The following is a 144,179-nucleotide window of genomic DNA, read 5'->3' as shown; positions in this document are numbered from 1 at the left end:
TTTAGTATCGATGCAATTTCTGTGTTTCATCGTTGATTTGAAGGTCCAAGGGATACAGTAAACCTGCAATGGTGCATCGGAATCTAATACTGCTGTACCAGGAAAGGCTCGAAGAACGAACTATTACAAGAGTTTCTCCTCTTATAAATAAGACGACCTTTTGAGTTTTGTATTCAATATCGATGCAATTTCTGTGTTTCATCGTAGATTTGAAGGTCCAAGGGATACAGTAAACCTGCAATGGTGCATCGGAATCTAATACTGCTGTCCCAAGAAAGGCTTAAGGCACGAAAAATTAGAAGAGTTACTCCTCTTATAAATAAGTCGACATTTTGCCTTTTGTATTCAATATCAATGCAATTTCTGTCTTTCATCGTTGATTTGAAGGTCCAAGGGATACAGTAATCCAGCAATGGCGCCTCGGAATCTAATACAGCTGTCCCACGAAAGGCTGAAAGCTCGAACAATTAGAAGAGTTTCTCCTCTTGTAAATATGTCGAAATTTTGCGTTTTGTATTCAATATCGGTGCAATTTCTGTGTTTCATCGTTGATTTGAAGGTGCAAGGGATACAGTAAACCTGCAATGGTGCATCGGATTCTAATACTGCTGTCCCAGGAAAGGCTCAAAGCACGAACTATTAGAAAGGTTACTCCTCTTGTAAATAAGTCGACATTTTGCCCTTTGTATTCAATATCGATATAATTTCTGTGTTTCATCGTTGATTTGAAGGTCCAAGGGATACAGTAAACCTGCAATGGTGCATCGGAATCTAATACTGCTGTCCCAGGAAAGGCTCAAAGCACGAACTATTAGAAGAGATACTCCTCTTGAAAATAAGTTGAGATTTTGCCTTTTGTATTCAATATCGATGTAATTTCTGTGTTTCATCGTTGATTTGAAGGTCCAAGGGATACAGTAAACCTGCAATGGTGCATCGGAATTTAATACTGCTGTCCCCGGTAAGGCTCAAATCACAAACTATTAGAATAGTTACTCCTCTTATAAATTAGTCGACATTTTGCCTTTTGTATTCAATATCGATGCAATTTCTGTGTTTCATCGTTGATTTGAAGGTCAAGGGATACAGTAAACCTGCAATGGTGCATCGGAATCTAATACTGCTGTCCCAGGAAAGGCTAAAATACGAACTATTAGAAGAGTTACTCCTCTTGTAAATAAGTCAACATTTTGCCTTTTGTATTCAATATCGATGCAATTTCTGTGTTTCATCTTTGATTTGAAGGTCCAAGGGATACATTAAACCTGCAATGGTGCATCGGAATGTAATACTGCTGTCCCAGGAAAGGCTAAAGCACGAACTATTAGAAGAGTTACTCCCCTTGTAAATAAGTCGACATTTTGCATTTTGTATTCAATATCGATGCAATTTCTGTGTTTCATCCTTGATTTGAAGGTCCAAGGGTTACAGTAAACCTGCAATGGTGCATCGGAATCTAATACTGCTGTCCCAGGAAAGGCTCAAAGCACGAACTATTAGAAGAGTTACTTCTCCTGTAAATAAGTCGACATTTTGCCTTTTGTATTCAATATCGATGTAATTTCTGTGTTTAATCATTGATTTGAAGGTCCAAGGGATACAGTAAACCTGCAATGGTGCATCGGAATCTAATACTGCTGTCCCAGGAATTGCTGAATGCACGAACTATTAGAAGAGTTACTCATCTTGCAAATAAGTCGACATTTTGACTTTTGTATTCAATATCGATGCTATTTCTGTGTTTCATCGTTGATTTGAAGGTACAAGGGATACAGTAAACCTGCAATGGTGCATCGGAATCTAATACTGCTGTCCCAGGAAAGGCTAAAACACGAACTATTAGAAGAGTTACTCCTCTTGTAAATAAGTCGACATTTTGCCTTTTGTATTCAATAATGATACAATTTCTGTGTTTCATCGTTGATTTGAAGGTCCAAGGGATACAGTAAACCTGCAATGGTGCATCGGAATCAAATACTGCTGTCCCAGGAAAGGCTAAAAGTACGAACTATTAGAAGAGTTACTCCTCTTGTATATAAGTCGACATTTTGCATTTTGTATTCAATATCGATGCAATTTCTGTGTTTAATCGTTGATTTGAAGGTCCAAGGGATACAGTAAACCTGCAATGGTGCATCGGAATCTAATACTGCTGTCCCAGGACAGGCTCAAATCACAAACTATTAGAATAGTTACTCCTCTTGTAAATAAGTCGACATTTTGCCTTTTGTATTCAATATCGATGTAATTTCTGTGTTTTATCGCCGATTTGAAGGTCCATGGGATACAGTAAACCTGCAGTGGTGCATCGGAATCTAATACTGCTGTCCCTGGAAAGGCTGAATGCACGAACTATTAGAAGAATTACTCCTCTTGTGAATAAGTCGACATTTTGCCTTTTGTATTCAATATCGATGCAATTTCTGTGTTTCATCGCTGATTTAAAGGTCCAAGGGATACAGTAAACCTGCAATGGTGAATCGGAATCTAATACTGCTGTCCCAGGAAAGGCTCAAAGCACAAACTATTAGAAGAGTTACTGCTCTTATAAATAAGCCGACATTTTGCCTTTTGTATTCAGTATCGATGCAATGTCTGTGTTTCGTCGTTGATTTGAAGTTCCAAGGGATACAGTAAACCTGCAATGGTTCATCGGAATCTAATACTGCTGTCCCAGGAAAGGCTCAAATCACGAACTATTAGAAGAGTTATTCCTCTTATAAATAAGTCGACAATTTGCCTGTTGTATTCAATATCGGTGCAATTTCTGTGTTTCATCGTTGATTTCTGTCCAAGGGATACAGTAAACCTGCAATGGTGCATCGGAATCTAATACTGCTGTCCGAGGTAAGGCTAAAATCACGAACTATTAGAAGAGCTACTCCTCTTGTAAATAAGTCGACATTTAGCCTTTTGTATTCAATATCGATGCAATTTCTGTGTTTAATCGTTGATTTGAAGGTCCAAGGTATACAGTAAACCTGCAATGATGCATTGGAATCTAATACTGCTGTCCCAAGAAAGGCTTAAAGTACGAACAATTAGAAGAGTTACTTCTCTTATAAATAAGTCGACATTTTGCCTTTTGTATTCAATATCAATGCAATTTCTGTCTTTCATCGTTGATTTGAAGGTCCAAGGGATACAGTAATCCAGCAAAGGTGCCTCGGAATCTAATACTGCTGTCCCAGGAATGTTTCAAAGCACGAACTATTAGAAGAGTTACCCCTCCTGTAAATAAGTCGACATTTTGCCTTTTGTATTTAGTATCGATGTAATTTCTGTGTTTCATCGTTGATTTGAAGATCCAAGGGATACAGTAAACCTGCAATGGTGCATCGGAATCTAATACTGCTGTACCAGGATAGGCTCGAAGAACGAACTATTAGAAGAGTTTCTCCTCTTATAAATAAGACGACCTTTTGCCTTTTGTATTCAAAATCGATGCAATTTCTGTGTTTCATCGTTGATTTGAAGGTCCAAGGGATACAGTAAACCTGCAATGGTGCATCGGAATCTAATACTGCTGTCCCAGGAGAGGCTAAAAGCACGAACTATTAGAAGAGTTACTCCTCTTGTAAATAAGTCGACATTTTCCCATTTATATTCAATATCGATGCAATTACTGTGTTTAATCGTTGATTTGAAGGTCCAAGGGATGCAGTAAACCTGCAATGGTGCATCGGAATCTAATACTGCTGTCCGAGGTAAGACTCAAAGCACGAACTATTAGAAGAGCTACTTCTCTTGTAAATAAGTCGACATTTAGCCTTTTGTATTCAATATCGATGCAATTTCTGTGTTTACTCGTTGATTTGAAGGTCCAAGGGATACAGTAAGCCTGCAATGGTGCATCGGAATGTAATACTGCTCTCCCAGGAAAGGCTAAAGCACGAACTATTGGAAGAGTTACTACTCTTGTAAATAAGTCGACATTTTGCCTTTTGTATTCAATATCGATGCAATTTCTGTGTTTCATAATTGATTTGAAGGTCCAAGGGATACAGTAAACCTGCAATGGTGCATCGGAATCTAATACTGCTGTCCCAGGAAAGGCTAAAACACGAACTGTTAGAAGAGGTACTCCTCTTGTAAATAAGTCGACATTTTGCCTTTTGTTTTCAGTATCGATGCAATTTCTGTGTTTCGGCGTTGACTTGAAGCCCAAGGGTTACAGTAAACCTGCAATGGTGCATCGGAATCTAATACTGCTGTCCCAGGAAGGGCTCAAAGAACGAACAATTAGAAGAGTTACCCCTCTTGTAAATAAGTCGACATTTTGCCTTTTGCATTCAATATCGATGCAATTTCTGTGTTACATCGTTGATTTGAAGGTCCAAGGGATACAGTAATCCAGCAAAGGTGCCTCGGAATATAATACTGCTGTCCCAGGAATGTTTCAAATCACGAACTATTAGAAGAGTTACCCCTCTTGTATATTAGTCTACATTTTGCCTTTTGTATTTAGTATCGATGCAATTTCTGTGTTTCATCGTTGATTTGAAGCTCCAAGGGATACAGTAAACCTGCAATGGTGCATCGGAATCTAATACTGCTGTACCAGGAAAGGCTCGAAGAACGAACTATTACAAGAGTTTCTCCCCTTATAAATAAGACGACCTTTTGAGTTTTGTATTCAATATCGATGCAATTTCTGTGTTTCATCGTAGATTTGAAGGTCCAAGGGATACAGTAAACCTGCAATGGTGCATCGGAATCTAATACTGCTGTCCCAAGAAAGGCTTAAGGCACGAAAAATTAGAAGAGTTACTCCTCTTATAAATAAGTCGACATTTTGCCTTTTGTATTCAATATCAATGGAATTTCTGTCTTTCATCGTTGATTTGAAGGTCCAAGGCATACAGTAATCCAGCAATGGCGCCTCGGAATCTAATACTGCTGTCCCACGAAAGGCTCAAAGCACGAACTATTAGAAGAGTTTCTCCTCTTGTAAATAAATCGAAATTTTGCGTTTTGTATTCAATATCGGTGCAATTTCTGTGTTTCATCGTAATTTGAAGGTGCAAGGGATACAATAAACCTGCAATGGTGCATCGGATTCTAATACTGCTGTCCCAGGAAAGGCTCAAAGCACGAACTATTAGAAAGGTTACTCCTCTTGTAAATAAGTCGACATTTTGCCTTTTGTATTCAATATCGATATAATTTCTGTGTTTCATCGTTGATTTGAAGGTCCAAGGGATACAGTAAACCTGCAATGGTGCATCGGAATCTAATACTGCTGTCCCAGGAAAGGCTCAAAGCACGAACTATTAGAAGAGATACTCCTCTTGTAAATAAGTTGAGATTTTGCCTTTTGTATTCAATATCGATGTAATTTCTGTGTTTCATCGTTGATTTGAAGGTCCAAGGGATACAGTAAACCTGCAATGGTGCATCGGAATTTAATACTGCTGTCCCAGGTAAGGCTCAAATCACAAACTATTAGAATAGTTACTCCTCTTATAAATTAGTCGACATTTTGCCTTTTGTATTCAATATCGATGCAATTTCTGTGTTTTATCGTTGATTTGAAGGTCAAGGGATACAGTAAACCTGCAATGGTGCAGCGGAATCTAATACTGCTGTCCCAGGAAAGGCTAAAATACGAACTATTAGAAGAGTTACTCCTCTTGTAAATAAGTCAACATTTTGCCTTTTGTATTCAATATCGATGCAATTTCTGTGTTTCATCTTTGATTTGAAGGTCCAAGGGATACAGTAAACCTGCAATGGTGCATCGGAATGTAATACTGCTGTCCCAGGAAAGGCTAAAGCACGAACTATTAGAAGAGTTACTCCCCTTGTAAATAAGTCGACATTTTGCATTTTGTATTCAATATCGATGCAATTTCTGTGTTTCATCGTTGATTTGAAGGTCCAAGGGTTACAGTAAACCTGCAATGGTGCATCGGAATCTAATACTGCTGTCCCAGGAAAGGCTCAAAGCACGAACTATTAGAAGAGTTACTTCTCTTGTAAATAAGACGACATTTTGCCTTTTGTATTCAATATCGATGTAATTTCTGTGTTTAATCATTGATTTGAAGGTCCAAGGGATACAGTAAACCTGCAATGGTGCATCGGAATCTAATACTGCTGTCCCAGGAATTGCTGAATGCACGAATTATTAGAAGAGTTACTCATCTTGCAAATAAGTCGACATTTTGACTTTTGTATTCAATATCGATGCTATTTCTGTGTTTCACCGTTGATTTGAAGGTACAAGGGATACAGTAAACCTGCAATGGTGCATCGGAATCTAATACTGCTGTCCCAGGAAAGGCTAAAACACGAACTATTAGAAGAGTTACTCCTCTTGTAAATAAGTCGACATTTTGCCTTTTGTATTCAATAATAATACAATTTCTGTGTTTCATCGTTGATTTGAAGGTCCAAGGGATACAGTTAACCTGCAATGGTGCAACGGAATCAAATACTGCTGTCCCAGGAAAGGCTAAAAGTACGAACTATTAGAAGAGTTACTCCTCTTGTATATAAGTCGACATTTTGCATTTTGTATTCAATATCGATGCAATTTCTGTGTTTAATCGTTGATTTGAAGGTCCAAGGGATACAGTAAACCTGCAATGGTGCATCGGAATTTAATACTGCTGTCCCAGGATAGGCTCAAATCACAAACTATTAGAATAGTTACTCCTCTTGTAAATAAGTCGACATTTTGCCTTTTGTATTCAATATCGATGTAATTTCTGTGTTTTATCGCCGATTTGAAGGTCCATGGGATACAGTAAACCTGCAGTGGTGCATCGGAATCTAATACTGCTGTCCCTGGAAAGGCTGAATGCACGAACTATTAGAAGAATTACTCCTCTTGTGAATAAGTCAACATTTTGCCTTTTGTATTCAATATCGATGCAATTTCTGTGTTTCATCGTTGATTTAAAGGTCCAAGGGATACAGTAAACGTGCAATGGTGAATCGGAATCTAATACTGCTGTCCCAGGAAAGGCTCAAAGCACAAACTATTAGAAGAGTTACTGCTCTTATAAATAAGCCGACATTTTGCCTTTTGTATTCAGTATCGATGCAATGTCTGTGTTTCGTCGGTGATTTGAAGGTCCAAGGGATACAGTAAACCTGCAATGGTGCATCGGAATCTAATACTGCTGTCCCAGGAAAGGCTCAAATCACGAACTATTAGAAGAGTTATTCCTCTTATAAATAAGTCGACAATTTGCCTGTTGTATTCAATATCGGTGCAATTTCTGTGTTTCATCGTTGATTTGAATGTCCAAGGGATACAGTAAACCTGCAATGGTGCATCGGAATCTAATACTGCTGTCCGAGGTAAGGCTAAAAGCACGAACTATTAGAAGAGCTACTCCTCTTGTAAATAAGTCGACATTTAGCCTTTTGTATTCAATATCGATGCAATTTCTGTGTTTAATCGTTGATTTGAAGGTCCAAGGTATACATTAAACCTGCAATGATGCATTGGAATCTAATACTGCTGTCCCAAGAAAGGCTTAAAGTACGAACAATTAGAAGAGTTACTTCTCTTATAAATAAGTCGACATTTTGCCTTTTGTATTCAATATCAATGCAATTTCTGTCTTTCAACGTTGATTTGAAGGTCCAAGGGATACAGTAATCCAGCAATGGTGCCTCGGAATCTAATACTGCTGTCCCAGGAAAGGCTCAAAGCACGAACTATTAGAAGAGTTACTCCACTTGTAAATAATTCGACATTTTGCGTTTTGAATTCAATATCGGTGCAATTTCTGTGTTTCATCGTTGATTTGAAGGTCCAAGGCATACAGTAAACTTGCAATGGTGCATCGGAATCTAATACTGCTGCCCCAGGGAAGGCTAAAAGCATGAACTATTAGAAAGGTTCCTCCTCTTGTAAATAAGTCGACATTTTGCCTTTTGTATTCAATATCGATGCAATATCTGTGTTTCATCGTTGATTTGAAGGTCCAAGGGATACAGTTAAACTGCAATGGTGCATCGGAATCTAATGCTGCTGTCCCAGGAAAGGCTCAATGCACGAACTATTAGAGGAGTTACTCCTCTTGTAAGTAATTTGACATTTTGCCTTTTGTATTCAATATCGATGCAATTTCTGTGTTTCATCGTTGATCTGAAGGTCCAAGGGATACAGTAAACCTGCAATCTTGCATCGGAATCTAATTCTGCTGTCCCAGGAAAGGCTGAATGCACGAACTATAAGAAGATTTACTCCTCGTGTGAATATGTCGACATTTTGCCTTTTGTATTCAATATAGATGCAATTTCTCTGTTTCGTCGTTGAATTGAATGTCCAAGGGATACATAAACCTGCAATGGTGCATCGGAATCTAATACTGCTGACCCAGGAAAGGCACAAAGCACGAACTATTAGAAGAGATACTCCTCTTATAAATAAGCCGACATTTTGCCTTTTGTATTCAATATCAATGCAATTTCTGTGTTTCATCGTTGATTTGAAGGTCCAAGGGATACAGTAAACCTGCAATGGTGCATCGGAATCTAATACTGCTGTCCCAGGAAAGGCTCAAAGCACGAACTATTAGAAGAGTTACACCTCTTACAAATTCGACGACATTTTGCCTTTTGTATTCAATATCGATGCAATTTCCTTGTTTCATGGTTGATTTGAAGGTCCCAGGGATACAGTAAACCTGCAATGGTGCATCGGAATCTAATACTGCTTTCCCAGGAAAGGCTCAAAGCACGAACTATTAGAAGAGTTACTCCTCTTGTAAATAAGTCGACATTTTGCCTTCTGTATTCAATATCGATGCAATTACTGTGTTTAATCGTTGATTTGAATGTCCAAGGGATACAGTAACCCTGCAATGGTGCATCGGAATCTAATAATGCTGTCCCAGGAAAGGCTCAAATCACGAACTATTAGAAGAGTTACTCCTCTTATAAATAAGTCGACATTTTGCCTGTTGTATTCAATATCGGTGCAATTTCTGTGTTTAATCGTTGATTTGAAGGTCCAAGGGATACAGTAAACCTGCAATGGTGCATCGGAATCTAATACTGCTGTCCGAGGTAAGGCTAAAAGCACGAACTATTAGAAGAGCTACTCTTCTTGTAAATATGTCGACATTTAGCATTTTGTATTCAATATCGATGCAATTTCTGTATTTAATCGTTGATTTGAAGGTCCGAGGGATACAGTAAACCTACAATGGTGCATCGGAATCTAATACTGCTGTCCCAAGAAAGGCTTAAAGCACGAACAATTAGAAGAGTTAAACCTCTTATAAATAAGTCGACATTTTGCCTTTTGTATTCAATATCAATGCAATTTCTGTCTTTCATCGTTGATATGAAGGTCCAAGGGATACAGTAATCCAGCAATGGTGCCTCGGAATCTAATACTGCTGTGCCAGGAAATGCTCAAAGCACGAACTATTAGAAGAGTTACTCCTCTTGTAAATAAGTCAACATTTTGCGTTTTGAATTCAATATCGGTGCAATTTCTGTGTTTCATCGTTGATTTGAAGGTCCAAGGCATACAGTAAACTTGCAATGGTGCATCGGAATCTAATACTGCTGCCCCATGCAAGACTAAAGACACGAACTATTAGAGAGGTTACTCCTCTTGTAAATAAGTCGACATTTTGCATTTTCTATTCAATATCGATGCAATTTCTGTGTTTCAACGCTGATTTGAAGGTCCAAGGGATACAGTAAACCTGCAATGGTACATCGGAATCTAATACTGCTGTCCCAGGAAAGGCTGAATGCACGAACTATTAGAAGAGTGTCTCCTCTTGTGAATAAGTCGACATTTTGCCTTTTGTTTTCAATATCGATGCAATTTCTGTGTTTCATCGTTGATTTGAAGGTCAAGGGATACATAAACCTGCAATGGTGCATCGGAATCAAATACTGCTGTCCCAGGAAAGGCTAAAAGTACGAACTATTAGAAGAGTTACTCCTCTTGTAAATAAGTCGACATTTTGCCTTTTGTATTCAATATCAAAGCAATTTCTGTGTTTCATCGTTGATTTGAAGGTCCAAGGGATACAGTAATCCAGCAATGGTGCCTCGGAATCTAATACTGCTGTGCCAGGAAATGCTCAAAGCACGAACTATTAGAAGAGTTACTCCTCTTGTAAATAAGTCGACATTTTGCGTTTTGAATTCAATATCAGTGCAATTTCTGTGTTTCATCGTTGATTTGAAGGGCCAAGGGATACAGTAAACTTGCAATGATGCATCGGAATCTAATACTGCTGCCCCAGGGAAGACTAAAGGCACGAACTATTAGAAGAGTTACTCCTCTTGTAAATAAGTCGACATTTTGCCTTTTGTATTCAATATCGATGCAATTTCTGTGTTTCATCGTTGATTTGAAGGTCAAGGGATACATAAACCTGCAATGGTGCATCGGAATCAAATACTGCTGTCCCAGGAAAGGCTAAAAGTACGAACTATTAGAAGAGTTACTCCTCTTGCAAATAAGTCGACATTTTGCCTTTTGTATTCAATATCAAAGCAATTTCTGTGTTTCATCGTTGATTTGAAGGTCCAAGGGATACAGTAATCCAGCAATGGTGCCTCGGAATCTAATACTGCTGTGCCAGGAAATGCTCAAAGCACGAACTATTAGAAGAGTTACTCCTCTTGTAAATAAGTCGACATTTTGCGTTTTGAATTCAATATCGGTGCAATTTCTGTGTTTCATCGTTGATTTGAAGGGCCAAGGGATACAGTAAACTTGCAATGATGCATCGGAATCTAATACTGCTGCCCCAGGGAAGACTAAAGGCACGAACTATTAGAAGAGTGTCTCCTCTTGTGAATAAGTCGACATTTTGCCTTTTGTTTTCAATATCGATGCAATTTCTGTGTTTCATCGTTGATTTGAAGGTCAAGGGATACATAAACCTGCAATGGTGCATCGGAATCAAATACTGCTGTCCCAGGAAAGGCTAAAAGTACGAACTATTAGAAGAGTTACTCCTCTTGTAAATAAGTCGACATTTTGCCTTTTGTATTCAATATCAAAGCAATTTCTGTGTTTCATCGTTGATTTGAAGGTCCAAGGGATACAGTAATCCAGCAATGGTGCCTCGGAATCTAATACTGCTGTGCCAGGAAATGCTCAAAGCACGAACTATTAGAAGAGATACTCCTCTTGTAAATAAGTCGACATTTTGCGTTTTGAATTCAATATCGGTGCAATTTCTGTGTTTCATCGTTGATTTGAAGGGCCAAGGGATACAGTAAACTTGCAATGATGCATCGGAATCTAATACTGCTGCCCCAGGGAAGACTAAAGGCACGAACTATTAGAAGAGTTACTCCTCTTGTAAATAAGTCGACATTTTGCCTTTTGTTTTCAATATCGATGCAATTTCTGTGTTACATCGTTGATTTGAAGGTCTAGGGATACATAAACCTGCAATGGTGCATCGGAATCAAATACTGCTGTCCCAGGAAAGGCTAAAAGTACGAACTATTAGAAGAGTTACCCCTCTTGTAAGTAAGTCGACATTTTGCCTTTTGTATTCAATATCAATGCAATTTCTGTGTTTCATCGTTGATTTGAAGGTCCAAGGGATACAGTAAACCTGCAATGGTACATCGGAATCTAATACTGCTGTCCCAGGAAAGGCTCAATGCACGAACTATTAGAAGAGTTACTCCTCTTGTAAGTAAGTTGACATTTTGCCTTTTGTATTCAATATCGATGCAATTTCTGTGTTTCATCGTTGATTTGAAGGTCCAAGGGATACAGTAAACCTGCAATCGTGCATCGGAATCTAATACTGCTGTCGCAGGAAAGGCTGAATGCAAGAACTATTAGAAGAGTTACTCCTCTTGTGAATAAGTCGACATTTTGCCTTTTGTATTCAATATAGATGCAATTTCTGTGTTTCATCGTTGAATTGAATGTCCAAGGGATACTTAAACCTCCAATGGTGCATCGGAATCTAATACTGCTGACCCAGGAAAGGCTCAAAGCACGAACTATTAGAAGAGTTACTCCTCTTATAAATAAGCCGACATTTTGCCTTTTGTATTCAATATCGATGCATTTTCTGTGTTTCATCGTTGATTTAAAGGTCCAAGGGATACAGTAAACCTGCAATGGTGCATCGGAATCTAATACTGCTGTCCCAGGAAAGGCTCAAAGCACGAACTATTAGAAGAGTTACTCCTCTTATAAATTCGTCGACATTTTGCCTTTTGAATTCAATATCGATGCAATTTCCTTGTTTCATGGTTGATTTGAAGGTCCAAGGGATACAGTAAACCTGCAATGGTGCATCGGAATCTAATACTGCTTTCCCAGGAAAGGCTCAAAACACGAACTATTAGAAGAGTTACTCCTCTTGTAAATAAGTCGACATTTTGCCTTTTGTATTCAATATCGATGCAATTACTGTGTTTAATCGTTGATTTGAATGTCCAAGGAATACAGTAACCCTGCAATGGTGCATCGGAATCTAATACTGCTGTCCCAGGAAATGCTCAAAGCACGAACTATTAGAAGAGTTACTCCTCTTATAAATAAGTCGACATTTTGCCTGTTGTATTCAATATCGGTGCAATTTCTGTGTTTAATCGTTGATTTGAAGTTCCAAGGGATACAGTAAACCTGCAATGGTGCATCGGAATCTAATACTGCTGTCCGAGGTAAGGCTAAAAGCACGAACTATTAGAAGAGCTACTCCTCTTGTAAATAAGTCGACATTTAGCCTTTTGTATTCAATATCGATGCAATTTCTGTATTTAATCGTTGATTTGAAGGTCCGAGGGATACAGTAAACCTACAATGGTGCATCGGAAACTAATACTGCTGTCCCAAGAAAGGCTTAAAGCACGAACAATTAGAAGAGTTACACCTCTTATAAAGAAGAGGACATTTTGCCTTTTGCATTCAATATCAATGCAATTTCTGTCTTTCATCGTTGATTTGAAGGTCCAAGGGATACAGTAATCCAGCACTGGTGCCTCGGAATCTAATACTGCTGTGCCAGGAAATGCTCAAAGCACGAACTATTAGAAGAGTTACTCCTCTTGTAAATAAGTCGTAATTTTGCGTTTTGAATTCAATATCGGTGCAATTTCTGTGTTTCATCGTTGATTTGAAGGTCCAAGGGATACAGTAAACTTGCAATGTTGCATCGGAATCTAATACTGCTGCCCCAGGGAAGACTAAAGGCACGAACTATTAGAAAGGTTACTCTTCTTGTAAATAAGTCGACATTTTGCCTTTTGTTTTCAATATCGATGCAATTTCTGTGTTTCATCGTTGATTTGAAGGTCCAAGGGATACAGTAAACCTGCATTGGTACATTGGAATCTAATACTGCTGTCCCAGGAAAGGCTGAATGCACGAACTATTAGAAGAGTGTCTCCTCTTGTGAATAAGTCGACATTTTGCCTTTTGTTTTCAATATCGATGCAATTTCTGTGTTTCATCGTTGATTTGAAGGTCAAGGGATACATAAACCTGCAATGGTGCATCGGAATCAAATACTGCTGTCCCAGGAAATGCTAAAAGTACGAACTATTAGAAGAGTTACTCCTCTTGTAAATAAGTCGACATTTTGCCTTTTGTATTCAATATCAAAGCAATTTCTGTGTTTAATCGTTGATTTGAAGGTCCAAGGGATACAGTAATCCAGCAATGGTGCCTCGGAATCTAATACTGCTGTGCCAGGAAATGCTCAAGCACGAACTATTAGAAGAGTTACTCCTCTTGTAAATAAGTCGACATTTTGCGTTTTGAATTCAATATTGGTGCAATTTCTGTGTTTCATCGTTGATTTGAAGGGCCAAGGGATACAGTAAACTTGCAATGATGCATCGGAATCTAATACTGCTGCCCCAGGGAAGACTAAAGACACGAATTATTAGAAGAGTTACTCCTCTTGTAAATAAGTCGACATTTTGCCTTTTGTATTCAATATCGATGCAATTTCTGTGTTTCGTCGTTGATTTGAAGGTCCAAGGGATACAGTAAACCTGCAATGGTGCATCGGAATCTAATACTGCTGCCCCAGGGAAGACTAAAGGCACGAACTATTAGAAGAGTTACTCCTCTTGTGAATAAGTCGACATTTTGCCTTTTGTATTCAATATCAATGCAATTTCTGTGTTTCATCGTTGATTTGAAGGTCCAAGGGATACAGTAAACCTGCAATGGTACATCGGAATCTAATACTGCTGTCCCAGGTAAGGCTCAATGCACGAACTATTAGAAGAGTTACTCCTCTTGTAAGTAAGTTGACATTTTGCCTTTTGTATTCAATATCGATGCAATTTCTGTGTTTCATCGTTGATTTGAAGGTCCAAGGGATACAGTAAACCTGCAATCGTGCATCGGAATCTAATACTGCTGTCCCAGGAAAGGCTGAATGCACGAACTATTAGAAGAGTTACTCCTCTTGTGAATAAGTCGACATTTTGCCTTTTGTATTCAATATAGATGCAATTTCTGTGTTTCATCGTTGAATTGAATGTCCAAGGGATACATAAACCTCCAATGGTGCATCGGAATCTAATACTGCTGACCCAGGAAAGGCTCAAAGCACGAACTATTAGAAGAGTTACTCCTCTTATAAATAAGCCGACATTTTGCCTTTTGTATTCAATATCGATGCAATTTCTGTGTTTCATCGTTGATTTAAAGGTCCAAGGGATACTGTAAACCTGCAATGGTGCATCGGAATCTAATACTGCTGTCCCAGGAAAGGCTCAAAGCACGTACTATTAGAAGAGTTACTCCTCTTATAAATTCGTCGACATTTTGCCTTTTGAATTCAATATCGATGCAATATCCTTGTTTCATGGTTGATTTGAAGGTCCAAGGGATACAGTAAACCTGCAATGGTGCATCGGAATCTAATACTGCTTTCCCAGGAAAGGCTCAAAACACGAACTATTAGAAGAGTTACAGCTCTTGTAAATAAGTCGACATTTTGCATTTTGTATTCAATATCAATGCAATTTCTGTCTTTCATCGTTGATTTGAAGGTTCAAGGGATACAGTAATCCAGCAATGGTGCCTCGGAATCTAATACTGCTGTGCCAGGAAATGCTCAAAGCACGAACTATTAGAAGAGTTACTCCTCTTGTAAATAAGTCGACATTTTGCGTTTTGTATTCAATATCGATGCAATTTCTGTGTTTCATCGTTGATTTAAAGGTCCAAGGGATACTGTAAACCTGCAATGGTGCATCGGAATCTAATACTGCTGTGCCAGGAAATGCTCAAAGCACGAACTATTAGAAGAGTTACTCCTCTTATAAATAAGCCGACATTTTGCCTTTTGTATTCAATATCGATGCAATTTCTGTGTTTCATCGTTGATTTAAAGGTCCAAGGGATACTGTAAACCTGCAATGGTGCATCGGAATCTAATACTGCTGTCCCAGGAAAGGCTCAAAGCACGTACTATTAGAAGAGTTACTCCTCTTATAAATTCGTCGACATTTTGCCTTTTGAATTCAATATCGATGCAATATCCTTGTTTCATGGTTGATTTGAAGGTCCAAGGGATACAGTAAACCTGCAATGGTGCATCGGAATCTAATACTGCTGTGCCAGGAAATGCTCAAGCACGAACTATTAGAAGAGTTACTCCTCTTGTAAATAAGTCGACATTTTGCGTTTTGAATTCAATATTGGTGCAATTTCTGTGTTTAATCGTTGATTTGAAGTTCCAAGGGATACAGTAAACCTGAAATGGTGCATCGGAATCTAATACTGCTGTCCGAGGTAAGGCTAAAAGCACGAACTATTAGAAGAGCTACTCCTCTTGTAAATAAGTCGACATTTAGCCTTTTGTATTCAATATCGATGCAATTTCTGTATTTAATCGTTGATTTGAAGGTCCGAGGGATACAGTAAACCCACAATGTTGCATCGGAAACTAATACTGCTGTCCCAAGAAAGGCTTAAAGCACGAACAATTAGAAGAGTTACACCTCTTCTAAATAAGTCGACATTTTGCCTTTTGTATTCAATATCAATGCAATTTCTGTCTTTCATCGTTGATTTGAAGGTCCAAGGGATACAGTAATCCAGCACTGGTGCCTCGGAATCTAATACTGCTGTGCCAGGAAATGCTCAAAGCACGAACTATTAGAAGAGTTACTCCTCTTGTAAATAAGTCGTAATTTTGCGTTTTGAATTCAATATCGGTGCAATTTCTGTGTTTCATCGTTGATTTGAAGGTCTAAGGGATACAGTAAACTTGCAATGTTGCATCGGAATCTAATACTGCTGCCCCAGGGAAGACTAAAGGCACGAACTATTAGAAAGGTTACTCTTCTTGTAAATAAGTCGACATTTTGACTTTTGTATTCAATATCGATGCAATATCTGTGTTTCATCGTTGATTTGAAGGTCAAGGGATACAGCAAACCTGCAATGGTGCATCGGAATCTAATACTGCTGTCCCAGGAAAGGCTAAAATACGAACTATTAGAAGAGTTACTCCTCTTGTAAATAAGTCGACATTTTGCCTTTTGTATTCAATATCGATGCAATTTCTGTGTTACATCTTTGATTTGAAGGTCCAAAGGATTCTGTAAACGTGCAATGGTGCATCGGAATCTAATACTGTTGTCCCAGGAAAGGCTCAAAGCACGAACTATTAGAAGGGTTCATCCTCTTGTAAATAAGTCGACATTTTGCCTATTGTATTCAATATCGATGTAATTTCTGTGTTTAATCGTTGATTTGAAGGTCCAAAGGATACAGTAAATCTGCAATGGAGCATCGGAATCTAATACTGCTGTCCCAGGAAAGGCTGAATGCACGAACTATTAGAAGAGTTACTCATCTTGCAAATAAGTCGACATTTTGACTTTTGTATTCAATATCGATGCTATTTCTGTGTTTCATCGTTGATTTGAAGGTACAAGGGATACAGTAAACATGCAATGGTGCATCGGAATCTAATACTGCTGTCCCAGGAAAGGCTAAAACACGAACTATTAGAAGAGTTACTCCTCTTGTAAATAAGTCGACATTTTGCCTTTTGTATTCAATATCGATACAATTTCTGTGTTTCATCGTTGATTTGAAGGTCCAAGGGATACAGTAAACCTGCAATGGTGCATCGGAATCAAATACTGCTGTCCCAGGAAAGGCTAAAAGTACGAACTATTAGAAGAGTTACTCCTCTTGTAAATAAGTCGACATTTTGCATTTTGTATTCAATATCAATGCAATTTCTGTCTTTCATCGTTGATTTGAAGGTTCAAGGGATACAGTAATCCAGCAATGGTGCCTCGGAATCTAATACTGCTGTGCCAGGAAATGCTCAAAGCACGAACTATTAGAAGAGTTACTCCTCTTGTAAATAAGTCGACATTTTGCGTTTTGAATTAAATATCGGTGCAATTTCTGTGTTTCCTCGTTGATTTGAAGGTCCAAGGGATACAGTAAACTTGCAATGGTGCATCGGAATCTAATACTGCTGCCCCAGGGAAGACTAAAGGCACGAACTATTAGAAAGGTTACTCCTCTTGTAAATAAGTCGACATTTTGCCTTTTGTATTCAATATCGATGCAATTTCTGTGTTTCATCGTTGATTTGAAGGTCCAAGGGATACAGTAAACCTGCAATGGTACATCGGAATCTAATACTGCTGTCCCAGGAAAGGCTGAATGCACGAACTATTAGAAGAGTGTCTCCTCTTGTGAATAAGTTGACATTTTGCCTTTTGTTTTCAATATCGATGCAATTTCTGTGTTTCATCGTTGATTTGAAGGTCAAGGGATACATAAACCTGCAATGGTGCATCGGAATCAAATACTGCTGTCCCAGGAAAGGCTAAAAGTACGAACTATTAGAAGAGTTACTCCTCTTGTAAATAAGTCGACATTTTGCCTTTTGAATTCAATATCAATGCAATTTCTGTGTTTCATCGTTGATTTGAAGGTCCAAGGGATACAGTAATCCAGCAATGGTGCCTCGGAATCTAATACTGCTGTGCCAGGAAATTCTCAAAGCACGAACTATTAGAAGAGTTACTCCTCTTGTAAATAAGTCGACATTTTGCGTTTTGAATTCAATATCGTTGCAATTTCTGTGTTTCATCGTTGATTTGAAGGTCCAAGGGATACAGTAAACTTGCAATGGTGCATCGGAATCTAATACTGCTGCCCCAGGGAAGACTAAAGGCACGAACTATAAGAAGAGTTACTCCTCTTGTAAATAAGTCGACATTTTGCCTTTTGTATTCAATATCGATGCAATTTCTGTGTTTCATCGTTGATTTGAAGGTCCAAGGGATACAGTAAACCTGCAATGGTACATCGGAATCTAATACTGCTGTCCCAGGAAAGGCTGAATGCACGAACTATTAGAAGAGTGTCTCCTCTTGTGAATAAGTCGACATTTTGCCTTTTGTTTTCAATATCGATGCAATTTCTGTGTTTCATCGTTGATTTGAAGGTCAAGGGATACAGCAAACCTGCAATGGTGCATCGGAATCTAATACTGCTGTCCCAGGAAAGACTAAAATACGAACTATTAGAAGAGTTACTCCTCTTGTAAATAAGTCGACATTTTGCCTTTTGGATTCAATATCGATGCAATTTCTGTGTTTCATCTTTGATTTGAAGGTCCAAGGGATACAGTAAACCTGCAATGGAGCATCGGAATCTAATACTGCTGTCCCAGGAAAGGCTGAATGCACGAACTATTAGAAGAGTTACTCATCTTGCAAATAAGTCGACATTTTGACTTTTGTATTCAATATCGATGCTATTTCTGTGTTTCATCGTTGATTTGAAGGTACAAGGGATACAGTAAACCTGCAATGGTGCATCGGAATCTATTACTGCTGTCCCAGGAAAGGCTAAAACACGAACTATTAGAAGAGTTACTCCTCTTGTAAATAAGTCGTCATTTTGCCTTTTGTATTCAATATCGATACAATTTTTTGTGTTTCAACGTTGATTTGAAGGTCCAAGGGATACAGTAAACCTGCAATGGAGCATCGGAATCTAATACTGCTGTCCCAGGAAAGGCTGAATGCACGAACTATTAGAAGAGTTACTCATCTTGCAAATAAGTCGACATTTTGACTTTTGTATTCAATATCGATGCTATTTCTGTCTTTCATCGTTGATTTGAAGGTCCAAGGGATACAGTAATCCAGCAATGGTGCCTCGGAATCTAATACTGCTGTGCCAGGAAATGCTCAAAGCACGAACTATTAGAAGAGTTACTCCTCTTGTAAATAAGTCGACATTTTGCGTTTTGAATTCAATATCGGTGCAATTTCTGTGTTTCATCGTTGATTTGAAGGTCCAAGGGATACAGTAAACTTGCAATGGTGCATCGGAATCTAATACTGCTGCCCCAGGGAAGACTAAAGGCACGAACTATTTGAAAAGTTACTCCTCTTGTAAATAAGTCGACATTTTGCCTTTTGTATTCAATATCGATGCAATTTCTGTGTTTCATCGTTGATTTGAAGGTCCAAGGGATACAGTAAACCTGCAATGGTACATCGGAATCTAATACTGCTGTCTCAGGAAAGGCTGAATGCACGAACTATTAGAAGAGTGTCTCCTCTTGTGAATAAGTCGACATTTTGCCTTTTGTTTTCAATATCGATGCAATTTCTGTGTTTCATCGTTGATTTGGAGGTCAAGGTATACTTAAACCTGCAATGGTGCATCGGAATCAAATACTGCTGTCCCAGGAAAGGCTAAAAGTACGAACTATTAGAAGAGTTACTCCTCTTGTAAATAAGTCGACATTTTGCCTTTTGTATTCAATATCAATGCAATTTCTGTCTTTCATCGTTGATTTGAAGGTCCAAGGGATACAGTAATCCAGCAATGGTGCCTCGGAATCTAATACTGCTGTGCCAGGAAATGCTCAAAGCACGAACTATTAGATAAGTTACTCCTCTTGTAAATAAGTCGACATTTTGCGTTTTGAATTCAATATCGGTGCAATTTCTGTGTTTCATCGTTGATTTGATGGTTTAAGGCACACAGTAAACTTGCAATGGTGCATCGGAATCTAATACTGCTGCCCCAGGGAAGACTAAAGGCACGAACTATTAGAAAGGTTACTCCTCTTGTAAATAAATCGACATTTTGCCTTTTGTATTCAATATCGATGCAATTTCTGTGTTTCATCGTTGATTTGAAGGTCCAAGGGATACAGTAAACCTGCAATGGTACATCGGAATCTAATACTGCTGTCCCAGGAAAGGCTGAATGCACGAACTATTAGAAGAGTGTCTCCTCTTGTGAATAAGTCGACATTTTGCCTTTTGTTTTCAATATCGATGCAATTTCTGTGTTTCATCGTTGATTTGAAGGGCAAGGGATACATAAACCAGCAATGGTGCATCGGAATCAAATACTGCTATCCCAGGAAAGGCTAAAAGTACGAACTATTAGAAGAGTTACTCCTCTTGTAAATAAGTCGACATTTTGCCTTTTGTATTCAATATCAAAGCAATTTCTGTGTTTCATCGTTGATTTGAAGGTCCAATGGATACAGTAATCCAGCAATGGTGCCTCGGAATCTAATACTGCTGTGCCAGGAAATGCTCAAAGCACGAACTATTAGAAGAGTTACTCCTCTTGTAAATAAGTCGACATTTTGCGTTTTGAATTCAATATCGGTGCAATTTCTGTGTTTCATCGTTGATTTGAAGGTCCAAGGGATACAGTAAACTTGCAATGGTGCATCGGAATCTAATACTGCTGCCCCAGGGAAGACTAAAGGCACGAACTATTAGAAGAGTTACTCCTCTTGTAAATAAGTCGACATTTTGCCTTTTGTATTCAATATCGATGCAATTTCTGTGTTTCATCGTTGATTTGAAGGTCCAAGGGATACAGTAAACCTGCAATGGTGCATCGGAATCTAATACTGCTGCCCCAGGGAAGACTAAAGGCACGAACTATTAGAAGATTTACTCCTCTTGTGAATAAGTCGACATTTTGCCTTTTGTTTTCAATATCGATGGAATTTCTGTGTTTCATCGTTGATTTGAAGGTCTAGGGATACATAAACTTGCAATGGTGCATCGGAATCAAATACTGCTGTCCCAGGAAAGGCTAAAAGTACGAACTATTAGAAGAGTTACTCCTCTTGTAAATAAGTCGACATTTTGCCTTTTGTATACAATATCAATGCAATTTCTGTGTTTCATCGTTGATTTGAAGGTCCAAGGGATACAGTAAACCTGCAATGGTACATCGGAATCTAATAGTGCTGTCGCAGGAAAGGCTCAATGCACGAACTATTAGACGAGTTACTCCTCTTGTAAGTAAGTTGACATTTTGCCTTTTGTATTCAATATCGATGCAATTTCTGTGTTTCATCGTTGATTTGAAGGTCCAAGGGATACAGTAAACCTGCAATCGTGCATCGGAAACTAATACTGCTGTCCCAGGAAAGGCTGAATGCACGAACTATTAGAAGAGTTACTCCTCTTGTGAATAAGTCGACATTTTGCCTTTTGTATTCAATATAGATGCAATTTCTGTGTTTCATCGTTGAATTGAATGTCCAAGGGATACATAAACCTCCAATGGTGCATCGGAATCTAATACTGCTGACCCAGGAAAGGCTCAAAGCACGAACTATTAGAAGAGTTACTCCTCTTATAAATAAGCCGACATTTTGCCTTTTGTATTCAATATCGATGCAATTTCTGTGTTTCATCGTTGATTTGAAGGTCCAAGGGATACGGTAAACCTGCAATGGTGCATCGGAATCTAATACTGCTGTCCCAGGAAAGGCTCAAAGCACGAACTATTAGAAGAGTTACTCCTCTTATAAATTCGTCGACATTTTGCCTTTTGCATTCAATATCGATGCAATTTCCTTGTTTCATGGTTGATTTGAAGGTCCAAGGGATACAGTAAACCTGCAATGGTGCATCGGAATCTAATACTGCTTTCCCAGGAAAGGCTCAAAGCACGAACTATTAGAAGAGTTACTCGTCTTGTAAATAAGTCGACATTTTGCCTTTTGTATTCAATATCGATGCAATTACTGTGTTTAATCGTTGATTTGAATGTCCAAGGAATACAGTAACCCTGCAATGGTGCATCGGAAACTAATACTGCTGTCCCAGGAAAGGCTCAAAGCACGAACTATTAGAAGAGTTACTCCTCTTATAAATAAGTCGACATTTTGCCTGTTGTATTCAATATCGGTGCAATGTCTGTGTTTAATCGTTGATTTGAAGTTCCAAGGGATACAGTAAACCTGCAATGGTGCATCGGAATGTAATACTGCTGTCCGAGGTAAGGCTAAAAGCACGAACTATTAGAAGAGCTACTCCTCTTGTAAATAAGTCGACATGTAGCCTTTTGTATTCAATATCGATGCAATTTCTGTATTTAATCGTTGATTTGAAGGTCCGAGGGATACAGTAAACCTACAATGGTGCATCGGAATCTAATACTGCTGTCCCAAGAAAGGCTTAAAGCACGAACAATTAGAAGAGTTACACCTCTTATAAATAAGTCGACATTTTGCCTTTTGTATTCAATATCAATGCAATTTCTGTCTTTCATCGTTGATTTGAAGGTCCAAGGGATACAGTAATCCAGCAATGGTGCCTCGGAATCTAATACTGCTGTGCCAGTAAATGCTCAAAGCACGAACTATTGGAAGAGTTACTCCTCTTGTAAATAAGTCGTAATTTTGCGTTTCGAATTTAATATCGGTGCAATTTCTGTGTTTCATCGTTGATTTGAAGGTCCAAGGGATACAGTAAACTTGCAATGTTGCATCGGAATCTAATACTGCTGCCCCAGGGAAGACTAAAGGCACGAACTATTAGAAAGGTTACTCTTCTTGTAAATAAGTCGACATTTTGCCTTTTGTATTCAATATCGATGCAATTTCTGTGTTTAATCGTTGATTTGAAGGTCCAAGGGATACTGTAAACGTGCAATGGTGCATCGGAATCTAATACTGTTGTCCCAGGAAAGGCTCAAAGCACCAACTATTAGAAGAGTTCATCCTCTTGTAAATAAGTCGACATTTTACCTATTGTATACAATATCGATGCAATTTCTGTGTTTCATCGTTGATTTGAAGGTCCAAGGGATACAGTAAACCTGCAATGGTGCATCGGAATCAAATACTGCTGTCCCAAGAAAGGCTAAAAGTACGAACTATTAGAAGAGTTACTCCACTTGTAAATAAGTCGACATTTTGCGTTTTGAATTCAATATCGGTGCAATTTCTGTGTTTCATCGTTGATTTGAAGGTCCAAGGGATACAGTAAACTTGCAATGGTGCATCGGAATCTAATACTGCTGCCCCAGGGAAGACTAAAGGCACGAACTATTAGAAGAGTTACTCCTCTTGTAAGTAAGTCGACATTTTGCCTTTTGTTTTCAATATCGATGCAATTTCTGTGTTTCATCGTTGATTTGAAGGTCAAGGGATACATAAACCTGCAATGGTGCATCGGAATCAAATGCTGCTGTCCCAGGAAAGGTTGAAAGTACGAACTATTAGAAGAGTTACTCCTCTTGTAAATAAGTCGACATTTTGCCTTTTGTATTCAATATCGATGCAATTTCTGTGTTTCATCGTTGATTTGAAGGTCCAAGGGATACAGTAAACCTGCAATGGTACATCGGAATCTAATACTGCTGTCCCAGGAAAGGCTGAATGCACGAACTATTAGAAGAGTGTCTCCTCTTGTGAATAAGTCGACATTTTGCCTTTTGTTTTCAATATCGATGCAATTTCTGTGTTTCATCGTTGATTTGAAGGTTAAGGGATACATAAACCTGCAATGGTGCATCGGAATCAAATACTGCTGTCCCAGGAAACGCTAAAAGTACGAACTATTAGAAGAGTTACTCCTCTTGTAAATAAGTCGACATTTTGCCTTTTGTATTCAATATCAATGCAATTTCTGTGTTTCATCGTTGATTTGAAGGTCCAAGAGATACAGTAATCCAGCAATGGTGCCTCGGAATCTAATACTGCCGTGCCAGGAAATGCTCAAAGCACGAACTATTAGAAGAGTTACTCCTCTTGTAAATAAGTCGACATTTTGCGTTTTGAATTCAATATCGGTGCAATTTCAGTGTTTCATCGTTGATTTGAAGGTCCAAGGGATACAGTAAACTTGCAATGGTGCATCGGAATCTAATACTGCTGCCCCAGGGAAGACTAAAGGCACGAACTATTAGAAGAGTTACTCCTCTTGTAAATAAGTCGACATTTTGCCTTTTGTATTCAATATCGATGCAATTTCTGTGTTTCATCGTTGATTTAAAGGTCCAAGGGATACAGTAAACCTGCAATGGTACATCGGAATCTAATACTGCTGTCCCAGGAAAGGCTGAATGCACGAACTATTAGAAGAGTGTCTCCTCTTGTGAATAAGTCGACATTTTGCCTTTTGTTTTCAATATCGATGCAATTTCTGTGTTTCATCGTTGATTTGAAGGTCAAGGGATACAGCAAACCTGCAATGGTGCATCGGAATCTAATACTGCTGTCCCAGGAAAGACTAAAATACGAACTATTAGAAGAGTTACTCCTCTTGTAAATAAGTCGACATTTTGCCTTTTGTATTCAATATCGATGCAATTTCTGTGTTTCATCTTTGATTTGAAGGTCCAAGGGATACTGTAAACGTGCAATGGTGCATCGGAATCTAATACTGTTGTCCCAGGAAAGGCTCAAAGCACGAACTATTAGAAGAGTTCATCCTCTTGTAAATAAGTCGACATTTTGCCTATTGTATTCAATATCGATGTAATTTCTGTGTTTAATCTTTGATTTGAAGGTCCAAGGGATACAGTAAACCTGCAATGGAGCATCGGAATCTAATACTGCTGTCCCAGGAAAGGCTGAATGCACGAACTATTAGAAGAGTTACTCATCTTGCAAATAAGTCGACATTTTGACTTTTCTATTCAATGTCGATGCTATTTCTGTGTTTCATCGTTGATTTGAAGGTACAAGGGATACAGTAAACCTGCAATGGTGCATCGGAATCTAATACTGCTGTCCCAGGAAAGGCTAAAACACGAACTATTAGAAGAGTTACTCCTCTTGTAAATAAGTCGTCATTTTGCCTTTTGTATTCAATATCGATACAATTTTTTGTGTTTCATCGTTGATTTGAAGGTCCAAGGGATACAGTAAACCTGCAATGGAGCATCGGAATCTAATACTGCTGTCCCAGGAAAGGCTGAATGCACGAACTATTAGAAGAGTTACTCATCTTGCAAATAAGTCGACATTTTGACTTTTGTATTCAATATCGATGCTATTTCTGTCTTTCATCGTTGATTTGAAGGTCCAAGGGATACAGTAATCCAGCAATGGTGCCTCGGAATCTAATACTGCTGTGCCAGGAAATGCTCAAAGCACGAACTATTAGAAGAGTTACTCCTCTTGTAAATAAGTCGACATTTTGCGTTTTGAATTCAATATCGGTGCAATTTCTGTGTTTCATCGTTGATTTGAAGGTCCAAGGGATACAGTAAACTTGCAATGGTGCATCGGAATCTAATACTGCTGCCCCAGGGAAGACTAAAGGCACGAACTATTAGAAAAGTTACTCCTCTTGTAAATAAGTCGACATTTTGCCTTTTGTATTCAATATCGATGCAATTTCTGTGTTTCATCGTTGATTTGAAGGTCCAAGGGATACAGTAAACCTGCAATGGTACATCGGAATCTAATACTACTGTCTCAGGAAAGGCTGAATGCACGAACTATTAGAAGAGTGTCTCCTCTTGTGAATAAGTCGACATTTTGCCTTTTGTTTTCAATATCGATGCAATTTCTGTGTTTCATCGTTGATTTGAAGGTCAAGGGATACATAAACCTGCAATGGTGCATCGGAATCAAATACTGCTGTCCCAGGAAAGGCTAAAAGTACGAACTATTAGAAGAGTTACTCCTCTTGTAAATAAGTCGACATTTTGCCTTTTGTATTCAATATCAATGCAATTTCTGTCTTTCATCGTTGATTTGATGGTCCAAGGGATACAGTAATCCAGCAATGGTGCCTCGGAATCTAATACTGCTGTGCCAGGAAATGCTCAAAGCAAGAACTATTAGATGAGTTACTCCTCTTGTAAATAAGTCGACATTTTGCGTTTTGAATTCAATATCGGTGCAATTTCTGTGTTTCATCGTTGATTTGAAGGTTTAAGGCATACAGTAAACTTGCAATGGTGAATCGGAATCTAATACTGCTGCCCCAGGGAAGACTAAAGGCACGAACTATTAGAAAGGTTACTCCTCTTGTAAATAAATCGACATTTTGCCTTTTGTATTCAATATCGATGCAATTTCTGTGTTTCATCGTTGATTTGAAGGTCCAAGGGATACAGTAAACCTGCAATGGTACATCAGAATCTAATACTGCTGTCCCAGGAAAGGCTGAATGCACGAACTATTAGAAGAGTGTCTCCTCTTGTGAATAAGTCGACATTTTGCCTTTTGTTTTCCATATCGATGTAATTTCTGTGTTTCATCGTTGATTTGAAGGTCAAGGGATACATAAACCAGCAATGGTATATCGGAATCAAATACTGCTGTCCCAGGAAAGGCTAAAAGTACGAACTATTAGAAGAGTTACTCCTCTTGTAAATAAGTCGACATTTTGCCTTTTGTATTCAATATCAAAGCAATTTCTGTGTTTCATCGTTGATTTGATGGTCCAAGGGATACAGTGATCCAGCAATGGTGCCTCGGAATCTAATACTGCTGTGCCAGGAAATGCTCAAAGCACGAACTATTAGAAGAGTTACTCCTCTTGTAAATAAGTCGACATTTTGCGTTTTGAATTCAATATCGGTGCAATTTCTGTGTTTCATCGTTGATTTGAAGGTCCAAGGGATACAGTAAACTTGCAATGGTACATCGGAATCTAACACGGCTGCCCCAGGGAAGACTAAAGGCACGAACTATTAGAAGAGTTACTCCTCTTGTAAATAAGTCGACATTTTGCCTTTTGTATTCAATATCGATGCAATTTCTGTGTTTCATCGTTGATTTGAAGGTCCAAGGGATACAGTAAACCTGCAATGGTGCATCGGAATCTAATACTGCTGCCCCAGGGAAGACTAAAGGCACGAACTATTAGAAGAGTTACTCCTCTTGTGAATAAGTCGACATTTTGCCTTTTGTTTTCAATATCGATGCAATTTCTGTGTTTCATCGTTGATTTGAAGGTCTAGGGATACATAAACTGCAATGGTGCATCGGAATCAAATACTGCTGTCCCAGGAAAGGCTAAAAGTAGGAACTATTAGAAGAGTTACTCCTCTTGTAAATAAGTCGACATTTTGCCTTTTGTATACAATATCAATGCAATTTCTGTGTTTCATCGTTGATTTGAAGGTCCAAGGGATACAGTAAACCTGCAATGGTACATCGGAATCTAATACTGCTGTCGCAGGAAAGGCTCAATGCACGAACTATTAGAAGAGTTACTCCTCTTGTAAGTAAGTTGACATTTTGCCTTTTGTATTCAATATCGATGCAATTTCTGTGTTTCATCGTTGATTTGAAGGTCCAAGGGATACAGTAAACCTGCAATCGTGCATCGGAAACTAATACTGCTGTCCCAGGAAAGGCTAAATGCACGAACTATTAGAAGGGTTACTCCTCTTGTGAATAAGTCGACATTTTGCCTTTTGTATTCAATATAGATGCAATTTCTGTGTTTCATCGTTGAATTGAATGTCCAAGGGATACATAAACTTCCAATGGTGCATCGGAATCTAATACTGCTGACCCAGGAAAGGCTCAAAGCACGAACTATTAGAAGAGTTACTCCTCTTATAAATAAGCCGACATTTTGCCTTTTGTATTCAATATCGATGCAATTTCTGTGTTTCATCGTTGATTTGAAGGTCCAAGGGATACGGTAAACCTGCAGTGGTGCATCGGAATCTAATACTGCTGTCCCAGGAAAGGCTCAAAGCACGAACTATTAGAAGAGTTACTCCTCTTATAAATTCGTCGACATTTTGCATTTTGCATTCAATATCGATGCAATTTCCTTGTTTCATGGTTGATTTGAAGGTCCAAGGGATACAGTAAACCTGCAATGGTGCATCGGAATCTAATAGTGCTTTCCCAGGAAAGGCTCAAAGCACGAACTATTAGAAGAGTTACCCCTCTTGTAAATAAGTCGTAATTTTGCGTTTCGAATTTAATATCGGTGCAATTTCTGTGTTTCATCGTTGATTTGAAGGTCCAAGGGATACAGTAAACTTGCAATGTTGCATCGGAATCTAATACTGCTGCCCCAGGGAAGACTAAAGGCACGAACTATTAGAAAGGTTACTCTTCTTGTAAATAAGTCGACATTTTGCCTTTTGTATTCAATATCGATGCAATTTCTGTGTTTAATCGTTGATTTGAAGGTCCAAGGGATACTGTAAACGTGCAATGGTGCATCGGAATCTAATACTGTTGTCCCAGGAAAGGCTCAAAGCACGAACTATTAGAAGAGTTCATCCTCTTGTAAATAAGTCGACATTTTACCTATTGTATACAATATCGATGCAATTTCTGTGTTTCATCGTTGATTTGAAGGTCCAACGGATACAGTAAACCTGCAATGGTGCATCGGAATCAAATGCTGCTGTCCCAGGAAAGGCTGAAAGTACGAACTATTAGAAGAGTTACTCCTCTTGTAAATAAGTCGACATTTTGCCTTTTGTATTCAATATCGATGCAATTTCTGTGTTTCATCGTTGATTTGAAGGTCCAAGGGATACAGTAAACCTGCAATGGTACATCGGAATCTAATACTGCTGTCCCAGGAAAGGCTGAATGCACGAACTATTATAAGAGTGTCTCCTCTTGTGAATAAGTCGACATTTTGCCTTTTGTTTTCAATATCGATGCAATTTCTGTGTTTCATCGTTGATTTGAAGGTTAAGGGATACATAAACCTGCAATGGTGCATCGGAATCAAATACTGCTGTCCCAGGAAAGGCTAAAAGTACGAACTATTAGAAGAGTTACTCCTCTTGTAAATAAGTCGACATTTTGCCTTTTGTATTCAATATCAATGCAATTTCTGTGTTTCATCATTGATTTGAAGGTCCAAGGGATACAGTAATCCAGCAATGGTGCCTCGGAATCTAATACTGCCGTGCCAGGAAATGCTCAAAACACGAACTATTAGAAGAGTTACTCCTCTTGTAAATAAGTCGACATTTTGCGTTTTGAATTCAATATCGGTGCAATTTCAGTGTTTCATCGTTGATTTGAAGGTCCAAGGGATACAGTAAACTTGCAATGGTGCATCGGAATCTAATACTGCTGCCCCAGGGAAGACTAAAGGCACGAACTATTAGAAGAGTTACTCCTCTTGTAAATAAGTCGACATTTTGCCTTTTGTATTCAATATCGATGCAATTTCTGTGTTTCATCGTTGATTTAAAGGTCCAAGGGATACAGTAAACCTGCAATGGCACATCGGAATCTAATACTGCTGTCCCAGGAAAGGCTGAATGCACGAACTATTAGAAGAGTGTCTCCTCTTGTGAATAAGTCGACATTTTGCCTTTTGTTTTCAATATCGATGATTTCTGTGTTTCATCGTTGATTTGAAGGTCAAGGGATACATATACCTGCAATGGTGCATCGGAATCAAATACTGCTGTCCCAGGAAAGGCTAAAAGTACGAAATATTAGAAGAGTTACTCCTCTTGTAAATAAGTCGACATTTTGCCTTTTGTATTCAATATCGATGCAATTTCTGTGTTTCATCGTTGATTTGAAGGTCCAAGGGATACAGTAAACCTGCAATGGTACATCGGAATCTAATACTGCTGTCCCAGGAAAGGCTGAATGCACGAACTATTAGAAGAGTGTCTCCTCTTGTGAATAAGTCGACATTTTGCCTTTTGTTTTCAATATCGATGCAATATCTGGGTTTCATCGTTGATTTGAAGGTCAAGGGATACATAAACCTGCAATGGTGCATCGGAATCAAATACTGCTGTCCCAGGAAAGGCTAAAAGTACGAACTATTAGAAGAGATACTCCTCTTGTAAATAAGTTGAGATTTTGCCTTTTGTATTCAATATCGATGTAATTTCTGTGTTTCATCGTTGATTTGAAGGTCCAAGGGATACAGAAAACCTGCAATGGTGCATCGGAATTTGATACTGCTGTCCCAGGAGAGGCTCAAATCACAAACTATTAGAATAGTTACTCCTCTTATAAATTAGTCGACATTTTGCCTTTTGTATTCAATATCGATGCAATTTCTGTGTTTCATCGTTGATTTGAAGGTCAAGGGATACAGCAAACATGCAATGGTGCATCGGAATCTAACACTGCTGTCCCAGGAAAGGCTAAAATACGAACTATTAGAAGAGTTACTCCTCTTGTAAATAAGTCGACATTTTGCCTTTTGTATTCAATATCGATGCAATCTCTGTGTTTCATCTTTGATTTGAAGGTCCAAGGGATACTGTAAACGTGCAATGGTGCATCGGAATCTAATACTGTTGTCCCAGGAAAGGCTCAAAGCACGAACTATTAGAAGAGTTCATCCTCTTGTAAATAAGTCGACATTTTGCCTATTGTATTCAATATCGATGTAATTTCTGTGTTTAATCGTTGATTTGAAGGTCCAAGGGATACAGTAAACCTGCAATGGAGCATCGGAATCTAATACTGCTGTCCCAGGAAAGGCTGAATGCACGAACTATTAGAAGAGTTACTCATCTTGCAAATAAGTCGTTATTTTGACTTTTGTATTCAATATCGATGCTATTTCTGTGTTTCATCGTTGGTTTGAAGGTACAAGGGATACAGAAAACCTGCAATGGTGCATCGGAATCTAATACTGCTGTCCCAGGAAAGGCTAAAACACGAACTATTAGAAGAGTTACTCCTCTTGTAAATAAGTCGACATTTTGCCTTTTGTATTCAATATCCATACAATTTCTGTGTTTCATCGTTGATTTGAAGGTCCAAGGGATACAGTAAACCTGCAATGGTGCATCGGAATCAAATACTGCTGTCCCAGGAAAGGCTAAAAGTACGAACTATTAGAAGAGTTACTCCTCTTGTAAATAAGTCGACATTTTGCATTTTGTATTCAATATCAATGCAATTTCTGTCTTTCATCGTTGATTTGAAGGTCCAAGGGATACAGTAATCCAGCAATGCTGCCTCGGAATCTAATACTGCTGTGCCAGGAAATGCTCAAAGCACGAACTATTAGAAGAGTTACTCCTCTTGTAAATAAGTCGACATTTTGCGTTTTGAATTCAATATCGGTGCAATTTCTGTGTTTCATCGTAGATTTGAAGGTCCAAGGGATACAGTAAACTTGCAATGGTGCAAAGGAATCTAATACTGCTGCCCCAGGGAAGACTAAAGGCACGAACTATTAGAAAGGTTACTCCTCTTGTAAATAAGTCGACATTTTGCCTTTTGTATTCAATATCGATGCAATTTCTGTGTTTCATCGTTGATTTGAAGGTCCAAGGGATACAGCAAACCTGCAATGGTACATCGGAATCTAATACTGCTGTCCCAGGAAAGGCTGAATGCACGAACTATTAGAAGAGTGTCTCCTCTTGTGAACAAGTCGACATTTTGCCTTTTGTTTTCAATATCGATGCAATTTCTGTGTTTCATCGTTGATTTGAAGGTCAAGGGATACATAAACCTGCAATGGTGCATCGGAATCAAATACTGCTGTCCCAGGAAAGGCTAAAAGTACGAACTATTTGAAGAGTTACTCCTCTTGTAAATAAGTCGACATTTTGCCTTTTGTATTCAATATCGATGCAATTTCTGTGTTTCATCGTTGATTTGAAGGTCCAAGGGATACAGTAAACCTGCAATGGTGCATCGGAATCTAATACTGCTGTCCCAGGAAAGGCTCAAAGCACGAACTATTAGAAGAGTTACTCCTCTTGTAAATAAGTCGACATTTTGCTTTTTGAATTCAATATCGTTGCAATTTCTGTGTTTCATCGTTGATTTGAAGGTCCAAGGGATACAGTAAACTTGCAATGGTGCATCGGAATCTAATACTGCTGCCCCAGGGAAGACTAAAGGCACGAACTATTAGAAAGGTTACTCCTCTTGTAAATAAGGCGACATTTTGCATTTTGTATTCAATATCGATGCAATTTCTGTGTTTCATCGTTGATTTGAAGGTCCAAGGGATACAGTAAACCTGCAATGGTACATCGGAATCTAATACTGCTGTCCCAGGAAAGGCTGAATGCACGAACTATTAGAAGAGTGTCTCCTCTTGTGAATAAGTCGACATTTTGCCTTTTGTTTTCAATATCGATGCAATTTCTGTGTTTCATCGTTGATTTGAAGGTCAAGGGATACAGCAAACCTGCAATGGTGCATCGGAATCTAATACTGCTGTCCCAGGAAAGACTAAAATACGAACTATTAGAAGAGTTACTCCTCTTGTAAATAAGTCGACATTTTGCCTTTTGTATTCAATATCGATGCAATTTCTGTGTTTCATCTTTGATTTGAAGGTCCAAGGGATACTGTAAACGTGCAATGGTGCATCGGAATCTAATACTGTTGTCCCAGGAAAGGCTCAAAGCACGAACTATTAGAAGAGTTCATCCTCTTGTAAATAAGTCGACATTTTGCCTATTGTATTCAATATCGATGTAATATCTGTGTTTAATCGTTGATTTGAAGGTCCAAGGGATACAGTAAACCTGCAATGGAGCATCGGAATCTAATACTGCTGTCCCAGGAAAGGCTGAATGCACGAACTATTAGAAGAGTTACTCATCTTGCAAATAAGTCGACATTTTGACTTTTGTATTCAATATCGATGCTATTTCTGTGTTTCATCGTTGATTTGAAGGTACAAGGGATACAGTAAACCTGCAATGGTGCATCGGAATCTAATACTGCTGTCCCAGGAAAGGCTAAAACACGAACTATTAGAAGAGTTACTCCTCTTGTAAATAAGTCGTCATTTTGCCTTTTGTATTCAATATCGATACAATTTTTTGTGTTTCATCGTTGATTTGAAGGTCCAAGGGATACAGTAAACCTGCAATGGAGCATCGGAATCTAATACTGCTGTCCCAGGAAAGGCTGAATGCACGAACTATTAGAAGAGTTACTCATCTTGCAAATAAGTCGACATTTTGAGTTTTGTATTCAATATCGATGCTATTTCTGTCTTTCATCGTTGATTTGAAGGTCCAAGGGATACAGTAATCCAGCAATGGTGCCTCGGAATCTAATACTGCTGTGCCAGGAAATGCTCAAAGCACGAACTATTAGAAGAGTTACTCCTCTTGTAAATAAGTCGACATTTTGCGTTTTGAATTCAATATCGGTGCAATTTCTGTGTTTCATCGTTGATTTGAAGGTCCAAGGGATACAGTAAACTTGCAATGGTGCATCGGAGTCTAATACTGCTGCCCCAGGGAAGACTAAAGGCACGAACTATTAGAAAAGTTACTCCTCTTGTAAATAAGTCGACATTTTGCCTTTTGTATTCAATATCGATGCAATTTCTGTGTTTCATCGTTGATTTGAAGGTCCAAGGGATACAGTAAACCTGCAATGGTACATCGGAATCTAATACTGCTGTCTCAGGAAAGGCTGAATGCACGAACTATTAGAAGAGTGTCTCCTCTTGTGAATAAGTCGACATTTTGCCTTTTGTTTTCAATATCGATGCAATTTCTGTGTTTCATCGTTGATTTGAAGGTCAAGGGATACATAAACCTGCAATGGTGCATCGGAATCAAATACTGCTGTCCCAGGAAAGGCTAAAAGTACGAACTATTATAAGAGTTACTCCTCTTGTAAATAAGTCGACATTTTGCCTTTTGTATTCAATATCAATGCAATTTCTGTGTTTCATCGTTGATTTGAAGGTCCAAGGGATACAGTAATCCAGCAATGGTGCCTCGGAATCTAATACTGCTGTGCCAGGAAATGCTCAAAGCACGAACTATTAGATGAGTTACTCATCTTGTAAATAAGTCGACATTTTGCGTTTTGAATTCAATATCGGTGCAATTTCTGTGTTTCATCGTTGATTTGAAGGTTTAAGGCATACAGTAAACTTGCAATGGTGCATCGGAATCTAATACTGCTGCCCCAGGGAAGACTAAAGGCACGAACTATTAGAAGAGTTACTCCTCTTGTAAATAAGTCGACATTTTGCTTTTTGTATTCAATATCGATGCAATTTCTGTGTTTCATCGTTGATTTGAAGGTCCAAGGGATACAGTAAACCTGCAATGGTGCATCGGAATCTAATACTGCTGCCCCAGGGAAGACTAAAGGCACGAACTATTAGAAGAGTTACTCCTCTTGTGAATAAGTCGACATTTTGCCTTTTGTTTTCAATATCGATTTAATTTCTGTGTTTCATCGTTGATTTGAAGGTCTAGGGATACATAAACTTGCAATTGTGCATCGGAATCAAATACTGCTGTCCCAGGAAAGGCTAAAAACACGAACTATTAGAAGAGTTACTCCTCTTGTAAATAAGTCGACATTTTGCCTTTTGTATACAATATCAATGCAATTTCTGTGTTTCATCGTTGATTTGAAGGTCCAAGGGATACAGTAAACCTGCAATGGAGCATCGGAATCTAATACTGCTGTCCCAGGAAAGGCTGAATGCACGAACTATTAGAAGAGTTACTCATCTTGCAAATAAGTCGTTATTTTGACTTTTGTATTCAATATCGATGCTATTTCTGTGTTTCATCGTTGGTTTGAAGGTACAAGGGATACAGAAAACCTGCAATGGTGCATCGGAATCTAATACTGCTGTCCCAGGAAAGGCTAAAACACGAACTATTAGAAGAGTTACTCCTCTTGTAAATAAGTCGACATTTTGCCTTTTGTATTCAATATCCATACAATTTCTGTGTTTCATCGTTGATTTGAAGGTCCAAGGGATACAGTAAACCTGCAATGGTGCATCGGAATCAAATACTGCTGTCCCAGGAAAGGCTAAAAGTACGAACTATTAGAAGAGTTACTCCTCTTGTAAATAAGTCGACATTTTGCATTTTGTATTCAATATCAATGCAATTTCTGTCTTTCATCGTTGATTTGAAGGTCCAAGGGATACAGTAATCCAGCAATGCTGCCTCGGAATCTAATACTGCTGTGCCAGGAAATGCTCAAAGCACGAACTATTAGAAGAGTTACTCCTCTTGTAAATAAGTCGACATTTTGCGTTTTGAATTCAATATCGGTGCAATTTCTGTGTTTCATCGTAGATTTGAAGGTCCAAGGGATACAGTAAACTTGCAATGGTGCAAAGGAATCTAATACTGCTGCCCCAGGGAAGACTAAAGGCACGAACTATTAGAAAGGTTACTCCTCTTGTAAATAAGTCGACATTTTGCCTTTTGTATTCAATATCGATGCAATTTCTGTGTTTCATCGTTGATTTGAAGGTCCAAGGGATACAGCAAACCTGCAATGGTACATCGGAATCTAATACTGCTGTCCCAGGAAAGGCTGAATGCACGAACTATTAGAAGAGTGTCTCCTCTTGTGAACAAGTCGACATTTTGCCTTTTGTTTTCAATATCGATGCAATTTCTGTGTTTCATCGTTGATTTGAAGGTCAAGGGATACATAAACCTGCAATGGTGCATCGGAATCAAATACTGCTGTCCCAGGAAAGGCTAAAAGTACGAACTATTTGAAGAGTTACTCCTCTTGTAAATAAGTCGACATTTTGCCTTTTGTATTCAATATCGATGCAATTTCTGTGTTTCATCGTTGATTTGAAGGTCCAAGGGATACAGTAAACCTGCAATGGTGCATCGGAATCTAATACTGCTGTCCCAGGAAAGGCTCAAAGCACGAACTATTAGAAGAGTTACTCCTCTTGTAAATAAGTCGACATTTTGCTTTTTGAATTCAATATCGTTGCAATTTCTGTGTTTCATCGTTGATTTGAAGGTCCAAGGGATACAGTAAACTTGCAATGGTGCATCGGAATCTAATACTGCTGCCCCAGGGAAGACTAAAGGCACGAACTATTAGAAAGGTTACTCCTCTTGTAAATAAGGCGACATTTTGCATTTTGTATTCAATATCGATGCAATTTCTGTGTTTCATCGTTGATTTGAAGGTCCAAGGGATACAGTAAACCTGCAATGGTACATCGGAATCTAATACTGCTGTCCCAGGAAAGGCTGAATGCACGAACTATTAGAAGAGTGTCTCCTCTTGTGAATAAGTCGACATTTTGCCTTTTGTTTTCAATATCGATGCAATTTCTGTGTTTCATCGTTGATTTGAAGGTCAAGGGATACAGCAAACCTGCAATGGTGCATCGGAATCTAATACTGCTGTCCCAGGAAAGACTAAAATACGAACTATTAGAAGAGTTACTCCTCTTGTAAATAAGTCGACATTTTGCCTTTTGTATTCAATATCGATGCAATTTCTGTGTTTCATCTTTGATTTGAAGGTCCAAGGGATACTGTAAACGTGCAATGGTGCATCGGAATCTAATACTGTTGTCCCAGGAAAGGCTCAAAGCACGAACTATTAGAAGAGTTCATCCTCTTGTAAATAAGTCGACATTTTGCCTATTGTATTCAATATCGATGTAATATCTGTGTTTAATCGTTGATTTGAAGGTCCAAGGGATACAGTAAACCTGCAATGGAGCATCGGAATCTAATACTGCTGTCCCAGGAAAGGCTGAATGCACGAACTATTAGAAGAGTTACTCATCTTGCAAATAAGTCGACATTTTGACTTTTGTATTCAATATCGATGCTATTTCTGTGTTTCATCGTTGATTTGAAGGTACAAGGGATACAGTAAACCTGCAATGGTGCATCGGAATCTAATACTGCTGTCCCAGGAAAGGCTAAAACACGAACTATTAGAAGAGTTACTCCTCTTGTAAATAAGTCGTCATTTTGCCTTTTGTATTCAATATCGATACAATTTTTTGTGTTTCATCGTTGATTTGAAGGTCCAAGGGATACAGTAAACCTGCAATGGAGCATCGGAATCTAATACTGCTGTCCCAGGAAAGGCTGAATGCACGAACTATTAGAAGAGTTACTCATCTTGCAAATAAGTCGACATTTTGAGTTTTGTATTCAATATCGATGCTATTTCTGTCTTTCATCGTTGATTTGAAGGTCCAAGGGATACAGTAATCCAGCAATGGTGCCTCGGAATCTAATACTGCTGTGCCAGGAAATGCTCAAAGCACGAACTATTAGAAGAGTTACTCCTCTTGTAAATAAGTCGACATTTTGCGTTTTGAATTCAATATCGGTGCAATTTCTGTGTTTCATCTTTGATTTGAAGGTCCAAGGGATACAGTAAACTTGCAATGGTGCATCGGAGTCTAATACTGCTGCCCCAGGGAAGACTAAAGGCACGAACTATTAGAAAAGTTACTCCTCTTGTAAATAAGTCGACATTTTGCCTTTTGTATTCAATATCGATGCAATTTCTGTGTTTCATCGTTGATTTGAAGGTCCAAGGGATACAGTAAACCTGCAATGGTACATCGGAATCTAATACTGCTGTCTCAGGAAAGGCTGAATGCACGAACTATTAGAAGAGTGTCTCCTCTTGTGAATAAGTCGACATTTTGCCTTTTGTTTTCAATATCGATGCAATTTCTGTGTTTCATCGTTGATTTGAAGGTCAAGGGATACATAAACCTGCAATGGTGCATCGGAATCAAATACTGCTGTCCCAGGAAAGGCTAAAAGTACGAACTATTATAAGAGTTACTCCTCTTGTAAATAAGTCGACATTTTGCCTTTTGTATTCAATATCAATGCAATTTCTGTGTTTCATCGTTGATTTGAAGGTCCAAGGGATACAGTAATCCAGCAATGGTGCCTCGGAATCTAATACTGCTGTGCCAGGAAATGCTCAAAGCACGAACTATTAGATGAGTTACTCATCTTGTAAATAAGTCGACATTTTGCGTTTTGAATTCAATATCGGTGCAATTTCTGTGTTTCATCGTTGATTTGAAGGTTTAAGGCATACAGTAAACTTGCAATGGTGCATCGGAATCTAATACTGCTGCCCCAGGGAAGACTAAAGGCACGAACTATTAGAAGAGTTACTCCTCTTGTAAATAAGTCGACATTTTGCTTTTTGTATTCAATATCGATGCAATTTCTGTGTTTCATCGTTGATTTGAAGGTCCAAGGGATACAGTAAACCTGCAATGGTGCATCGGAATCTAATACTGCTGCCCCAGGGAAGACTAAAGGCACGAACTATTAGAAGAGTTACTCCTCTTGTGAATAAGTCGACATTTTGCCTTTTGTTTTCAATATCGATTTAATTTCTGTGTTTCATCGTTGATTTGAAGGTCTAGGGATACATAAACTTGCAATTGTGCATCGGAATCAAATACTGCTGTCCCAGGAAAGGCTAAAAACACGAACTATTAGAAGAGTTACTCCTCTTGTAAATAAGTCGACATTTTGCCTTTTGTATACAATATCAATGCAATTTCTGTGTTTCATCGTTGATTTGAAGGTCCAAGGGATACAGTAAACCTGCAATGGTACATCGGAATCTAATACTGCTGTCCCAGGAAAGGCTCAATGCACGAACTATTAGAAGAGTTACTCCTCTTGTAAGTAAGTTGGCATTTTGCCTTTTGTATTCAATATCGATGCAATTTCTGTGTTTCATCGTTGATTTGAAGGTCCAAGGGATACAGTAAACCTGCAATCGTGCATCGGAAGCTAATACTGCTGTCCCAGGAAAGGCTGAATGCACGAACTATTAGAAGAGTTACTCCTGTTGTGAATAAGTCGACATTTTGCCTTTTGTATTCAATATAGATGCAATTTCTGTGTCTCATCGTTGAATTGAATGTCCAAGGGATACATAAACCTCCAATGGTGCATCGGAATCTAATACTGCTGACCCAGGAAAGGCTCAAAGCACGAACTATTAGAAGAGTTACTCCTCTTATAAATAAGCCGACATTTTGCCTTTTGTATTCAATATCGATGCAATTTCTGTGTTTCATCGTTGATTTGAAGGTCCAAGGGATACGGTAAACCTGCAATGGTGCATCGGAATCTAATACTGCTGTCCCAGGAAAGGCTCAAAGCACGAACTATTAGAAGAGTTACTCCTCTTATAAATTCGTCGACATTTTGCCTTTTGCATTCAATATCGATGCAATTTCCTTGTTTCATGGTTGATTTGAAGGTCCAAGGGATACAGTACACCTGCAATGGTGCATCGGAATCTAATACTGCTTTCCCAGGAAAGGCTCAACGCACGAACTATTAGAAGAGTTACTCCTCTTGTAAATAAGTCGACATTTTGCCTTTTGTATTCAATATCGATGCAATTACTGTGTTTAATCGTTGATTTGAATGTCCAAGGAATACTGTAACCCTGCAATGGTGCATCGGAAACTAATACTGCTGTCCCAGGAAAGGCTCAAAGCACGAACTATTAGAAGAGTTACTCCTCTTATAAATAAGTCGACATTTTCCTGTTGTATTCAATATCGGTGCAATGTCTGTGTTTAATCGTTGATTTGAAGTTCCAAGGGATACAGTAAACCTGCAATGGTGCATCGGAATGTAATACTGCTGTCCGAGGTAAGGCTAAAAGCACGAACTATTAGAAGAGCTACTCCTCTTGTAAATAAGTCGACATTTAGCCTTTTGTATTCAATATCGATGCAATTTCTGTATTTAATCGTTGATTTGAAGGTCCGAGGGATACAGTAAACCTACAATGGTGCATCGGAATCTAATACTGCTGTCCCAAGAAAGGCTTAAAGCACGAACAATTAGAAGAGTTACACCTCTTATAAATAAGTCGACATTTTGCCTTTTGTATTCAATATCAATGCAATTTCTGTCTTTCATCGTTGATTTGAAGGTCCAAGGGATACAGTAATCCAGCAATGGTGCCTCGGAATCTAATACTGCTGTGCCAGGAAATGCTCAAAGCACGAACTATTAGAAGAGTTACTCCTCTTGTAAATAAGTCGTAATTTTGCGATTCGAATTTAATATCGGTGCAATTTCTGTGTTTAATCGTTGATTTGAAGGTCCAAGGGATACAGTAAACTTGCAATGGTGCATCGGAATCTAATACTGCTGCCCCAGGGAAGAGTAAAGGCACGAACTATTAGAAAGGTTACTCCTCTTGTGAATAAGTCCACATTTTGCCTTTTGTTTTCAATATCGATGAAATTTCTGTGTTTCATCGTTGATTTGAAGGTCAAGGGATACATAAACCTGCAATAGTGTATCGGAATCTAATACTGCTGACGCAGGAAAGGCTCAAAGCACGAACTATTAGAAGAGATACTCCTCTTGTAAATAAGTTGAGATTTTGCCTTTTGTATTCAATATCGATGTAATTTCTGTGTTTCATCGTTGATTTGAAGGTCCAAGGGATACAGTAAACCTGCAATGGTGCATCGGAATTTGATACTGCTGTCCCAGGAAAGGCTCAAATCACAAACTATTAGAATAGTTACTCCTCTTATAAATTAGTCGACATTTTGCCTTTTGTATTCAATATCGATGCAATTTCTGTGTTTCATCGTTGATTTGCAGGTCAAGGGATACAGCAAACATGCAATGGTGCATCGGATTCTAACACTGCTGTCCCAGGAAAGGCTAAAATACGAACTATTAGAAGAGTTACTCCTCTTGTAAATAAGTCGACATTTTGCCTTTTGTATTCAATATCGATGCAATTTCTGTGTTTCATCTTTGATTTGAAGGTCCAAGGGATACTGTAAACGTGCAATGGTGCATCGGAATCTAATACTGTTGTCCCAGGAAAGGCTCAAAGCACGAACTATTAGAAGAGTTCATCCTCTTGTAAATAAGTCGACATTTTGCCTATTGTATTCAATATCGATGTAATTTCTGTGTTTAATCATTGATTTGAAGGTCCAAGGGATACAGTAAACCTGCAATGGAGCATCGGAATCTAATACTGCTGTCCCAGGAAAGGCTGAACGCACGAACTATTAGAAGAGTTACTCATCTTGCAAATAAGTCGAGATTTTGACTTTTGTATTCAAACTCGATGCTATTTCTGTGTTTCATCGTTGGTTTGAAGGTACAAGGGATACAGAAAACCTGCAATGGTGCATCGGAATCTAATACTGCTGTCCCAGGAAAGGCTAAAACACGAACTATTAGAAGAGTTACTCCTCTTGTAAATAAGTCGACATTTTGCCTTTTGTATTCAATATCCATACAATTTCTGTGTTTCATCGTTGATTTGAAGGTCCAAGGGATACAGTAAACCTGCAATGGTGCATCGGAATCAAATACTGCTGTCCCAGGAGAGGCTAAAAGTACGAACTATTAGAAGAGTTACTCCTCTTGTAAATAAGTCGACATTTTGCCTTTTGTATTCAATATCAATGCAATTTCTGTCTTTCATCGTTGATTTGAAGGTCCAAGGGATACAGGAATCCAGCTATGGTGCCTCGGAATCTAATACTGCTGTGCCAGGAAATGCTCAAAGCACGAACCATTAGAAGAGTTACTCCTCTTGTAAATAAGTCGACATTTTGCGTTTTGAATTCAATATCGGTGCAATTTCTGTGTTTCATCGTTGATTTGAAGGTCCAAGGGATACAGTAAACTTGCAATGGTGCATCGGAATCTAATACTGCTGCCCCATGGAAGACTAAAGGCACGAACTATTAGAAAGGTTACTCCTCTTGTAAATAAGTCGACATTTTGCCTTTTGTATTCAATATCGATGCAATTTTTTGTGTTTCATCGTTGATTTGAAGGTCCAAGGGATACAGTAAACCTGCAATGGTACATCGGAATCTAATACTGCTGTCCCAGGAAAGGCTGGATGCACGAACTATTAGAAGAGTGTCTCCTCTTGTGAATAAGTCGACATTTTGCCTTTTGTTTTCAATATCGATGCAATTTCTGTGTTTCATCGTCGATTTGAAGGTCAAGGGATACATAAACCTGCAATGCTGCATCGGAATCAAATACTGCTGTCCCAGGAAAGGATAAAAGTACGAACTATTAGAAGAGTTACTCCTCTTGTAAATAAGTTGACATTTTGCCTTTTGTATTCAATATCAATGCAATTTCTGTGTTTCATCGTTGATTTGAAGGTCCAAGGGATACAGTAATCCAGCAATGGTGCCTCGGAATCTAATACTGCTGTGCCAGGAAATGCTCAAAGCACGAACTATTAGAAGAGTTACTCCTCTTGTAAATAAGTCGACATTTTGCGTTTTGAATTCAATATCGGTGCAATTTCTGTGTTTCATCGTTGATTTGAAAGTCCAAGGGATACAGTAAACTTGCAATGGTGCATCGGAATCTAATACTGCTGCCCCAGGGAAGACTAAAGGCTCGAACTATTGGAAAGGTTACTCCTCTTGTAAATAAGTCGACATTTTGCCTTTTGTATTCAATATCGATGCAATTTCTGTGTCCCATCGTTGATTTGAAGGTCCAAGGGATACAGTAAATCTGCAATGGTACATCGGAATCTAATACTGCTGTCCCAGGAAAGGCTGAATGCACGAACTATTAGAAGAGTGTCTCCTCTTGTGAATAAGTCGACATTTTGCCTTTTGTTTTCAATATCGATGCAATTTCTGTGTTTCATCGTTGATTTGAAGGTCAAGGGATACATAAACCTGCAATGGTGCATCGGAATCTAATACTGCTGACCCAGGAAAGGCTCAAAGCACGAACTATTAGAAGAGATACTCCTCTTGTAAATAAGTTGTGATTTTGCCTTTTGTATTCAATATCGATGTAATTTCTGTGTTTCATCGTTGATTTGAAGGTCCAAGGGATACAGTAAACCTGCAATGGTGCATCGGAATTTAATACTGCTGTCCCAGGAAAGGCTCAAATCACAAACGATTAGAATAGTTACTCCTCTTATAAATTAGTCGACATTTTGCCTTTTGTATTCAATATCGATGCAATTTCTGTGTTTCATCGTTGATTTGAAGGTCAATGGATACAGCAAACCTGCAATGGTGCATCGGAATCTAATACTGTTGTCCCAGGAAAGGCTAAAATACGAACTATTAGAAGAGTTACTCCTCTTGTAAATAAGTCGACATTTTGCCTTTTGTATTCAATATCGATGCAATTTCTGTGTTTCATCTTTGATTTGAAGGTCCAAGGGATACAGTAAACCTGCAATGGTGCATCGGATTGTAATACTGCTGTCCCAGGAAAGGCTTAAGCCCGAACTATTAGAAGAGTTACTCCCCTTGTAAATAAGTCGATATTTTGCATTTTGTATTCAATATCGATGCAATTTCTGTGTTTCATCGTTGATTTGAAGGTCCAAGGGTTACAGTAAACCTGCAATGGTGCATCGAAATCTAATACTGCTGTCCCAGGAAAGGCTCAAAGCACGAACTATTAGAAGAGTTACTTCTCTTGTAAATAAGTCGACATTTTGCCTTTTGTATTCAATACCGATGTAATTTCTGTGTTTCATCTTTGATTTGATGGTCCAAGGGATACTGTAAACGTGCAATGGTGCATCGGAATCTAATACTGTTGTCCCAGGAAAGGCTCAAAGCACGAACAATTAGAAGAGTTCATCCTCTTGTAAATAAGTCGACATTTTGCCTTTTGTATTCAACATCGATGCAATTTCTGTGTTTCATCGTTGATTTGAAGGTCCAAGGGATACAGTAAACCTGCAATGGAGCATCGGAATCTAATACTGCTGTCCCAGGAAAGGCTGAATGCACGAACTATTAGAAGAGTTACTCATCTTGCAAATAAGTCGACATTTTGACTTTTGTATTCAATATCGATGCTATTTCTGTGTTTCATCGTTGATTTGAAGGTACAAGGGATACAGTAAACCTGCAATGGTGCATCGGAATCTAATACTGCTGTCCCAGGAAAGGCTAAAACACGAACTATTAGAAGAGTTACTCCTCTTGTAAATAAGTCGACATTTTGCCTTTTGTATTCAATATCGATACAATTTCTGTGTTTCATCGTTGATTTGAAGGTCCAAGGGATACAGTAAACCTGCAATGGTGCATCGGAATCAAATACTGCTGTCCCAGGAAAGGCTAAAACTACGAACTATTAGAAGAGTTACTCCTCTTGTAAATAAGTCTACATTTTGCCTTTTGTATTCAATATCAATGCAATTTCTGTCTTTCATCGTTGATTTGAAGGTCCAAGGGATACAGTAAACCTGCAATGGTACATCGGAATCTAATACTGCTGTCCCAGGAAAGGCTGGATGCACGAACTATTAGAAGAGTGTCTCCTCTTGTGAATAAGTCGACATTTTGCCTTTTGTTTTCAATATCGATGCAATTTCTGTGTTTCATCGTCGATTTGAAGGTCAAGGGATACATAAACCTGCAATGCTGCATCGGAATCAAATACTGCTGTCCCAGGAAAGGATAAAAGTACGAACTATTAGAAGAGCTACTCCTCTTGTAAATAAGTTGACATTTTGCCTTTTGTATTCAATATCAATGCAATTTCTGTGTTTCATCGTTGATTTGAAGGTCCAAGGGATACAGTAATCCAGCAATGGTGCTTCGGAATCTAATACTGCTGTGCCAGGAAATGCTCAAAGCACGAACTATTAGAAGAGTTACTCCTCTTGTAAATAAGTCGACATTTTGCGTTTTGAATTCAATATCGGTGCAATTTCTGTGTTTCATCGTTGATTTGAAGGTCCAAGGGATACAGTAAACTTGCAATGGTGCATCGGAATCTAATACTGCTGCCCCAGGGAAGACTAAAGGCTCGAACTATTGGAAAGGTTACTCCTCTTGTAAATAAGTCGACATTTTGCCTTTTGTATTCAATATCGATGCAATTTCTGTGTCTCATCGTTGATTTGAACGTCCAAGGGATACAGTAAATCTGCAATGGTACATCGGAATCTAATACTGCTGTCCCAGGAAAGGCTGAATGCACGAACTATTAGAAGAGTGTCTCCTCTTGTGAATAAGTCGACATTTTGCCTTTTGTTTTCAATATCGATGCAATTTCTGTGTTTCATCGTTGATTTGAAGGTCAAGGGATACATAAACCTGCAATGGTGCATCGGAATCTAATACTGCTGACCCAGGAAAGGCTCAAAGCACGAACTATTAGAAGAGATACTCCTCTTGTAAATAAGTTGTGATTTTGCCTTTTGTATTCAATATCGATGTAATTTCTGTGTTTCATCGTTGAATTGAAGGTCCAAGGGATACAGTAAACCTGCAATGGTGCATCGGAATTTAATACTGCTGTCCCAGGAAAGGCTCAAATCACAAACTATTAGAATAGTTACTCCTCTTATAAATTAGTCGACATTTTGCCTTTTGTATTCAATATCGATGCAATTTCTGTGTTTCATCGTTGATTTGAAGGTCAATGGATACAGCAAACCTGCAATGGTGCATCGGAATCTAATACTGTTGTCCCAGGAAAGGCTAAAATACGAACTATTAGAAGAGTTACTCCTCTTGTAAATAAGTCGACATTTTGCCTTTTGTATTCAATATCGATGCAATTTCTGTGTTTCATCTTTGATTTGAAGGTCCAAGGGATACAGTAAACCTGCAATGGTGCATCGGATTGTAATACTGCTGTCCCAGGAAAGGCTTAAGCCCGAACTATTAGAAGAGTTACTCCCCTTGTAAATAAGTCGATATTTTGCATTTTGTATTCAATATCGATGCAATTTCTGTGTTTCATCGTTGATTTGAAGGTCCAAGGGTTACAGTAAACCTGCAATGGTGCATCGAAATCTAATACTGCTGTCCCAGGAAAGGCTCAAAGCACGAACTATTAGAAGAGTTACTTCTCTTGTAAATAAGTCGACATTTTGCCTTTTGTATTCAATACCGATGTAATTTCTGTGTTTCATCTTTGATTTGATGGTCCAAGGGATACTGTAAACGTGCAATGGTGCATCGGAATTTAATACTGTTGTCCCAGGAAAGGCTCAAAGCACGAACAATTAGAAGAGTTCATCCTCTTGTAAATAAGTCGACATTTTGCCTTTTGTATTCAACATCGATGCAATTTCCGTGTTTCATCGTTGATTTGAAGGTCCAAGGGATACAGTAAACCTGCAATGGAGCATCGGAATCTAATACTGCTGTCCCAGGAAAGGCTGAATGCACGAACTATTAGAAGAGTTACTCATCTTGCAAATAAGTCGACATTTTGACTTTTGTATTCAATATCGATGCTATTTCTGTGTTTCATCGTTGATTTGAAGGTACAAGGGATACAGTAAACCTGCAATGGTGCATCGGAATCTAATACTGCTGTCCCAGGAAAGGCTAAAACACGAACTATTAGAAGAGTTACTCCTCTTGTAAATAAGTCGACATTTTGCCTTTTGTATTCAATATCGATACAATTTCTGTGTTTCATCGTTGATTTGAAGGTCCAAGGGATACAGTAAACCTGCAATGGTGCATCGGAATCAAATACTGCTGTCCCAGGAAAGGCTAAAACTACGAACTATTAGAAGAGTTACTCCTCTTGTAAATAAGTCGACATTTTGCGTTTTGAATTCAATATCGGTGCAATTTCTGTGTTTCATCGTTGATTTGAAGGTCCAAGGGGTACAGTGGACTTGCAATGGTGCATTGGAATCTAATACTGCTGCCCCAGGGAAGACTAAAGGCACGAACTATTAGAAAGGTTACTCCTCTTGTAAATAAGTCGACATTTTGCCTTTTGTATTCAATATCGATGCAATTTCTGTGTTTCATCGTTGATTTGAAGGTCCAAGGGATACAGTAAACCTGAAATGGTACATCGGAATCTAATACTGCTGTCCCAGGAAAGGCTCAATGCACGAACTATTAGAAGAGTGTCTCCTCTTGTGAATAAGTCGACATTTTGCATTTTGTTTTCAATATCGATGCAATTTCTGTGTTTCATCGTTGATTTGAAGGTCAAGGGATACATAAACCTGCAATGGTGCATCGGAATCAAATACTGCTGTCCCAGGAAAGGCTAAAACTACGAACTATTAGAAGAGTTACTCCTCTTGTTAATAAGTCGACATTTTGCCTTTTGTATTCAATATCGATGCAATTTCTGTGTTTCATCGTTGATTTTAAGGTCCAAGGGATACAGTAAACCTGCAATGGTACATCGGAATCTAATACTGCTGTCCCAGGAAAGGCTGAATGCACGAACTATTAGAAGAGTGTCTCCTCTTGTAAATAAGTCGACATTTTGCCTTTTGTTTTCAGTATCGATGCAATTTCTGTGTTTCATCGTTGATTTGAAGGTCAAGGGATACAGCAAACCTGCAATGGTGCATCGGAATCTAATACTGTTGTCCCAGGAAAGGCTAAAATACGAACTATTAGAAGAGTTACTCCTCTTGTAAATAAGTCGACATTTTTCCTTTTGTATTCAATATCGATGCAATTTCTGTGTTTCATCGTTGATTTGAAGGTCCAAGGGATACAGTAAACCTGCAATGGTACATCGGAATCTAATACTGCTGTTCCAGGAAAGGCTGAATACACGAACTATTAGAAGAGCGTCTCCTCTTGTGAATAAGTCGACATATTGCCTTTTGTATTCAATATCGATGCAATTTCTGTGTTTCATCGTTGATTTGAAGGTCCAAGGGATACAGTAAACCTGCAATGGTACATCGGAATCTAATACTGCTGTCCCAGGAAAGGCTGAATGCACGAACTATTAGAAGAGTGTCTCCTCTTGTAAATAAGTCGACAATTTGCCTTTTGTTTTCAATATCGATGCAATTTCTGTGTTTCATCGTTGATTTGATGGTCAAGGGATACATAAACCTGCAATGGTGCACCGGAATCTAATACTGCTGACCCAGGAAAGGCTCAAAGCACGAACTATTAGAAGAGATACTCCTCTTGTAAATAAGTTGTGATTTTGCCTTTTGTATTCAATATCGATGTAATTTCTGTGTTTCATCGTTGATTTGAAGGTCCAAGGGATACAGTAAACCTGCAATGGTGCATCGGAATTTAATACTGCTGTCCCAGGAAAGGCTCAAATCACAAACTATTAGAATAGTTACTCCTCTTATAAATTAGTCGACATTTTGCCTTTTGTACTCAATATCGATGCAATTTCTGTGTTTCATCGTTGATTTGAAGGTCAAGGGATACAGCAAACCTGCAATGGTGCATCGGAATCTAATACTGCTGTCCCAGGAAAGGCTAAAATACGAACTATTAGAAGAGTTACTCCTCTTGTAAATAAGTCGACATTTTGCCTTTTGTATTCAATAACGATGTAATTTCTGTGTTTAATCGTTGATTTGAAGGTCCAAGGGAAACAGTAAACCTCCAATGGTGCATCGGAATCTAATACTGCTGTCCCAGGAAAGGCTGAATGCACGAACTATTAGAAGAGTTACTCATCTTGCAAATAAGTTGACATTTTGACTTTTGTATTCAATATCGATGCTATTTCTGTGTTTCATCGTTGATTTGAAGGTACAAGGGATACAGTAAACCTGCAATGGTGCATCGGAATCTAATACTGCTGTCCCAGGAAAGGCTAAAACACGAACTAATAGAAGAGTTACTCCTCTTGTAAATAAGTCGACATTTTGCCTTTTGTATTCAATATCGATACAATTTCTGTGTTTCATCGTTGATTTGAAGGTCCAAGGGATACAGTAAACCTGCAATGGTGCATCGGAATCAAATACTGCTGTCCCAGGAAAGGCTAAAAGTACGAACTATTAGAAGAGTTACTCCTCTTGTAAATAAGTCGACATTTTGCCTTTTGTATTCAATATCGATGCAATTTCTGTGTTTCATCGTTGATTTGAAGGTCCAAGGGATACAGTAAACCTGCAATGGTGCATCGGAATCTAATACTGCTGTCCCAGGAAAGGCTCAAATCACAAACTATTAGAATAGTTACTCCTCTTGTAAATAAGTCGACATTTTGCCTTTTGTATTCAATATCGATGTAATTTCTGTGTTTTATCGTCGATTTGAAGGTCCAAGGGATACAGTAAACCTGCAGTGGTGCATCGGAATCTAATACTGCTGTCCCAGGAAAGGCTGAATGCACGAACTATTAGAAGAATTACTCCTCTTGTGAATAAGTCGACATTTTGCCTTTTGTATTCAATATCGGTGCAATTTCAGTGTTTCATCGTTGATTTGAAGGTCCAAGGGATACAGTAAACCTGCAATGGTGCATCGGAATCTAATACTGCTGTCCCAGGAAAGGCTCAAATCACGAACTATTAGAAGAGTTACTCCTCTTATAAATAAGTCGACATTTTGCCTTTTGTATTCAATATCGATGCATTTTCTGTGTTTCATCGTTGATTTGAAGGTCAAGGGATACATAAACCTGCAATGGTGCATCGGAATCTAATACTGCTGACCCAGGAAAGGCTCAAAGCACAAACTAGTAGAAGAGTTACTCCTCTTATAAATTAGTCGACATTTTGCCTTTTGTATTCAATATCGATGTAATTTCTGTGTTTCATCGTTGATTTGAAGGTCCAAGGGATACTGTAAACGTGCAATGGTGCATCGGAATCTAATACTGTTGTCCCAGGAAAGGCTCAAAGCACGAACTATTAGAAGAGTTCATCCTCTTGTAAATAAGTCGACATTTTGCCTATTGTATTCAATATCGATGTAATTTCTGTGTTTAATCGTTGATTTGAAGGTCCAAGGGATACAGTAAACCTGCAATGGTGCCTCGGAATCTAATACTGCTGTCCCAGGAAAGGCTCAAAGCACGAACTATTAGAAGAGTTACTCCTCTTATAAATAAGCCGACATTTTGCCTTTTGTATTCAATATAGATACAATTTCTGTGTTTCATCGTTGTTTTGAAGGTCAAGGGATACATAAACCTGCAATGGTGGATCGGAATCTAATACTGCTGTCCCAGGAAAGGCTAAAACACGAACTATTAGAAGAGTTACTCCTCTTGTAAATAAGTCGACATTTTGCCTTTTGTATTCAATATCGATACAATTTCTGTGTTTCATCGTTGATTTGAAGGTCCAAGGGATACAGCAAACCTGCAATGGTGCATCGGAATCAAATACTGCTGTCCCAGGAAATGCTAAAAGTACGAACTATTAGAAGAGTTACTCCTCTTGTAAATAAGTCGACATTTTGCCTTTTGTATTCAATATCAATGCAATTTCTGTCTTTCATCGTTGATTTGAAGGTCCAAGGGATACAGTAATCCAGCAATGGTGCCTCGGAATCTAATACTGCTGTGCCAGGAAATGCTCAAAGCACGAACTATTAGAAGAGTTACTCCTCTTGTAAATAAGTCGACATTTTGCGTTTTGAATTCAATATCGGTGCAATTTCTGTGTTTCATCGTTGATTTGAAGGTCCAAGGGATACAGGAAACTTGCAATGGAGCATCGGAATCTAATACTGCTGCCCCAGGGAAGACTAAAGGCACGAACTATTAGAAAGGTTACTCCTCTTGTAAATAAGTCGACATTTTGCCTTTTGTATTCAATATCGATGCAATTTCTGTGTTTCATCGTTGATTTGAAGGTCCAAGGGATACAGTAAACCTGCAATGGTACATCGGAATCTAATACTGCTGTCCCAGGAAAGGCTGAATGCACGAACTATTAGAAGAGTGTCTCCTCTTGTGAATAAGTCGACATTTTGCCTTTTGTTTTCAATATCGATGCAATTTCTGTGTTTCATCGTTGATTTGAAGGTCAAGGGATACATAAACCAGCAATGGTGCATCGGAATCTAATACTGCTGACCCAGGAATGGCTCAAAGCACGAACTATTAGAAGAGATACTCCTCTTGTAAATAAGTTGTGATTTTGCCTTTTGTATTCAATATCGATGTAATTTCTGTGTTTCATCGTTGATTTGAAGGTCCAAGGGATACAGTAAACCTGCAATGGTGCATCGGAATTTAATACTGCTGTCCCAGGAAAGGCTCAAATCACAAACTATTAGAATAGTTACTCCTCTTATAAATTAGTCGACATTTTGCCTTTTGTATTCAATATCGATGCAATTTCTGTGTTTCATCGTTGATTTGAAGGTCAAGGGATACAGCAAACCTGCAATGGTGCATCGGAATCTAATACTGCTGTCCCAGGAAAGGCTAAAATACGAACTATTAGAAGAGTTACTCCTCTTGTAAATAAGTCGACATTTTGTCTTTTGTATTCAATATCGATGCAATTTCTGTGTTTCATCTTTGATTTGAAGGTCCAAGGGATACAGTAAACCTGCAATTGTGCATCGGAATGTAATACTGCTGTCCCAGGAAAGGCTAAAGCACAAACTATTAGAAGAGTTACTCCCCTTGTAAATAAGTCGACATTTTGCATTTTGTATTCAATATCGATGCAATTTCTGTGTTTCATCGTTGATTTGAAGGTCCAAGGGTTACAGTAAACCTGCAATGGTGCATCGGAATCTAATACTGCTGTCCCAGGAAAGGCTCAAAGCACGAACTATTAGAAGAGTTACTTCTCTTGTAAATAAGTCGACATTTTGCCTTTTGTATTCAATATCGATGTAATTTCTGTGTTTCATCTTTGATTTGAAGGTCCAAGGGATACTGTAAACGTGCAATGGTGCATCGGAATCTAATACTGTTGTCCCAGGAAGGGCTCAAAGCACGAACTATTAGGAGAGTTCGTCCTCTTGTAAATAAGTCGACATTTTGCCTATTGTATTCAATATCGATGTAATTTCTGTGTTTAATCGTTGATTTGAAGGTCCAAGGGATACAGTAAACCTGCAATGGTGCATCGGAATCTAATACTGCTGTCCCAGGAAAGGCTGAATGCACGAACTATTAGAAGAGTTACTCATCTTGCAAATAAGTCGAGATTTTGACTTTTGTATTCAATATCGACGCTATTTCTGTGTTTCATCGTTGATTTGAAGGTACAAGGGATACAGTAAACCTGCAATGGTGCATCGGAATCTAGTACTGCTGTCCCAGGAAAGGCTAAAACACGAACTATTAGAAGAGTTACTCCTCTTGTAAATAAGTCGACATTTTGCCTTTTGTATTCAATATCGATACAATTTCTGTGTTTCATCGTTGATTTGAAGGTCCAAGGGATACAGTAAACCTGCAATGGTGCATCGGAATCAAATACTGCTGTCCCAGGAAAGGCTAAAAGTACGAACTATTAGAAGAGTTACTCTTCTTGTAAATAAGTCGACATTTTGCCTTTTGTATTCAATATCGATGCAATTTCTGTGTTTCATCGTTGATTTGAAGGTCCAAGGGATACAGTAAACCTGCAATGGTGCATCGGAATCTAATACTGCTGTCCCAGGAAAGGCTCAAATCACAAACTATTAGAATAGTTACTCCTCTTGTAAATAAGTCGACATTTTGCCTTTTGTATTCAATTTCGATGTAATTTCTGTGTTTTATCGTCGATTTGAAGGTCCAAGGGATACACTAAACTTGCAGTGGTGCATCGGAATCTAATACTGCTGTCCCAGGAAAGGCTGAATGCACGAACTATTAGAAGAATTACTCCTCTTGTGAATAAGTCGACATTTTGCCTTTTGTATTCAATATCGATGCAATTTCTGTGTTTCATCGCTGATTTAAAGGTCCAAGGGATACAGTAAACCTGCAATGGTGCATCGGAATCTAATACTGCTGTCCCAGGAAAGGCTCAGAGCACAAATTATTAGAAGAGTTACTGCTCTTATAAATAAGCCGACATTTTGCCTTTTGTATTCAGTATCGATGGAATGTCTGTGTTTCGTCGTTGATTTGAAGGTCCAAGGGATACAGTAAACCTGCAATGGTGCATCGGAATCTAATACTGCTGTCCCAGGAAAGGCTCAAATCACGAACTATTAGAAGAGTTACTCCTCTTATAAATAAGTCGACATTTTGCCTGTTGTATTCAATATCGGTGCAATTTCTGTGTTTGATCGTTGATTTGAAGGTCCAAGGGATACAGTAAACCTGCAATGGTGCATCGGAATCTAATACTGCTGTCCCAGGAAAGGCTCAAATCACAAACTATTAGAAGAGTTACTCCTCTTATAAATAAGTCGACATTTTGCCTTTTGTATTCAATATCGATGCAATTTCTGTGTTTCATCGTTGATTTCAAGGTCAAGGGATACATAAACCTGCAATGGTGCATCGGAATCTAATACTGCTGACCCAGGAAAGGCTCAAAGTACGAACTAGTAGAAGAGTTACTCCTCTTATAAATTAGTCGACATTTTGCCTTTTGTATTCAATATCGATGTAATTTCTGTGTTTCATCGTTGATTTGAAGGTCCAAGGGATACTGTAAACGTGCAATGGTGCATCGGAATCTAAAACTGTTGTCCCAGGAAAGGCTCAAAGCACGAACTATTAGAAGAGTTCATCCTCTTGTAAATAAGTCGACATTTTGCCTATTGTATTCAATATCGATGTAATTTCTGTGTTTAATCGTTGATTTGAAGGTCCAAGAGATACAGTAAACCTGCAATGGAGCATCGGAATCTAATACTGCTGTCCCAGGAAAGGCTGAATGCACGAACTATTAGAAGAGTTACTCATCTTGAAAATAAGTCGACATTTTGACTTTTGTATTCAATATCGATGCTATTTCTGTGTTTAATCGTTGATTTGAAGGTACAAGGGATACAGTAAACCTGCAATGGTGCATCGGAATCTAATACTGCTGTCCCAGGAAAGGCTCAAATCACGAACTATTAGAAGAGTTACTCCTGTTATAAATATGTCGAAATTTTGCCTGTTGTATTCAATATCGGTGCAATTTCTGTGTTTCATCGTTGATTTGAAGTTCCAAGGGATACAGTAAACCTGCAATGGTGCATCGGAATCTAAAGCTGCTGTCCCAGGAAAGGCTCAAAGCACGAACTATTAGAAGAGTTACTCCTCTTGTAAATAAGTCAACATTTTGCCTTTTGTATTCTATATCGATGCAATTTCTGTGTTTCATCGTTGATTTGAAGGTCCAAGGGATACAGTTAACCTGCAATGGTGCATCGGAATCTAAAGCTGCTGTCCCAGGAAAGGCTCAAAGCACGAACTATTAGAAGAGTTACTCCTCTTGTAAATAAGTTGACATTTTGCCTTTTGTATTCAATATCGATGTAATTTCTGTGTTTCATCGTTGATTTGAAGGTCCAAGGGATACAGTAAACCTGCAATGGTGCATCGGAAACCAATACTGCTGTCCCAGGAAAGGCTGAATGCACGAACTATTGGAAGAGTTACTCCTCTTGTAAATAAGTCGACATTTTGCCTTTTGTATTCAATATCGATGCAATTTCTGTGTTTCATCCTTGATTTGAAGGTCCAAGGGATACAGTAAACCTGCAATCGTGCATCGGAATCTAATACTGCTGTCCCAGGAAAGGCTGAATGCACGAACTATTAGAAGAGTTACTCCTCTTGTGAATAAGTAGACATTTTGCCTTTTGTATTCAATATAGATGCAATTTCTGTGTTTCATCGTTGATTTGAAGGTCCAAGGGATACATAAACCTGCAATGGTGCATCGGAATCTAATACTGCTGACCCAGGAAAGGCTCAAAGCACGAACTATTAGAAGAGTTACTCCTCTTATAAATAAGCCGACATTTTGCCTTTTGTATTCAATATCGATGCAATTTCTGTGTTTCATGGTTGATTTGAAGGTCCAAGGGATACAGTAAACCTGCAATGGTGCATCGCAATCTAATACTGCTGTCCCAGGAAAGGCTCAAAGCACAAACTATTAGAAGAGTTTCTCCTCTTGTAAATAAGTCGACATTTTGCCTTTTGTATTCAATATCGATGCAATTTCTGCATTTAATCGTTGATTTGAAGGTCCGAGGGATACAGTAAACCTGCAATGGTGCATCGGAATCTAATACTGCTGTCCCAAGAAAGGCTTAAAGCACGAACAATTAGAAGAGTTACTCCTCTTATAAATAAGTCGACATTTTGCCTTTTGTATTCAATATCAATGCAATTTCTGTCTTTCATCGTTGATTTGAAGGTCCAAGGGATACAGTAATCCAGCAATGGTGCCTCGGAATCTAATACTGCTGTGCCAGGAAAGGCTCAAAGCACGAACTATTAGAAGAGTTACTCCTCTTGTAAATAATTCGACATTTTGCGTTTTGAATTCAATATCGGTGCAATTTCTGTGTTTCATCGTTGATTTGAAGGTCCAAGGGATACAGTAAACTTGCAATGGTGCATCGGAATCTAATACTGCGTCCCCATGGAAGGCTAAAGGCACGAACTAATAGAAAGGTTACTCCACTTGTAAATAAGTCGACATTTTGCCTTTTGTATTCAATATCGATGCAATTTCTGTTTTTCATCGTTGATTTGAAGGTCCAAGGGATACAGTAAACCTGCAATGGTACATCGGAATCTAATACTGCTGTCCCAGGAAAGGCTGAATGCACGAACTATTAGAAGAGCTACTCCTCTTGTAAATAAGTCGACATTTAGCCTTTTGTATTCAATATCGATGCAATTTCTGTGTTTAATCGTTGATTTGAAGGTCCAAGGTATACAGTAAACCTGCAATGATGCATTGGTATCTAATACTGCTGTCCCAAGAAAGGCTTAAAGTACGAACAATTAGAAGAGTTACTCCTCTTGTAAATAAGTCAACATTTTGCCTTTTGTATTCTATATCGATGCAATTTCTGTGTTTCATCGTTGATTTGAAGGTCCAAGGGATACAGTTAACCTGCAATGGTGCATCGGAATCTAAAGCTGCTGTCCCAGGAAAGGCTCAAAGCACGAACTATTAGAAGAGTTACTCCTCTTGTAAATAAGTTGACATTTTGCCTTTTGTATTCAATATCGATGTAATTTCTGTGTTTCATCGTTGATTTGAAGGTCCAAGGGATACAGTAAACCTGCAATGGTGCATCAGAAACCAATACTGCTGTCCCAGGAAAGGCTGAATGCACGAACTATTGGAAGAGTTACTCCTCTTGTAAATAAGTCGACATTTTGCCTTTTGTATTCAATATCGATGCAATTTCTGTGTTTCATCCTTGATTTGAAGGTCCAAGGGATACAGTAAACCTGCAATCGTGCATCGGAATCTAATACTGCTGTCCCAGGAAAGGCTGAATGCACGAACTATTAGAAGAGTTACTCCTCTTGTGAATAAGTAGACATTTTGCCTTTTGTATTCAATATAGATGCAATTTCTGTGTTTCATCGTTGATTTGAAGGTCCAAGGGATACATAAACCTGCAATGGTGCATCGGAATCTAATACTGCTGACCCAGGAAAGGCTCAAAGCACGAACTATTAGAAGAGTTACTCCTCTTATAAATAAGCCGACATTTTGCCTTTTGTATTCAATATCGATGCAATTTCTGTGTTTCATGGTTGATTTGAAGGTCCAAGGGATACAGTAAACCTGCAATGGTGCATCGCAATCTAATACTGCTGTTCCAGGAAAGGCTCAAAGCACAAACTATTAGAAGAGTTTCTCCTCTTGTAAATAAGTCGACATTTTGCCTTTTGTATTCAATATCGATGCAATTTCTGCATTTAATCGTTGATTTGAAGGTCCGAGGGATACAGTAAACCTGCAATGGTGCATCGGAATCTAATACTGCTGTCCCAAGAAAGGCTTAAAGCACGAACAATTAGAAGAGTTACTCCTCTTATAAATAAGTCGACATTTTGCCTTTTGTATTCAATATCAATGCAATTTCTGTCTTTCATCGTTGATTTGAAGGTCCAAGGGATACAGTAATCCAGCAATGGTGCCTCGGAATCTAATACTGCTGTGCCAGGAAAGGCTCAAAGCACGAACTATTAGAAGAGTTACTCCTCTTGTAAATAATTCGACATTTTGCGTTTTGAATTCAATATCGGTGCAATTTCTGTGTTTCATCGTTGATTTGAAGGTCCAAGGGATACAGTAAACTTGCAATGGTGCATCGGAATCTAATACTGCGTCCCCATGGAAGGCTAAAGGCACGAACTAATAGAAAGGTTACTCCACTTGTAATTAAGTCGACATTTTGCCTTTTGTATTCAATATCGATGCAATTTCTGTTTTTCATCGTTGATTTGAAGGTCCAAGGGATACAGTAAACCTGCAATGGTACATCGGAATCTAATACTGCTGTCCCAGGAAAGGCTGAATGCACGAACTATTAGAAGAGTGTCTCCTCTTGTGAATAAGTCGACATTTTGACTTTTGTTTTCAATATCGATGCAATTTCTGTGTTTCATGGTTGATTTGAAGGTCCAAGGGATACAGTAAACCTGCAATGGTGCATCGGAATCTAATACTGCTGACCCAGGAAAGGCTCAAAGCACGAACTAGTAGAAGAGTTACTCCTCTTATAAATTCGTCGACATTTTGCCTTTTGTATTCAATATCGATGCAATTTATGTGTTTCATCGTTGATTTGAAGGTCAAGGGATACAGTAAACCTGCAATGGTGCATCAGAATCTAATACTGCTGTCCCAGGAAAGGCTGAAATACGAACTATTAGAAGAGTTACTCCTGTTGTAAATGAGTCGAAATTTTGCCATTTGTATTCAATATCGATGCAATTTCTGTGTTTCATCTTTGATTTGAAGGTCCAAGGGATACAGTAAACCTGCAATGGTGCATCGGAATCTAATACTGCTGTCCCAGGAAAGGCTAAAGTACGAACTGTTAGAAGAGTTACTCCTCTTGTAAAGAAGTCGAAATTTTTCTTTTTGTATTCAATATCGATGCAATTTCTGTGTTTCATCTTTGATTTGAAGGTCCAAGGGATACAGTAAACCTGCAATGGTGCATCGGAATGTAATACTGCTGTCCCAGGAAAGGCTAAAGCACGAACTATTAGAAGAGTTACTCCTCTTGTAAATAAGTCGACATTTTCATTTTGTATTCAATATCGATGCAATTTCTTTGTTTCATCGTTGATTTGAAGGTCCAAGGGATACAGTAAACCTGCAATGGTGCATCGGAATCTAATACTGCTGTCTCAGGAAAGGCTAAAAGCGCGAACCATTAGAAGAGTTACTTCTATTGTAAATAAGTCGACATTTTGCCTTTTGTATTATATATCGATTTAATTTCTGTGTTTCATCGTTGATTTGAAGGTCCAAGGGATACAGTAAACCTGCAATGGTGCATCGGAATCTAATACTGCTGTCCCAGGAAAGGCTGAAAGCACGAACTATTAGAAGAGTTACTCATCTTGCAAATAAGCCGACATTTTGACTTTTGTATTCAATATCGATGGTATTTCTGTGTTTCATCATTGATTTGAAGGTCCAAGGGATACAGCAAACCTGCAGTGGTGCATCGGAATCTAATACTGCTGTCCCAGGAAAGGCTCAAAGCACGAACTATTAGAAGAGTTACTCCTCTTATAAATAAGCGGACATTTTGCCTTTTGTATTCAATATCGATGCAATTTCTGTGTTTCATCGTTGATTTGAAATTCCAAGGGATACAGTAAACCTGCAATGGTGCAACGGAATCTAATACTGCTGTCCGAGGTAAGGCTAAAAGCACGAACTATTAGAAGAGTTACTCCTCTTATAAATAAGTCGACATTTTGCCTGTTGTATTCAATATCGGTGCAATTTCTGTGTTTAATCGTTGATTTGATGGTCCAAGGGATACAGTAAACCTGCAATGGTGCATCGGAATCTAATAGTGCTGTCCGAGGTAAGGCAAAAAGCACGAACTATTAGAAGAACTACTCCTCTTGTAAATAAGTCGACATTTAGCCTTTTGTATTCAATATCGATGCAATATCTGTGTTTAATCGTTGATTTGAAGGTCCGAGGGATACAGTAAACCTGCAATGGTCCATCGGAATCTAATACTGTTGTCCCAAGAAAGGCTTAAAGCACGAACAATTAGAAGAGTTACTCCTCTTATAAATAAGTCGTCATTTTGCCTTTTGTATTCAATATCAATGCAATAATGTCTTTCATCGTTGATTTGAAGGTCCAAGGGATACAGTAATCCAGCAATGGTGCCTCGGAATCTAATACAGCTGTCCCAGGAAAGGCTCAAAGCACGAACTATTAGAAGAGTTACTCCTCTTGTAAATAAGTCGTTATTTTGCGTTTTGAATTCAATATCGGTGCAATTTCTGTGTTTCATCGTTGATTTGAAGGTCCAAGGGATACAGTAAACCAACAATAGTGTATCGGAATCTAATACTGCTGCCCCAGGGAAGGCTAAAGGCACGAATTATTAGAAAGGTTACTCCTCTTATAAATAAGTTGACATTTTGCCTTTTTTATTCAATATTGATGCAATTTCTGTGTTTCATCGTTGATTTAAAGGTCCAAGGGAAACAGTAAACCTGCAATGGTGCACCGGAATCTAATACTGCTGTCCCAGGAAAGGCTCAAAGAACGAACTATTAGAAGAGTTAATTCTCTTATAATAAGTCGACATTTTGCCTTTGGATTCAATATCGATGTAATTTCTGTGTTTCATCGTTGATTTGAAGGTCCAAGGGATACAGTAAACCTGCAATGGTGCATCGGAATCTAATACTGCTGTCCCAGGAAAGGCTCAAAGCACGAACTATTAGAAGAGTTACTCCTCTTGTAAATAAGTCGACATTTTGCCTTTTGTATTCAATATCGATGTAATTTCTGTGTTTCATCGTTGATTTGAACGTCCAAGGGATACAGTTAACCCTGCAATGGTGAATCGGAATCTAACACTGCTGTCCCAGGAAAGGCTGAAAGCACGAACAATTAGAAGAGTTACTCCTCTTATAAATAAGTCGACATTTTGCCTTTTGTATTCAATATCATTGCAATTTCTGTCTTTCATCGTTGATTTGAAGGTCCAAGGGATACAGTAATCCAGCAATGGTGCCTCGGAATCTAATACTGCTGTCCCAGGAAAGGCTAAAATCACGAACTATTAGAAGAGTTACTCCTCTTATAAATAAGTCGACATTTTGCCTTTTGTATTCAATATCGATGCAATTTCTGTGTTTCATCGTTGATTTGAAGGTAAAGGGATACAGTAAACCTGCAATGGTGCATCGGAATCTAATACTGCTGTCCCAGGAAAGGCTCAAATCACGAACTATTAGGAGAGCTACTCCTCTTGTAAATAAGTCGACATTTAGCCTTTTGTATTCAATATCGATGCAATTTCTGTGTTTAATCGTTGATTTGAAGGTCCAAGGTATACAGTAAACCTGCAATGATGCATTGGAATCTAATACTGCTGTCCCAAGAAAGGCTTAAAGTACGAACAATTAGAAGAGTTACTCCTCTTGTAAATAAGTCGACATTTAGCCTTTTGTATTCAATATCGATGCAATTTCTGTGTTTAATCGTTGATTTGAAGGTCCAAGGTATACAGTAAACCTGCAATGATGCATTGGAATCTAATACTGCTGTCCCAGGAAAGGCTGAATGCACGAACTATTAGAAGAGTTACTCATCTTGCAAATAAGTCGACATTTTGACTTTTGTATTCAATATCGATGCTATTTCTGTGTTTAATCGTTGATTTGAAGGTACAAGGGATACAGTAAACCTGCAATGGTGCATCGGAATCTAATACTGCTGTCCCAGGAAAGGCTCAAATCACGAACTATTAGAAGAGTTACTCCTGTTATAAATATGTCGAAATTTTGCCTGTTGTATTCAATATCGGTGCAATTTCTGTGTTTCATCGTTGATTTGAAGTTCCAAGGGATACAGTAAACCTGCAATGGTGCATCGGAATCTAATACTGCTGTCCGAGGTAAGGCTAAAAGCACGAACTATTAGAAGAGCTACTCCTCTTGTAAATAAGTCGACATTTAGCCTTTTGTATTCAATATCGATGCAATTTCTGTGTTTAATCGTTGATTTGAAGGTCCAAGGTATACAGTAAACCTGCAATGATGCATTGGAATCTAATACTGCTGTCCCAAGAAAGGCTTAAAGTACGAACAATTAGAAGAGTTACTCCTCTTGTAAATAAGTCAACATTTTGCCCTTTGTATTCTATATCGATGCAATTTCTGTGTTTCATCGTTGATTTGAAGGTCCAAGGGATACAGTTAACCTGCAATGGTGCATCGGAATCTAATGCTGCTGTCCCAGGAAAGGCTCAAAGCACGAACTATTAGAAGAGTTACTCCTCTTGTAAATAAGTTGACATTTTGCCTTTTGTATTCAATATCGATGTAATTTCTGTGTTTCATCGTTGATTTGAAGGTCCAAGTGATACAGTAAACCTGCAATGGTGCATCGGAATCCAATACTGCTGTCCCAGGAAAGGCTGAATGCACGAACTATTGGAAGAGTTACTCCTCTTGTAAATAAGTCGACATTTTGCCTTTTGTATTCAATATCGATGCAATTTCTGTGTTTCATCCTTGATTTGAAGGTCCAAGGGATACAGTAAACCTGCAATCGTGCATCGGAATCTAATACTGCTGTCCCAGGAAAGGCTGAATGCACGAACTATTAGAAGAGTTACTCCTCTTGTGAGTAAGTAGACATTTTGCCTTTTGTATTCAATATAGATGCAATTTGTGTGTTTCATCGTTGATTTGAAGGTCCAAGGGATACATAAACCTGCAATGGTGCATCGGAATCTAATACTGCTGACCCAGAAAAGGCTCAATGCACGAACTATTAGAAGAGTTACTCCTCTTATAAATAAGCCGACATTTTGCCTTTTGTATTCAATATCGATGCAATTTCTGTGTTTCATGGTTGATTTGAAGGTCCAAGGGATACAGTAAACCTGCAATGGTGCATCGGAATCTAATACTGCTGTCCCAGGAAAGGCTCAAAGCACGAACTATTAGAAGAGTTACTCCTCTTGTAAATAAGTCGACATTTTGCCTTTTGTATTCAATATCGGTGCAGTTTCTGTGTTCAATCGTTGATTTGAAGCTCCAAGGGATACAGTAAACCTGCAATGGTCATTCGGAATCTAATACTGCTGTCCGAGGTAAGGCTAAAAGCACGAACTATTAGAAGAACTATTCCTCTTGTAAATAAGTCAACATTTCGCCTTTTGTATTCAATATCGATGCAATTCCTGTGTTTAATCGTTGATTTGAAGGTCCGAGGGATACAGTAAACCTGCAATGGTGCATCGGAATCTAATACTGCTGTCCCAAGAAAGGCTTAAAGCACGAACAATTAGAAGAGTTACTCCTCTTATAAATAAGTCGACATTTCCTTTTGTATTCAATATCAATGCAATTTCTGTCTTTCATCGTTGATTTGAAGGTCCAAGGGATACAGTAATCCAGCAATGGTGCCTCGGAATCTAATACTGCTGTGCCAGGAAAGGCTCAAAGCACGAACTATTAGAAGAGTTACTCCTCTTGTAAATAATTCGACATTTTGCGTTTTGAATTCAATATCGGTGCAATTTCTGTGTTTCATCGTTGATTTGAAGGTCCAAGGGATACAGTAAACTTGCAATGGTGCATCGGAATCTAATACTGCGTCCCCAGGGAAGGCTAAAGGCACGAACTAATAGAAAGGTTACTCCACTTGTAAATAAGTCGACATTTTGCCTTTTGTATTCAATATCGATGCAATTTCTGTGTTTCATCGTTGATTTGAAGGTCCAGGGGATACAATAAACCTGCAATGGTACATCGGAATCTAATACTGCTGTCCCAGGAAAGGCTAAATGCACGAACTATTAGAAGAGTGTCTCCTCTTGTGAATAAGTCGACATTTTGACTTTTGTTTTCAATATCGATGCAATTTCTGTGTTTCATCGTTGATTTGAAGGTCAAGGGATACATAAACCTGCAATGGTGCATCGGAATCTAATACTGCTGACCCAGGAAAGGCTCAAAGCACGAACTAGTAGAAGAGTTACTCCTCTTATAAATTCGTCGACATTTTGCCTTTTGTATTCAATATCGATGCAATTTATGTGTTTCATCGTTGATTTGAAGGTCAAGGGATACATAAACCTGCAATGGTGCATCGGAATCTAATACTGCTGACCCAGGAAAGGCTCAAAGCACGAACTAGTAGAAGAGTTACTCCTCTTATAAATTAGTCGACATTTTGCCTTTTGTATTCAATATCGATGCAATTTCTATGTTTCATCGTTGATTTGAAGGTCAAAGGATACAGTAAATCTGCAATGGTGCATCGGAATCTTACACCGCTGTCCCAGGAAAGGCTCAAAACACGAACTATTAGAAGAGTTACTCCTCTTGTAAATAAGTCGACATTTTCATTTTGTATTCAATATCGATGCAATTTCTTTGTTTCATCGTTGATTTGAAGGTCCAAGAATACAGTAAACCTGCAATGATGCATTGGAATCTAATACTGCTGTCCCAAGAAAGGCTTAAAGTACGAACAATTAGAAGAGTTACTCCTCTTGTAAATAAGTCAACATTTTGCCTTTTGTATTCTATATCGATGCAATTTCTGTGTTTCATCGTTGATTTGAAGGTCCAAGGGATACAGTTAACCTGCAATGGTGCATCGGAATCTAATGCTGCTGTCCCAGGAAAGGCTCAAAGCACGAACTATTAGAAGAGTTACTCCTCTTGTAAATAAGTTGACATTTTGCCTTTTGTATTCAATATCGATGTAATTTCTGTGTTTCATCGTTGATTTGAAGGTCCAAGTGATACAGTAAACCTGCAATGGTGCATCGGAATCCAATACTGCTGTCCCAGGAAAGGCTGAATGCACGAACTATTGGAAGAGTTACTCCTCTTGTAAATAAGTCGACATTTTGCCTTTTGTATTCAATATCGATGCAATTTCTGTGTTTCATCCTTGATTTGAAGGTCCAAGGGATACAGTAAACCTGCAATCGTGCATCGGAATCTAATACTGCTGTCCCAGGAAAGGCTGAATGCACGAACTATTAGAAGAGTTACTCCTCTTGTGAGTAAGTAGACATTTTGCCTTTTGTATTCAATATAGATGCAATTTCTGTGTTTCATCGTTGATTTGAAGGTCCAAGGGATACATAAACCTGCAATGGTGCATCGGAATCTAATACTGCTGACCCAGGAAAGGCTCAAAGCACGAACTATTAGAAGAGTTACTCCTCTTATAAATAAGCCGACATTTTGCCTTTTGTATTCAATATTGATGCAATTTCTGTGTTTCATGGTTGATTTGAAGGTCCAAGGGATACAGTAAACCTGCAATGGTGCATCGGAATCTAATACTGCTGTCCCAGGAAAGGCTCAAAGCACGAACTATTAGAAGAGTTACTCCTCTTGTAAATAAGTCGACATTTTGCCTTTTGTATTCAATATCGATGCAATTTCTGCATTTAATCGTTGATTTGAAGGTCCGAGGGATACAGTAAACCTGCAATGGTGCATCGGAATCTAATACTGCTGTCCCAAGAAAGGCTTAAAGCACGAACAATTAGAAGAGTTACTCCTCTTATAAATAAGTCGACATTTTGCCTTTTGTATTCAATATCAATGCAATTTCTGTCTTTCATCGTTGATTTGAAGGTCCAAGGGATACAGTAATCCAGCAATGGTGCCTCGGAATCTAATACTGCTGTGCCAGGAAAGGCTCAAAGCACGAACTATTAGAAGAGTTACTCCTCTTGTAAATAATTCGACATTTTGCGTTTTGTATTCAATATCGATGCAATTTCTGTGTTTCATCGTTGATTTGAAGGTCCAAGGGATACAGTAAACTTGCAATGGTGCATCGGAATCTAATACTGCGTCCCCAGGGAAGGCTAAAGGCACGAACTAATAGAAAGGTTACTCCACTTGTAAATAAGTCGACATTTTGCCTTTTGTATTCAATATCGATGCAATTTCTGTGTTTCATCGTTGATTTGAAGGTCCAAGGGATACAGTAAACCTGCAATGGTACATCGGAATCTAATACTGCTGTCCCAGGAAAGGCTGAATGCACGAACTATTAGAAGAGTGTCTCCTCTTGTGAATAAGTCGACATTTTGACTTTTGTTTTCAATATCGATGCAATTTCTGTGTTTCATCGTTGATTTGAAGGTCAAGGGATACATAAACCTGCAATGGTGCATCGGAATCTAATACTGCTGACCCAGGAAAGGCTCAAAGCACGAACAAGTAGAAGAGTTACTCCTCTTATAAATTCGTCGACATTTTGCCTTTTGTATTCAATATCGATGCAATTTATGTGTTTCATCGTTGATTTGAAGGTCAAGGGATACAGCAAACCTGCAGTGGTGCATCGGAATCTAATACTGCTGTCCCAGGAAAGGCTCAAAGCACGAACTATTAGAAGAGTTACTCCTCTTATAAATAAGCGGACATTTTGCCTTTTGTATTCAATATCGATGCAATTTCTGTGTTTCATCGTTGATTTGAAGGTCCAAGGGATACAGTAAACCTGCAATGGTGCAACGGAATCTAATACTGCTGTCCCAGGAAAGGCTCAAAGCACGAACTATTAGAAGAGTTACTCCTCTTATAAATAAGTCGACATTTTGCCTGTTGTATTCAATATCGGTGCAATTTCTGTGTTTAATCGTTGAATTGATGGTCCAAGGGATACAGTAAACCTGCAATGGTGCATCGGAATCTAATACTAATGTCCGAGGTAAGGCTAAAAGCACGAACTATTAGAAGAACTACTCCTCTTGTAAATAAGTCGACATTTATCCTTTTGTATTCAATATCGATGCAATATCTGTGTTTAATCGTTGATTTGAAGGTCCGAGGGATACAGTAAACCTGCAATGGTCCATCGGAATCTAATACTGTTGTCCCAAGAAAGGCTTAAAGCACGAACAATTAGAAGAGTTACTCCTCTTATAAATAAGTCATCATTTTGCCTTTTGTATTCAATATCAATGCAATTACTGTCTTTCATCGTTGATTTGAAGGTCCAAGGGATACAGTAATCCAGCAATGGTGCCTCGGAATCTAATACAGCTGTCCCAGGAAAGGCTCAAAGCACGAACTATTAGAAGAGTTACTCCTCTTGTAAATAAGTCGTTATTTTGCGTTTTGAATTCAATATCGGTGCAATTTCTGTGTTTCATCGTTGATTTGAAGGTCCAAGGGATACAGTAAACCAACAATAGTGTATCGGAATCTAATACTGCTGCCCCAGGGAAGGCTAAAGGCACGAATTATTAGAAAGGTTACTCCTCTTATAAATAAGTCGACATTTTGCCTTTTTTATTCAATATTGATGCAATTTCTGTGTTTCATCGTTGATTTGAAGGTCCAAGGGATACAGTAAACCTGCAATGGTGCATCGGAATCTAATACTGCTGTCCCAGGAAAGGCTCAAAGCACGAACTATTAGAAGAGTTACTCCTCTTGTAAATAAGTCGACATTTTGCCTTTTGTATTCAATATCGATGTAATTTCTGTGTTTCATCGTTGATTTGAAGGTCCAAGGGTTACAGTAAACCTGCAATGGTGAATCGGAATCTAATACTGCTGTCCCAGGAAAGGCTGAAAGCACGAACAATTAGAAGAGTTACTCCTCTTATAAATAAGTCGACATTTTGCCTTTTGTATTCAATATCATTGCAATTTCTGTCTTTCATCGTTGATTTGAAGGTCCAAGGGATACAGTAATCCAGCAATGGTGCCTCGGAATCTAATACTGCTGTGCCAGGAAAGGCTGAATGCACGAACTATTAGAAGAGTGTCTCCTCTTGTGAATAAGTCGACATTTTGCCTTTTGTATTCAATATAGATGCAATTTCTGTGTTTCATCTTTGATTTGAATGTCCAAGGGATACAGTAAACCTGCAATGGTGCACCGGAATCTAATACTGCTGTCCCAGAAAAGGCTCAAAGGACGAACTATTAGAAGAGTTAATTCTCTTATAATAAGTCGACATTTTGCCTTTGGATTCAATATCGATGTAATGTCTGTGTTTTATCGTTGATTTGAAGGTCCAAGGGATACAGTAAACCTGCAATGGTGCATCGGAATCTAATACTGCTGTCCCAGGAAAGGCTCAAAGCGCGAACTATTAGAAGAGTTACTCCTCTTGTAAATAAGTCGACATTTTGCCTCTTGTATTCAATATCGATGTAATTTCTGTGTTTCATCGTTGATTTGAAGGTCCAAGGGATACAGTAAACCTGCAATGGTGAATCGGAATCTAATATTGCTGTCCCAGGAAAGGCTGAAAGCACGAACAATTAGAAGAGTTACTCCTCTTATAAATAAGTCGACATTTTGCCTTTTGTATTCAATATCATTGCAATTTCTGTCTTTCATCGTTGATTTGAAGGTCCAAGGGATACAGTAATCCAGCAATGGTGCCTCGGAATCTAATACTGCTGTGCCAGGAAAGGCACAAAGCACGAACTATTAGAAGAGTTACTCCTCTTGTAAATAAGTCGACATTTTGCCTTTTTTATTCAATATAGATGCAATTTCTGTAGTTCATCGTTGATTTGAAGGTCAAGGGATACATAAACCTGCAATGGTGCATCGGAAACCAATACTGCTGACCAAGGAAAGGCTCAAAGCACGAACTAGTAGAAGAGTTACTCCTCTTATAAATTAGTCGACATTTTGCCTTTTGTATTCAATATCGATGCAATTTCTGTGTTTCATCGTTGATTTGAAGGTCAAGGGATACAGTAAACCTGCAATGGTGCATCGGAATCTAATACTGCTGTCCCAGGAAAGGCTAAAATACGAACTATTAGAAGAGTTACTCCTCATGTAAATAAGTCGAAATTTTGCCTTTTGTATTCCATATCGATGCAACTTCTGTGTATCATCTTTGATTTGAAGGTCCAAGGGATACAGTAAACCTGCAATGGTGCATCGCAATCTAATACTGCTGTCCCAGGAAAGGCTAAAATACGAACTATTAGAAGAGTTACTCCTCTTGTAAATAAGTCGAAATTTTGCCTTTTGTATTCAATATCGATGCAATTTCTGTGTTTCATCTTTGATTTGAAGGTCCAAGGGATACATAAACCTGCAATGGTGCATCGGAATGTAATACTGCTGTCCCAGGAAAGGCTAAAGCACGAACTATTAGAAGAGTTACTCCTCTTGTAAATAAGTCGACATTTTGCATTTTGTATTCAATATCGATGCAATTTCTATGTTTCATCGTTGATTTGAAGGTCCAAGGGATACAGTAAACCTGCAATGGTGCATCGGAATCTGATACTGCTGTCTCAGGAAAGGCTAAAAGCACGAACTATTTGATGAGTTACTTCTATTGTAAGTAAGTCGACATTTTGCCTTTTGTATTATATATCGAAGTGATTTCTGTGTTTCATCGTTGATTTGAAGGTCCAAGGGATATAGTAAACGTGCAATGGTGCATCGGAATCTAATACTGTTGTCCCAGGAAAGGCTCAAAGCACGAACTATTACAAGAGTTACTCCTCTTGTAAATAAGTCGACATTTTGCCTATTGTATTCAATATCGATGTAATTTCTGTGTTTCATCGTTGATTTGAAGGTCCAAGGGATACAGTAAACCTGCAATGGTGAATCGGAATCTAATACTGCTGTCCCAGGAAAGGCTGAAAGCACGAACAATTAGAAGAGTTACTCCTCTTATAAATAAGTCGACATATTGCCTTTTGTATTCAATATCATTGCAATTTCTGTCTTTCATCGTTGATTTGAAGGTCCAAGGAATACAGTAATCCAGCAATGGTGCATCGGAATCTAATACTGCTGTCCCACGAAAGGCTCAAAGCACGAACTATTAGAAGAGTTACTCCTCTTATAAATAAGCCGACATTTTGCCTTTTGTATTCAATATCGATGCAATTTCTGTGTTTCATCGTTGATTTGAAGGTCCAAGGGATACAGTAAACCTGCAATGGTGCATCGGAATCTAATACTGCTGTCCCAGGAAAGGCTCAAAGCACGAACTGTTAGAAGAGTTACTCCTCTTATAAATAAGTCCACATTTTGCCTGTTGTATTCAATATCGGTGCAATTTCTGTGTTCAATCGTTGATTTGAAGATCCGAGGGATACAGTAAACCTGCAATGGTGCATCGGAATCTAATACTGCTGTCCGAGGTAAGGCTAAAAGGACGAACTATTAGAAGAACTACTCCTCTTGCAAATAAGTCGACATTTAGCCCTTTGTATTCAATATCGATGCAATTTCTGTGTTTAATCGTTGATTTGAAGGTCCGAGGGATACAGTAAACCTGCAATGGTGCATCGGAATCTAATACTGTTGTCCCAAGAAAGGTATAAAGCACGAACAATTAGAAGAGTTACTCCTCTTACAAATAAGTCGACATTTTGCCTTTTGTATTCAATATCAATGCAATTTCTGTCTTTCATCGTTGATTTGAAGGTCCAAGGGATACAGTAATCCAGCAATGGTGCCTCGGAATCTAATACTGCTGTCCCAGGAAAGCCTCAAAGCACGAACTATTAGGAGAGTTACTCCTCTTGTAAATAAGTCGACATTTTGCGTTTTGAATTCAATATCGGTGCAATTTGTGTGTTTCATCGTTGATTTGAAGGTCCAAGGGATACAGTAAACCAACAATAGTGTACCGGAACCTAATACTGCTGCCCCAGGGAAGGCTAAAGGCACGAACAATTAGAAAGGTTACTCCTCTTGTAAATTAGTCGACATTTTGCCTTTTGTATTCAATATTGATGCAATTTCTGTGTTTCATCGTTGATTTAAAGGTCCAAGGGATACAGTAAACCTGCAATGGTGCATCGGAATCTAATACTGCTGTCCCAGGAGAGGCTCAAAGCACGAACTATTAGAAAAGTTAATTCTCTTGTAAATAAGTCGACATTTTGCATTTTGTATTCAATATCGATGCAATTTCTATGTTTCATCGTTGATTTGAAGGTCCAAGGGATACAGTAAACCTGCAATGCTGCATCGGAATCTGATACTGCTGTCTCAGGAAAGGCTAAAAGCACGAACTATTTGATGAGTTACTTCTATTGTAAATAAGTCGACATTTTGCCTTTTGTATTATATATCGATGTGATTTCTGTGTTTCATCGTTGATTTGAAGGTCCAACGGATATAGTAAACGTGCAATGGTGCATCGGAATCTAATACTGTTGTCCCAGGAAAGGCTCAAAGCACGAACTATTACAAGAGTTACTCCTCTTTTAAATAAGTCGACATTGTGCCTATTGTATTCAATATCGATGCAATTTGTGTGTTTCATCGTTGATTTGAAGGTCCAAGGGATACAGTAAACCTGCAATGGTGAATCGGAATCTAATACTGCTGTCCCAGGAAAGGCTGAAAGCACGAACAATTAGAAGAGTTACTCCTCTTATAAATAAGTCGACATTTTGCCTTTTGTATTCAATATCATTGCAATTTCTGTCTTTCATCGTTGATTTGAAGGTCCAAGGGATACAGTAATCCAGCAATGGTGCATCGGAATCTAATACTGCTGTCCCAGGAAAGGCTCAAAGCACGAACAATTAGAAGAGTTACTCCTCTTATAAATAAGCCGACATTTTGCCTTTTGTATTCAATATCGATGCAATTTGTGTGTTTCATCGTTGATTTGAAGGTCCAAGGGATACAGTAAACCTACAATGGTGAATCGGAATCTAATACTGCTGTCCCAGGAAAGGCTGAAAGCACGAACAATTAGAAGAGTTACTCCTCTTATAAGTAAGTCGACATTTTGCATTTTGTATTCAATATCATTGCAATTTCTGTCTTTCATCGTTGATTTGAAGGTCCAAGGGATACAGTAATCCAGCAATGGTGCATCGGAATCTAATACTGCTGTCCCAGGAAAGGCTCAAAGCACGAACTATTAGAAGAGTTACTCCTCTTATAAATAAGCCGACATTTTGCCTTTTGTATTCAATATCGATGCAATTTCTGTGTTTCATCGTTGATTTGAAGGTCCAAGGGATACAGTAAACCTGCAATGGTGCATCGGAATCTAATACTGCTGTCCGAGGTAAGGCTAAAAGCACGAACTATTAGAAGAACTACTCCTCTTGCAAATAAGTCGACATTTAGCCTTTTGTATTCATTATCGATGCAATTTCTGTGTTTAATCGTTGATTTGAAGGTCCGAGGGATACAGTAAACCTGCAATGGTGCATCGGAATCTAATACTGTTGTCCCAAGAAAGGTATAAAGCACGAACAATTAGAAGAGTTACTCCTCTTATAAATAAGTCGACATTTTGCTTTTTGTATTCAATATTGATGCAATTTCTGTGTTTCATCGTTGATTTAAAGGTCCAAGGGATACAGTAAACCTGCAATGGTGCATCGGAATCTAATACTGCTGTCCCAGGAAAGGCTCAAAGCACGAACTATTAGAAGAGTTACTCCTCTTGTAAATAAGTCGACATTTTGCCTTTTGTATTCAATATCGATGTAATTTCTGTGTTTCATCGTTGATTTGAAGGTCCAAGGGATACAGTAAACCTGCAATGGTGCATCGGAATCTAACACTGCTGTCCCAGGAAAGGCTGAAAGCACGAACTATTAGAAGAGTTACTCATCTTGCAAATAAGTCGACATTTTGAATTTTGTATTCAATATCGATGGTATTTTTGTGTTTCATCGTTGATTTGAAGGTCCAAGGGATACAGTAAACCTGCAGTGGTGCATCGGAATCTAATACTGCTGTCCCAGGAAAGGCACAAAGCACGAACTATTAGAAGAGTTACTGCTCTTATAAAAATGCCGACATTTTGCCTTTTGCATTCATATCGATGCAATTTCTGTGTTTCATCGTTGATTTGAAGGTCCAAGGGATACAGTTAACCTGCAATGGTGCATCGGAATCTAATACTGCTGTCCCAGGAAAGGCTCAAAGCACGAACTATTAGAAGAGTTACTCCTCTTATAAATAAGCCGACATTTTGCCTTTTGTATTCAATATCGATGCAATTTCTGTGTTTCATGGTTGATTTGAAGGTCCAAGGGATACAGTAAACCTGCAATGGTGCATCGGAATCTAATACTGCTGTCCCAGGAAAGGCTCAAAGCACGAACTATTAGAAGAGTTACTCCTCTTGTAAATAAGTCGACATTTAGCCTTTTGTATTCAACATCGATGCAATTTCTGTGTTTAATCGTTGATTTGAAGGTCCGAGGGATACAGTAAACCTGCAATGGTGCATCGGAATCTAATACTGTTGTCCCAAGAAAGGCTTAAAGCACGAACAATTAGAAGAGTTACTCCTCTTACAAATAAGTCGACATTTTGCCTTTTGTATTCAATATCAATGCAATTTCTGTCTTTCATCGTTGAGTTGAAGGTCCAAGGGATACAGTAATCCAGCAATGGTGCCTCGGAATCTAATACTGCTGTCCCAGGAAAGGCTCAAAGCACGAACTATTAGAAGAGTTACTCCTCTTGTAAATAAGTCGACATTTTGCGTTTTGAATTCAATATCGGTGCAATTTCTGTGTTTCATCGTTGATTTGAAGGTCCAAGGGATACAGTAAACCAACAATAGTGTATCGGAATCTAAAACTGCTGCCCCAGGGAAGGCTAAAGGCACGAACTATTAGAAAGGTTACTCCTCTTGTAAATTAGTCGACATTTTGCTTTTTGTATTCAATATTGATGCAATTTCTGTGTTTCATCGTTGATTTAAAGGTCCAAGGGATACAGTAAACCTGCAATGGTGCATCGGAATCTAATACTGCTGTCCCAGAAGAGGCTCAAAGCACGAACTATTAGAAGAGTTAAGTCTCTTGTAAATAAGTCGACATTTTGCATTTTGTATTCAAAATCGATGCAATTTCTATGTTTCATCGTTGATTTGAAGGTCCAAGGCATACAGTAAACCTGCAATGGTGCATCGGAATCTGATACTGCTGTCTCAGGAAAGGCTAAAAGCACGAACTATTTGATGAGTTACTTCTATTGTAAATAAGTCGACATTTTGCCTTTTGTATTATATATCGATGTGATTTCTGTGTTTCATCGTTGATTTGAAGGTCCAAGGGATATGGTAAACGTGCAATGGTGCATCGGAATCTAATACTGTTGTCCCAGGAAAGGCTCAAAGCACGAACTATTGCAAGAGTTTCTCCTCTTGTAAATAAGTCGACATTTTGCCTATTGTATTCAATATCGATGTAATTTCTGTGTTTCATCGTTGATTTGAAGGTCCAAGGGATACAGTGAACCTGCAATGGTGAATCGGAATCTAATACTGCTGTCCCAGGAAAGGCTGAAAGCACGAACAATTAGAAGAGTTACTCCTCTTATAAATAAGTCGACATTTTGCCTTTTGTATTCAATATCATTGCAATTTCTGTGTTTCATCGTTGATTTGAAGGTCCAAGGGATACAGTAATCCAGCAATGGTGCATCGGAATCTAATACTGCTGTCCCAGGAAAGGCTCAAAGCACGAACTATTAGAAGAGTTACTCCTCTTATAAATAAGCCGACATTTTGCCTTTTGTATTCAATATCGATGCAATTACTGTGTTTCATCGTTGATTTGAAGGTCCAAGGGATACAGTAAACCTGCAATGGTGCATCGGAATCTAATACTGCTGTCCCAGGAAAGGCTCAAAGCACGAACTATTAGAAGAGTTACTCCTCTTATAAATAAGTCCACATTTTGCCTGTTGTATTCAATATCGGTGCAATTTCTGTGTTCAGTCGTTGATTTGAAGATCCGAGGGATACAGTAAACCTGCAATGGTGCATCGGAATCTAATACTGCTGTCCGAGGTAAGGCTAAAAGCACGAACTATTAGAAGAACTACTCCTCTTGCAAATAAGTCGACATTTAGCCTTTTGTATTCAATATCGATGCAATTTCTGTGTTTAATCGATGATTTGAAGGTCCGAGGGATACAGTAAACCTGCAATGGTGCATCGGAATCTAACACTGCTGTCCCAGGAAAGGCTGAAAGCACGAACTATTAGAAGAGTTACTCATCTTGCAAATAAGTCGACATTTTGACATTTGTATTCAATATCGATGGTATTTTGGTGTTTCATCGTTGATTTGAAGGTCCAAGGGATACAGTAATCCAGCAATGGTGCCTCGGAATCTAATACTGCTGCCCCAGGGAAGGCTAAAGGCACGAACTATTAGAAAGGTTACTCCTCTTGTAAATTAGTCGACATTTTGCCTTTTGTATTCAATATTGATGCAATTTCTGTGTTTCATCGTTGATTTAAAGGTCCAAGGGATACAGTAAACCTGCAATGGTGCATCGGAATCTAATACTGCTGTCCCAGGAGAGGCTCAAAGCACGAACTATTAGAAGAGTTAATTCTCTTGTAAATAAGTCGACATTTTGCCTTTTGTATCCAATATCGATGTAATTTCTGTGTTTCATCGTTGATTTGAAGGTCCAAGGGATACTGTAAACCTGCAATGGTGCATCGGAATCTAATACTGCTGTCCCAGGAAAGGCACAAAGCACGAAATATTAGAAGAGTTACTCCTCTTGTAAATAAGTCGACATTTTGCCTTTTGTATTCAATATCGATGTAATTTCTGTGTTTCATCGTTGATTTGAAGGTCCAAGGGATACAGTAAACCTGCAATGGTGCATCGGAATCTAACACTGCTGTCCCAGGAAAGGCTGAAAGCACGAACTATTAGAAGAGTTACTCATCTTGCAAATAAGTCGACATTTTGACATTTGTATTCAATATCGATGGTATTTTGGTGTTTCATCGTTGATTTGAAGGTCCAAGGGATACAGTAAACCTGCAGTGGTGCATCGGAATCTAATACTGCTGTCCCAGGAAAGGCACAAAGCACGAACTATTAGAAGAGTTACTGCTCTTATAAAAAAGCCGACATTTTCCTTTTTGTATTCAATATCGATGCAATTTCTGTGTTTTATCGTTGATTTGAAGGTCCAAGGGATACAGTAAACCTGCAATGGTGCATCGGAATCTAATACTGCTGTCCCAGGAAAGGCTCAAAGCACGAACTATTAGAAGAGTTACTCCTCTTATAAATAAGCCGACATTTTGCCTTTTGTATTCAATATCGATGCAATTTCTGTGTTTCATGGTTGATTTGAAGGTCCAAGGGATACAGTAAACCTGCAATGGTGCATCGGAATCTAATACTGCTGTCCCAGGAAAGGCTCAAAGCACGAACTATTAGAAGAGTTACTCCTCTTGTAAATAAGTCGACATTTAGCCTTTTGTATTCAACATCGATGCAATTTCTGTGTTTAATCGTTGATTTGAAGGTCCGAGGGATACAGTAAACCTGCAATGGTGCATCGGAATCTAATACTGTTGTCCCAAGAAAGGCTTAAAGCACGAACAATTAGAAGAGTTACTCCTCTTATAAATAAGTAGACATTTTGCCTTTTGTATTCAATATCAATGCAATTTCTGTCTTTCATCGTTGAGTTGAAGGTCCAAGGGTTACAGTAATCCAGCAATGGTGCCTCGGAATCTAATACTGCTGTCCCAGGAAAGGCTCAAAGCACGAACTATTAGAAGAGTTACTCCTCTTGTAAATAAGTCGACATTTTGCGTTTTGAATTCAATATCGGTGCAATTTGTGTGTTTCATCGTTGATTTGAAGGTCCAAGGGGTACAGTAAACTTGCAATGGTGCATCGGAATCTAATACTGCTGCCCCAGGGAAGGCTAAAGCACGAACTATTAGAAAGGTTACTCCTCTTGTAAATAAGTCGACATTTTGCCTTTTGTATTCAATATCGATGCAATTTCTGTGTTTCATCGTTGATTTGAAGGTCCAAGGGATACAGTAAACCTGCAATGGTGCCTCGGAATCTAATACTGCTGTCCCAGGAAAGGCTCAAAGCACGAACTATTAGAAGAGTTACTCCTCTTATAAATAAGCCGACATTTTGCCTTTTGTATTCAATATAGATACAATTTGTGTGTTTCATCGTTGTTTTGAAGGTCAAGGGATACATAAACCTGCAATGGTGCATCGGAATCTAATACTGCTGTCCCAGGAAAGGCTAAAATACGAACTATTAGAAGAGTTACTCCTCTTGTAAATAAGTCGAAATTTTGCCTTTTTTATTCAATATCGATGCAATTTCTGTGTTTCATCTTTGATTTTAAGGTCCAAGGGATACAGTAAACCTGCAATGGTGCATCGGAATGTAATACTGCTGTCCCAGGAAAGGCCTAAGCACGAACTATTATAAGAGTTACTCCTCTTGTAAATAAGTCGACATTTAGCCTTTTGTAGTCAATATCGATGCAATTTCTGTGTTTAATCGTTGATTTGAAGGTCCGAGGGATATAGTAAACCTGCAATGGTGCATCGGAATCTATTACTGTTGTCCCAAGAAAGGCTTAAAGCACGAACAATTAGAAGAGTTACTCCTCTTATAAATAAGTCGACATTTTGCCTTTTGTATTCAATATCAATGCAATTTCTGTCTTTCATCGTTGAGTTGAAGGTCCAAGGGATACAGTAATCCAGCAATGGTGCCTCGGAATCTAATACTGCTGTCCCAGGAAAGGCTCAAAGCACGAACTATTAGAAGAGTTACTCCTCTTGTAAATAAGTCGACATTTTGCGTTTTGAATTCAATATCGGTGCAATTTCTGTGTTTCATCGTTGATTTGAAGGTCCAAGGGATACAGTAAACTTGCAATGGTGCATCGGAATCTAATACTGCTGCCCCAGGGAAGGCTAAAGTCACGAACTATAAGAAAGGTTACTCCTCTTGTAAATAAGTCGACATTTTGCCTTTTGTATTCAATATCGATGCAATTTCTGTGTTTCATCGTTGATTTGAAGGTCCAAGGGATACAGTAAACCTGCAATGGTGCCTCGGAATCTAATACTGCTGTCCCAGGAAAGGTTCAAAGCACGAACTATTAGAAGAGTTACTCCTCTTATAAATAAGGCGATATTTTGCCTATTGTATTCAATATAGATGTAATTTCTGTGTTTCATCGTTGATTTGAAGGTCCAAGGGATACAGTAAACCTGCAATGGTGAATCGGAATCTAATACTGCTGTGCCAGGAAAGGCTGAATGCACGAACTATTAGAAGAGTTACTCCTCTTATAAATAAGTCGACATTTTGCCTTTTGTATTCAATATAGATGCAATTTCTGTGTTTCATCGTTGATTTGAAGGTCAAGGGATACATAAACCTGCAATGGTGCATCGGAATCTAATACTGCTGACCAAGGAAAGGCTCAAAGCACGAACTAGTAGAAGAGTTAGTCCTCTTATAAATTAGTCGACATTTTGCCTTTTGTATTCAATATCGATGCAATTTCTGTGTTTCATCGTTGATTTGAAGGTCAAGGGATACAGTAAACCTGCAATGGTGCATCGGAATCTAATACTGCTGTCCCAGGAAAGGCTAAAATACGAACAATTAGAAGAGTTACTCCTCTTGTAAATAAGTCGAAATTTTGCCTTTTGTATTCAATATCGATGCAACTTCTGTGTTTCATCTTTGATTTGAAGGTCCAAGGGATACAGTAAACCTGCAATGGTGCATCGGAATCTAATACTGCTGTCTCAGGAAAGGCTAAAATACGAACTATTAGAAGAGTTACTCCTCTTGTAAATAAGTCGAAAGTTTGCCTTTTGTATTCAATATCGATGCAATTTCTGTGTTTCATCTTTGATTTGAAGGTCCAAGGGATACAGTAAACCTGCAATGGTGCATCGGAATGTAATACTGCTGTCCCAGGAAAGGCTAAAGCACGAACTATTAGAAGAGTTACTCCTCTTGTAAATAAGTCGACATTTTGCATTTTGTATTCAATATCGATGCAATTTCTATGTTTCATCGTTGATTTGAAGGTCCAAGGGATACAGTAAACCTGCAATGGTGCATCGGAATCTGATACTGCTGTCTCAGGAAAGGCTAAAAGCACGAACTATTAGATGAGTTACTTCTATTGTAAATAAGTCGACATTTTGCCTTTTGTATTATATATCGATGTGATTTCTGTGTTTCATCGTTGATTTTAAGGTCCAAGGGATACAGTAAACGTGCAATGGTGCATCGGAATGTAATACTGTTGTCCCAGGAAAGGCTCAAAGCACGAACTACTAGAAGAGTTCCTCCTCTTGTAAATAAGTCGACATTTTGCCTATTGTATTCAATATCGATGTAATTTCTGTGTTTCATCGTTGATTTGAAGGTCCAAGGGATACAGTAAACCTGCAATGGTGCATCGGAATCTAATACTGCTGTCCCAGGAAAGGCTGAAATCACGAACTATTAGAAGAGTTACTCATCTTGCAAATTAGTCGACATTTTGACTTTTGTATTCAATATCGATCATATTTCTGTGTTTCATCGTTGATTTGAAGGTCCAAGGGATACAGTAAACCTGCAGTGGTGCATCGGAATCTAATACTGCTGTCCCAGGAACGGCTCAAAGCACGAACTATTAGAAGAGTTACTCCTCTTATAAATAAGTCGACATTTTGCCTTTTGTATTCAATATCGATGCAATTTCTGTGTTTCATCGTTGATTTGAAGGTCCAAGGGATACAGTAAACCTGCAATGGTGCATCGGAATCTAATACTGCTGTCCCAGGAAAGGCTCAAAGCACGAACTATTAGAAGAGTTACTCCTCTTATAAATAAGCCGACATTTTGCTGTTTGTATTCAATATCGATGCAATTTCTGTGTTTCATGGTTGATTTGAAGGTCCAAGGGATACAGTAAACCTGCAATGGTGCATCGGAATCTAATACTGCTGTCCCAGGAAAGGCTCAAAGCACGAACTATTAGAAGAGTTACTCCTCTTGTAAATAAGTCGACATTTTGCCTTTTGTATTCAATATCGGTGCAGTTTCTGTGTTCAATCGTTGATTTGAAGCTCCAAGGGATACAGTAAACCTGCAATGGTGCATCGGAATCTAATACTGCTGTCCGAGGTAAGGCTAAAAGCACGAACTATTAGAAGAACTATTCCTCTTGTAAATAAGTCAACATTTCGCCTTTTGTATTCAATATCGATGCAATTCCTGTGTTTAATCGTTGATTTGAAGGTCCGAGGGATACAGTAAACCTGCAATGGTGCATCGGAATCTAATACTGTTGTCCCAAGAAAGGCTTAAAGCACGAACAATTAGAAGAGTTACTCCTCTTATAAATAAGTCGACATTTTGCCTTTTGTATTCAATATCAATGCAATTTCTGTCTTTCATCGTTGATTTGTAGGTCCAAGGGATACAGTAATCCAGCAATGGTGCCTCGGAATCTAATACTGCTGTCCCAGGAAAGGCTCAAAACACGAACTATTAGAAGAGTTACTCCTCTTATAAATAAGGCGATATTTTGCCTATTGTATTCAATATAGATGTAATTTCTGTGTTTCATCGTTGATTTGAAGGTCCAAGGGATACAGTAAACCTGCAATGGTGAATCGGAATCTAATACTGCTGTGCCAGGAAAGGCTGAATGCACGAACTATTAGAAGAGTTACTCCTCTTATAAATAAGTCGACATTTTGCCTTTTGTATTCAATATAGATGCAATTTCTGTGTTTCATCGTTGATTTGAAGGTCAAGGGATACATAAACCTGCAATGGTGCATCGGAATCTAATACTGCTGACCAAGGAAAGGCTCAAAGCACGAACTAGTAGAAGAGTTAGTCCTCTTATAAATTAGTCGACATTTTGCCTTTTGTATTCAATATCGATGCAATTTCTGTGTTTCATCGTTGATTTGAAGGTCAAGGGATACAGTAAACCTGCAATGGTGCATCGGAATCTAATACTGCTGTCCCAGGAAAGGCTAAAATACGAACAATTAGAAGAGTTACTCCTCTTGTAAATAAGTCGAAATTTTGCCTTTTGTATTCAATATCGATGCAACTTCTGTGTTTCATCTTTGATTTGAAGGTCCAAGGGATACAGTAAACCTGCAATGGTGCATCGGAATCTAATACTGCTGTCTCAGGAAAGGCTAAAATACGAACTATTAGAAGAGTTACTCCTCTTGTAAATAAGTCGAAAGTTTGCCTTTTGTATTCAATATCGATGCAATTTCTGTGTTTCATCTTTGATTTGAAGGTCCAAGGGATACAGTAAACCTGCAATGGTGCATCGGAATGTAATACTGCTGTCCCAGGAAAGGCTAAAGCACGAACTATTAGAAGAGTTACTCCTCTTGTAAATAAGTCGACATTTTGCATTTTGTATTCAATATCGATGCAATTTCTATGTTTCATCGTTGATTTGAAGGTCCAAGGGATACAGTAAAACTGCAATGGTGCATCGGAATCTGATACTGCTGTCTCAGGAAAGGCTAAAAGCACGAACTATTAGATGAGTTACTTCTATTGTAAATAAGTCGACATTTTGCCTTTTGTATTATATATCGATGTGATTTCTGTGTTTCATCGTTGATTTGAAGGTCCAAGGGATACAGTAAACGTGCAATGGTGCATCGGAATGTAATACTGTTGTCCCAGGAAAGGCTCAAAGCACGAACTACTAGAAGAGTTCCTCCTCTTGTAAATAAGTCGACATTTTGCCTATTGTATTCAATATCGATGTAATTTCTGTGTTTCATCGTTGATTTGAAGGTCCAAGGGATACAGTAAACCTGCAATGGTGCATCGGAATCTAATACTGCTGTCCCAGGAAAGGCTGAAATCACGAACTATTAGAAGAGTTACTCATCTTGCAAATTAGTCGACATTTTGACTTTTGTATTCAATATCGATCATATTTCTGTGTTTCATCGTTGATTTGAAGGTCCAAGGGATACAGTAAACCTGCAGTGGTGCATCGGAATCTAATACTGCTGTCCCAGGAACGGCTCAAAGCACGAACTATTAGAAGAGTTACTCCTCTTATAAATAAGTCGACATTTTGCCTTTTGTATTCAATATCGATGCAATTTCTGTGTTTCATCGTTGATTTGAAGGTCCAAGGGATACAGTAAACCTGCAATGGTGCATCGGAATCTAATACTGCTGTCCCAGGAAAGGCTCAAAGCACGAACTATTAGAAGAGTTACTCCTCTTGTAAATAAGTCGACATTTTGCCTTTTGTATTCAATATCGGTGCAGTTTCTGTGTTCAATCGTTGATTTGAAGCTCCAAGGGATACAGTAAACCTGCAATGGTCATTCGGAATCTAATACTGCTGTCCGAGGTAAGGCTAAAAGCACGAACTATTAGAAGAACTATTCCTCTTGTAAATAAGTCAACATTTCGCCTTTTGTATTCAATATCGATGCAATTCCTGTGTTTAATCGTTGATTTGAAGGTCCGAGGGATACAGTAAACCTGCAATGGTGCATCGGAATCTAATACTGTTGTCCCAAGAAAGGCTTAAAGCACGAACAATTAGAAGAGTTACTCCTCTTATAAATAAGTCGACATTTTGCCTTTTGTATTCAATATCAATGCAATTTCTGTCTTTCATCGTTGATTTGTAGGTCCAAGGGATACAGTAATCCAGCAATGGTGCCTCGGAATCTAATACTGCTGTCCCAGGAAAGGCTCAAAACACGAACTATTAGAAGAGTTACTCCTCTTGTAAATAAGTCGACATTTTGCGTTTTGAATTCAATATCGGTGCAATTTCTGTGTTTCATCGTTTATTTAAAGGTCCAAGGGATACAGTAAACCAACAATAGTGTATCGGAATCTAATACTGCTGCCCCAGGGAAGGCTAAAGGCACGAACTATTAGAAAGGTTACTCCTCTTGTAAATTAGTCGACATTTTGCCTTTTGTATTCAATATTGATGCAATTTCTGTGTTTCATCGTTGATTTAAAGGTCCAAGGGATACAGTAAACCTGCAATGGTGCATCGGATTCTAAAACTGCTGTCCCAGGAAAGGCTCAAAGCACGAACTATTAGAAGAGTTACTCCTCTTATAAATAAGCCGACATTTTGCCTTTTGTATTCAATATAGATACAATTTCTGTGTTTCATCGTTGTTTTGAAGGTCAAGGGATACATAAACCTGCAATGGTGCATCGGAATCTAATACTGCTGTCCCAGGAAAGGCTAAAATACGAACTATTAGAAGAGTTACTCCTCTTGTAAATAAGTCGAAATTTTGCCTTTTGTATTCAATATCGATGCAATTTCTGTGTTTCATCTTTGATTTTAAGGTCCAAGGGATACAGTAAACCTGCAATGGTGCATCGGAATGTAATACTGCTGTCCCAGGAAAGGCCTAAGCACGAACTATTATAAGAGTTACTCCTCTTGTAAATAAGTCGACATTTTGCGTTTTGAATTCAATATCGGTGCAATTTCTGTGTTTCATCGTTGATTTGAAGGTCCAAGGGATACAGTAAACTTGCAATGGTGCATCGGAATCTAATACTGCTGCCCCAGGGAAGGCTAAAGGCACGAACTATAAGAAAGGTTACTCCTCTTGTAAATAAGTCGACATTTTGCCTTTTGTATTCAATATCGATGCAATTTCTGTGTTTCATCGTTGATTTGAAGGTCCAAGGGATACAGTAAACCTGCAATGGTGCCTCGGAATCTAATACTGCTGTCCCAGGAAAGGCTCAAAGCACGAACTATTAGAAGAGTTACTCCTCTTATAAATAAGGCGATATTTTGCCTATTGTATTCAATATAGATGTAATTTCTGTGTTTCATCGTTGATTTGAAGGTCCAAGGGATACAGTAAACCTGCAATGGTGAATCGGAATCTAATACTGCTGTGCCAGGAATGGCTGAATGCACGAACTATTAGAAGAGTTACTCCTCTTATAAATAAGTCGACATTTTGCCTTTTGTATTCAATATAGATGCAATTTCTGTGTTTCATCGTTGATTTGAAGGTCAAGGGATACATAAACCTGCAATGGTGCATCGGAATCTAATACTGCTGACCAAGGAAAGGCTCAAAGCACGAACTAGTAGACGCGTTAGTCCTCTTATAAATTAGTCGACATTTTGCCTTTTGTATTCAATATCGATGCAATTTCTGTGTTTCATCGTTGATTTGAAGGTCAAGGGATACAGTAAACCTGCAATGGTGCATCGGAATCTAATACTGCTGTCCCAGGAAAGGCTAAAATACGAACAATTAGAAGAGTTACTCCTCTTGTAAATAAGTCGAAATTTTGCCTTTTGTATTCAATATCGATGCAACTTCTGTGTTTCATCTTTGATTTGAAGGTCCAAGGGATACAGTAAACCTGCAATGGTGCATCGGAATCTAATACTGCTGTCTCAGGAAAGGCTAAAATACGAACTATTAGAAGAGTTACTCCTCTTGTAAATAAGTCGAAAGTTTGCCTTTTGTATTCAATATCGATGCAATTTCTGTGTTTCATCTTTGATTTGAAGGTCCAAGGGATACAGTAAACCTGCAATGGTGCATCGGAATGTAATACTGCTGTCCCAGGAAAGGCTAAAGCGCGAACTATTAGAAGAGTTACTCCTCTTGTAAATAAGTCGACATTTTGCACTTTGTATTCAATATCGATGCAATTTCTATGTTTCATCGTTGATTTGAAGGTCCAAGGGATACAGTAAACCTGCAATGGTGCATCGGAATCTGATACTGCTGTCTCAGGAAAGGCTAAAAGCACGAACTATTAGATGAGTTACTTCTATTGTAAATAAGTCGACATTTTGCCTTTTGTATTATATATCGATGTGATTTCTGTGTTTCATCGTTGATTTGAAGGTCCAAGGGATACAGTAAACGTGCAATGGTGCATCGGAATGTAATACTGTTGTCCCAGGAAAGGCTCAAAACACGAACTATTAGAAGAGTTCCTCCTCTTGTAAATAAGTCGACATTTTGCCTATTGTATTCAATATCGATGTAATTTCTGTGTTTCATCGTTGATTTGAAGGTCCAAGGGATACAGTAAACCTGCAATGGTGCATCGGAATCTAATACTGCTGTCCCAGGAAAGGCTGAAATCACGAACTATTAGAAGAGTTACTCATCTTGCAAATTAGTCGACATTTTGACTTTTGTATTCAATATCGATGGTATTTCTGTGTTTCATCGTTGATTTGAAGGACCAAGGGATACAGTAAACCTGCAGTGGTGCATCGGAATCTAATACTGCTGTCCCAGGAACGGCTCAAACCACGAACTATTAGAAGAGTTACTCCTCTTATAAATAAGTCGACATTTTGCCTTTTGTATTCAATATCGATGCAATTTCTGTGTTTCATCGTTGATTTGAAGGTCCAAGGGATACAGTAAACCTGCAATGGTGCATCGGAATCTAATACTGCTGTCCCAGGAAAGGCTCAAAGCACGAACTATTAGAAGAGTTACTCCTCTTATAAATAAGCCGACATTTTGCCTTTTGTATTCAATATCGATGCAATTTCTGTGTTTCATGGTTGATTTGAAGGTCCAAGGGATACAGTAAACCTGCAATGGTGCATCGGAATCTAATACTGCTGTCCCAGGAAAGGCTCAAAGCACGAACTATTAGAAGAGTTACTCCTCTTGTAAATAAGTCGACATTTTGCCTTTTGTATTCAATATCGGTGCAGTTTCTGTGTTCAATCGTTGATTTGAAGGTCAAGGGATACATAAACCTGCAATGGTGCATCGGAATCTAATACTGCTGACCAAGGAAAGGCTCAAAGCACGAACTAGTAGAAGAGTTAGTCCTCTTATAAATTAGTCGACATTTTGCCTTTTGTATTCAATATCGATGCAATTTCTGTGTTTCATCGTTGATTTGAAGGTCAAGGGATACAGTAAACCTGCAATGGTGCATCGGAATCTAATACTGCTGTCCGAGGTAAGGCTAAAAGCACGAACTATTAGAAGAACTATTCCTCTTGGAAATAAGTCAACATTTCGCCTTTTGTATTCAATATCGATGCAATTTCTGTGTTTAATCGTTGATTTGAAGGTCCGAGGGATACAGTAAACCTGCAATGGTGCATCGGAATCTAATACTGTTGTCCCAAGAAAGGCTTAAAGCACGAACAATTAGAAGAGTTACTCCTCTTATAAATAAGTCGACATTTTGCCTTTTGTATTCAATATCAATGCAATTTCTGTCTTTCATCGTTGATTTGTAGGTCCAAGGGATACAGTAATCCAGCAATGGTGCCTCGGAATCTAATACTGCTGTCCCAGGAAAGGCTCAAAACACGAACTATTAGAAGAGTTACTCCTCTTGTAAATAAGTCGACATTTTGCGTTTTGAATTCAATATCGGTGCAATTTCTGTGTTTCATCGTTTATTTAAAGGTCCAAGGGATACAGTAAACCAACAATAGTGTATCGGAATCTAATACTGCTGCCCCAGGGAAGGCTAAAGGCACGAACTATTAGAAAGGTTACTCCTCTTGTAAATTAGTCGATATTTTGCCTTTTGTATTCAATATTGATGCAATTTCTGTGTTTCATCGTTGATTTAAAGGTCCAAGGGATACAGTAAACCTGCAATGGTGCATCGGAATCTAATACTGCTGTCCCAGGAGAGGCTCAAAGCACGAACTATTAGAAGAGTTACTGCTCTTAAAAAAAGCCGACATTTTGCCTTTTGTATTCAATATCGATGCAATTTCTGTGTTTCATCGTTGATTTGAAGGTCCAAGGGATACAGTAAACCTGCAATGGTGCATCGGAATCTAATACTGCTGTCCCAGGAAAGGCTCAAAGCACGAACTATTAGAAGAGTTACTCCTCTTATAAATAAGCCGACATTTTGCCTTTTGTATTCAATATCGATGCAATTTCTGTGTTTCATGGTTGATTTGAAGGTCCAAGGGATACAGTAAACCTGCAATGGTGCATCGGAATCTAATACTGCTGTCCCAGGAAAGGCTCAAAGCACGAACTATTAGAAGAGTTACTCCTCTTGTAAATAAGTCGACATTTAGCCTTTTGTATTCAACATCGATGCAATTTCTGTGTTTAATCGTTGATTTGAAGGTCCGAGGGATACAGTAAACCTGCAATGGTGCATCGGAATCTAATACTGTTGTCCCAAGAAAGGCTTAAAGCACGAACAATTAGAAGAGTTACTCCTCTTATAAATAAGTCGACATTTTGCCTTTTGTATTCAATATCAATGCAATTTCTGTCTTTCATCGTTGAGTTGAAGGTCCAATGGATACAGTAATCCAGCAATGGTGCCTCGGAATCTAATACTGCTGTCCCAGGAAAGGCTCAAAGCACGTACTATTAGAAGAGTTACTCCTCTTGTAAATAAGTCGACATTTTGCCTTTTGTATTCAATATAGATACAATTTCTCTGTTTCATCGTTGTTTTGAAGGTCAAGGGATACATAAACCTGCAATGGTGCATCGGAATCTAATACTGCTGACCCAGGAAAGGCTCAAAGCACGAACTAGTAGAAGAGTTACACCTCTTATAAATTAGTCGACATTTTGCCTTTTGTATTCAATATCGATGCAATTTCTGTGTTTCATCGTTGATTTGAAGGTCAAGGGATACAGTGAACCTGCAATGGTGCATCGGAATCTAATACTGCTGTCCTAGGAATGGCTAAAATACGAACTATTAGAAGAGTTACTCCTCTTGTAAATAAGTCGAAATATTGCCTTTTGTATTCAATATCGATGCAATTTCTGTGATTCATCTTTGATTTTAAGGTCCAAGGGATACAGTAAACCTGCAATGGTGCATCGGAATGTAATACTGCTGTCCCAGGAAAGGCCTAAGCACGAACTATTATAAGAGTTACTCCTCTTGTAAATAAGTCGACATTTAGCCTTTTGTATTCAATATCGATGCAATTTCTGTGTTTAATCGTTGATTTGAAGGTCCGAGGGATACAGTAAACCTGCAATGGTGCATCGGAATCTAATACTGTTGTCCCAAGAAAGGCTTAAAGCACGAACAATTAGAAGAGTTACTCCTCTTATAAATAAGTCGACATTTTGCCTTTTGTATTCAATATCAATGCAATTTCTGTCTTTCATCGTTGAGTTGAAGGTCCAAGGGATACAGTAATCCAGCAATGGTGCATCGGAATCTAATACTGCTGTCCCAGGATAGGCTCAAAGCACGAACTATTACAAGAGTTACTCCTCTTGTAAATAAGTCGACATTTTGCGTTATGAATTCATATCGGTGCAATTTCTGTGTTTCATCGTTGATTTGAAGGTCCAAGGGATACAGTAAACCTGCAATGGTGCATCGGAATCTAAAACTGCTGACCCAGGAAAGGCTCAAAGCACGAACTAGTAGAAGAGTTACTCCTCCTATAAATAAGTCGACATTTTTTCTTTTGTATTCAATATCGATGCAATTTCTGTGTTTAATCGTTGATTTGAAGGTCCGAGGGATACAGTAAACCTGCAATGGTGCATCGGAATCTAATACTGTTGTCCCAAGAAAGGCTTAAAGCACGAACAATTAGAAGAGTTACTCCTCTTATAAATAAGTCGACATTTTGCCTTTTGTATTCAATATCAATGCAATTTCTGTCTTTCATCGTTGAGTTGAAGGTCCAAGGGATACAGTAATCCAGCAATGGTGCATCGGAATCTAATACTGCTGTCCCAGGATAGGCTCAAAGCACGAACTATTACAAGAGTTACTCCTCTTGTAAATAAGTCGACATTTTGCGTTATGAATTCATATCGGTGCAATTTCTGTGTTTCATCGTTGATTTGAAGGTCCAAGGGATACAGTAAACCTGCAATGGTGCATCGGAATCTAAAACTGCTGACCCAGGAAAGGCTCAAAGCACGAACTATTAGAAGAGTTACTCCTCTTATAAATAAGCCGACATTTTGCCTTTTGTATTCAATATAGATGCAATTTCTGTGTTTCTTCGTTGTTTTGAAGGTCAAGGGATACATAAACCTGCAATGGTGCATCGGAATCTAAAACTGCTGACCCAGGAAAGGCTCAAAGCACGAACTAGTAGAAGAGTTACTCCTCCTATAAATTAGTCGACATTTTGCTTTTTGTATTCAATATCGATGCAATTTCTGTGTTTCATCGTTGATTTGAAGGTTCAAGGGATACAGTAAACCTGCAATGGTGCATCGGAATCTAAAACTGCTGACCCAGGAAAGGCTCAAAGCACGAACTAGTAGAAGAGTTACTCCTCCTATAAATAAGTCGACATTTTGTCTTTTGTATTCAATATCGATCTAATTTCTGTGATTCATCGTTGATTTGAAGGTCCAAGGGATACAGTAAACCTGCAATGGTGCATCGGAATCTAATACTGCTGTCCCAGGAAAGGCTGAATGCACGAACTATTAGAAGAGTGTCTCCTCTTGTAAATAAGTCGACATTTATTCTATTGTATTCAATATCGATGTAATTTCTGTGTTTCATCGTTGATTTGAAGGTCCAAGGGATACAGTAAACCTGCAATGGTGCATCGGAATCTAATACTGCTGTCCCAGGAAAGGCTCAAAGCACGAACTATTAGAAGAGTTACTCCTCTTGTAAATAAGTCGACATTTAGCCTTTTGTATTCAACATCGATGCAATTTCTGTGTTTAATCGTTGATTTGAAGGTCCGAGGGATACAGTAAACCAACAATAGTGTATCGGAATCTAATACTGCTGCCCCAGGGAAGGCTAAAGGCACGAACTATTAGAAAGGTTACTCCTCTTGAAAATTAGTCGTCATTTTGCATTTTGTATTCAATATTGATGCAATATCTGTGTTTCATCGTTGATTTAAAGGTCCAAGGGATACAGTAAACCTGCAATGGTGCATCGGAATCTAATACTGCTGTCCCAGGAAAGGCTCAAAGCACGAACTATTAGAAGAGTTAATTCTCTTGTAAATAAGTCGACATTTTGCTTTTTGTATTCAATATCGATGTAATTTCTGTGTTTCATCGTTGATTTGAAGGTCCAAGGGATACAGTAAACCTGCAATGGTGCATCGGAATCTAACACTGCTGTCCTAGGAAAGGCTGAAAGCACGAACTATTAGAAGAGTTATTCATCTTGCAAATAAGTCGACATTTTGACTTTTGTATTCAATATCGATGGTATTTCTGTGTTTCATCGTTGATTTGAAGGTCCAAGGGATACAGTAATACTGCAGTGGTGCATCGGAATCTAATACTGCTCTCCCAGGAAAGGCTCAAAGTACGAACTATTAGAAGAGTTACTGCTCTTATAAATAAGCCGACATTTTGACTTTTGTATTCAATATCGATGCAATTTCTGTGTTTCATCGTTGTTTTGAAGGTCAAGGGATACATAAACCTGCAATGGTGCATCGGAATCTAATACTGCTGACCCAGGAAAAGCTCAAAGCACGAACTAGTAGAAGAGTTTCTCCTCTTATAAATTAGTCGACATTTTGCCTTTTGTATTCAATATCGATGCAATTTCTGTGTTTCATCGTTGATTTGAAGGTCAAGGGATACAGTGAACCTGCAATGGTGCATCGGAATCTAATACTGCTGACCTAGGAATGGCTAAAATACGAACTATTAGAAGAGTTACTCCTCTTGTAAGTAAGTCGAAATATTGCCTTTTGTATTCAATATCGATGCAATTTCTGTGATTCATCTTTGATTTTAAGGTCCAAGGGATACAGTAAACCTGCAATGGTGCATCGAAATGTAATACTGCTGTCCCAGGAAAGAACTAAGCACGAACTATTATAAGAGTTACTCCTCTTGTAAATAAGTCGACATTTAGCCTTTTGTATTCAATATCGATGCAATTTCTGTGTTTAATCGTTGATTTGAAGGTCCGAGGGATACAGTAAACCTGCAATGGTGCATCGGAATCTAATACTGTTGTCCCAAGAAAGGCTTAAAGCACGAACAATTAGAAGAGTTACTCCTCTTATAAATAAGTAGACATTTTGCCTTTTGTATTCAATATCAATGCAATTTCTGTCTTTCATCGTAGAGTTGAAGGTCCAAGGGATACAGTAATCCAGCAATGGTGCCTCGGAATCTAATACTGCTGTCCCAGGAAAGGCTCAAAGCACGAACTATTACAAGAGTTACTCCTCTTGTAAATAAGTCGCCATTTTGCGTTTTGAATTCATATCGGTGCAATTTCTGTGTTTCATCGTTGATTTGAAGGTCCAAGGGATACAGTAAACTTGCAATGGTGCATCGGAATCTAATACTGCTGCCCCAGGGAAGGCTCAAGGCACGAACTATTAGAAGGGTTACTCCTCTTGTAAATAAGTCGACATTTTGCCTTTTGTATTCAATATCGATGCAATTTCTGTTTTTCATCGTTGATTTGAAGGTCCAAGGGATACAGTAAACCTGCAATGGTGCCTCGGAATCTAATACTGCTGTCCCAGGAAGGGCTCAAAGCACGAACTATTAGAAGAGTTACTCCTCTTATAAATAAGCCGACATTTTGCCTTTTGTATTCAATATAGATGCAATTTCTGTGTTTCTTCGTTGTTTTGCAGGTCAAGGGATACATAAACCTGCAATGGTGCATCGGAATCTAAAACTGCTGACCCAGGAAAGGCTCAAAGCACGAACTGGTAGAAGAGTTACTCCTCCTATAAATTAGTCGACATTTTGCTTTTTGTATTCAATATCGATGCAATTTCTGTGTTTCATCGTTGATTTGAAGGTTCAAGGGATACAGTAAACCTGCAATGGTGCATCGGAATCTAATACTGCTGTCCCAGGAAAGGCTAAAACACGAACTATTAGAAGAGTAACTTCTATAGTAAATAAGTCGACATTTTGTCTTTTGTATTCAATATCGATCTAATTTCTGTAATTCATCGTTGATTTGAAGGTCCAAGGGATACAGTAAACCTGCAATGGTGCATCGGAATCTAATACTGCTGTCCCAGGAAAGGCTGAATGCACGAACTATTAGAAGAGTGTCTCCTCTTGTAAATAAGTCGACATTTATTCTATTGTATTCAATATCGATGTAATTTCTGTGTTTCATCGTTGATTTGAAGGTCCAAGGGATACAGTAAACCTGCAATGGTGCATCGGAATCTAATACTGCTGTCCCAGGAAAGGCTCAAAGCACGAACTATTAGAAGAGTTACTCCTCTTGTAAATAAGTCGACATTTTGCGTTTTGAATTCAATATCGGTGCAATTTCTGTGTTTCATCGTTGATTTAAAGGTCCAAGGGATACAGTAAACCAACAATAGTGTATCGGAATCTAATACTGCTGCGCCAGGGAAGGCTAAAGGCACGAACTATTAGAAAGGTTACTCCTCTTGAAAATTAGTCGTCATTTTGCATTTTGTATTCAATATTGATGCAATTTCTGTGTTTCATCGTTGATTTAAAGGTCCAAGGGATACAGTAAACCTGCAATGGTGCATCGGAATCTAATACTGCTGTCCCAGGAAAGGCTCAAAGCACGAACTATTAGAAGAGTTAATTCTCTTGTAAATAAGTCGACATTTTGCTTTTTGTATTCAATATCGATGTAATTTCTGTGTTTCATCGTTGATTTGAAGGTCCAAGAGATAATGTAAACCTGCAATGGTGCATCGGAATCTAATACTGCTGTCCCAGGAAAGGCTCAAAGCACGAACTATTAGAAGAGTTACTCCTCTTGTAAATAAGTCGACATTTTGCCTATTGTATTCAATATCGATGTAATTTCTGTGTTTCATCGTTGATTTGAAGGTCCAAGGGATACAGTAAACCTGCAATGGTGCATCGGAATCTAACACTGCTGTCCCAGGAAAGGCTGAAAGCACGAACTATTAGAAGAGTTATTCATCTTGCAAATAAGTCGACATTTTGACTTTTGTATTCAATATCGATGGTATTTCTGTGTTTCATCGTTGATTTGAAGGTCCAAGGGATACAGTAATTCTGCAGTGGTGCATCGGAATCTAATACTGCTCTCCCAGGAAAGGCTCAAAGCACGAACTATTAGAAGAGTTACTGCTCTTATAAATAAGCCGACATTTTGACTTTTGTATTCAATATCGATGCAATTTCTGTGTTTCATCGTTGATTTGAAGGTCCGAGGGATACAGTAAACCTGCAATGGTGCATCGGAATCTATTACTGTTGTCCCAAGAAAGGCTTAAAGCACGAACAATTAGAAGAGTTACTCCTCTTATAAATAAGTCGACATTTCGCCTTTTGTATTCAATATCAATGCAATTTCTGTCTTTCATCGTTGAGTTGAAGGTCCAAGGGATACAGTAATCCAGCAATGGTGCCTCGGAATCTAATACTGCTGTCCCAGGAAAGGCTCAAAGCACGAACTATTAGAAGAGTTACTCCTCTTGTAAATAAGTCGACATTTTGCGTTTTGAATTCAATATCTGTGCAATTTCTGTGTTTCATCGTTGATTTGAAGGTCCAAGGGATACAGTAAACTTGCAATGGTGCATCAGAATCTAATACTGCTGCCCCAGGGAAGGCTAAAGGCTCGAACTATTAGAAAGGTTACTCCTCTTGTAAATAAGTCGACATTTTGACTTTTGTATTCAATATCGATGCAATTTCTGTGTTTCATCGTTGATTTGAAGGTCCAAGGGATACAGTAAACCTGCAATGGTGCCTCGGAATCTAATACTGCTGTCCCAGGAAAGGCTCAAAGCACGAACTATTAGGAGAGTTACTCCTCTTATAAATAAGCCGACATTTTGCCTTTTGTATTCAATATAGATGCAATTTCTGTGTTTCGTCGTTGTTTTGAAGGTCAAGGGATACATAAACCTGCAATGGTGCATCGGAATCTAATACTGCTGACCCAGGAAAGGCTCAAAGCACGATCTAGTAGAAGAGTTACTCCTCTTATAAATTAGTCGACATTTTGCCTTTTGTATTCAATATCGATGCAATTTCTGTGTTTCATCGTTGATTTGAAGGTCAAGGGATACAGTAAACCTGCAATGGTGCATCGGAATCTAATACTGCTGTCCCAGGAAAGGCTAAAATACGAACTATTAGAAGAGTTACTCCTCTTGTAAATAAGTCGAAATTTTGCCTTTTGTATTCAATATCGATGCAATTTCTGTGTTTCATCTTTGATTTTTATGTCCAAGGGATACAGTAAACCTGCAATGGTGCATCGGAATGTAATACTGATGTCCCAGGAAAGGCCTAAGCACGAACTATTATTAGAGTTACTCCTCTTGTAAATAAGTCGACATTTTGCCTTTTGTATTCAATATCGATGCAATTTCTGTGTTTCATCGTTGATTTGAAGGTTCAAGGGATACAGTAAACCTGCAATGGTGCATCGGAATCTAATACTTCTGTCCCAGGAAAGGTGTAAAAGCACGAACTATTAGAAGAGTTACTTCTATTGTAAATAAGTCGACATTTTGTCTTCTGTATTCAATATCGCTGTAATTTCTGTGATTCATCGTTGATTTGAAGGTCCAAGGGATACAGTAAACCTGCAATGGTGCTTCGGAATCTAATACTGCTGTCCCAGGAAAGGCTGAATGCAGGAACTATTAGAAGAGTGTCTCCTCTTATAAATTAGTCGACATTTTGCCTTTTGTTTTCAATATCGATGCAATTTCTGTGTTTCATCGTTGATTTGAAGGTTCAAGGGATACAGTAAACCTGCAATGGTGCATCGGAATCTAATACTGCTGTCTCAGGAAAGGCTAAAATACGAACTATTAGAAGAGTTACTCCTCTTGTAAATAAGTCGAAATTTTGCCTTTTGTATTCAATATCGATGCAATTTCTGTGTTTCATCTTTGATTTTTATGTCCAAGGGATACAGTAAACCTGCAATGGTGCATCGGAATGTAATACTGATGTCCCAGGAAAGGCCTAAGCACGAACTATTATAAGAGTTACTCCTCTTGTAAATAAGTTGACATTTTGCCTTTTGTATTCAATATCGATGCAATTTCTGTGTTTCATCGTTGATTTGAAGGTTCAAGGGATACAGTAAACCTGCAATGGTGCATCGGAATCTAATACTGCTGTCCCAGGAAAGGCTGAATGCACGAACTATTAGAAGAGTGTCTCCACTTATAAATTAGTCGACATTTTGCCTTTTGTTTTCAATATCGATGCAATTTCTGTGTTTAATCGTTGATTTGAAGGTCCAAGGGATACAGCAAACCTGCAATGGTGCATCGGAATCTTATACTGCTGTCCCAAGAAAGGCTTAAAGCATGAACAATTAGAAGAGTTACTCCTCTTATAAATAAGTCGACATTTTGCCTTTTGTATTCAATATCAATGCAATTTCTGTCTTTCATCGTTGATTTGAAGGTCCAAGGGATACAGTAATCCAGCAATGGTGCCTCGGAATCTAATACTGCTGTCCCAGGAAAGGCTGAAAGCACGAACTATTAGAAGAGTTACTCCTCTTGTAAATAAGTCGACATTTTGTCTTTTGTATTCAATATCGATGTAATTTCTGTGATTCATCATTGATTTGAAGGTCCAAGGGATACAGTAAACCTGCAATGGTGCATCGGAATCTAATACTGCTGTCCCAGGAAAGGCTGAATGCACGAACTATTAGAAGAGTGTCTCCACTTATAAATTAGTCGACATTTTGCCTTTTGTTTTCAATATCGATGCAATTTCTGTGTTTCATCCTTGATTTGAAGGTTCAAGGGATACAGTAAACCTGCAATGGTGCATCGGAATCTAATACTGCTGTCCCAGGAAAGGCTAAAATACGAACTATTAGAAGAGTTAATCCTCTTGTAAATAAGTCGAAATTTTGCCTTTTGTATTCAATATCGATGCAATTTCTGTGTTTCATCTTTGATTTTTATGTCCAAGGGATACAGTAAACCTGCAATGGTGCATCGGAATCTAATACTGCTGACCCAGGAAAGGCTCAAAGCACGAACTAGTAAAAGAGTAACTCTTCTTATAAATTAGTCGACATTTTGCCTTTTGTACTCAATATCGATGCAATTTCTGTGTGTCATCGTTGATTTGAAGGTCAAGGGATACAGTAAACCTGCAATGGTGGATCGGAATCTAACACTGCTGTCCCAGGAAAGGGTAAAATACGAACTATTAGAAGAGTTACTCCTCTTGTAAATAAGTCGAGATTTTGCGTTTTGCATTCAATATCGATGCAATTTCTGTGTTTCATCTTTGATTTGAAGGTCCAAGGGATACAGTAAACGTGCAATGGTGCATCGGAATCAAATACTGTTGTCCCAGGAAAGGCTCAAAGCACGAACTATTAGAAGAGTTCCTCCTCTTGTAAATAAGTCGACATTTTGCCTATTGTATTCAATATCGATGTAATTTCTGTGTTTCATCGTTGATTTGAAGGTCCAAGGGATACAGTAAACCTGCAATGGTGCATCGGAATATAATACTGCTATCCCAGGAAAGGCTGAAAACACGAACTATTAGAAGAGTTACTCATCTTGCAAATAAGTCGATATTTTGACTTTTGTATTCAATATCGATGGTATTTCTGTGTTTCATCGTTGATTTGAAGGTCCAAGGGATACAGTAAACCTGCATTGGTGCATCGGAATCTAATACTGCTGTCCCAGGAAAGGCTCAAAGCACGAACTATTAGAAGAGTTACTAGTCTTATAAATAAGCCGCCATTTTGCCTTTTGTATTCAATATCGATGCAATTTCTGTGTTTCATCGTTGATTTGAAGGTCCAAGGGATACAGTAAACCTGCAATGGTGCATCGGAATGTAATACTGCTGTCCCAGGAAAGGCTCAAAGCACGAACTATTAGAAGAGTTACTCCTCTTATAAATAAGTCGACATTTTGCCTGTTGTATTCAATATCGGTGCAATTTCTGTGTTCAATCGTTGATTTGAAGGTCCAAGGGATACAGTAAACCTGCAATGGTGCATCGGAATGTAATACTGCTGTCCGAGGTAAGAATAAAAGCACGAACTATTAGAAGAACTACTCCTCTTGTAAATAAGTCGACATTTAGCCTTTTGTATTCAATATCGATGCAATTTCTGTGTTTAATCGTTGATTTGAAGGTCCAAGGGATACAGTAAACCTGCAATGGTGCATCGGAATCTAATACTGTTGTCCCAAGAAAGGCTTAAAGCACGAACAATTAGAAGAGTTACTCCTCTTATAAATAAGTCGACATTTTGCCTTTTGTATTCAATATCAATGCAATTTCTGTCTTTCATCGTTGATTTGAAGGTCCAAGGGATACAGTAATCCAGCAATGGTGCCTCGGAATCTAATACTGCTGTCCCAGGAAAGGCTCAAAGCACGAACTATTAGAAGAGTTACTCCTCTTGTAAATAAGTCGACATTTTGCGTTTTGAATTCAATATCGGTGCAATTTCTGTGTTTCATCGTTGATTTGAAGGTCCAAGGGATACAGTAAACCAACAATAGTGTATCGGAATCTAATACTGCTGCCCCAGGAAAGGCTCAAAACACGAACTATTAGAAGAGATAATTCTCTTGTAAATAAGTCGACATTTTGCCTTTTGTATTAATATCGATGTAATTTCTGTGTTTCATCGTTGATTTGAAGGTCCAAGGGATACAGTAAACCTGCAATGGTGCATCGGAATCTAATACTGCTGTCCCAGGAAAGGCTCAAAGCACGAACTATTAGAAGAGTTACTCCTCATGTAAATAAGTCGACATTTTGCCTTTTGTATTCAATATCGATGTAATTTCTGTGTTTCATCGTTGATTTGAAGGTCCAAGGGATACAGTAAACCTGCAATGATGCATCGGAATCTAACACTGCTGTCCCAGGAAAGGCCGAAAGCACGAACTATTAGAAGAGTTACTCCTCTTGTAAATAAGTCGACATTTAGCCTTTTGTATTCAATATCGATGCAATTTCTGTGTTTAATCGTTGATTTGAAGGTCCGAGGGATACAGTAAACCTGCAATGGTGCATCAGAATCTAATACTGTTGTCCCAAGAAAGGCTTAAAGCACGAACAATTAAAAGAGTTACTCCTCTTGTAAATAAGTCGACATTTAGCCTTTTGTATTCAATATCGATGCAATTTCTGTGTTTAATCGTTGATTTGAAGGTCCGAGGGATACAGTAAACCTGCAATGGTGCATCGGAATCTAATACTGTTCTCCCACGAAAGGCTTAAAGCACGAACAATTAGAAGAGTTACTCCTCTTATAAATAAGTCGACATTTTGCCTTTTGTATTCAATATCAATGCAATTTCTGTCTTTCATCGTTGAGTTGAAGGTCCAAGGGATACAGTAATCCAGCAATGGTGCCTCGGAATCTAATACTGCTGTCCCAGGAAAGGCTCAAAGCACGAACTATTAGAAGAGTTACTCCTCTTGTAAATAAGTCGACATTTTGCGTTTTCAATTCAATATCGGTGCAATTTCTGTGTTTCATCGTTGATTTGAAGGTCCAAGGGATCCAGTAAACTTGCAATGGTGCATCGGAATCTAATACCGCTGCCCCAGGGAAGGCTAAAGGCACGAACTATTAAAAAGGTTACTCCTCTTGTAAATAAGTCGACATTTTGCCTTTTGTATTCAATATCGATGCAATTTCTGTGTTTCATCGTTGATTTGAAGGTCCAAGGGATACATTAAACCTGCAATGGTGACTCGGAATGTAATACTGCTGTCCCAGGAAAGGCTCAAAGCACGAACTATTAGAAGAGTTACTCCTCTTATAAATAAGCCTACATTTTGCCTTTTGTATTCAATATAGATGCAATTTCTGTGTTTCATCGTTGTTTTGAAGGTCAAGGGATACATAAACCTGCAATGGTGCATCGGAATCTAATACTGCTGACCCAGGAAAGGCTCAAAGCACGAACTAGTAGAAGAGTTACTCCTCTTACTAATTAGTCGACATTTTGCCTTTTGTATTCAATATCGATGCAATTTCTGTCTTTAATCGTTGATTTGAAGGTCAAGGGATACAGTAAACCTGCAATGGTGCATCGGAATCTAATACTGCTGTCCCAGGAAAGGCTAAAATACGAACTATTAGAAGAGTTACTCCTCTTGTAAATAAGTCGAAATTTTGCCTTTTGTATTCAATATCGATGCAATTTCTGTGTTTCTTCTTTGATTTTAAGGTCCAAGGGATACAGTAAACCTGCAATGGTGCATCGGAATCTAATACTGCTGTCCCAGGAAATGCTCAAAGCACGAACTATTATAAGAGTTACTCCTCTTGTAAATAAGTCTACATTTAGCCTTTTGTATTCAATATCGATGCAATTTCTGTGTTTAATCGTTGATTTGAAGGTCCGAGGGATACAGTAAACCTGCAATGGTGCATCGGAATCTAATACTGTTGTCCCAAGAAAGGCTTAAAGCACGAACAATTAGAAGAGTTACTCCTCTTATAAATAAGTCAACATTTTGCCTTTTGTGTTCAATATCAATGCAATTTCTGTCTTTCATCGTTGAGTTGAAGGTCCAAGGGATACAGTAATCCGGCAATGGTGCCTCGGAATCTAGTACTGCTGTCCCAGGAAATTCTCAAAGCACGAACTATTAGAAGAGTTACTCCTCTTGTAAATAAGTCGACATTTCGCCTTTTGTATTCAATATCGATGCAATTTCAGTGTTTCATCGTTGATATGAAGGTCCAAGGGATACAGTAAACCTGCAATGGTGCATCGGAATCTAATACTGCTGTCCCAGGAAAGGCTCAAATCACAAACTATTAGAATAGTTACTCCTCTTGTAAATTAGTCGACATTTTGCCTTTTGTATTCAATATCGATGTAATTTCTGTGTTTCATCGTCGATTTCAATGTCCAAGGGATACTGTAAACCTGCAATGGTGCATCGGAATCTAATACTGCTGTCCCAGGAAAGGCTGAATGCACCAACTATTAGAAGAGTTACTCCTCTTGTAAATAAGTCGACATTTTGCTTTTTGTATTCAATATCGATGCAATTTCTGTGTTTCATGGTTGATTTGAAGGTCCAAGGGATACAGTAAAGCAGCAATGGTGCATCGAAATCTAATACTGTTGTCCAAGGAAAGGCTAAAACACGAACTATTAGAAGAGTTACTCATCTTGTAAATAAGTCGACATTTTGCCTTTTATATTCAGTTTCGATGCAATTTCTTTGTTTCGTCGTTGATTTGAAGGTCCAAGGGATACAGTAAACCTGCAATGGTGCATCGGAATCTAATACTGCTGTCCCAGGAATGGCTAAAATACGAACTATTAGAAGAGTTACTCCTCTTCTAAATAAGTCGACATTTTGCCGTTTGCATTCAATATCGATGCAATTTCTGTGTTTCATCTTTGATTTGAAGGTCCAAGGGATACAGTAAACCTGCAATGGTGCATCGGAATCTAATACTTCTGTCCCAGGAAAGGCTAAAGCACTAACTATTAGAGGAGTTACTCCTCTTGTAAATAAGTCGAAATTTTGCCTTTTGTATTCAATATCGATGCAATTTCTCTGTTTCATCGTTGATTTGAAGGTCCAAGGGATACAGTAAACCTGCAATGGTGCATCGGAAACTAATACTGCTGTCCCAGGAAAGGCTCAAATCATGAACTATTAGAGGTGTTACTTCTCTTGTAAATAAGTCGACATTTTGCCTTTTGTATTCAATATCGACGTAATTTCTGTGTTTCATCGTTGATTTGAAGGTCCAAGGGATACAGTAAACCTACAATGGTGCATCGGAATCTAATACTGCTGTCCCAGGAAAGGCTAAAGCACGAACTATTAGAAGAGATACTCCTCTTAAAAATAAGTCGACATTTTGCCTTTTGTATTTATTATCGATGCAATTTCTGTGTTTCATCGTTGATTTGAAGGTCCTAGGGATACAGTAAACCTGCAATGGTGCATCGGAATCTAATACTACTGTCCCAGGAAAGGCTAAAGCACGAACTATTAGAAGAGTTACTCCTCTTAAAAATAAGTCGACATTTTGCCTTTTGTATTCAATATCGATGCAATTTCTGTGTTTCATCGTTGATTTGAAGGTCCAAGGGATACGGTAAACCTGCAATGGTGCATCGGAATCAAATACTGCTGTCCCAGGAAAGGGTAAAAGCACGAACTATTAGAAGAGTTACTCCTCTTGTAAATAAGTCGACATTTTGCCTTTTGTATTAAATATCGATGCAATTTTTGTGTTTCATTGTTAATTTGAAGGTCCAAGGGATACAGTAAACCTGCAATGGTGCATCGGAATCAAATACTGCTGTCCCAGGAAAGGCTAAAAGCACGAACTATTAGAAGAGTTACTACCTTGTAAATAAGTCGACATTTTGCCTTTTATATTCAATATCGATGCAATTTCTGTGTTTCATCGTTGATTTGATGTTCCAAGGGATACAGTAAACCTGCAATGGTGCATCGGAATCTAATACTGCTGTCCCAGGAAAGGCTCATATCACAAACCATTAGAATAGTTACTCCTCTTGTAAATAGGTCGACATTTTGCCTTTTGTATTCAATATCGATGTAATTTCTGTGTTTCATCGTCGATTTGAATGTCCAAGGGATACAGTAAACCTGCAATGGTGCATCGGAATCTAATACTGCTGTCCCAGGAAAGGCTGAATGCACCAACAATTAGAACAGTTACACCTCTTGTAAATAAGTCGACATTTTACTTTTTATGTTCAGTTTCGATGCAATTTCTGTGTTTCGTCGTTGATTTGAAGGTCCAAGGGATACAGCAAACCTGCAATGGTGCATCGGAATATAATACTGCTGTCCCAGGAAAGGCTAAAACACGAACTACTAGAAGAGTTACTCCCCTTGCAAATAAGTCGTCATTTTGCCTTTTGTATTCAATATCGTTGCAATTTCTGTGTTTCATCGTTGATTTGAAGGTCCAAGGGATACAGTAAAGCAGCAATGGTGCATCGGAATCTAATACTGCTGTCCAAGGAAAGGCTCAAAGCACGAACTATTAGAAGGGTTCCTCCTCTTGTAAATAAGTCGACATTTTGCCTTTTGTATTCAATATCGATGTAATTTCTGTGTTTCATCGTTGATTTGAAGGTCCAAGGGATACAGTAAACCTGCAATGGTGCATCGGAATCTAGTACTGCTGTCCCAGGAAAGGCTCAAAGCACGAACTATTAGAAGAGTTACTCCTCTTGTAAATATGTCGACATTTTGCCTTTAGTATTCAATATCGATGCTATTTCTGTGTTTCATCGTTGATTTGAAGGTCCAAGGGATACAGTAAATCTGCAGTGGTGCATCGGAATCTAATACTTCTGTCCGAGGAAATGCTCAAAGCACGAACTATTAGAAGAGTTACTCCTCTTATAAATAAGCCGACATTTTGCATTTTGTATTCAATATCGACGCAATTTCTGTGTTTTATCGTTGATTTGAAGGTCCAAGGGATACAGTAAACCTGCAATGGTGCATCAGAATCTAATACTGCTGTCCCAGGAAAGGCTAAAACACGAACTATTAGAAGAGTTACTCCTCTTGTAAATAAGTCGACATTTTGCCTTTTGTATTCAGTATCGATGCAATATCTGTGTTTAGTCGTTGATTTGAAGGTCCAAGGGATGCAGTAAACATGCAGTGGTGCATCGGAATCTAATACTGCTGTCCCAGGAAAGGCTCAAAGCACGAACTATTAGAAGAGTTACTCCTCTTGTAAATAAGTCGACATTTTGCCTTTTGTATTCAATATCGATGTAATTTCTGGCTTTCATCGTTGATTTGAAGGTCCAAGGGATACAGTAAACCTGCAATGGTGCATCGGAATCTAATACTGCTTTCCCAGGAAAGGCTGAAATCACGAACTATTAGAAGAGTTACTCCTCTTGTAAATAAGTCGACATTTTGCCTTTAGTATTCAATATCAATGCTATTTCTGTGTTTCATCGTTGATTTGAAGGTCCAAGGGATACAGTAAACCTGCAGTGGTGCATCGGAATCTAATAATTCTGTCGGAGGAAATGCTCAAAGTACGAACTATTAGAAGAGTTACTCCTCTTATAAATAAGCCGACATTTTGCTTTTTGTATTCAATATCGACGCAATTTCTGTGTTTTATCGTTGATTTGAAGGTCCAAGGGATACAGTAAACCTCTAATGGTGCATCGGAATCTAATACTGCTGTCCCCGGAAAGGCTAAAAGACGAACTATTAGAAGAGTTACTCCTCTTGAAAATAAGTCGACATTTTGCCTTTTGTATTCAATATCGGAGCAATTTCTGTGTTTCATCGTTGATTTGAAGGTCCAAGGGATACAGTAAACCTGCAATGGTGCATCGGAATCTAATTCCGCTGTCCCAGGAGAGGCTAAAAGCACGAACTATTAGAAGAGTCACTCCTCTTGTAAATAAGTTGACATTTTGCCTTTTGCATTCAATATAGATGCAATTTCTGTGTTTCATGGTTGATTTGAAGGTCCAAGGGATACAGTAAACCTGAAATGGTGCATCGGAATCTAATACTGCTGTCCCAGGAAAGGCTCAAAGCACGAACTATTAGAAGAGTTGCTCCTTTTTTGAATAAGTCGACATTTTGTGTTTTGTATTCAATATCGATGTAATTTCTGGCTTTCATCGTTGATTTGAAGGTCCAAGGGATACAGTAAACCTGCAATGGTGCATCGGAATCTAATACTGCTTTCCCAGGAAAGGCTGAAATCACGAACTATCAGAAGAGTTACTCCTCTTGTAAATAAGTCGACATTTTGCCTTTTGTATTCAATATCGATGTAATTTCTGTGTTTCATGGTTGATTTGAAGGTCCAAGGGATACAGTAAACCTGCAATGGTGCATCGGAATCTAATACTGCTGTCACAGGAAAGCCTAAAACACGAACTATTAGAAAATTTACTCCTCTTGTAAATAAGACGACATTTTGCCTTTTGTATTCAGTATCGATGCAATATCTGCGTTTCGTTGTTGATTTGAGGGTCCAAGGGATACAGTAAACATGCAGTGGTGAATCGGAATCTAATACTGCTGTCCAAGGAAAGGCTCAAAGCACGAACTATTAGAAGAGTTACTCCTCTTGTAACTAAGTCGACATTTTGCCTTTTGTAGTCAATATCGATGTAATTCCTGTGTTTCATCGTTGGTTTGAAGGTCCAAGGGATACAGTAAACTTGCAATGGTGCATCGGAATCTAATACTGCTGTCCAAGGAAAGGCTCAAAGCACGAACTATTAGAAGGGTTCCTCCTCTTGTAAATAAGTCGACATTTTGCCTTTTGTATTCAATATCGATGTAATTTCTGTGTTTCATCGTTGATTTGAAGGTCCAAGGGATACAGTAAACGTGCAATGGTGCATCGGAATCTAGTACTGCTGTCCCAGGAAAGGCTCAAAGCACGAACTATTAGAAGAGTTACTCCTCTTGTAAATATGTCGACATTTTGCCTTTAGTATTCAATATCGATGCTATTTCTGTGTTTCATCGTTGATTTGAAGGTCCAAGGGATACAGTAAATCTGCAGTGGTGCATCGGAATCTAATACTTCTGTCCGAGGAAATGCTCAAAGCACGAACTATTAGAAGAGTTACTCCTCTTATAAATAAGCCGACATTTTGCATTTTGTATTCAATATCGACGCAATTTCTGTGTTTTATCGTTGATTTGAAGGTCCAAGGGATACAGTAAACCTGCAATGGTGCATCAGAATCTAATACTGCTGTCCCAGGAAAGGCTAAAACACGAACTATTAGAAGAGTTACTCCTCTTGTAAATAAGTCGACATTTTGCCTTTTGTATTCAGTATCGATGCAATATCTGTGTTTAGTCGTTGATTTGAAGGTCCAAGGGATGCAGTAAACATGCAGTGGTGCATCGGAATCTAATACTGCTGTCCCAGGAAAGGCTCAAAGCACGAACTATTAGAAGAGTTACTCCTCTTGTAAATAAGTCGACATTTTGCCTTTTGTATTCAATATCGATGTAATTTCTGGCTTTCATCGTTGATTTGAAGGTCCAAGGGATACAGTAAACCTGCAATGGTGCATCGGAATCTAATACTGCTTTCCCAGGAAAGGCTGAAATCACGAACTATTAGAAGAGTTACTCCTCTTGTAAATAAGTCGACATTTTGCCTTTAGTATTCAATATCAATGCTATTTCTGTGTTTCATCGTTGATTTGAAGGTCCAAGGGATACAGTAAACCTGCAGTGGTGCATCGGAATCTAATAATTCTGTCGGAGGAAATGCTCAAAGTACGAACTATTAGAAGAGTTACTCCTCTTATAAATAAGCCGACATTTTGCTTTTTGTATTCAATATCGACGCAATTTCTGTGTTTTATCGTTGATTTGAAGGTCCAAGGGATACAGTAAACCTCTAATGGTGCATCGGAATCTAATACTGCTGTCCCCGGAAAGGCTAAAAGACGAACTATTAGAAGAGTTACTCCTCTTGAAAATAAGTCGACATTTTGCCTTTTGTATTCAATATCGGAGCAATTTCTGTGTTTCATCGTTGATTTGAAGGTCCAAGGGATACAGTAAACCTGCAATGGTGCATCGGAATCTAATTCCGCTGTCCCAGGAGAGGCTAAAAGCACGAACTATTAGAAGAGTCACTCCTCTAGTAAATAAGTTGACATTTTGCCTTTTGCATTCAATATAGATGCAATTTCTGTGTTTCATGGTTGATTTGAAGGTCCAAGGGATACAGTAAACCTGAAATGGTGCATCGGAATCTAATACTGCTGTCCCAGGAAAGGCTCAAAGCACGAACTATTAGAAGAGTTGCTCCTTTTTTGAATAAGTCGACATTTTGTGTTTTGTATTCAATATCGATGTAATTTCTGGCTTTCATCGTTGATTTGAAGGTCCAAGGGATACAGTAAACCTGCAATGGTGCATCGGAATCTAATACTGCTTTCCCAGGAAAGGCTGAAATCACGAACTATCAGAAGAGTTACTCCTCTTGTAAATAAGTCGACATTTTGCCTTTTGTATTCAATATCGATGTAATTTCTGTGTTTCATGGTTGATTTGAAGGTCCAAGGGATACAGTAAACCTGCAATGGTGCATCGGAATCTAATACTGCTGTCACAGGAAAGCCTAAAACACGAACTATTAGAAAATTTACTCCTCTTGTAAATAAGACGACATTTTGCCTTTTGTATTCAGTATCGATGCAATATCTGCGTTTCGTTGTTGATTTGAGGGTCCAAGGGATACAGTAAACATGCAGTGGTGAATCGGAATCTAATACTGCTGTCCAAGGAAAGGCTCAAAGCACGAACTATTAGAAGAGTTACTCCTCTTGTAACTAAGTCGACATTTTGCCTTTTGTACTCAATATCGATGTAATTCCTGTGTTTCATCGTTGGTTTGAAGGTCCAAGGGATACAGTAAACTTGCAATGGTGCATCGGAATCTAATACTGCTGTCCCAGGAAAGGCTCAAAGCACGAACTATTAGAAGAGTTTCTAATCTTGTAAATAAGTCGACATTTTGCCTTTTGTATTCAATATCGATGTAATTTCTGTGTTTCATCGTTGATTTGAAGGTCCAAGGGATACAGTAAACCTGCAATGGTGCATCGGAATCTAGTACTGCTGTCCGAGGAAAGGCTCACAGCACGAACTATTAGAAGAGTTACTCCTCTTGTAAATAAGTCTACATTTTGCCTTTAGTATTCATTATCGATGCTATTTCTGTGTTTCATCGTTGATTTGAAGGTCCAAGGGATACAGTAAACCTGCAATGGTGCATCGTAATCTAATACTGCTGTCCCAGGAAAGGCTAAAACACGAACTATTAGAAAAGTTACTCCTCTTGTAAATAAGTCGACATTTTGCCTTTTGTATTCAATATCGGTGCAATTTCTGTGTTTCATCGATGATTTGAAGGTCCAAGGGATACAGTAAACCTGCAATGGTGCATCGGAATCTAATACTGCTGTCCCAGGAGAGGCTAAAAGCACGAAGTATTAGAAGAGTTATTCCTGTTGTAAATAAGTTGACATTTTGCCTTTTGTATTCAATATCGATGCAATTTCTGTGTTTCATCAATGGTTTGTAGGTCCAAGAGATACAGTAAACCTGCAATGGTGCATCGAAATCTAATACTGCTGTCCCAGGAAAGGCTCAAAGCACGAACTATTAGAAGCGTTATTACTCTTGTAAATAAGTCGACATTTTGCCTTTTGTATTCAATATCGATGTAATTTCTGTGTATTATCGTTGATTTGAAGGTCCAAGGGATACAGTAAACCTGCAATGGTGCATCGGAATCTAATACTGCTGTCCCAGGAGAGGCTAAAAGCACGAACTATTAGAAGAGTTATTCCTCTTGTAAATAAGTTGACATTTTGCCTTTTGTATTCAATATCGATGCAATTTCTGTCTTTCATCGTTGATTTGAAGGTCCAAGGGACACAGTAACCTGCAATGGTGCATCGGAATCTAATACTGCTGTCCCAGGAAAGGCTCAAAGCACGAACTATTAGAAAAGTTACTTCTCTTGTAAATAAGTCGACATTTTGCCTTCTGTATTCAATATCGACGTAATTTCTGTGTTTCATCGTTGATTTGAAGGCCCAAGGGATACAGTAAACCTGCAATTGTGCATCGGAATCTAATACTGCTGTCCCAGGAAAGGCTCAAAACACGAAGTATTAGAAGAGTTCCTCCTCTTGTAAATAAGTTGACATTTTGCCTTTTGTATTCAATATCGATGTAATTTCTGTGATTTATCGTTGATTTGAAGGTCCACGGGATACAGTAAACCTGCATTGGTGCATCGGTATCTAATACTGCCGTCCCAGGAAAGGCTGAAAGCACGAACTATTAGAAGAGTTGCTCCTCTTGCAAATAAGTCGACATTTTGACTTTTGTATTCAATATCGATGCTATTTCTGTGTTTCATCGTTGATTTGAAGGTCCAAGGGATACAGTAAACCTGCAGTGGTGCATCGGAATCTAATACTGCTGTCCGAGGAAAGGCTCAAAGCACGAACTATTAGAAGAGTTACTCCTGTTATAAATAAGCCGATATTTTGCCAATTGTGTTCAATATCGATGCAATTTCTGTGTTTCATCGTTGATTTGAAGGTCCAAGGCATACAGTAAACCTGCAATGGTGCATCGGAATCTAATGCTGCTGTCCCAGGAAAGGCTAAAACACGAACTATTAGAAGAGTTACTCCTCTTGTAAATAAGTCGACATTTTGCCTTTTGTGTTCAATATCGATGCAATTTCTTTGTTTCATCGTTGATTTGGAGGTCCAAGGGATACAGTAAACCTGCAATGGCACATCGGAATCAAATACTGCTGTCCCAGGAAAGGCTAAAAGGACGAACTATTAGAAGAGTTACTCCTCTTGTAAATAAGTCGACATTTTGCCTTTTGTATTCAATATCGATGCAATTTCTGTGTTTCATCGTTGATTTGCAGGTCCAAGGGATACAGTAAACCTGCAATGGTGCATCGGAATCAAATACTGCTGTCCCAGGAAAGGCTAAAAGCACGAACTATTAGAAGAGTTACTCCTCTTGTAAATAAGTCACAATTCTTCCTTTTTTATTCTATATCGATGCAATTTCTGTGTTTCATCGTTGATTTGAAGGTCCAAGGGATACAGTAAACCTGCAATGGTGCATCGGAATCTAATACTGCTGTCCCAGGAAAGGCTCAAATCACAAATTGTTAGAATAGTTACTCCTCTTGTAAATAAGTCGACATTTTGCCTTTTGTATTCAATATCGATGCAATTTCTGTGTTTCATGGTTGATTTGAAGGTCCAAGGGATACAGTAAAGCAGCAATGGTGCATCGGAATCTAATACTGCTGTCCAAGGAAAGGCTAAAACACGAACTATTAGAAGAGTTACTCCTCTTGTAAATAAGACGACATTTTGACTTTTATGTTCACTTTCGATGCAATTTCTGTGTTTCGTCGTTGATTTGAAGGTCCAAGGGATACAGTAAACCTGCAATGGTGCATCGGAATATAATACTGCTGTCCCAGGAAAGGCTAAAACACGAACTATTAGAAGAGTTACTCCTCTTGCAAATAAGTCGACATTTTGCCTTTTGTATTCAATATCGATGCAATTTCTGTGTTTCATCAATGATTTGTAGGTCCAAGGGATACAGTAAACCTGCAATGGTGCATCGGAATCTAATACTGCTGTCCCAGGAAAGGCTCAAAGCACGAACTATTAGAAGAGTTACTTCTCTTGTAAATAAGTCGACATTTTGCCTTTTGTAATCAATATCGAAGTAATTTCTGTGTCTCATCGTTGTTTTGAAGGTCCAAGGGATACAGTAAACCTGCAATGGTGCATCGGAATCTAATACTGCTGTCCCAGGAAAGGCTCAAAGCACGAACTATTAGAAGTGTTCCTCCTCTTGTAAATAAGTCGACATTTTGCATTTTGTATTCAATATCGATGTAATTTCTGTGTTTCATCGTTGATTTGAAGGTCCACGGGATACAGTAAACCTGCAATGGTGCATCGGTATCTAATACTGCCGTCCCAGGAAAGGCTGAAAGCACGAACTATTAGAAGAGTTGCTCCTCTTGCAAATAAGCCGACATTTTGCCTTTTGTATTCAGTATCGATGCAATATCTGCGTTTCGTTGTTGATTTGAGGGTCCAAGGGATACAGTAAACATGCAGTGGTGAATCGGAATCTAATACTGCTGTCCAAGGAAAGGCTCAAGGCACGAACTATTAGAAGAGTTACTCCTCTTGTAACTAAGTCGACATTTTGCCTTTTGTACTCAATATCGATGTAATTCCTGTGTTTCATCGTTGGTTTGAAGGTCCAAGGGATACAGTAAACTTGCAAGGTGCATCGGAATCTAAAACTGCTGTCCCAGGAAAGGCTCAAAGCACGAACTATTAGAAGAGTTACTAATCTTGTAAATAAGTCGACATTTTGCCTTTTGTATTCAATATCGATGTAATTTCTGTGTTTCATCGTTGATTTGAAGGTCCAAGGGATACAGTAAACCTGCAATGGTGCATCGGAATCTAGTACTGCTGTCCGAGGAAAGGCTCACAGCACGAACTATTAGAAGAGTTACTCCTCTTGTAAATAAGTCTACATTTTGCCTTTAGTATTCATTATCGATGCTATTTCTGTGTTTCATCGTTGATTTGAAGGTCCAAGGGATACAGTAAACCTGCAATGGTGCATCGTAATCTAATACTGCTGTCCCAGGAAAGGCTAAAACACGAACTATTAGAAAAGTTACTCCTCTTGTAAATAAGTCGACATTTTGCCTTTTGTATTCAATATCGGTGCAATTTCTGTGTTTCATCGATGATTTGAAGGTCCAAGGGATACAGTAAACCTGCAATGGTGCATCGGAATCTAATACTGCTGTCCCAGGAGAGGCTAAAAGCACGAAGTATTAGAAGAGTTATTCCTGTTGTAAATAAGTTGACATTTTGCCTTTTGTATTCAATATCGATGCAATTTCTGTGTTTCATCAATGGTTTGTAGGTCCAAGGGATACAGTAAACCTGCAATGGTGCATCGAAATCTAATACTGCTGTCCCAGGAAAGGCTCAAAGCACGAACTATTAGAAGCGTTATTACTCTTGTAAATAAGTCGACATTTTGCCTTTTGTATTCAATATCGATGTAATTTCTGTGTATTATCGTTGATTTGAAGGTCCAAGGGATACAGTAAACCTGCAATGGTGCATCGGAATCTAATACTGCTGTCCCAGGAGAGGCTAAAAGCACGAACTATTAGAAGAGTTATTCCTCTTGTAAATAAGTTGACATTTTGCCTTTTGTATTCAATATCGATGCAATTTCTGTCTTTCATCGTTGATTTGAAGGTCCAAGGGACACAGTAACCTGCAATGGTGCATCGGAATCTAATACTGCTGTCCCAGGAAAGGCTCAAAGCACGAACTATTAGAAGAGTTACTTCTCTTGTAAATAAGTCGACATTTTGCCTTCTGTATTCAATATCGACGTAATTTCTGTGTTTCATCGTTGATTTGAAGGCCCAAGGGATACAGTAAACCTGCAATTGTGCATCGGAATCTAATACTGCTGTCCCAGGAAAGGCTCAAAGCACGAAGTATTAGAAGAGTTCCTCCTCTTGTAAATAAGTCGACATTTTGCCTTTTGTATTCAATATCGATGTAATTTCTGTGATTTATCGTTGATTTGAAGGCTCCACGGGATACAGTAAACCTGCATTGGTGCATCGGTATCTAATACTGCCGTCCCAGGAAAGGCTGAAAGCACGAACTATTAGAAGAGTTGCTCCTCTTGCAAATAAGTCGACATTTTGACTTTTGTATTCAATATCGATGCTATTTCTGTGTTTCATCGTTGATTTGAAGGTCCAAGGGATACAGTAAAACTGCAGTGGTGCATCGGAATCTAATACTGCTGTCCGAGGAAAGGCTCAAAGCACGAACTATTAGAAGAGTTACTCCTGTTATAAATAAGCCGACATTTTGCCAATTGTGTTCAATATCGATGCAATTTCTGTGCTTCATCGTTGATTTGAAGGTCCAAGGCATACAGTATACCTGCAATGGTGCATCGGAATCTAATGCTGCTGTCCCAGGAAAGGCTAAAACACGAACTATTAGAAGAGTTACTCCTCTTGTAAATAAGTCGACATTTTGCCTTTTGTGTTCAATATCGATGCAATTTCTTTGTTTCATCGTTGATTTGAAGGTCGAAGGGATACAGTAAACCTGCAATGGCACATCGGAATCAAATACTGCTGTCCCAGGAAAGGCTAAAAGGACGAACTATTAGAAGAGTTACTCCTCTTGTAAATAAGTCGTCATTTTGCCTTTTGTATTCAATATCGATGCAATTTCTGTGTTTCATCGTTGATTTGCAGGTCCAAGGGATACAGTAAACCTGCAATGGTGCATCGGAATCAAATACTGCTGTCCCAGGAAAGGCTAAAAGCACCAACTATTAGAAGAGTTACTCCTCTTGTAAATAAGTCACAATTCTTCCTTTTTTATTCTATATCGATGCAATTTCTGTGTTTCATCGTTGATTTGAAGGTCCAAGGGATACAGTAAACCTGCAATGGTGCATCGGAATCTAATACTGCTGTCCCAGGAAAGGCTCAAATCACAAATTATTAGAATAGTTACTCCTCTTGTAAATAAGTCGACATTTTGCCTTTTGTATTCAATATCGATGCAATTTCTGTGTTTCATGGTTGATTTGAAGGTCCAAGGGATACAGTAAAGCAGCAATGGTGCATCGGAATCTAATACTGCTGTCCAAGGAAAGGCTAAAACACGAACTATTAGAAGAGTTACTCCTCTTGTAAATAAGACGACATTTTGCCTTTTATGTTCACTTTCGATGCAATTTCTGTGTTTCGTCGTTGATTTGAAGGTCCAAGGGATACAGTAAACCTGCAATGGTGCATCGGAATATAATACTGCTGTCCCAGGAAAGGCTAAAACACGAACTATTAGAAGAGTTACTCCTCTTGCAAATAAGTCGACATTTTGCCTTTTGTATTCAATATCGATGCAATTTCTGTGTTTCATCAATGATTTGTAGGTCCAAGGGATACAGTAAACCTGCAATGGTGCATCGGAATCTAATACTGCTGTCCCAGGAAAGGCTCAAAGCACGAACTATTAGAAGAGTTACTTCTCTTGTAAATAAGTCGACATTTTGCCTTTTGTAATCAATATCGAAGTAATTTCTGTGTCTCATCGTTGTTTTGAAGGTCCAAGGGATACAGTAAACCTGCAATGGTGCATCGGAATCTAATACTGCTGTCCCAGGAAAGGCTCAAAGCACGAAATATTAGAAGTGTTCCTCCTCTTGTAAATAAGTCGACATTTTGCCTTTTGTATTCAATATCGATGTAATTTCTGTGTTTCATCGTTGATTTGAAGGTCCACGGGATACAGTAAACCTGCAATGGTGCATCGGTATCTAATACTGCCGTCCCAGGAAAGGCTGAAAGCACGAACTATTAGAAGAGTTGCTCCTCTTGCAAATAAGTCGACATTTTGACTTTTGTATTCAATATCGATGCAATTTCTGTGTTTCATCGTTGATTTGAAGGTCCAAGGGATACAGTAAACCTGCAGTGGTGCATCGGAATCTAATACTGCTGTCCGAGGAAAGGCTGAAAGCACGAACTATTAGAAGAGTTACTCCCGTTATAAATAAGCCGACATTTTGCCAATTGTGTTCAATATCGATGCAATTTCTGTGTTTCGTCGTTGATTTGAAGGTCCAAGGGATACAGTAAACCTGCAATGGTGCATCGGAATCTAATGCTGCTGTCCCAGGAAAGGCTAAAACACGAACTATTAGAAGAGTTACTCCTCTTGTAAATAAGTCGACATTTTGCCTTTTGTATTCAAAATCGATGCAATTTCTTTGTTTCATCGTTGATTTGAAGGTCCAAGGGATACAGTAAACCTGCAATGGTACATCGGAATCAAATACTGCTGTCCCAGGAAAGGCTAAAAGCACGAACTATTAGAAGAGTTACTCCTCTTGTAAATAAGTCGACATTTTGCCTTTTGTATTCAATATCGATGCAATTTCTGTGTTTCGTCGTTGATTTGCACGTCCAAGGGATACAGTAAACCTGCAATGGTGCATCGGAATCAAATACTGCTGTCCCAGGAAAGGCTAAAAGCACGAACTATTAGAAGAGTTATTCCTCTTGTAAATAAGTCACCATTTTTCCTTTTTTATTCTATATCGATGCAATTTCTGTGTTTCATCGTTGATTTGAATGTCCAAGGGATACAGTAAACCTGCAATGGTGCATCGGAATCTAATGCTGCTGTCCCAGGAAAGGCTAAAACACGAACTATTAGAAGAGTTACTCCTCTTGTAAATAAGTCGACATTTTGCCTTTTGTATTCAATATCGATGCAATTTCTGTGTTTCATCAATGGTTTGTAGGTCCAAGGGATACAGTAAACCTGCAATGGTGCATCGAAATCTAATACTGCTGTCCCAGGAAAGGCTCAAAGCACGAACTATTAGAAGCGTTATTACTCTTGTAAATAAGTCGACATTTTGCCTTTTGTATTCAATATCGATGTAATTTCTGTGTATTATCGTTGATTTGAAGGTCCAAGGGATACAGTAAACCTGCAATGGTGCATCGGAATCTAATACTGCTGTCCCAGGAGAGGCTAAAAGCACGAACTATTAGAAGAGTTATTCCTCTTGTAAATAAGTTGACATTTTGCCTTTTGTATTCAATATCGATGCAATTTCTGTCTTTCATCGTTGATTTGAAGGTCCAAGGGACACAGTAACCTGCAATGGTGCATCGGAATCTAATACTGCTGTCCCAGGAAAGGCTCAAAGCACGAACTATTAGAAGAGTTACTTCTCTTGTAAATAAGTCGACATTTTGCCTTCTGTATTCAATATCGACGTAATTTCTGTGTTTCATCGTTGATTTGAAGGCCCAAGGGATACAGTAAACCTGCAATTGTGCATCGGAATCTAATACTGCTGTCCCAGGAAAGGCTCAAAGCACGAAGTATTAGAAGAGTTCCTCCTCTTGTAAATAAGTCGACATTTTGCCTTTTGTATTCAATATCGATGTAATTTCTGTGATTTATCGTTGATTTGAAGGCTCCACGGGATACAGTAAACCTGCATTGGTGCATCGGTATCTAATACTGCCGTCCCAGGAAAGGCTGAAAGCACGAACTATTAGAAGAGTTGCTCCTCTTGCAAATAAGTCGACATTTTGACTTTTGTATTCAATATCGATGCTATTTCTGTGTTTCATCGTTGATTTGAAGGTCCAAGGGATACAGTAAACCTGCAGTGGTGCATCGGAATCTAATACTGCTGTCCGAGGAAAGGCTCAAAGCACGAACTATTAGAAGAGTTACTCCTGTTATAAATAAGCCGACATTTTGCCAATTGTGTTCAATATCGATGCAATTTCTGTGCTTCATCGTTGATTTGAAGGTCCAAGGCATACAGTATACCTGCAATGGTGCATCGGAATATAATACTGCTGTCCCAGGAAAGGCTAAAACACGAACTATTAGAAGAGTTACTCCTCTTGCAAATAAGTCGACATTTTGCCTTTTGTATTCAATATCGATGCAATTTCTGTGTTTCATCAATGATTTGTAGGTCCAAGGGATACAGTAAACCTGCAATGGTGCATCGGAATCTAATACTGCTGTCCCAGGAAAGGCTCAAAGCACGAACTATTAGAAGAGTTACTTCTCTTGTAAATAAGTCGACATTTTGCCTTTTGTAATCAATATCGAAGTAATTTCTGTGTCTCATCGTTGTTTTGAAGGTCCAAGGGATACAGTAAACCTGCAATGGTGCATCGGAATCTAATACTGCTGTCCCAGGAAAGGCTCAAAGCACGAAATATTAGAAGTGTTCCTCCTCTTGTAAATAAGTCGACATTTTGCCTTTTGTATTCAATATCGATGTAATTTCTGTGTTTCATCGTTGATTTGAAGGTCCACGGGATACAGTAAACCTGCAATGGTGCATCGGTATCTAATACTGCCGTCCCAGGAAAGGCTGAAAGCACGAACTATTAGAAGAGTTGCTCCTCTTGCAAATAAGTCGACATTTTGACTTTTGTATTCAATATCGATGCTATTTCTGTGTTTCATCGTTGATTTGAAGGTCCAAGGGATACAGTAAACCTGCAGTGGTGCATCGGAATCTAATACTGCTGTCCGAGGAAAGGCTCAAAGCACGAACTATTAGAAGAGTTACTCCTGTTATAAATAAGCCGACATTTTGCCTTTTGTGTTCAATATCGATGCAATTTCTTTGTTTCATCGTTGATTTGAAGGTCGAAGGGATACAGTAAACCTGCAATGGCACATCGGAATCAAATACTGCTGTCCCAGGAAAGGCTAAAAGGACGAACTATTAGAAGAGTTACTCCTCTTGTAAATAAGTCGTCATTTTGCCTTTTGTATTCAATATCGATGCAATTTCTGTGTTTCATCGTTGATTTGCAGGTCCAAGGGATACAGTAAACCTGCAATGGTGCATCGGAATCAAATACTGCTGTCCCAGGAAAGGCTAAAAGCACCAACTATTAGAAGAGTTACTCCTCTTGTAAATAAGTCACAATTCTTCCTTTTTTATTCTATATCGATGCAATTTCTGTGTTTCATCGTTGATTTGAAGGTCCAAGGGATACAGTAAACCTGCAATGGTGCATCGGAATCTAATACTGCTGTCCCAGGAAAGGCTCAAATCACAAATTATTAGAATAGTTACTCCTCTTGTAAATAAGTCGACATTTTGCCTTTTGTATTCAATATCGATGCAATTTCTGTGTTTCATGGTTGATTTGAAGGTCCAAGGGATACAGTAAAGCAGCAATGGTGCATCGGAATCTAATACTGCTGTCCAAGGAAAGGCTAAAACACGAACTATTAGAAGAGTTACTCCTCTTGTAAATAAGACGACATTTTGCCTTTTATGTTCACTTTCGATGCAATTTCTGTGTTTCGTCGTTGATTTGAAGGTCCAAGGGATACAGTAAACCTGCAATGGTGCATCGGAATATAATACTGCTGTCCCAGGAAAGGCTAAAACACGAACTATTAGAAGAGTTACTCCTCTTGCAAATAAGTCGACATTTTGCCTTTTGTATTCAATATCGATGCAATTTCTGTGTTTCATCAATGATTTGTAGGTCCAAGGGATACAGTAAACCTGCAATGGTGCATCGGAATCTAATACTGCTGTCCCAGGAAAGGCTCAAAGCACGAACTATTAGAAGAGTTACTTCTCTTGTAAATAAGTCGACATTTTGCCTTTTGTAATCAATATCGAAGTAATTTCTGTGTCTCATCGTTGTTTTGAAGGTCCAAGGGATACAGTAAACCTGCAATGGTGCATCGGAATCTAATACTGCTGTCCCAGGAAAGGCTCAAAGCACGAAATATTAGAAGTGTTCCTCCTCTTGTAAATAAGTCGACATTTTGCCTTTTGTATTCAATATCGATGTAATTTCTGTGTTTCATCGTTGATTTGAAGGTCCACGGGATACAGTAAACCTGCAATGGTGCATCGGTATCTAATACTGCCGTCCCAGGAAAGGCTGAAAGCACGAACTATTAGAAGAGTTGCTCCTCTTGCAAATAAGTCGACATTTTGACTTTTGTATTCAATATCGATGCAATTTCTGTGTTTCATCGTTGATTTGAAGGTCCAAGGGATACAGTAAACCTGCAGTGGTGCATCGGAATCTAATACTGCTGTCCGAGGAAAGGCTGAAAGCACGAACTATTAGAAGAGTTACTCCCGTTATAAATAAGCCGACATTTTGCCAATTGTGTTCAATATCGATGCAATTTCTGTGTTTCGTCGTTGATTTGAAGGTCCAAGGGATACAGTAAACCTGCAATGGTGCATCGGAATCTAATGCTGCTGTCCCAGGAAAGGCTAAAACACGAACTATTAGAAGAGTTACTCCTCTTGTAAATAAGTCGACATTTTGCCTTTTGTATTCAAAATCGATGCAATTTCTTTGTTTCATCGTTGATTTGAAGGTCCAAGGGATACAGTAAACCTGCAATGGTACATCGGAATCAAATACTGCTGTCCCAGGAAAGGCTAAAAGCACGAACTATTAGAAGAGTTACTCCTCTTGTAAATAAGTCGACATTTTGCCTTTTGTATTCAATATCGATGCAATTTCTGTGTTTCGTCGTTGATTTGCACGTCCAAGGGATACAGTAAACCTGCAATGGTGCATCGGAATCAAATACTGCTGTCCCAGGAAAGGCTAAAAGCACGAACTATTAGAAGAGTTATTCCTCTTGTAAATAAGTCACCATTTTTCCTTTTTTATTCTATATCGATGCAATTTCTGTGTTTCATCGTTGATTTGAATGTCCAAGGGATACAGTAAACCTGCAATGGTGCATCGGAATCTAATGCTGCTGTCCCAGGAAAGGCTAAAACACGAACTATTAGAAGAGTTACTCCTCTTGTAAATAAGTCGACATTTTGCCTTTTGTATTCAATATCGATGCAATTTCTGTGTTTCATCAATGGTTTGTAGGTCCAAGGGATACAGTAAACCTGCAATGGTGCATCGAAATCTAATACTGCTGTCCCAGGAAAGGCTCAAAGCACGAACTATTAGAAGCGTTATTACTCTTGTAAATAAGTCGACATTTTGCCTTTTGTATTCAATATCGATGTAATTTCTGTGTATTATCGTTGATTTGAAGGTCCAAGGGATACAGTAAACCTGCAATGGTGCATCGGAATCTAATACTGCTGTCCCAGGAGAGGCTAAAAGCACGAACTATTAGAAGAGTTATTCCTCTTGTAAATAAGTTGACATTTTGCCTTTTGTATTCAATATCGATGCAATTTCTGTCTTTCATCGTTGATTTGAAGGTCCAAGGGACACAGTAACCTGCAATGGTGCATCGGAATCTAATACTGCTGTCCCAGGAAAGGCTCAAAGCACGAACTATTAGAAGAGTTACTTCTCTTGTAAATAAGTCGACATTTTGCCTTCTGTATTCAATATCGACGTAATTTCTGTGTTTCATCGTTGATTTGAAGGCCCAAGGGATACAGTAAACCTGCAATTGTGCATCGGAATCTAATACTGCTGTCCCAGGAAAGGCTCAAAGCACGAAGTATTAGAAGAGTTCCTCCTCTTGTAAATAAGTCGACATTTTGCCTTTTGTATTCAATATCGATGTAATTTCTGTGATTTATCGTTGATTTGAAGGCTCCACGGGATACAGTAAACCTGCATTGGTGCATCGGTATCTAATACTGCCGTCCCAGGAAAGGCTGAAAGCACGAACTATTAGAAGAGTTGCTCCTCTTGCAAATAAGTCGACATTTTGACTTTTGTATTCAATATCGATGCTATTTCTGTGTTTCATCGTTGATTTGAAGGTCCAAGGGATACAGTAAACCTGCAGTGGTGCATCGGAATCTAATACTGCTGTCCGAGGAAAGGCTCAAAGCACGAACTATTAGAAGAGTTACTCCTGTTATAAATAAGCCGACATTTTGCCAATTGTGTTCAATATCGATGCAATTTCTGTGCTTCATCGTTGATTTGAAGGTCCAAGGCATACAGTATACCTGCAATGGTGCATCGGAATATAATACTGCTGTCCCAGGAAAGGCTAAAACACGAACTATTAGAAGAGTTACTCCTCTTGCAAATAAGTCGACATTTTGCCTTTTGTATTCAATATCGATGCAATTTCTGTGTTTCATCAATGATTTGTAGGTCCAAGGGATACAGTAAACCTGCAATGGTGCATCGGAATCTAATACTGCTGTCCCAGGAAAGGCTCAAAGCACGAACTATTAGAAGAGTTACTTCTCTTGTAAATAAGTCGACATTTTGCCTTTTGTAATCAATATCGAAGTAATTTCTGTGTCTCATCGTTGTTTTGAAGGTCCAAGGGATACAGTAAACCTGCAATGGTGCATCGGAATCTAATACTGCTGTCCCAGGAAAGGCTCAAAGCACGAAATATTAGAAGTGTTCCTCCTCTTGTAAATAAGTCGACATTTTGCCTTTTGTATTCAATATCGATGTAATTTCTGTGTTTCATCGTTGATTTGAAGGTCCACGGGATACAGTAAACCTGCAATGGTGCATCGGTATCTAATACTGCCGTCCCAGGAAAGGCTGAAAGCACGAACTATTAGAAGAGTTGCTCCTCTTGCAAATAAGTCGACATTTTGACTTTTGTATTCAATATCGATGCTATTTCTGTGTTTCATCGTTGATTTGAAGGTCCAAGGGATACAGTAAACCTGCAGTGGTGCATCGGAATCTAATACTGCTGTCCGAGGAAAGGCTCAAAGCACGAACTATTAGAAGAGTTACTCCTGTTATAAATAAGCCGACATTTTGCCTTTTGTGTTCAATATCGATGCAATTTCTTTGTTTCATCGTTGATTTGAAGGTCGAAGGGATACAGTAAACCTGCAATGGCACATCGGAATCAAATACTGCTGTCCCAGGAAAGGCTAAAAGGACGAACTATTAGAAGAGTTACTCCTCTTGTAAATAAGTCGTCATTTTGCCTTTTGTATTCAATATCGATGCAATTTCTGTGTTTCATCGTTGATTTGCAGGTCCAAGGGATACAGTAAACCTGCAATGGTGCATCGGAATCAAATACTGCTGTCCCAGGAAAGGCTAAAAGCACCAACTATTAGAAGAGTTACTCCTCTTGTAAATAAGTCACAATTCTTCCTTTTTTATTCTATATCGATGCAATTTCTGTGTTTCATCGTTGATTTGAAGGTCCAAGGGATACAGTAAACCTGCAATGGTGCATCGGAATCTAATACTGCTGTCCCAGGAAAGGCTCAAATCACAAATTATTAGAATAGTTACTCCTCTTGTAAATAAGTCGACATTTTGCCTTTTGTATTCAATATCGATGCAATTTCTGTGTTTCATGGTTGATTTGAAGGTCCAAGGGATACAGTAAAGCAGCAATGGTGCATCGGAATCTAATACTGCTGTCCAAGGAAAGGCTAAAACACGAACTATTAGAAGAGTTACTCCTCTTGTAAATAAGACGACATTTTGCCTTTTATGTTCACTTTCGATGCAATTTCTGTGTTTCGTCGTTGATTTGAAGGTCCAAGGGATACAGTAAACCTGCAATGGTGCATCGGAATATAATACTGCTGTCCCAGGAAAGGCTAAAACACGAACTATTAGAAGAGTTACTCCTCTTGCAAATAAGTCGACATTTTGCCTTTTGTATTCAATATCGATGCAATTTCTGTGTTTCATCAATGATTTGTAGGTCCAAGGGATACAGTAAACCTGCAATGGTGCATCGGAATCTAATACTGCTGTCCCAGGAAAGGCTCAAAGCACGAACTATTAGAAGAGTTACTTCTCTTGTAAATAAGTCGACATTTTGCCTTTTGTAATCAATATCGAAGTAATTTCTGTGTCTCATCGTTGTTTTGAAGGTCCAAGGGATACAGTAAACCTGCAATGGTGCATCGGAATCTAATACTGCTGTCCCAGGAAAGGCTCAAAGCACGAAATATTAGAAGTGTTCCTCCTCTTGTAAATAAGTCGACATTTTGCCTTTTGTATTCAATATCGATGTAATTTCTGTGTTTCATCGTTGATTTGAAGGTCCACGGGATACAGTAAACCTGCAATGGTGCATCGGTATCTAATACTGCCGTCCCAGGAAAGGCTGAAAGCACGAACTATTAGAAGAGTTGCTCCTCTTGCAAATAAGTCGACATTTTGACTTTTGTATTCAATATCGATGCAATTTCTGTGTTTCATCGTTGATTTGAAGGTCCAAGGGATACAGTAAACCTGCAGTGGTGCATCGGAATCTAATACTGCTGTCCGAGGAAAGGCTGAAAGCACGAACTATTAGAAGAGTTACTCCTGTTATAAATAAGCCGACATTTTGCCAATTGTGTTCAATATCGATGCAATTTCTGTGTTTCGTCGTTGATTTGAAGGTCCAAGGGATACAGTAAACCTGCAATGGTGCATCGGAATCTAATGCTGCTGTCCCAGGAAGGGCTAAAACACGAACTATTAGAAGAGTTACTCCTCTTGTAAATAAGTCGACATTTTGCCTTTTGTATTCAAAATCGATGCAATTTCTTTGTTTCATCGTTGATTTGAAGGTCCAAGGGATACAGTAAACCTGCAATGGTACATCGGAATCAAATACTGCTGTCCCAGGAAAGGCTAAAAGCACGAACTATTAGAAGAGTTACTCCTCTTGTAAATAAGTCGACATTTTGCCTTTTGTATTCAATATCGATGCAATTTCTGTGTTTCGTCGTTGATTTGCACGTCCAAGGGATACAGTAAACCTGCAATGGTGCATCGGAATCAAATACTGCTGTCCCAGGAAAGGCTAAAAGCACGAACTATTAGAAGAGTTATTCCTCTTGTAAATAAGTCACCATTTTTCCTTTTTTATTCTATATCGATGCAATTTCTGTGTTTCATCGTTGATTTGAATGTCCAAGGGATACAGTAAACCTGCAATGGTGCATCGGAATCTAATACTGCTGTCCCAGGAAAGGCTCAAATCACAAATTATTAGAAGAGTTACTCCTCTTGTAAATAAGTCGACATTTTGCCTTTTGTATTCAATATCGATGTAATTTCTGTGTAACATCGTCGATTTGAATGTCCAAGGGATACAGTAAACCTGCAATGGTGCATCGGAATCTAATACTGCTGTCCCAGGAAAGGCTGAATGCACAAACTATTAGAAGAGTTACTCCTCTTGTAAATAAGTCGACATTTTGCCTTTTGTATTCAATATCGATGCAATTTCTGTGTTTCATGGTTGATTTGAAGGTCCAAGGGATACAGTAAAGCAGCAATGGTGTATCGGAATCTAATACTGCTGTCCAAGGAAAGGCTAAAACACGAACTATTAGAAGAGTTACTCCTCTTGTAAATAAGTCGACATTTTGCCTTTTATGTTCACTTTCGATGCAATTTCTGTGTTTCGTCGTTGATTTGAAGGTCCAAGGGATACAGTAAACCTGCAATGGTGCATCGGAATATAATACTGCTCTCCCAGGAAAGGCTAAAACACGAACTATTGGAAGAGTTACTCCTCTTGCAAATAAGTCGACATTTTGCCTTTTGTATTCAATATCGATGCAATTTATGTGTTTCATCGTTGATTTGAAGGTCCAAGGGATACAGTATACCTGCAATGGTGCTTCGGAATGTAATTCTGCTGTCCCAGAAAAGGCTCAAAGCACGACCAATTAGAAGAGTTACTCCTCTTATAATTAAGTCGACATTTTGCCTTTTGTATTCAATAACGATGCAATTTCTGTGTTTCATCGTTGATTTGAAGGCCCAAGGGATACAGTAAACCTGCAATGGTGCATCGGAATCTAATACTGCTGTCCCAGGGAAGGCTCAAAGCACGAACTATTAGAAGAGTTACTCCTCTTGTAAATAAGTCGACATTTTGCCTTTTGTATTCAATAGCGATGTAATTTCTGTGTTTCATGGTTGATTTGAAGGTCCAAGGGATACAGTAAACCTGCAATGGTGCATCGGAATCTAATACTGCTGTCCCAGGAAAGCCTATAACACGAACTATTAGAAGAGTTACTCCTCTTGTAAATAAGTCGACATTTTGCCTTTTGTACTCAGTATCGATGCAATATCTGTGTTTCGTCGTTGATTTGAAGGTCCAAATGATACAGTAAACATGCAGTGGTGCATCGGAATCTAATACTGCTGACCCAGGAAAGGCTCAAAGCACGAACTATTAGAAGAGTTACTCCTCCTGTAAATAAGTCAACATTTTGCCAATTGTACTCAATATCGATGTAATTCCTGTGTTTCATCGTTGATTTGAAGGTCCAAGGGATACAGTAAACCTGCAATGGTGCATCGGAATCTAATACTGCTGTCCCAGGAAAGGCTCAAAACACGAACTATTAGAAGAGTTCCTCCCCTTGTTAATACGTCGGCATTTTGCCTTTTGTATTCAATATCGATGTAATTCCTGTGTTTCATCGTTAATTTGAAGGTCCAAGGGATACAGTAAACCTGCAATGGTGCATCGGTATCTAATACTGCTGTCCCAGGAAAGGCTCAAAGCACGAAGTATTAGAAGAGCTCCTCCTCTTGTAAATAAGTCGACATTTTGCCTTTTGTATTCAATATCGATGTAATTTCTGTGTTTCATCGTTGATTTGAAGGTCCACGGGATACAGTAAACCTGCAATGGTGCATCGGTATCTAATACTGCCGTCCCAGGAAAGGCTGAAAGCACGAATTATTAGAAGAGTTGCTCCTCTTGCAAATAAGTCGACATTTTGACTTTTGTATTCAATATCGATGCTATTTCTGTGTTTCATCGTTGATTTGAAGGTCCAAGGGATACAGTAAACCTGCAGTGGTGCATCGGAATCTAATACTGCTGTCCGAGGAAAGGCTCAAAGCACGAACTATTAGAAGAGTTACTCCTGTTATAAATAAGCCGACATTTTGCCAATTGTGTTCAATATCGATGCAATTTCTGTATTTCATCGTTGATTTGAAGGTCCACGGGATACAGTAAACCTGCAATGGTGCATCGGAATCTAATGCTGCTGTTCCAGGAAAGGCTAAAACACGAACTATTAGAAGAGTTACTCCTCTTGTAAATAAGTCGACATTTTGCCTTTTGTATTCAATATCGATGCAATTTCTGTGTTTCATCGTTGATTTGCAGGTCCAAGGAATACAGTAAACCTGCAATGGTGCATCGGAATCAAATACTGCTGTCCCAGGAAAGGCTAAAAGCACGAACTATTAGAAGAATTACTCCTCTTGTAAATAAGTCACCATTTTTCCTTTTTTATTCTATATCGATGCAATTTCTGTGTTTCATCGTTGATTTGAAGGTCCAAGGGATACAGTAAATCTGCAATGGTGCATCGGAATCTAATACTGCTGTCCCAGGAAAGGCTCAAATCACAAATTATTAGAATAGTTACTCCCCTTGTAAATAAGTCGACATTTTGCCTTTTGTATTCAATATCGATGTAATTTCTGTGTGTTTCATCGTCGATTTGAATGTCCAAGGGATACAGTAAACCTGCAATGGTGCATCGGAATCTAATACTGCTGTCCCAGGAAAGGCTGAATGCACCAACTATTAGAAGAGTTACTCCTCTTGTAAATAAGTCGACATTTTGCCTTTTGTATTCAATATCGATGCAATTTCTGTGTTTCATGGTTGATTTGAAGGTCCAAGGGATACAGTAAAGCAGCAATGGTGCATCGGAATCTAATACTGCTGTCCAAGGAAAGGCTAAAACATGAACTATTAGAAGAGTTACTCCTCTTGTATATAAGTCGACATTTTGCCTTTTATGTTCACTTTCGATGCAATTTCTGTGTTTCGTCTTTGATTTGAAGGTCCAAGGGATACAGTAAACCTGCAATGGTGCATCGGAATATAATACTGCTGTCCCAGGAAAGGCTAAAACACGAACTATTAGAAGAGTTACTCCTCTTGCAAATAAGTCGACATTTTGCCTTTTGTATTCAATATCGATGCAATTTATGTGTTTCATCGTTGATTTGAAGGTCCAAGGGATACAGTATACCTGCAATGGTGCTTCGGAATGTAATACTGCTGTCCCAGAAAAGGCTCAAAGCACGACCATTTAGAAGAGTTACTCCTCTTATATTTAAGTCGACATTTTGCCTTTTGTACTCAATAACGATGCAATTTCTGTGTTTCATCGTTGATTTGAAGTCCCAAGGGATACAGTAAACCTGCAATGGTGCATCGGAATCTAATGCTGCTGTCCCAGGGAAGGCTCAAAGCACGAACTATTAGAAGAGTTACTCCTCTTGTAAATAAGTCGACATTTTGCCTTTTGTATTCAATAGCGATGTAATTTCTGTGTTTCATGGTTGATTTGAAGGTCCAAGGGATACAGTAAACCTGCAATGGTGCATCGGAATCTAATACTGCTGTCCCAGGAAAGCCTATAACACGAACTATTAGAAGAGTTACTCCTCTTGTAAATAAGTCGAAATTTTGCCTTTTGTATTCAGTATCGATGCAATATCTGTGTTTCGTCGTTGATTTGAAGGTCCAAGGGATACAGTAAACATGCAGTGGTGCATCGGAATCTAATACTGCTGACCCAGGAAAGGCTCAAAGCACGAACTATTAGAAGAGTTACTCCTCCTGTAAATAAGTCAACATTTTGCCTTTTGTACTCAATATCGATGTAATTCCTGTGTTTCATCGTTGTTTTGAAGGTCCAAGGGATACAGTAAACCTGCAATGGTGCATCGGAATCTAATACTGCTGTCCCAGGAAAGGCTCAAAGCACGAACTATTAGAAGAGTTCCTCCTCTTGTAAATAAGTCGGCATTTTGCCTTTTGTATTCAATATCGATGTAATTTCTGTGTTTCATCGTTGATTTGAAGGTCCAAGGGATACAGTAAACCTGCAATGGTGCATCGGAATCTAATACTGCTGTCCCAGGAAAGGCTCAAAGCACGATCTATTAGAAGAGTTACTCCTCTTGTAAAGAAGTCGACATTTTGCCTTTAGTATTCAATATCGATGCTATTTCCGTGTTTCATCGTTGATTTGAAGGTCCATGGGATACAGTAAACCTGCGGTGGTGCATCGGAATCTAATACTGCTGTCCGAGGAAATGCTCAAAGCACGAACTATTAGAAGAGTTACTCCTCTTATAAATAAGCCGACATTTTGCTTTTTGTATTCAATATCGACGCAATTTCTGTGTTTTATCGTTGATTTAAAGGTATAAGGGATACAGTAAACCTGCAATGGTGCATCGGAATCTAATACTGCTGTCCCAGGAAAGGCTGAATGCACGAACTATTAGAAGAGTTACTCCTCTTGTGAATAAGTCGACATTTTGCCTTTTGTATTCAATATCGATGCATTTTCTGTGTTTCATCGTTGATTTGAAGGTCCAAGGGATACAGTAAACCTGCAATGGTGCATCGGAATCTAATACTGCTGTCCGAGGAAAGGCTCAAAGCACGAACTATTAGAAGAGTTCCTCCTGTTATAAATAAGCCGACATTTTGCCTTTTGTATTCAATATCGATGCAATATCTGTGTTTCATCGTTGATTTGAAGGTCCGAGGGATACAGTAAACCTGCAGTGGTGCATCGGAATCTAATACTGCTGTCCGAGGAAAGGCTAAATCACAAACTATTAGATTAGTTACTCCTCTTGTAAATAAGTCGACATTTTGCCTTTTGTATTCAATATCGATGCAATTTCTGTGTTTCATCGCTGATTTGAAGGTCCAGGGGATACAGTAAACCTGGAATGGTGCATCGAAATCTAATACTGCTGTCGCAGGAAAGGCTCAAAGCACTAACTATTAGAAGAGTTACTCCTCTTGTAAATAAGTCGACATTTTGCCTTTTGTATTCAATATCGATGTAATATCTGTGTTTCATCGTTGATTTGAAAGTCCAAGGGATACAGTAAACCTGCAATGGTGCGTCGGAATCTAATACTGCTGTCGCAGGAAAGGCTCAAATCGTAAAGTATTAGAATAGTTACTCCTCTTGTAAATAAGTCGACATTTTCAATTTTGTATTCAATATCGATGTAATTTCTGTGTTTCATCGTTGATTTGAAGGTCCAAGGGATACAGTAAACCTGCAATGGTGCATCGGAATCTAATACTGCTGTCCGAGGAAAGGCTCAAAGCACGAACTATTAGAAGAGTTCCTCCTGTTATAAATAAGCCGACATTTTGCCTTTTGTATTCAATATCGATGCAATATCTGTGTTTCATCGTTGATTTGAAGGTCCGAGGGATACAGTAAACCTGCAGTGGTGCATCGGAATCTAATACTGCTGTCCGAGGAAAGGCTAAATCACAAACTATTAGATTAGTTACTCCTCTTGTAAATAAGTCGACATTTTGCCTTTTGTATTCAATATCGATGCAATTTCTGTGTTTCATCGCTGATTTGAAGGTCCAGGGGATACAGTAAACCTGGAATGGTGCATCGAAATCTAATACTGCTGTCGCAGGAAAGGCTCAATGCACTAACTATTAGAAGAGTTACTCCTCTTGTAAATAAGTCGACATTTTGCCTTTTGTATTCAATATCGATGTAATATCTGTGTTTCATCGTTGATTTGAAAGTCCAAGGGATACAGTAAACCTGCAATGGTGCGTCGGAATCTAATACTGCTGTCGCAGGAAAGGCTCAAATCGTAAAGTATTAGAATAGTTACTCCTCTTGTAAATAAGTCGACATTTTGAATTTTGTATTCAATATCGAAGTAATTTCTGTGTTTCATCGTTGATTTGAAGGTCCAAGGGATACAGTAAACCTGCAATGGTGCATCGGAATCTAATACTGCTGTCCCAGGAAAGGCTGAATGCACGAACTATTGGAAGAGTTACTCCTCTTGTAAATAAGTCGACATTTTGCCTTTTGTATTCAATATCGATGCAATTTCTGTGTTTCATCGTTGATTTGAAGGTCCAGGGGATACAGTAAACCTGGAATGGTGCATCGAAATCTAATACTGCTGTCCCAGGAAAGGCTCAAAGCACGAACTATTAGAAGAGTTACTCCTCTTATAAATCAGCCGACATTTTGCCTTTTGTATTCAATATCGATGCAATTTCTGTGTTTCATGGTTGATTTGAAGGTCCAAGGGATACAGTAAACCTGCAATGGTGCATCGGAATCTAATACTGCTTTCCCAGGAAAGGCTAAAACACGAACTATTAGAAGAGTTACTCCTCTTGTAAATATGTCGACATTTTGCCTTTTGTATTCAATATCGATGCAATATCTGTGTTTCATCGTTCATTTGAAGTTCCAAGGGATACAGTAAACCTGCAATGGTGCATCGGAATCTAACACTGCTGTCCCAGGAAAGGCTCAAAGCATGATCTATTAGAAGAGTTACTCCTCTTCTAAATAAGCCGACATTTTGAATTTTGTATTCAATATCGATGCAATGTCTGTGTTTCATCGTTGATTTGATGGTCCAAGGGATACAGTAAACCTGCAATGTTGCATCGGAATCTAATACTGCTGTCCCAGGAAAGGCTCAAAGCACGAACTATTAGAAGAGTTACTCCTCTTGTAAATAAGTCGACATTTTGCCTTTTTTTTCAATATCGATGCGATTTCTGTGTTTCATCGTTGATTTGAAGGTCCAAGGTATACTGTAGACCTGCAATGGTGCATCGGAATGTAACACTGCTGTCCCAGGAAAGGCTCATAACACGAAGTATTAGAAGAGTTACTCCTCTTATAAATAAGTCGACATTTTGCCTTTTGTATTCAATATCGATGCAATTTCCGTGTTTCATCGTTGATATGAAGGTCCAAGGGATACAGTAAACCTGCAATGGTGCATCGGAATCTAATACTGCTGTCCCAGGAAAGGCTCAAAAGACGAACTATTAGAAGAGTTACTCCTCTTGTAAATAAGTCGACATTTTGCCTTTTGTTTTCAATGTCGATGCAATATCTGTGTTTCATTGTTGATTTGAAGGTCCAAGGGATACACTAAACCTGCAATGGTGCATCGGAATCTAATACTGCTGTCCCAGGAAAGGCTGAATGCACGAACTATTAGAAGAGTTACTCCTCTTGTAAATAAGTCGACATTTTGCCTTTTGTATTCAATATCGATGCAATTTCTGTGTTTCATCGTTGATTTGAAGGTCCAAGGGATACAGTAAACCTGCAATGGTGCATCGGAATCTAATACTGCTGTCCCAGGAAAGGCTCCAAGCACGAACTATTACAAGAGTTATTCCTCTTGTAAATAAGTCGACATTTTGCATTTTGTATTCAATATCGATGCAATTTCTGTGATTCATCGTTGATTTGAAGGTCCAAGGGATACAGTAAACCTGCAATAGTGCATCGGAAACTAATACTGCTGTCGCAGGAAAGGCTCAAAGCACGATGTACTAGAAGAGTTACTAATCTTGTAAATAAGTCGACATTTGGCCTTTTGTATTCAATATCGATGTAATTTCTGAATTTCATCGTTGATTTGAAGGTCCAAGGGATACAGTGAACCTGCAATGGTGCATCGGAATCTAATACTGCTGTCCCAGGAAAGGCTCATATCACGAACTATTAGAAGAGTTATTCCTCTTGTAAATAAGTCGACATTTTGCCTTTTGCATTCAATATAGATGTAATTTCTGTGTTTCATCGTTGATTTGAAGGTCCAAGGGATACAGTAAACCTGCAATGGCGCATCGGAATCTAATACTGCTTTCCCAGGAAAGGCTAAAACACGAACTATTAGAAGAGTTACTCCTCTTGTAAATAAGTCGACATTTAGCCTTTTGTATTCAATATCGATGTAATTTCTCTGTTTCATCGTTGATTTGAATGTCCAAGGGATACAGTAAACTTGCAATGGTCCATCGGAATCTAATACTGCTGTCCCAGGAAAGGCTCTAAGCACGAACTATTAGAAGAGCTACTCCTCTTGTAAATAAGTCTACATTTTGAATTTTGTATTCAATATCGATGCAATTTTTGTGTTTCATCGTTGATTTGAAGGTCCAAGGGATACAGTAAACCTGCAATGGTGCATCGGATTGTAATACTGCTGTCGCAGGAAAGGCTCAAAGCACTAACTATTAGAAGAGGTACTCCTCTTGTAAATAAGTCGACATTTTGCCTTTTGTATTCACTATCGATGTAATTTCTGTGTTTCATCGTTGATTTGAAAGTCCAAGGGATACAGTAAACCTGCAATGGTGCGTCGTAATCTAATACTGCTGTCCCAGGAAAGGCTCAAATCGTAAAGTATTAGAATAGTTACTCCACTTGTAAATAAGTCGACATTTTGAATTTTGTATTCAATATCGATGCAATTTCTGTGTTTCATCGTTGATTTGAAGGTCCAAGGGATACAGTAAACCTGGAATGGTGCATCGAAATCTAATACTGCTGTCCCAGGAAAGGCTCAAAGCACGAACTATTAGAAGAGTTACTCCTCTTATAAATCAGCCGACATTTTGCATTTTGTATTCAATATCGATGCAATTTCTGTGTTTCATGGTTGATTTGAAGGTCCAAGGGATACAGTAAACCTGCAATGGTGCATCGGAATCTAATACTGCTTTCCCAGGAAAGGCTAAGACACGAACTATTAGAAGAGTTACTCCTCTTGTAAATATGTCGACATTTTGCCTTTTGTATTCAATATCGATGCAATTTCTGTGTTTCATCGTTCATTTGAAGGTCCAAGGGATACAGTAAACCTGCAATGGTGCATCGGAATCTAACACTGCTGTCCCAGGAAAGGCTCAAAGCATGAACTATTAGAAGAGTTACTCCTCTTCTAAATAAGCCGACATTTTGAATTTTGTATTCAATATCGATGCAATGTCTGTGTTTCATCGTTGATTTGATGGTCCAAGGGATACAGTAAACCTGCAATGGTGCATCGGAATCTAATACTGCTGTCCCAGGAAAGGCTCAAAGCACGAACTATTAGAAGAGTTACTCCTCTTGTAAATAAGTCGACATTTTGCCTTTTTTTTCAATATCGATGCGATTTCTGTGTTTCATCGTTGATTTGAAGGTCCAAGGGATACAGTAGACCTGCAATGGTGCATCGGAATGTAATACTGCTGTCCGAGGAAAGGCTCATAGCACGAAGTATTAGAAGAGTTACTCCTCTTATAAATAAGTCGACATTTTGCCTTTTGTATCCAATATCGATGCAATTTCCGTGTTTCATCGTTGATATGAAGGTCCAAGGGATACAGTAAACCTGCAATGGTGCATCGGAATCTAATACTGCTGTCCCAGGAAAGGCTCAAAACACGAACTATTAGAAGAGTTACTCCTCTTGTAAATAAGTCGACATTTTGCCTTTTGTTGTTAATGTCGATGCAATTTCTGTGCTTCATTGTTGATTTGAAGGTCCAAGGGATACAGTAAACCTGCAATGGTGCATCGGAATCTAATACTGCTGTCCCAGGAAAGGCTGAATGCACGAACTATTAGAAGAGTTACTCCTCTTGTAAATAAGTCGACATTTTGCCTTTTGTATTCAATATCGATGCAATTTCTGTGTTTCATCGTTGATTTGAAGGTCCAAGGGATACAGTAAACCTGCAATGGTGCATCGGAATCTAATACTGCTGTCCCAGGAAAGGCTCCAAGCACGAACTATTACAAGAGTTATTCCTCTTGTAAATAAGTCGACATTTTGCATTTTGTATTCAATATCGATGCAATTTCTGTGTTTCATCGTTGATTTGAAGGTCCAAGGGATACAGTAAACCTGCAATAGTGCATAGGAAACTAATACTGCTGTCGCAGGAAAGGCTCAAAGCACGATGTACTAGAAGAGTTACTAATCTTGTAAATAAGTCGACATTTGGCCTTTTGTATTCAATATCGATGTAATTTCTGAATTTCATCGTTGATTTGAAGGTCCAAGGGATACAGTGAACCTGCAATGGTGCATCGGAATCTAATACTGCTGTCCCAGGAAAGGCTCATATCACGAACTATTTGAAGAGTTATTCCTCTTGTAAATAAGTCGACATTTTGCCTTTTGCATTCAATATAGATGTAATTTCTGTGTTTCATCGTTGATTTGAAGGTCCAAGGGATACAGTAAACCTGCAATGGCGCATCGGAATCTAATACTGCTTTCCCAGGAAAGGCTAAAACACGAACTATTAGAAGAGTTACTCCTCTTGTAAATAAGTCGACATTTAGCCTTTTGTATTCAATATCGATGTAATTTCTGTGTTTCATCGTTGATTTGAATGTCCAAGGGATACAGTAAACTTGCAATGGTCCATCGGAATCTAATACTGCTGTCCCAGGAAAGGCTCTAAGCACGAACTATTAGAAGAGCTACTCCTCTTGTAAATAAGTCTACATTTTGAATTTTGTATTCAATATCGATGCAATTTTTGTGTTTCATCGTTGATTTGAAGGTCCAAGGGATACAGTAAACCTGCAATGGTGCATCGGATTGTAATACTGCTGTCGCAGGAAAGGCTCAAAGCACTAACTATTAGAAGAGGTACTCCTCTTGTAAATAAGTCGACATTTTGCCTTTTGTATTCACTATCGATGTAATTTCTGTGTTTCATCGTTGATTTGAAAGTCCAAGGGATACAGTAAACCTGCAATGGTGCGTCGTAATCTAATACTGCTGTCCCAGGAAAGGCTCAAATCGTAAAGTATTAGAATAGTTACTCCTCTTGTAAATAAGTCGACATTTTGAATTTTGTATTCAATATCGATGCAATTTCTGTGTTTCATCGTTGATTTGAAGGTCCAAGGGATACAGTAAACCTGGAATGGTGCATCGAAATCTAATACTGCTGTCCCAGGAAAGGCTCAAAGCACGAACTATTAGAAGAGTTACTCCTCTTATAAATCAGCCGACATTTTGCATTTTGTATTCAATATCGATGCAATTTCTGTGTTTCATGGTTGATTTGAAGGTCCAAGGGATACAGTAAACCTGCAGTGGTGCATCGGAATCTAATACTGCTTTCCCAGGAAAGGCTAAGACACGAACTATTAGAAGAGTTACTCCTCTTGTAAATATGTCGACATTTTGCCTTTTGTATTCAATATCGATGCAATTTCTGTGTTTCATCGTTCATTTGAAGGTCCAAGGGATACAGTAAACCTGCAATGGTGCATCGGAATCTAACACTGCTGTCCCAGGAAAGGCTCAAAGCATGAACTATTAGAAGAGTTACTCCTCTTCTAAATAAGCCGACATTTTGAATTTTGTATTCAATATCGATGCAATGTCTGTGTTTCATCGTTGATTTGATGGTCCAAGGGATACAGTAAACCTGCAATGGTGCATCGGAATCTAATACTGCTGTCCCAGGAAAGGCTCAAAGCACGAACTATTAGAAGAGTTACTCCTCTTGTAAATAAGTCGACATTTTGCCTTTTTTTTCAATATCGATGCGATTTCTGTGTTTCATCGTTGATTTGAAGGTCCAAGGGATACAGTAGACCTGCAATGGTGCATCGGAATGTAATACTGCTGTCCGAGGAAAGGCTCATAGCACGAAGTATTAGAAGAGTTACTCCTCTTATAAATAAGTCGACATTTTGCCTTTTGTATCCAATATCGATGCAATTTCCGTGTTTCATCGTTGATATGAAGGTCCAAGGGATACAGTAAACCTGCAATGGTGCATCGGAATCTAATACTGCTGTCCCAGGAAAGGCTCAAAACACGAACTATTAGAAGAGTTACTCCTCTTGTAAATAAGTCGACATTTTGCCTTTTGTTGTTAATGTCGATGCAATTTCTGTGTTTCATTGTTGATTTGAAGGTCCAAGGGATACAGTAAACCTGCAATGGTGCATCGGAATCTAATACTGCTGTCCCAGGAAAGGCTGAATGCACGAACTATTAGAAGAGTTACTCCTCTTGTAAATAAGTCGACATTTTGCCTTTTGTATTCAATATCGATGCAATTTCTGTGTTTCATCGTTGATTTGAAGGTCCAAGGGATACAGTAAACCTGCAATGGTGCATCGGAATCTAATACTGCTGTCCCAGGAAAGGCTCCAAGCACGAACTATTACAAGAGTTATTCCTCTTGTAAATAAGTCGACATTTTGCATTTTGTATTCAATATCGATGCAATTTCTGTGTTTCATCGTTGATTTGAAGGTCCAAGGGATACAGTAAACCTGCAATAGTGCATCGGAAACTAATACTGCTGTCGCAGGAAAGGCTCAAAGCACGATGTACTAGAAGAGTTACTAATCTTGTAAATAAGTCGACATTTGGCCTTTTGTATTCAATATCGATGTAATTTCTGAATTTCATCGTTGATTTGAAGGTCCAAGGGATACAGTGAACCTGCAATGTTGCATCGGAATCTAATACTGCTGTCCCAGGAAAGGCTCATATCACGAACTATTAGAAGAGTTATTCCTCTTGTAAATAAGTCGACATTTTGCCTTTTGCATTCAATATAGATGTAATTTCTGTGTTTCATCGTTGATTTGAAGGTCCAAGGGATACAGTAAACCTGCAATGGCGCATCGGAATCTAATACTGCTTTCCCAGGAAAGGCTAAAACACGAACTATTAGAAGAGTTACTCCTCTTGTAAATAAGTCGACATTTAGCCTTTTGTATTCAATATCGATGTAATTTCTGTGTTTCATCGTTGATTTTAATGTCCAAGGGATACAGTAAACTTGCAATGGTCCATCGGAATCTAATACTGCTGTCCCAGGAAAGGCTCTAAGCACGAACTATTAGAAGAGCTACTCCTCTTGTAAATAAGTCTACATTTTGAATTTTGTATTCAATATCGATGCAATTTTTGTGTTTCATCGTTGATTTGAAGGTCCAAGGGATACAGTAAACCTGCAATGGTGCATCGGATTGTAATACTGCTGTCGCAGGAAAGGCTCAAAGCACTAACTATTAGAAGAGGTACTCCTCTTGTAAATAAGTCGACATTTTGCCTTTTGTATTCACTATCGATGTAATTTCTGTGTTTCATCGTTGATTTGAAAGTCCAAGGGATACAGTAAACCTGCATGGTGCGTCGTAATCTAATACTGCTGTCCCAGGAAAGGCTCAAATCGTAAAGTATTAGAATAGTTACTCCTCTTGTAAATAAGTCGACATTTTGAATTTTGTATTCAATATCGATGCAATTTCTGTGTTTCATCGTTGATTTGAAGGTCCAAGGGATACAGTAAACCTGGAATGGTGCATCGAAATCTAATACTGCTGTCCCAGGAAAGGCTCAAAGCACGAACTATTAGAAGAGTTACTCCTCTTATAAATCAGCCGACATTTTGCATTTTGTATTCAATATCGATGCAATTTCTGTGTTTCATGGTTGATTTGAAGGTCCAAGGGATACAGTAAACCTGCATGGTGCATCGGAATCTAATACTGCTTTCCCAGGAAAGGCTAAGACACGAACTATTAGAAGAGTTACTCCTCTTGTAAATATGTCGACATTTTGCCTTTTGTATTCAATATCGATGCAATTTCTGTGTTTCATCGTTCATTTGAAGGTCCAAGGGATACAGTAAACCTGCAATGGTGCATCGGAATCTAACACTGCTGTCCCAGGAAAGGCTCAAAGCATGAACTATTAGAAGAGTTACTCCTCTTCTAAATAAGCCGACATTTTGAATTTTGTATTCAATATCGATGCAATGTCTGTGTTTCATCGTTGATTTGATGGTCCAAGGGATACAGTAAACCTGCAATGGTGCATCGGAATCTAATACTGCTGTCCCAGGAAAGGCTCAAAGCACGAACTATTAGAAGAGTTACTCCTCTTGTAAATAAGTCGACATTTTGCCTTTTTTTTCAATATCGATGCGATTTCTGTGTTTCATCTTTGATTTGAAGGTCCAAGGGATACAGTAGACCTGCAATGGTGCATCGTAATGTAATACTGCTGTCCGAGGAAAGGCTCATAGCACGAAGTATTAGAAGAGTTACTCCTCTTATAAATAAGTCGAAATTTTGCCTTTTGTATCCAATATCGATGCAATTTCCGTGTTTCATCGTTGATATGAAGGTCCAAGGGATACAGTAAACCTGCAATGGTGCATCGGAATCTAATACTGCTGTCCCAGGAAAGGCTCAAAACACGAACTATTAGAAGAGTTACTCCTCTTGTAAATAAGTCGACATTTTGCCTTTTGTTGTCAATGTCGATGCAATTTCTGTGTTTCATTGTTGATTTGAAAGTCCAAGGGATACAGTAAACCTGCAATGGTGCATCGGAATCTAATACTTCTGTCCCAGGAAAGGCTAAAACACGAACTATTAGAAGAGTTACTCCTCTTGTAAATAAGTCGACATTTAGCCTTTTGTATTCAATATCGATGTAATTTCTGTGTTTCATCGTTGATTTGAATGTCCAAGGGATACAGTAAACTTGCAATGGTCCATCGGAATCTAATACTGCTGTCCCAGGAAAGGCTCTAAGCACGAACTATTAGAAGAGCTACTCCTCTTGTAAATAAGTCGACATTTTGAATTTTGTATTCAATATCGATGCAATTTTTGTGTTTCATCGTTGATTTGAAGGTCCAAAGGATACAGTAAATTGCAATGGTGCATCGGATTGTAATACTGCTGTCGCAGGAAAGGCTCAAAGCACTAACTATTAGAAGAGGTACTCCTCTTGTAAATAAGTCGGCATTTTGCCTTTTGTATTCAATATCGATGTAATTTCTGTGTTTCATCGTTGATTTGAAGGTCCAAGGGATACAGTAAACCTGCAATGGTGCATCGGAATCTAATACTGCTGTCCCAGGAAGGGCTGAATGCACGAACTATTGGAAGAGTAACTCCTCTTGTAAATAAGTCGACATTTTGCCTTTTGTATTCAATATCGATGCAATTTCTGTGTTTCATCGTTGATTTGAAGGTCCAAGGGATACAGTAAACCTGCAATGGTGCATCGGAATCTAATACTGCTTTCCCAGGAAAGGCTAAGACACGAACTATTAGAAGAGTTACTCCTCTTGTAAATATGTCGAAATTTTGCCTTTTGTATTCAATATCGATGCAATTTCTGTGTTTCATCGTTCATTTGAAGGTCCAAGGGATACAGTAAACCTGCAATGGTGCATCGGAATCTAACACTGCTGTCCCAGGAAAGGCTCAAAGCATGAACTATTAGAAGAGTTACTCCTCTTCTAAATAAGCCGACATTTTGAATTTTGTATTCAATATCGATGCAATGTCTGTGTTTCATCGTTGATATGATGGTCCAAGGGATACAGTAAACCTGCAATGGTGCATCGGAATCTAATACTGCTGTCCCAGGAAAGGCTCAAAGCACGAACTATTAGAAGAGTTACTCCTCTTGTAAATAAGTCGACATTTTGCCTTTTTTTTCAATATCGATGCGATTTCTGTGTTTCATCGTTGATTTGAAGGTCCAAGGGATACAGTAGACCTGCAATGGTGCATCGGAATGTAATACTGCTGTCCCAGTTAAGGCTCATAGCACGAAGTATTAGAAGAGTTACTCCTCTTATAAATAAATCGACATTTTGCCTTTTGTATCCAATATCGATGCAATTTCCGTGTTTCATCGTTGATATGAAGGTCCAAGGGATACAGTAAACCTGCAATGGTGCATCGGAATCTAATACTGCTGTCCCAGGAAAGGCTCAAAACACGAACTATTAGAAGAGTTACTCCTCTTGTAAATAAGTCGACATTTTGCCTTTTGTTGTCAATGTCGATGCAATTTCTGTGTTTCATTGTTGATTTGAAGGTCCAAGGGATACAGTAAACCTGCAATGGTGCATCGGAATCTAATACTGCTGTCCCAGGAAAGGCTAAAACACGAACTATTAGAAGAGTTACTCCTCTTGTAAATAAGTCGACATTTAGCCTTTTGTATTCAATATCGATGTAATTTCTGTGTTTCATCGTTGATTTGAATGTCCAAGGGATACAGTAAACTTGCAATGGTCCATCGGAATCTAATACTGCTGTCCCAGGAAAGGCTCTAAGCACGAACTATTAGAAGAGCTACTCCTCTTGTAAATAAGTCGACATTTTGAATTTTGTATTCAATATCGATGCAATTTTTGTGTTTCATCGTTGATTTGAAGGTCCAAGGGATACAGTAAACCTGCAATGGTGCATCGGATTGTAATACTGCTGTCGCAGGAAAGGCCCAAAGCACTAACTATTAGAAGAGGTACTCCTCTTGTAAATAAGTCGACATTTTGCCTTTTGTATTCAATATCGATGTAATTTCTGTGTTTCATCGTTGATTTGAAGGTCCAAGGGATACAGTAAACCTGCAATGGTGCATCGGAATCTAATACTGCTGTCCCAGGAAGGGCTGAATGCACGAACTATTGGAAGAGTTACTCCTCTTGTAAATAAGTCGACATTTTGCCTTTTGTATTCAATATCGATGCATTTTCTGTGTTTCATCGTTGATTTGAAGGTCCAAGGGATACAGTAAACCTGCAATGGTGCATCGGAATCTAATACTGCTGTCCCAGGAAAGGCTCCAAGCACGAACTATTACAAGAGTTATTCCTCTTGTAAATAAGTCGACATTTTGCGTTTTGTATTCAATATCGATGCAATTTCTGTGTTTCATCGTTGATTTGAAGGTCCAAGGGATACAGTAAACCTGCAATAATGCATCGGAAACTAATACTGCTGTCGCAGGAAAGGCTCAAAGCACGATGTACTAGAAGAGTTACTAATCTTGTAAATAAGTCGACATTTGGCCTTTTGTATTCAATATCGATGTAATTTCTGAATTTCATCGTTGATTTGAAGGTCCAAGGGATACAGTGAACCTGCAATGGTGCATCGGAATCTAATACTGCTGTCCCAGGAAAGGCTCAAATCACGAACTATTAGAAGAGTTATTCCTCTTGTAAATAAGTCGACATTTTGCCTTTTTCATTCAATATAGATGTAATTTCTGTGTTTCATCGTTGATTTGAAGGTCCAAGGGATACAGTAAACCTGCAATGGCGCATCGGAATCTAATACTGCTTTCCCAGGAAAGGCTAAAACACGAACTATTAGAGGAGTTACTCCTCTTGTAAATAAGTCGACATTTAGCCTTTTGTATTCAATATCGATGTAATTTCTGTGTTTCATCGTTGATTTGAATGTCCAAGGGATACAGTAAACTTGCAATGGTCCATCGGAATCTAATAATGCTGTCCCAGGAAAGGCTCTAAGCACGAACTATTAGAAGAGCTACCCCTCTTGTAAATAAGTCGACATTTTGAATTTTGTATTCAATATCGATGCAATTTTTGTGTTTCATCGTTGATTTGAAGGTCCAAGGGATACAGTAAACCTGCAATGGTGCATCGGAATCTAATACTGCTGTCCCAGGAAAGGCTCAAAGCACGAACTATTAGAAGAGTTACTCCTCTTGTAAATAAGTCGACATTTTGCCTTTTTTTTCAATATCGATGCGATTTCTGTGTTTCATCGTTGATTTGAAGGTCCAAGGGATACAGTAGACCTGCAATGGTGCATCGGAATGTAATACTGCTGTCCCAGGAAAGGCTCATAGCACGAGGTATAAGAAGAGTTACTCCTCTTATAAATAAGTCGACATTTTGCCTTTTGTATCCAATATCGATGCAGTTTCCGTGTTTCATCGTTGATATGAAGGTCCAAGGGATACAGTAAACCTGCAATGGTGCATCGGAAACTAATACTGCTGTCCCAGGAAAGGCTAAAAACACGAACTATTAGAAGAGGTACTCCCCTTGTAAATAAGTCGACATTTTGCCTTTTGTTGTCAATGTCGATGCAATTTCTGTGTTTCATTGTTGATTTGAAGGTCCAAGGGATACAGTAAACCTGCAATGGTGCATCGGAATCTAATACTGCTGTCCCAGGAAAGGCTCAAAGCACGAACTATTAGAAGAGTTACTCCTCTTGTAAATAAGTCGACATTTTGCCTTTTGTATTCAATAACGATGCAATTTCTGTGTTTCATCGTTGATTTGAAGGTCCAAGGGATACAGTAAACCTGCAATGGTGCATCGGAATCTAATACTGCTGTCCCAGGAAAGGCTCCAAGCACGAACTATTACAAAAGTTATTCCTCTTGTAAATAAGTCGACATTTTGCCTTTTGTATTCAATATCGATGCAATTTCTGTGTTTCATCGTTGATTTGAAGGTCCAAGGGATACAGTAAACCTGCAATAGTGCATGGGAAACTAATACTGCTGTCGCAGGAAAGGCTCAAAGCACGATGTACTAGAAGAGTTACTAATCTTGTAAATAAGTCGACATTTGGCCTTTTGTATTCAATATCGATGTAATTTCTGTGTTTCATCGTTGATTTGAAGGTCCAAGGGATACAGTGAACCTGCAATGGTGCATCGGAATCTAATACTGCTGTCCCAGGATAGGCTCAAATCACGAACTATTAGAAGAGTTCCTCCTCTTGTAAATAAGTCGACATTTTGCCTTTTGCATTCAATATAGATGTAATTTCTGTGTTTCATCGTTGATTTGAAGGTCCAAGGGATACAGTAAACCTGCAATGGCGCATCGGAATCTAATACTGCTGTCCCAGGAAAGGCTGAAAACACGAACTATTAGAAGAGTTATTCCTCTTGCAAATAAGTCGACATTTTGACTTCTGTATTCAATACCGATGCTATTTCTGTGTTTAATCGTTGATTCGAATGTCGAAGGGATACAGTAAAACTGCAATGGTGCATCGGAATCTAATACTGCTGTCCCAGGAAAGGCTAAAACACGAACTATTAGAAGAGTTACTCCTCTTGTAAATAAGTCGACATTTTGCCTTTTGTATTCAATATCGATGCAATTTCTGTGTTTCATCTTTGATTTGAAGGTCCAAGGGATACAGTAAACCTGCAATGGTGCATCGGAACCAAATACTGCTGTCCCAGGAAAGGCTAAAAGCACGAACTATTAGAAGAGTTACTCCTCTTGTAAATAAGTCGAAATTTTGCCTTTTGTATTCAATATCGATGCAATTTCTGTGTTTCATCGTTGATTTGAAGGTCCAAGGGATACAGTAAACCTGAAATGGTGCATCAGAATCTAATACTGCTGTCCCAGGAAAGGCTCAAAGCACAAACTGTTAGAAGAGTTACTCCTCTTGTAAATAAGTCGACATTTAGCCTTTTGTATTCAATATCGATGTAATTTCTGTGTTTCATCGTTGATTTGCAGGTCCAAGGGATACAGTAAACCTGCAATGGTGCATCGGGATCTAATACTGCTGTCCCAGGAAAGGCTAAATCACAAACTATTAGAATAGTTACTCCTCTTGTAAATAAGTCGACATTTTTCCTTTTGTATTCAATATTGATGTAATTTCTATGTTTCATCGTCGATTTGAAGGTCCAAGGGATACAGTAAACCTGCAATGGTGCATCGGAATCTAATACGGCAGTCCCAGGAAAGGCTGAATGCACGAACTATTAGAAGAGTTACTCCTCTCGTAAATAAGTCGACATTTTGCCTTTTGTATTCAATATCGATGCAATTTCTGTGTTTCATCGTTGATTTGAAGGTCCAGGGATACAGTAAACCTGCAATGGTGCATCGGAATCTAATACTGCTGTCCCAGAAAAGGCTCAAAGCACGAACTATTAGAAGAGCTACTCCTCTTAAAAATAAGCCGACATTTTGCCTTTTGTATTCAATATCGATGCAATTTCTGTGTTTCATCGTTGATTTGAAGGTCCAAGGGATACAGTAATTCTGCAATGGTCCATCGGAATCTAATACTGCTGTCCTAGGAAAGGCTCAAAGCACGAACTATTAGAAGTGTTACTCCTCTTGTAAATAAATCGACATTTGGAATTTTGTATTCAATATCGATGCAATTTCTGTGTTTCATCGTTGATTTGAAGGTTCAAGGGATACAGTAAACCTGCAATGGTGCATCGGAATCTAATACTGCTGTCCCAGGAAAGGCTCAAAGCACGAAGTATTAAAAGGGTTACTCCTCTTATAAATAAGTCGACATTTTGCTTTTGTATTTAATTTCGATGCAATTTCAGTGATTCATCGTTGATTTGAAGGTTCAAAGGATACAGTAAACCTGCAATGGTGCATCGTTGATTTGAAGGTCCAAGGGATACAGTAAACCTGCAATGGTGCATCGGATTGTAATACTGCTGTCGCAGGAAAGGGTCAAAGCACTAACTATTAGAAGAGTTACTCCTCTTGTAAATAAGTCGACATTTTGAGTTTTCTATTAAATATCGATGTAATTTCTGTGTTTCATCGTTGTTTTGAAGGTCCAAGGGATACAGTAAACCTGCAATGGTGCGTCGGAATCTAATACTGCTGTCGCAGGAGAGGCTCAAATCGTAAAGTATTAGAATAGTTACTCCTCTTGTAAAGAAGTCGACATTTTGCCTTTTGTATTCAATATCGATGCAATTTCTGCGTTTCATCGTTGATTTGAAGGTCCGGGGCATACAGTAAACCTGCAATGGTGCATCGGAATCTAATACTGCTGTCCCAGGAAAGGCTCAAGTACGAACTATTAGAAGAGTTACTCCTCTTATATAAAAGCCGACATTTTGCCTTTTGTTATCAATATCGATGCAATTTCTGTGTTTCATGGTTGATTTGAATGTCCAAGGGATACAGTAAACCTGCAATGGTGCATCGGAATCTAATACAGCTTTCCCAGGAAAGGCTAAAACACGAACTATTAGAAGAGTTACTCCTCTTGTAAATAAGTCGACATTTGGCCTTTTGCATTCAATATAGATGTAATTTCTGTGTTTCATCGTTGATTTGAAGGTCCAAGGGATACAGAAAACCTGCAATGGCACATCGGAATCTAATACTGCTGTCCCAGGAAAGGCTGAAAGCACGAACTATTAGATGAGTTATTCCTATTGCAAATAAGTCGACATTTTGAATTTTGTATTCATTAAGGATGCTATTTCTGTGTTTCATCGTTGATTTGAAGGTCGAAGGGATACAGTAAAACTGCAATGGTGCATCGGAATCTAATACTGCTGTCCCAGGAAAGGCTAAAACACGAACTATTAGAAGAGTTACTCCTCTTGTAAATAAGTCGACATTTTGCCTTTTGTATTCAATATCGATGCAATTTCTGTGTTTCATCTTTGATTTGAAGGTCCAAGGGATACAGTAAACCTGCAATGGTGCATCGGAACCAAATACTGCTGTCCCAGGAAAGGCTAAAAGCACGAACTATTAGAAGAGTTACTCCTCTTGTAAATAAGTCGACATTTTGACTTTTGTATTCAATATTGATGTAATTTCTACGTTTCATCGTCGATTTGAAGGTCCAAGGGATACAGTAAACCTGCAATGGTGCATCGGAATCTAATACTGCTGTCCCAGGAAAGGCTGAATGCACGAACTATTAGAAGAGTTACTCCTCTCGTAAATAAGTCGACATTTTGCCTTTTGTATTCAATATCGATGCAATTTCTGTGTTTCATCGTTGATTTGAAGGTCCAGGGATACAGTAAACCTGCAATGGTGCATCGGAATCTAATACTGCTGTCCCAAAAAAGGCTCAAAGCACGAACTATTAGAAGAGCTACTCCTCTTAAAAATAAACCGACTTTTTACCTTTTGTATTCAATATCGATGCAATTTATGTGTTTCATGGTTGATTTGAATGTCCAAGGGATACAGTAAACCTGCAATGGTGCATCGGAATCTAATACTGCTGTCCTAGGAAAGGCTCAAAGCACGAACTATTAGAAGAGTTACTCCTCTTGTAAATAAGTCGACATTTGGAATTTTGTATTCAATATCGATGCAATTTCTGTGTTTCATCGTTGATTTGAAGGTCCAAGGGATACAGTAAACCTGCAATGGTGCATCAGAATCTAATACTGCTGTCCCAGGAAAGGCTCAAAGCACGAAGTATTAGAAGGGTTACTCCTCTTATAAATAAGTCGATATTTTGCTTTTGTATTTAATTTCGATGCAATTTCTGTGTTTCATCGTTGATTTGAAGGTCCAAGGGATACAGTAAACCTGCAATGGTGCATCGTTGATTTGAAGGTCCAAGGGATACAGTAAACCTGCAATGGTGCGTCAGTATCTTATACTGCTGTCCCAGGAAAGGCTCGAATCGTAAAGTATTAGAATAGTTACTCATCTTGTAAAGAAGTCGACATTTTGCCTTTTGTATTCAATATCGATGCAATATCTGTGTTTCATCGTTGATTTGAAGGTCCGAGGGATACAGTGAACCTGCAATGGTGCATCGGAATCTAATACTGCTGTCCCAGGAAAGGCTAAAACACGAACTATTAGAAGAGTAACTCCTCTTGTAAATAAGTCGACATTTTGCCTTTTGTATTCAATATCGATGCAATTTCTATGTTTCATCGTTGATTTGAAGGTCCAAGGCATACAGTAAACCTGCAATGGTGCATCGGAATCTAATACTGCTGTCGCAGGAAAGGTTCAAAGCACGAAGTACTAGAAGAGTTACTAATCTTGTAAATAAGTCGACATTTTGCCTTTTGTATTCAATATCGATGCAATTTCTGTGTTTCATCGTTGATTTGAAGGACCAAGGGATACAGTAAACCTGCAATGGTGCATCGGAATCTAATACTGCTGTCCCAGGAAAGGCTAAAACAGGAACTATTAGAAGAGTTACTCCTCACTTAAATAAGTCGAAATTTTGCTTTTTGTATTCAATATCAATGCAATTTCTGTGTTTCATCGTTGATATGAAGGTCCAAGGGATACAGTAAACCTGCAATGGTGCATCGGAATCAAATAATGCTGTCTCAGGAAGGGCTCAAATCACGAACTATTAGAAGAATTACTCCTCTTGTAAATAATTCGACATTTTGCCTTTCGTATTCAATATCGGTGCAATTTCTGTGTTTCATCGTTGATTTGAAGGTCCAAGAGATACAGAAAACCTGCAATGGTGCATCGGAATCTAACACTGCTGTCCCAGGAAAGGCTCAAAGCACGAAGTATTCGAAGAGTTACTAACCTTAGAAATAAGTCGACATTTTGCCTTCTGTATTCAATGTCGATGCAATTTCTGTGTTTCATCGTTGATTTGAAGGTCCAAGGGATACAGTAAACCTGCAATGGTGCATCGGAATCTAACACTGCTGTCCCAGGAAAGGCTCAAAGCCCGAACTATTAGAATAGTTACTCCTCTTGTAAAGAAGTCGACATTTTGCCTTTAGTATTCAATAACGATGCAATTTCTGTGTTTCATCGTTGATTTGAAGGTCCAAGGGATACAGTAAACCTGCAATGGTGCATCGGAATCTAATACTGCTGTCCCAGGAAAGGCTCCAAGCACGAACTATTACAAGAGTTATTCCTCTTGTAAATAAGTCGACATTTTGCCTTTTGTATTCAATATCGATGCAATTTCTGTGTTTCATCGTTGATTTGAAGGTCCAAGGGATACAGTAAACCTGCAATAGTGCATGGGAAACTAATACTGCTGTCGCAGGAAAGGCTCAAAGCACGATGTACTAGAAGAGTTACTAATCTTGTAAATAAGTCGACATTTGGTCTTTTGTATACAATATCGATGTAATTTCTGTGTTTCATCGTTGATTTGAAGGTCCAAGGGATACAGTGAACCTTCAATGGTGC

Source organism: Schistocerca cancellata, chromosome 11 (genome assembly GCF_023864275.1).
Source record: "Schistocerca cancellata isolate TAMUIC-IGC-003103 chromosome 11, iqSchCanc2.1, whole genome shotgun sequence".
Lineage (NCBI taxonomy): Eukaryota > Metazoa > Arthropoda > Insecta > Orthoptera > Acrididae > Schistocerca > Schistocerca cancellata.
The sequence above is the reverse complement of the archived record's forward strand: the minus strand, read 5'-3'. Positions refer to the sequence as shown.